The sequence below is a fragment of the Dermacentor silvarum genome, chromosome 2, assembly GCF_013339745.2.
Source record: "Dermacentor silvarum isolate Dsil-2018 chromosome 2, BIME_Dsil_1.4, whole genome shotgun sequence".
Lineage (NCBI taxonomy): Eukaryota > Metazoa > Arthropoda > Arachnida > Ixodida > Ixodidae > Dermacentor > Dermacentor silvarum.
The window spans coordinates 13,369,671-13,499,651 of NC_051155.1; the positions used below are offsets into that span (position 1 = coordinate 13,369,671).

General features: G+C 46.8%; 1 protein-coding gene across 2 annotated transcripts; it reads left to right on the forward strand.

The window, feature by feature from the left end:
- The first annotated feature begins 9,430 nt into the window (after window positions 1-9,430).
- LOC119441326 (U2 small nuclear ribonucleoprotein auxiliary factor 35 kDa subunit-related protein 2-like) lies at window positions 9,431-121,601 on the forward strand. Of its 2 annotated transcripts, XM_049661164.1 has the most exons (11): window positions 9,431-9,564; window positions 9,625-9,713; window positions 10,512-10,572; window positions 24,231-24,293; window positions 34,052-34,178; window positions 43,975-44,010; window positions 46,545-46,672; window positions 68,290-68,544; window positions 85,056-85,165; window positions 99,703-99,796; window positions 121,026-121,601. In XM_049661164.1, the coding sequence occupies exons 1-11, from the start codon at window positions 9,494-9,496 to the stop codon at window positions 121,264-121,266; spliced, it is 1,275 nt and encodes a 424-aa protein (XP_049517121.1). In that variant the 5' UTR covers window positions 9,431-9,493; the 3' UTR covers window positions 121,267-121,601. The 2 variants fall into 2 exon arrangements, with proteins under 2 accessions (XP_049517121.1, XP_037561874.2); XM_037705946.2 differs by lacking the exon at window positions 24,231-24,293.
- The last annotated feature ends 8,380 nt before the right edge of the window (window positions 121,602-129,981 follow it).

Here is a 129,981-nt window from a genome sequence, read left to right on the forward strand (position 1 = left end):
CATGTTCTCCCGCACAAAGACGCCAATCACGTTCACCATCTCCTCGGCGCATCATCTCGCCTAGCCGTTACTCTACGTTTTCTGATGTTCGCAACAGGTCCCCAAGTCCACGCCCACGCCAGGAAAACTGAGGACAGCGACCTCCGGGGGTGGGGCCGCTGCTGATCGTCCTGACAAACACCCTCCGACACAAAAAGTTCACGACGACGATTTATCCGCCACGCCATGTTCTGATAACGACGCAGTACTTTCCGCCGATATTACAGTAACCGTCGACAATTACCAGGTCACCGCCCTCGTTGATACCGGCGCCGACTACTCAGTTATGAGTGGTGAATTGGTGGCTACTCTCCGAAAGGTGACCGCACCATGGAATGGTCCCCAACTCCGTACTGCGGGTGGTCATCTCGTGACGCCGGTTGGAAGGTGCACTGCCCGAGTGCTTATCTGCGGCTCTGCCTTCATTGGATCCTTCGTCATTCTGCGGGAATGCTCCAGGCAGCTCATCTTAGGAATGGACTTTCTTAGAGAATATGGGGCCATTATAAATCTTCGAGAGCTGTTGGTAACATTTTCTCGTAACGCAATCTCGCACGAATGCAAATTGCACAAGATAGCTTTGCGTGTCTCTGATGATTCCGTGACCATACCACCTCGTTCCAGTGTACTGGTTACCGTAGTGAGCGACAAGGACCGAAATGCCCTTGGAGTTGTTGAAACCAATGTGTCCATCCTCTTCTCTCATCAAGTATGCGTCGCCCGCGGCCTCCTCGAACTGACCAAACAACCTGCTGAAATCCTAATCACGAACTTCAGTCGCGAATACCAGCACTTCACGAGGCACGCTGTTGTCGCTTACTTCGAAGAAATCGGCGACGCGAGAACCAGCCTATCACTCGCAGAACTTTCCTCCGCCCAACACGATGAGAACCAGTTTACTATTCAACTCGATGTGAATTCTAAACTATTGGCTCAACAACAAGATAGTCTTCGCTCTCTTTTGCTTTCTTTTAGCAACTGTTTTGCCACGACGTCAAAAATCAAGCAGACACCCGTTGCGAAGCACAGAATTATAACCGAACCCGCCGAAAGACCCATCCGACAGCATGCCTACCGTGTGTCTCGAAGAGAACAAGACGCCATTCGTGAACAAGTCAAGCAAATGCTTGCTGACGACATCATTCAGCCATCTACAAGTCCATGGGCGTCACCAGTGGTGCTAGTTAAAAAGAAAGACGGCACACTGCGTTTCTGCGTTGATTATCGCAAACTCAACAACGTTACAAAGAAAGACGTCTATCCGCTACCTCGCATCGACGACTCGCTGGACCGACTTCGACACTCCAGATATTTTTCATCCATGGATCTGCGTAGTGGTTATTGGCAAATAGAGGTCGATGACCGGGAAAAGACCGCATTTATTACTCCTGACGGACTCTTTGAATTCAAGGTTCTTCCTTTTGGTCTGTGCTCTGCTCCTGCGACCTTTCAAAGAATGATAGACACTGTTTTATCCGGTCTTAAGTGGCAAATGTGTCTTGTTTATTTGGATGACGTCGTTTTTTCGGAGACTTTCGAGCAGCATCTTCAGCGTCTTTGTGCAGTGCTTGATACGCTCCGAACTGCAGGCCTGTCACTCAAGCCCGAAAAATGCCACTTCGGTTACGAGGAGCTGAAATTCCTTGGTCATGTCATAAGCTGCGATGGAATTCGCCCGGATCCTGAAAAGACGCGAGCTGTTGCAGCCTTCCCAACGCCTACGAACAAACGCGAGGTTCGCCGTTTTTTGGGACTTTGCGCGTATTACCGTCGCTTCGTACCAAATTTTTCGAAAATAGCTGAGCCCTTGCATTACCTCACAAGAGACAATGTCGCTTTCGTTTGGAACCCCGAGCAACATCGCGCTTTTTGTGACCTACAACAACGACTTCAAACTCCTCCAATCCTAGGTCACTTCGACGAAGACGCCGACACTGAAGTACACACAGACGCGAGCAATGTCGGTCTCGGCGCCGTCCTTGTGCAGCGGCAAGAAGGTATAGAAAGAGTGATCGCCTACGCTAGTCGTGCCTTGTCATCGGCCGAATCGAACTACTCGACTACAGAAAAAGAATGTCTAGCTGTTGTGTGGGCGATATCCAAGTTCCGACCATATTTGTACGGAAGACCTTTCAAAGTAGTCAGTGACCACCATTCGTTGTGTTGGCTTGCCGGTCTCAAAGACCCCTCAGGCCGACTTGCTCGATGGAGTCTTCGCCTTCAGGAGTTCGACGTTACGGTTGTCTATAAGTCGGGACGCAAGCACACAGATGCCGACTGTCTGTCCCGCACTCCTGTAGAAACGACTTCGCCTGAGCTAGCTGAAGACGACAGTTTCCTCTGGGCCGTCACAGCGTCTGACTTGGCTCAGCAACAGCGTGATGACCTGGAGCTTCGCCCGCTCATCGACTACCTTGGGGGCCAACTTACACAGCCACCACGTCCATTCTGACGCATAATTTCGTCGTTCTTTCTCCGCAACAACGTCTTGTACAAGCAAAGCTTTGACTCCAGCTCTCAAGCCGATCTTCTGGTGGTACCATCTGCGATGCGAGAAGAGATCCTGCATGCTTGTCACGACGAATCGTCCTCTGGCCATTTGGGGTTCACGCGTACTCTCGGGCGTATCCGCCACAAGTACTACTGGCCTAAACTGTCCCGTACCGTTAAGCAATACGTGAAGACTTGCCGAGACTGCCAGCGGCGCAAGACGCCGCCTATAAAACCAGCTGGCTTGTTACAACCTGTCGAACCACCTCGGGCACCCTTTCAACAAGTCGGAATGGACTTGCTTGGACCATTTCCTAAATCTTCGGCTGGCAACCGATGGATAATAGTTGCGACAGATTATCTCACTCGTTACTGTGAAACAAGACCACTTCAACGAGCTACTGCTAACGACGTCGCCAATTTCTTCATGCATGATATCGTCCTCCGCCAAAGCGCACCAGCACTGGTTATTACCGACAGAGGGACCGCTTTCACAGCCCAACTCCTGGATGAAGTGATGACCCTCAGCGGCACTGTTCATCGTCGGGCAACAGCTTATCATCCACAGACGAACGGCCTAACCGAACGGCTCAACAAGACCATCGCTGACATCTCTCAATGTATGTCGACGTGGATCATAAGAACTGGGACAGCGTCCTTCCTTTCGTAACCTTCGCCTATAATACCGCCGTTCAAGAAACCACAGGATTTACTCCTTTCCGCTTGCTTCACGGCCGCGAGGTTACCACAATGTTAGACGTAATGCTCCTGCCCGACGCCTTCGCATCTACCACAGTGAATGCTGCCCAATATGCTCAGTGTGCCGAGGAAGCTCGTCAGCTAGCTCGCCTGCGCATTCGCTCTCAGCAACACTACGATGCTCACAGGTACAACCTCCGACACAGAGAAGTTACCTACCACCCCGGAGACAAAGTATGGATCTGGAGTCCCGTCCGCCAGCGCGGGAGGTCGGAGAAACTTCTCCGGCGTTATTTCGGGCCTTACCGGGTTCTTCAACGCCTCAACGACGTCAACTACACAGTTGTTCCAGAGAGCACCACGTGAAGCTCCCGCCGTACACCACAACCGGACATCGTTCATGTGGCTAGGATGAAGCCATATTACGCACGCTGACCACCTACCTTCCCTACTTCGAAGGCATTGAGACGATTCTTTTCCAGGGGGGGAATAATGACACGTCAATTCAGTACATTTCCGTGTGTTGTGCAGTTGTAGTTTGCTTGCGCTTTATTTTGCGCGCCGCGAAGGATTCGGGCGAGAGAGACAAAGACGACGAAGAAGACGTTCTGCTCGATCGGAGCTGTTCTGCTGTGTGACCGGTTGTTGCTTGTGTTGTTATTACCGTGACAATATGTTGTCGAGAGTAAAGGGCCGTTTATAGTCCGACATAACGCGAGCGCGCACGCTACGTCACGTTAGCGAAAACGAACCCCTCTATAGTTGAGCGCACCTGGCGCAGCCAACGTAACCGGCAGCTTCGACGCGCCCCGACGGGCCCGGCGCTGAATTGGCTCCTGACCCATTTGCGCGTTGGTTGCGCCGACTGCTCCAACCCACAATGCATTTCACGCGAAGAAATAAAGCGCCCATGCCGCTTCGCCGACGGTCGCAGATAGCAGCGCGCGGGCTTGAGATCATTCTGCGCATGCTCCGAAGATAACAGCCGACGGCGCGCGCATCGGAGTATTGACCCTTTTCGCGGCGATCCTGTGGGCGCTGCCATGTTTGATCACGTGGTGACGCGTCTGTTGCTTGCCTCAACTGCCTCCGTTGCCTCGTTGTTTACAATGGAAGTGTATGACGCCGGCGCGGCTTAGAAAACCTCTGTTTTCTGAGATATCGTAGACGGTGACTAGGTGGACGACACAAAGCTTTGATCAGAGCTTCAGAGAACATGCAAAAGCACTTTCGGAGCCGATTAAGCTGTGTCCAAACGGCGCAAGCAGCGTATATGGTGCTTGTTCTAAATGGGGGGCTAAATATCTATTCCAAGCTATCCAAATATTCCGCTCATGAATTCAGTCAGGATTAGTGTGTTTTGCTCTTTGTTCTTTATTCGGTGAGTATTGTGAAGGAGTGCATGCTTGTCAGTTTCTGACTCGGTGAAGTTCCTCGGTGCGCGGCCACTATCTGATTATTTTCTGCCTAATCGCTCGCGGGTGTGCTCAGTTCCAATAGATTTGTTCTTGCTGCGCACAAGGCTTGAAACGTAGCTGTTTTGTACATTGTAATTCCTTGTAGCAAATATATATTACAGCTAGTAACTCGCTTAGTCTTGCGGACCGTCGCAAGACATTCAGCTTCGACCATTCGTCCGCCATAGGTGTAGTTCGTCATTTATTGTGCGTATACAGTGCGTATATATTCAAGTGTGCGCCCATTCGCTTATTCTTGATACGTCGGCGATATAGTGGGCGTAAGTTATCCTGCCATTTGGGACAGATGTGTATAGATAACGTGCGCGAAACTTACTATGACAGGAAGCAGCGCTACTCCCTTCGTCATTGTTTAACGAGTGGTACTCACTCTTGCCGACGTTCTGGGGATGAAGCCCTTTCTTTGAAGGTTAGCGATACAAGGCTGGCGGATGAGCAAATTTCTGTATCCTCGAGGAAAGCCGTACATCACGAAATGCCGGTAACACGTTCGGACAGTTGCAGCAGCTGTCCGCGAACTTGGCCACACAGATTCATTCTATTCCTTAACATGCCAGTCACTATTTTTCCAGCCAACTACTGCACACGTCTTCCATCCACATGATTCAATCTAGCATGATTGGAGCACAGAGTGTTAGTGAAAACTCGGTTGCATTTCCGACAGCTGATCGCACAGAAGCAAGGTAGAAGCAGTTATTGTTTCGTATTCGTGCGCGGTCTCTGAGGAGAGGTATGGCGCGCCGCCGTGAGCGCCATCTCGTTTCTCTAAAACAAACTGCTCCGCGAAAAGAGTCAGTAGAAGTGATGGTGTTTCGGCTGGCGCAGCGCAACCAGCGTAGCGTGGCTGGCCACAAACGACGCTGGCTCGCGCCCCCATAACGTCGGACTATAAACGGGCCTTAAGCGTATCCTCCATGTTTGCACTCACCATGAGAACTATTTTCTGCGACCTCGGAGGGGTAAGTGCAGATAGAAAGGTGAATGTACTGTAAGATCAAGTTGTGCAACCTGGAGGGGTATTCTTGGGCATCCATTTTCAGAGATACTTTCACGAGATTAGTGCCGGACACGACTGTGTCTATGACCGTTCCTGTGCGAGTATCAGCGTCCAGTGCTAGTCTCGTGAAATCCCGTGAAAGCATCTCTGAAAGTGATTGCCCGAAAATACCACCCCTGTGTAACTAGCTTGCCACAACTGCTCAGGTGCAGCATAGGCAGAATTGTACACATCATCACTTAAAAGGAATTTTTAATGAATCTGTAAAGGTCTCTGTTGTACATTTTATACTGACATTTAAGGACTACTTATTTAAGAAAGAGTTCAGAAACCGCAAGTGGCCATGCACCGGTTTCCATCGTTGGAATGCATCTTGCTCTCATGCGCTAACAACTGAGCAGGCACTTGAGCTTTGCCAAGTCATCGTCGCACTGGTAATGCCATCTTGAAAGGGAACATTGTCATCCACCCTAACGAAGCTGCAAAGCAGTAATACCATCTTATAAGAGTGCAACTGTACATATCGCTTATCTTAATACCTGCTGCGGTACCCCAGTGGCTGTGGCATTGCGCTGCTGAGCTAGAGGCCACTGGTCAGATTCCGGCAGCAGCAGCTGCATTTTAATGGAAGCTTAATGCAAAAACGCCTGTGTACTTAGATGTGGGTGCACATCAAAGAACTCCAGGTGGCCAAAGTTAATCTGGAGTCCCCCACTATGGGGTGCCCCATAACCAGATCGTGGTTTTGGCACGTAAGAACCTAGAATTTAAATAACTGAATTAATTTCACTTCTTAATCAAGGCCATAGCTTCGAGGTTGAGTGTTGCAGTTTGCACTGTTTCTCCAGTCTACAACAGAGAAGCCATGGAGAAGCAGCACACACTCTTATCAAAAAATTTCGTCATGCACTATAGGCTGAACGTAGAACATTCCCAGCACATTCCCAGCCCCGCATAAAAAAGCTAGCTAAAAGTCGAGACCGCATCCTCGGAGCTCCGAGCACTCCAAGTCAACGCCTTCCCGCACCCATCTAGAAACTACCACTTCACCCACTACATGTCTTCTCCACTTTGCCAGTTTATTTACCACATGGTAGGCGGCTGTACACAATCATCCCTTAGCAGACCGATTCCATATCATACACCTGAGCTTTGTGAGAGAGCCCCGTAGCTAAACTGGGGTTCAACCCAGACCGTGACTCGTTCGTAATCGGGTAGCGACAAAGCGAGCAGCGCCCGTGGCTGCTGCTCATGCTCGGCACACCTTCTTTATTTGCAACACACTCCCGCGGCCAACAAAATTGCTAAAGGCTGCCGGCTTCAAGAAGGTAAAACTTTTGAACGGGACGCCTTATCACGGAGCCGGATGCCAGCTTCAAGCAGCACACTCAAGCGACGCCGTCGCGACAGTTCCTTCACCTGGACCAGCTTCGAATCGTCATCATGCACACAAGACGACGTCTCAACTGGAAGTCGTGGTGGCAGCTTGGGTGTCGCAGATCGACGCTCGTTGACTGGAGTAGCGTGGCGCTCAAGTTTTGAGGCAAGCACGTTGCATGTTTGCCAAGTAATGTGAAGGCGTCAGAGGGCATAGCTCGTCAGGGTCTACAGACAAATCATTAAGGGACGGCTGTTGATGTTCGCCTCTACCTCAGACAGAACAGTTGTTATCCCTTCAAAGGAAAAGAAATTTTGACCTAGAGCGCACTTGAATGTGCCCTTAGTGATGCGGACCAATCGTACCCACCAAGGCGCTCGCTTAGCGCAGAACTTCCGTTCGATGCGACGTGCACTGCAGCATCCGACTACGGGGGGGGGGGGGGGGGGCTGCAGGGCTAATTTACCCGGGGGGGGGGGGGCTGAGCCCCACCCCCCCGGAGATCCGTAGCCCCCCACCCCTAAAATGTCATTACCGGAGTTCTGTTACCCACATAATTTGAGGATTCTCTTCCGTTGCCTCCACATTTTCACTTTTGTTGTGGCTAAAAGCTTACAGCACCTTGTTGGCGCGGATGTGCACGGCTTTTAATTTATACTTTCGCTTTATTTAGGCAAATCCTGACAATAGCAGGACAAGCACATTAGAAGCACCAGTGGCCGCTACCTCATCCGTGTTTCCTCACTTTAACATTTTTCTTTAAATTTCCGCTGAGAACACCACGCAAAGACACAATATATTTAAATATATACACAGGACAAAGTTTATTATATTTTTTAAAGAGAAGGAGGTAGCCAACTGAATGGATAGCCTATATCTAGAGAATGAATATGTTGATGTATGTTCACCTCACTTCAAATTACTTTGCGTGCTTTTTTGACCCTGAAAAAAACCTGCCGACTTCAGTGACCCCTTCGGCAGAGTCTTCTATCAACGGTGTGTGAAAAGCACGTGAGCGATATGTGTCTCAATATTGATTCTCTTTTTGCAGTAGGCAATGCTAACGACTGGCAACAAAATAAAAGAAGAAAAGCTCTTCTAATCATTTACAACATTTACGCATTAAGTGTGGAAACATCGCCTCTTGCATGCAGAGGCCATAAATACGGGGTGTTTCAGCAAACACTTTCAAAAAATTTTTAAAGGTTGCCTGTGGCAGACGGCACAATTCTAGTTCATGAGCTGGTCTACTCGAAGAGGTGGACATTACTTGCACAAAAAACTGAAATGCATAATCAACTAATTAAAACATCGCCAATTAGGTTTTTAACATAATTAAGACCCGTGTTGCAGTTTACAAATTCTAGCCGTGGAATTCGCAAGGCGGATGCACTAGGAACTAATTCTCAGGATGGCACCAGTTTCGAGATATCAATTCCCGAACATTGCGGAGAAATGCATTGGCGTTCCAGTTACTTTTGCGCTTACCCGCTGTGGTTGCTTAGTGGCTATGGTGTTGGACTGCTAAGCAATCAAGTCACGGCCACGGCGGCTGCATTTTGATGGGGCGAAATGCTATAACACCCGTATACTTAGATTTAGGCGCACGTTAAAGAACCCCAGGTGGTCTAAATTATTCCAGAGTCCTCCACTACGGCGTGCCTCATAATCAGATCGTGGTCTTGGCACGTAAAATCCCATAATTTGTTCTTTTCATACTTTTGTGCTTTGATGCACATCCTTTCAAGTCAAAGCATTTCTCTTGCGCATTGCACGCACTGCACGTTCACGTACAGCCCCTACATAGTACATACTACTGTATACATGATAATACATCTATTCTGCAAAGCAAACTTCACCTTTCTCGCTTTAGATGAACTGATGGAGGACTATTTCGTCCATGCAGAATTTGCACTTCTCCTCGTAGACTCAAGTTTAACGTGTTTACCGAACTAAACAGCGTTAATAGCTATTATATTCTTGAATTTCAAACGTGGAAACAAACAGGTGACGGAAAAGGCAAGTACGTTACCTTCGCAAGTGACAAAGCTCTGGTGCGTTCAGAAATTCGTAACTGTCTATGATGGCACTGTGAATGTGGTTTTCAGTTTAAATACGATGGTAAATATGCCGCAGGTACAATGTAACCTGGCCGCAGCAGCAGACGACGCGCGCCGCCTGCGCCAAACCCTCGACCGCAGCGCCAATTTTGTCGTCATGATGCGGAGAAGCGCTGAACTAGTCTTCGTGCCCGGCGGACGGCACACCTACCCATCTAGCCACCGTACCAGGATCCAGGTGTTGGCGTTCAGATCCAAGTCGAGTCGGATCCAAATCCTAATGCGTCAAACGCGAAATCAAGCGGCGAAGTGGGCTAAACGGGCCGCTCTGCACCAATCGCATTTGTAAATAATGACTTGCGTGATGCTCAGCAGGTCTTGCGCCCGAGAGTCTGACTTGAATGCCCCGTCTGCAAAGCTAAAGTAAGTATTTACGATGTAGGGGCTTGGCGTTATGCGAAAACGTTTTCTTTGCTGCCTCAGCCACCGGCGTTTTCGGGCCTTGCTTAAGAAGCTCAGGAGAAAAAAGATTCGCCAGAAGGCTGCGCAGGAGAGGGACCGCATCCTTCAGGGTGAGGACCGTCTGTTTTTCTCAAGAATTCCTCCGGAGTGCTCAGTACACTGCTGATCGGTGCTTGCGCCTGTCTTACTTCAGCTAAGTGGCAGTATGCAAAATGTGTCGTTAGGGTTTATTTCAATGCATCTTAGCGCAGGAAGCTGTTCTGTTAACCTGGTCAGTAATGAACAAAATGCTTGTCATTTGTCATGAATATGCAATGTGGCAACTGCGAGCGTAATGGCGATGCGCTTAAATCTATGATTGCTTCCTCGTTTATTAAGCGCATAATGTATCATGTATCATTATGCTGCGTTGTTAAGTTTTGGTAGTAGTAGGAACTGTCACTTCACAACCAGTAGCTCCGTCTCAGAGAGTAATAGAAATGTAATACAAGAAAACTACTCCCTAGAAGAATTGAGTGCACTGGGAAAACTTTTCATTTTGTTTATTTGCACCAATGTTTCGATTAAACAGCAACAGCAGTGGAGTTCAGTTGTCTTGAACAGTGAACGAAGAGGCAGAGAAAACTGGTGCATTTATTGTCGGTATAGATGCAATGAAAATATGACGCAGCACAAACACTCCTGCGCCTCTTCTGTTTCATGATCCAGCACCACACATTGGAGCTGGGAAAAATTAGGTCCAGCAAGATGCAAGAAATATGTTTATAAATATTGGGCATGATCGTGTGCACAGATTTGTGGAGTCTTTTCTTTCACTTTGTTGATTACCTGAGTTCTGTAGGTCTTACCACATGCTGAAGAGCTGCGTATCTTTAAACCAAGCACTGATTGCAGTTCATTTCATACAGTGGAAGAAAAGGTGCCCCTATTGCCGTGTCAGGAAGAGCAGGAACAGGAAGAACAGGAGAGGTGAGTTGTATACTTTGCCGCTGCTGGCATAATGTGTAGAGCCTGTGCTGTGCTGTGCTTGAGAACTGTTGCTTTTTTCCCTTGTAGTCATGTACAGGCACATTTCAGATTGGTTCCTATAGAAGGAAGTGCAAGCGATGCGAGCAAACACTCTTAGACAGATATGAAGAGGGAGGATATGTGATGTCACTGGATGACTGTCATTTGGATGCTGTCACATGAGAAAGTCTGCCCTTACTGCCGAGTGCACACAGCAGCGAGTTAGTTTGGTGGGAATTCGTCTACTAGCTTCCTTGAAGTGTGCAGCTTGGGCAGTGCAGTTATATGTGCAAACAAAACAGCTATTGGTGTGTCTGCACTGTATGTAGCGAAGTGAACTACAAAAATTCTCAGGTGAATGATGGTGGCGCTCTCTGAGCAGTTTTTGTGAGCATTATTAAGATATGTTTTTTGTAATAAAAAAAGAAGGAGGGGGGGGGAAAGCCACAAGAGGCTGCTTTTGTTCATGAGTGAGATGTGAAAAGTGGCAGCCATGTTTCTCCTGATGATCTGATGAATGCATTTACACAAGTGCTTCATAGTGTGTTCATACCATTAACAATGGGCCGGCATTGTATACAATGCATAGAGACTGTTAATTCACTGGCATTCTCTCTAACAAGGGTTTCAGGTTTATTCATCATCGCAGGAGGAAGCTAGCTTGTCATGCATGGCATCGCAGTGCTTGCGATGCTAAATTCTCCTTCACGAAGCATGCACAAAGTGGCATGTTTCATCACATCTTCCTTTTCACTGTTGTGCACAGTGTTTTCGAATGCTTGCAATGCCAGGTCCCTCTTTTAATGTCACACACGGTGTTGCAATGCCAGGCTGTAGCCCTCAGCAAAGCATGTCCAAAGTGGTTTGCTAGTTGCACGGTCTGTCGCCTTTGTTCACCTCGTGGTGGAATAGGTGCGCCCAATTGCACCAAGAGTTATCCTTTGCACCGTCCTGCTCCAAAACGGCATTTTAGCTGAAATTCATGCCACGCCTGCAAAGAAGCTGAAGAACAAAAGCCTTGTTGTTCGTGTTGCCAAGCTGGTAAAACTGAAAGAAAAACCTAAACCTTGCCATCATCATCCTGGAAGTCAATGGAGTGCCCGATGCCATCAGTGCTCCATTGGCTGTTCTTGCTAATTTGTTGCATTTCTCTTCAGCAGAGGTTCCAGTGTACTGCCGCTTCTTGTGTTTGTGCACTTAGTGCAGCAGTTCTGTTTCCCTCGTAAGTGGCATGGAGCCTGTTTTCCTTCTGTTTCCCTTGTAAGTGGCGTGGAGCCTACTCAAGGAGGCTGTCGGATAAAAAAACAACCGTCGGATAATGTCCTGTCGTAAATTGTTTAGAATAGTTGTTCAGCGTACCACTTGAGTATTACTTTGTAATTCGTATACCCAACCACTAGCATATAAATCACAATTAGTGATAACCTTCCTCGAAACCCTGCATGATCGGAAAAGCAAATCTCGTGGTTGTACTTTAAACAACTTTCATATGATCCATTGTGCAGTTATGCAAACGAGCATTTACACTTCAGAAGTAAGGAAACCTCTGGACTTCACTGTAACTGTGGTTTAGGTGTGCATGTTCTATTGTGACCCTTACATTTCTTTGTTTCTGCAATCATTTTGTTTTCTTGCTCGCTTTTAAGCGTGGTGAACGTGCAAACACCTGTTGCAAGTTGAAATGGCAGAAGCGGCTTCAAGCTGCAATATATACACATGAAAAGCTATTCTATAAAAATATAATGGAGCTAGTTTGGCAATTTAATCATCAATCCTGCATTAATGTGCGTAAAGCCAGCTCAGCTATAATTATTTACCATTTCAGTTGATAACGAGATCAATTCGCTAACTAGCCATATCGGCTATGGATCCAGATGCTGTCACAATCATTTTTGTATGTCTTTTTAGTGCAATAAAACATTCTTTTTCTTCTCCGTTCCATATAATGTTAGATATACATTTAAAACTGTGCATAAATTCTATATCGGCTGTGCCAAATCAACTTTTTTCCTGCGCCAAGATCTGCACCAAAAGGTCAAATGGCTGCTCCACCACTGTTTGCCGATTCTTCCACTCCTTATCTCTTTCTACTAATGGTGTGACGAGGTAATGAATGGGTGGTTTATCAAATGATCACGTGGACGGTTCAGTGGGCGGTTTCTACTGGGAATGGGAATGGGAATCAAGCCCTCGCTCTTTTGGCCACGCACGGCACAACCACAGAGGAGACCTCTCAAGGAGTGTTCAAGGTGCACCCACGCATTGTTGTTGCTGTGTAGACCCTTTGGGTGTTGCTCAGACTTGAGCTTGGTGGAATTTTTTTTCTGCTAAGTGAAATTTTCATGACAAACAAATCTTCAGTGAGGATCAGTCTTGTGATCACCTAAATAGCTGTCGCCATTAAAAGCAGCACTAAGGGCTGCTGTCCGTATACAAATAGTCATTCCAAGTGCTTTTTGCAGCACTCAGTCATTACAGCCATCAAATCGGAATGACACCTTGGCCGGTTTTTTGTAGTGATGCATTATGCTTTATTCTATACTAGTCTTATCATCCACCGCTCACCGGCTGATCCCGTTAATAACATGAACGGACCGTCGCTCTGACCACTGACCAAACGCGAAAAGGCATTAGTGTCAGAAAGGCATCGCTACAAAATAGCAGCCCTTGTTTTGCTCTGTAGTACTGAGCTTACAAAATATGGCACTCAGTGAGGCAGAGTGCACTCGCTCAAAGTGACCCTCACTTTGCCCCGGGGCATGACTGGGCTCTATTGGGATTGATGCCACATGAAAGGTAGGCTTTTAGCAGATTTTTCCATGCTATCTGAAATACTCTTCTCAAGATAATAAATTTGAAATGCTTTTGTGAGTATGGTAGACTTCCGTTAATTCGACTCTGGTTAATTCAGTTTTTTTGCTAATATGATCCTGACCAAATATCCCTGCCGACGCTTACACATTTCATGTGTTCAAAGTTTCTTTATTTGATGTTGAAATGCGCCTTCCTTGGAAACTTTATGGGTCAGTATACATGCACCTGACCCCTATGGTGACTCCAACAGTGGCAGCGTCTGTCTTCGCAATGCATGGGTTACAGTGAATACGTTTGGCACGTGTCTTCTCCCAAAATTACAATTTATGGCCTGCCTTAGGCACATTTTGTATTTACTTGATTCTAGGGGTGTGGGGAATACTTATAAAGCTCGAATATTATCAATTATGATATTTTTAATATTCATATTCGATTGCAAAGAGATATTAAAAAATGGGGGGGGGGGTTCGAATATTCGGTTGTATACGAATCTTCGAATCAAATCTAATATATTGCTTGCTGTGCGGGAGCAAACACGGTTCTTAGCATTTGGTTCTATTTAATCTAAGGATATTGGGGCGATATTGTGCTGAATAGTGTGGTGATTTCGTGCTGCTAACGAAATTTCGCCTATAAAGCACATTTAGCCACTAAACCAGCCAGCCTCTCAGTAGTAAGGGGCACAGGTTTGCGGACAGTGAGGATGCACTTTTAACAGCGAAGCTGTTTGACCTGGGCGTTTGCCATCAGGTGTAACGCCAAAATCTGGGCCAATCCTGGTGGTTGTGCAGAAAGGGTCCAAGCGCAATGCACATGCCCCTGTGAACTAGCGAAGCTGTTTAAGATCGAGGATGGTCCGTCGAGTGTACGCCGCAAAACCTCCGCCTGGCGATGACGTCACCATGCGTCGCTTAGCGACACTTAGCCCCAGCTGCGCCGATCGCGTCGAGCCTCACCACAGCTGCATGAGCCGTGACGTCATCGCGCATGCCACGTCGCTTTGCCTTAGCTTTGCCGAGCCATGGCGTCATGGTGCTGTGCGGAGTAGTTGCCGCGGCTGCGCAGAGGCGGAGCTAAGTTATCTGGAGTTATGAGCCCGCGAAACCGAGCAAAAGCGTTTGAGTGTCCAGAAGTGTCCAGATACTTTAATGACCGAGTGTTCGTTGCTCCTTGGGCTGTCGATGATTCCGGGGTGATCTTGCGCAAAACATGGCCGAACCGAGATAAAGCTGGGCGGCGTCGCCAACTTCGCTGTTTGCCCAGTCTTCGCACCACTAGTGTGAAGCTGCCCCTAATTTGTTTTTTCTTTTTTAGCAGTGCCACACCCAATTCTAAGCTTATTGCTTGACGGCAAGTCCGACGACTCACATAGGGTCAAACACCTCCGAGTTCATGGGCATTTGGTGCGTTATAACAAGGCACAGGCTGGCGAGGACAGCTAGTGGGCATTACCGTATTTTCCGGTGTATAAGACGCACCCCCCACTTTTTGCGAAATTTGAAAAAAGTTTAGTATATAAGACGCACATATATTTACTCACTTGCCAGAAATAAACTTCATTACGTGTGGTTGAGTAAACTTTCCGTACTTACCAGTTAACATCTCGGAAAACTTAAGTCTCTGTAAGAACACTTGTGAAGCGCCAAATTTGCGGGGGGAAATTTCGATGACCACACATTAAGAAACATCCCACGTAAACGCAGGAGAAACATTTTATTTACTCAACACCTTCAAAGTCTTCGTCTTCCAACGTGCTGTTGAAAAGTTGGGCAAATTCTGGCGGTAGCATTGCTGGGGCATCCCTTCAGCTTCCGAGTCGCTGTCGTTGCTGCTTGCGTTGTGCTCAGGTGCTGATGAATCTAGAAGGCTTGCTTTGCAGAATCCTGCAGTGACTGTCGCCACCAAAACCGCACTCCAGGCATCGCAGAGCCAATTGGCGACTTCGCTGAACTTCGTTTTACTCCGCGCCGCCCGAGTGACCGCCCGCTGTGCCACAAGGCTTTGCAAGGCTCAGGGGGAGGGTGGGGAGGCCACGTACTACACTGCGCGCTTACGCCCGGGTGGCTGTATCCTGAAAGCCATCTAAAGAAGGCTGAGCTGATGGAGGGGCTTTAGTGCAAATCATTTTCTCGGCGACGTTGAAATGGCTGCCCGGTTCTCATGTTCATTTGTATACTCCACAACGTTTAACTTCGCCGTGTAGCTCTTTCGCTTAAGCAGCATACTGCAGAGGGACTGTGAAGTTAGTGAACCAAACAACGTGGTAAATGGCTATACTAGGAGAATGCCAGCAAATTTGAAAGTAGAACAAATCGAGAAGTAGACATAGACAAAGCGACAGGAAGGTGTCTTGTCTGACTACTTCTCGATTTTTTCTACTTTCAAATTTGCTGCCATTTTCCTAGTATAGCCATGTACCAACTAGCCCAACAAGCCACCCTCGTGATAAATGGCAATTGGCTGGACCCTGCTGAATCTGGCGGAACAATGCATGGAGGTGCAAATGGGCTGATGATGATGCTGTGCCCATACCCATTGCAACAAGCTGGTGTGACTTGACGGCAATGGACTGATACGAAGAAGTAATAGAAAAAAACAGGAAAGCGAACTTCGAATATGTGTATGCTCGCAAGCAATGCAACTGTCATATTTTGCCATTTTACCCCCCTGCATGTGGCATCCGAAGCATACGCGGCCTCCGTGATCTGAAAACTCGCACAGAGGCGTTTTTTCCCCCTTCACTCTCCTATTTTTGTTTTGTTCTTTTTTTTTGTTATGGCACTCTACTTTTGGCAGGTTGACGGTTCAGTATCGCATTTAGGACACATCATTAGTAATGTATTGTTTTAAATGTTGAAAAAAAAGCCGAATCAACATCAATTCAGAATTTGCCAAATAGAAAAAGGAAAGCAATATTTAAGACGCACCGTTGTATAAGACGCACCGCCGAAAATTTTGTCAAAAAGCTGCGTCTTGTACACCGGAAAATACAATACTAAATTTTCCAAGTTAACTTGAGTCAAATACACAATTAGTATAACGGCTTACTAGTCTAGTTTTTTAACATTGACAATGTAATTGCAATGTTCCAAAATAACAAGTTAACCCAACTTGCTAATAAATGCATAGCATTATTCAATTCGATATTCGAAGCTAAGTATTCGATTTGTATTTAAAAATTGTGATATTCACACACTCCTACTTGATTCTAATGTGAAGCTTTTTCCATGAAAATTGGTCTCAGAATTGCCTGCACAGTGCAGCCAGACACAAAACCAATATCGTGTTCGCAACAACCTACCGTCAGAGCCTACCTAGCCATTGCCATCACAGGAAGATGACAGGACAGGTTTTGGTGTAGCATGACGATGACATACTGCTTTCAATCTTTCATAATGAAATACCATTGAAAAGATGTTATTTTACATCATTGAAGGGAACAGAGAAACAAGATCAGGCAAACACATGCACAGACGTTGCCATACCAACTAGCTCAGATTCAGGCCTTATTTTACATACTAGTCGTTGCATTCTGTGTTTTTAACACGAAAGTGTTTTATGCCGGGGTCCACCAAGACTTCACTGACGTATTTCCGTCACGGAAATACGTCATAGAACATAATACAAAGAAAGAAACCAGAAGAAAAAGTTCCACAAACATGCAAAATTTGGAAATCGAACCCACGACCTCTCGGTCCGCGACGATAGATCGCCGAGCGTTTAACCCATTGCGCCACAAACGCATTTGCAGAGAGCTACACAGACGCGCCTTATATATCTAACACTCCTCCGTGTACCCGCGCTCTTGCTCGGGGCGGTGCCGCCGCCTACGAGCAGAAAAGAGAAGTACTGCATTATGACACTAACGCGCACCGACAGTGAACGCTTCGGTGGTCTCAGCACTACGACGCCTCGATGCCAGCATTCGAAGGGACGCTGGCATCAAGAAGCACTACCAACGCCACCTAGGTGGCCACGTTCACCGTACTCAGCACAGCGGAGCGTGGCCTCCGCAATTAGCTCTGAAAATGTTTCTGAAGTTGATCGCGGAGGCTGCAATTACGACGCGCTGTATGCGCTGATTTGACTCGGTGACGATTCAGTTACGTGCTTTGTCTTGCGCGTTGTGTTAGTGTGTCAGTTACGTGCTTCGTCTTTCGCGTTGTGCTAGCGTGTGCAGCGTAGTGCAGCTTCCATATGCACGACGGTTGCTCATGGTCATCGACGTTGGTAGTCGTGATGGAGGAGACGTGCCACCAGGCGTCAGCGTGGGTGCATCAACGCCTAAGGGCGCTTTAGCCACAAAACACCAATAGACATTATATATCAATGTGCAATAAACATTACACTACTTCTGTGAAGACACGTTTCACTTTCGTGTTCTATACCGATTCCTATATAAGAGGGATCAACCACATTTTTTGGTGTTCCAGTGAGTTGAATTTGTCACAGGATGAACTAGTGAAGTGGTTAGTCTAGGCATGGGTCACCATCCCATGTGGGATTGTTGCAGAGTGTGATAAATAAAGAGTATCAGACGTGCTAGGGACTGTACGTAGGATGACATGTGGTGGTTTATAGACTGCGATAAAGTGCTGTGTCAGAGTGACGACAGTCAACATTAAGTGTAAATAAATTTCCATTCTTTGAAGGTAAAGTTCACTGGTTTCATTTTTTCCTTATTTCCAGAATAATAGGTGTGCTAAAATTTTCTTGCTAAGACATTGGGTGTGCGTTAGATTTCTACTTCGTTTAGAAGCTCTAATTTCACTTCCATGATAGTTTTCTACATTGAACCCATAAAATGTGGGTGCATGTTCAATTCGTTTGCGTGTTAGAATTGGGTAAATACTGCCAAATAAATCGGTGGTGGGCTTCTCGTTCAATTTGACCTGCCGGATAAGCCGATTGACTTTCTCAGCATCATGAAGGTTGAATTAACAGAAGTTGATTTTATTTTGGTATAGTACTGCTAAACTAGGAGCATAAAAAGAAAGCTGTAGTACTATCTATACACAACAAGTACAGGCATACTGTACTGACTCACCCACTAACCTCTTAGCTGCTTCTAGTTTAAAAACACTTTCTGTCAGAGTGAACGAAGTTCACTATAACCTACTTCAGCTTCTGTATAATAACTTTAGTTAGACATGTAAGCATCAGTACACATTAACAGTGCATTCTTTCAGTAGTGAAACATTCGTTCTTCCCGCTTGCAATATCCACTGTGCATTGTCTTCGTGTCAGCTGCGATAGGAGGATTGTTGTGCTGTGCATCATTGTTCGTAGTGCTGCCACGGCACTGCTATCTTCTATTTATTCTTCCTAAACAATTCTTTTTCTCAAAATTTTCTGCTTTTATTTTTATTGTTTATTTTCGAAAATAATTTGTGCAATGTGAACTTTCAATGTGCAGCTATGGCCACACTGAGTCATTGCTCGTAGTTCTCACGCAACACTGCAATTTTCTATTTATTCTTTTTACCTTTTTCCTGACTTAATTTTTTTTTCAGTTTTCTTTTTTTTTCTAATTTGTGCAATATGAACTTGCAATCTTTATTACTGCCTGAAAGCAGTGCAAATGCAAATGTATAATCTAGGTGGATTTAACCTATGTTTGTTGGATGAAACATTTATTTGTCCATTACCAAACAGTAATTATACATTAACAAGCAAGAAGTATTGAAATCAAAATAAATAAGACATTTCCTTGAAACTTATGAGTGATAATGCATGTGCATCCACATTTTCTGTGCAAGATGGTGCATTTTTTGTGTATTCATTTATTGAACTTCATTTGATTGTATATTGCCACATGCCTTTCGGGCTTTGCAGCTGTGACCCTCAAGTGACGAGTGTTACCGCATTTACACTCACACAAACCTGCCCCGATACCAGCTTCGTACGAATTATGCAAGTATGAATCGAAGGATCAGAGAAAAAACGGGGATAGCCGATATTCTAAGCGGAAGAAATGGAGCTGGGCAGGCCATGTAATGCATAGGATGGATAACCGGTGGACCATCAGGGTTACAGAATGGATACCAAGAGAAGGGAAGCGCAGTCGAGGTCGGCAGAAAACGAGATGGGATGATGAAGTAGATAAGTGTAAATTATGTAGGTGAAGTAAATAGTAGCAGCCCTGAAGTTCTGGGCTCCAATGGGGCCTCTTGTGGCACTTTTAGACGAGATGTGAAAGCGCAGTTGCAGTCAACGAGAGAAGTAATGGGCAAGTAGGTAAGAAAGCCAGATAAAGACAACCAAAGCTGAGATGACATTGCACAAAACTAATTTGTACGGCTATAAAGATGAAGCACTGAACAATTGAGGAAACCTAAAATATGGCAGGGAAAGAGACCATTCCACAGCATTGAGTTTCTGTAATGCACAAGAAGTCAAGAAAAAACACCTGCAAGTTATTAGCCGGTGTAAGAAATAAAGAGGCTGGCACTTTAATGGAACAGCATAGAGAATTTCAAACATGAATTCAGGTACATGACCTGCAGGTACAGACGTTGTTGTGGACATGTTTGGAGTGCATAGCCTCTCTTTTGAGTAACAAGTAGCGCACTCTGACACAAAGCAGCACTTCTCATAAGCTCTGATTTTATGTTGTCTACCTGCAAAACTGTATCTGACAATGTGTCCATTGCAGAACTTATTCTCTCTTTCTCATCAATGTCTTGCACATAATTTATACAACGACGGCTTTTTTACTCGTTTTGAAAAGGCCTCACGTCTTGGAAGAAATGATGCAAGCTGTGCAGGAATTAATGAGAATGTTTCGTTTGCATGCGGCTGCTTACCCATCTACAGAGAATATGTGTTTGGCATATCAGGCAATGCAAGTAGTCAGGTTTATTACCTGTGTGTGACTTGTTCCGCTTTCAGAAAGCTTGGAGGCATCCTTGTGCAACGACGTGTTCATTTAGAACAGTTGTATTTATTTGTGATTGTTTATTTGTCTGTACAAAGTGTGTGACCGGGCTAGTTGGTAATTCATTGTAAACAACTGTGCACTAACGGACAGGAAGAAGAGACGAACACCCGTCTCTTCTGTCCAGAGGAAGATGGATGCGTGCCCGTCTTAAGAAAAAAGAAAACAAGTCCAAGGTGCTTGTGTCCACATCTACTTGCCTGTCCTCCATCCGCACTGCAGTATGCGGGCAGGGTGAAAAGTGTACGGGATCTGAGAAGGGGACGCAAAATATTTTGTGAGCCTGGCCAGGCAACCTGGATTTCAAGTGTGCACAAGTGTACATGAACCATGAAACCTGTCTAATAAGTGCAAGCTAAAACTGGGCCGTTAGCTTTTTTGCCGAACCTGCATCCCGTAAACTTTTTGACCCTTCCTGTACATCAAACTTCTTATGGGAAATAGGCTTCTCAGCTTTCAAAGGGCCAGAGCTCTTCACGAGGAATTGTTGTCCAAGGGCTGTCATTGGTAAGCAACACAAATCTCCTCTAAGATAAAAGGGAGTTTGGAGAAACTGCACAATGGCACGCTATTGAAGCAAGAAATGTGGTTTTGCTTCTAACGCAGCAAATTTGCCTTCTGATTTTGAAATTTAGCCAGCATGTGTGCAAAATCAGAGTACTCACGTTGCGGGCCTGTCATTGTTCGGTGCGTTTCATGACAATTACAGCAGTGGGTGACTTGTATTTTCAGGCTGACCTGCATTCTGTGGGAAGGGACATTCTCCCATTCCACTTTTGACATCAGTGGCACAGGCAGACAGCTGAAATTGTTGTGCTGCTGCTACTCCTGCTATATGCACTATATCCTTTTGTGACATGCTGCGTTTTGCAAGTTCTTACACTTAAATCTATCCAAAATTAGCTGTATTTAAAAATTCAAGAAGTGCATACAAAATACTTAAACCGATAGCCTGTGCAGCTTTTATGTGATCCAGTACAGAAAATGCATACATGTTTGCTCAACAAGTAAGAACATTGTTTACCCGGTTACCTCGACTACATTTAAAATACCAGCAATTTTTTTTATCATGTCAGAGAAGTAGTTGGTTTAGATTTGTCAGCACTTACTATTGCATGTTTTGTTCATATATAAATTGCAGTAATAAATTGAAACAAGCAAAAAGACATCATGCTGAAAAAGAAATCGAACCGGGCAGCTGCTTGTCGTGATGGTCGGAGATGATGTTAAGACAAGCACTCATTAAGAACATCAGCACTTGTATAAAGACATTTCGGAACAGTGTATTTAAGTACAACAAATTTGAAAGTAATTTTTCTAAATGGCTCATCTTGGTAAAAAAAAGATTGTTGAAAAAGGTTGTTCTGCCAACACCCTTAGACTAGTTGAACATGTTCATTGATGGCTCTGCACATCCAACAACTTCATAAGATGCTTGCACTGGCGGGCTGATGTCATGAGCACAGGCTGGCCAGCAGAAATATTGTTGAGGACATAGCTTGTGAGTGCGCAAGGCCATATTTGATGTAGGTTGCAGCAGAATAAGTTGCGCTATTTGGATCACATCACCAAAATGCCCAGGAGATAAAACGATGAAAATTGACTTCATATATGTACTCCTAAAAAACGTTGCAGATGTTGTTAATCTTCTAGCTTGTTTTTAGATTCATTTACATTTGTGCTCTTCGGTTAGTGTAATAGCTGACTGATTCTCAAATGTCATTGGGCATGCTCAGCGTGATGCACAAGCTTCATACACATGTAAACTTGCACCTGCCCCACAAACACGGTCTGCCTTCTCAAAGCTTGTTGATGGTGCGGGTGTAGTTCAAGTTTCAGTTTTGATGGTTTTTGTATTCCCTAAGTACCAGGGAAATTATAGTGACGCACAGAGAGAGTTAGGTCCAGGTCATATGTTGACAAGTTATGCCTGCATGCTTTACAACATTTACGGCAGATTGTAGAGCTTGACGGTCAGTGTGGGAACAGGTGCCCCGGTAAGCTACACCAGTGTTAGTAACAGTTTTTCTTTAAAGGGACAAGGTTGCCAGATCACGATTCACAACACTCCATTTTAGTAAAATGTCACTAAGTGAGGCTGATGACTTGCTAAGAATTGTATTTTTTGTTTTAATTGTTCCTGAATCCATAGTGACCTTGATTAATGTTTGTCAAACTATAGCTTTAAATTACTTCCTGTGGCGGTGAGTTGACAGTCGGCATGTAAAAATACAAAGACCCTGATTTTGTAAAACAATAGTACCACATTGTGTTTTGCCCTAAAAAGCAGCTTTAATGCACCTTTATGACCCACTAATAAGCTATGTGTTATGTTTTTGTTAGTTTGGTTTAGGTTTTTAGAACTAGCATTAGATGGAGGTGCATATATCCACTTTGAGATACAAGGGGCAAAAGGCATTGAACTTAGTCAAATTCGCCTTGAGGAATTTCACCAGGGCAATTTACTGGTATTATAACATCTCTGAAATATCACTAAAAAGTTGCTAAGACTCCAAAAAAGTTAAATTGTCAATAAGGTAATTAAGAACTTGCTAAATTAGCACCTTTCTTGCCAAATTACCAACACCGTATTGCATCCTCGTTGGGAAGATGAATTGTGCATGTTCACCTTGGCCTATAAAAATGGGTTCATTGAAGAGATAATGCAAGTAGATGTCTTGGGGAACATACATGGCAGCCAATAGCTTTATTTCAGTACAGTGTACAATAGAAAAAAAATAAAATAAATAAAGGCCCTAGCACACTGTCGTGTGGCAAAGCTCACATAACTTGGTCGACGGGCATGTGAACTGAGGGGACTTGTATTCTGACAGATACAACTTTAATCCTGTTCAAACATAGAGGTGTGAATGTTCAATGCTTTGCTTGAAGTCGATGTTCAGCAATTTGGTCAAGCACTTTAGAATATTAAAGAAATACTGCATCACCAAGAAGGCTAGCATTGACAAACGAGGGTTGATTACAAATAAAATGAGTTAGCTGATGGTTGAATGAATGCTGAAAGCTGCGCTTATGAAAGATAATGAGGGATACTCCTTAAGGGATACTGTAGAATTTGCAGGAAAGTGGAACAAGTTGAATATGTAACTTGTTGCAATGTGCAGCAATATAGTAACAGTTTGCTCCACCATTTGTTCAGTTGGGCACTGGGCTATAGAGGGGTGTACTTGGTCTTGGTATAGCACATTTATAAGCTTGAAACAATCTTGGTTTTGTTATGGCAGTGAACTGGTGATGATGGGGTGTTTCATGAAGAGTGATATTTGAACAGAAGTTCAGAAGCCTTCAACGCTAAACATACTGGGGCAGTATGTTATCCAATACAGGAGAAGTAGCGCAATTACAACAAATAGTAGCAATGGCACAGAAGAACTGCACAGGAGGTTTAATGTGATAGTCGCCAGACAGAGTGGGCAAGAAAGGCACTGTGAGTGTTTCGAATGAATCTGCACATTCTAATATATGTTACTTTCAATGGAAATAGGTGAGCTGCGATATGTTTTATGACGTCTGAAACATGGCTGCTTTACTGTTACTTGTGTTTAATTTTATCTCATTATATGCAGCAGTTGTAATATTTTTCTGGTAAAGGATATCAGTAAGTTGCTGTCTATGACTTCGGAGTGGCTGTTGTATTTGTGCCAGTGTTTAGTTCTAAATCCTGGTAAATTAAAGTGTTTAAGCTTTGCTTGGCAACTATTGCCTCACATCCCTTCTTAGGCCGACTGTAGACGATGAGCAGGATGTTTAGTTTAGTGCCTGTAGATGGGGCTGCAGATTTCTGCCACTTCTTGCATTTCTAAAAGCCTTCGTTGCCATCCTTGACACTAAGCTGCCATGCCTCCAGGTGGCGCCTTCCTCTGCTTTTAAAGGTGTGCCTTTGTCTCGACAACTCGCTGCATTATTTCTGGTTTGTGCTTCTGCATTTCAAGAAATAAATGCAGGTCAAAAGAAGAGATTTGTTTATTTCCAATTTTTTTTCGTATGTAAATGTTATGCTCACATATTATATTTCTACATGCTAACTGTTAGAATGAAATTTGAACTTAAACCTAATAAAAAGTGCATCAATAAAATTTTGTGCTGCCTTGTGGCTGCATTATGATTGGGCGGAGAATAAAAAAAGAGAAGAAAAAAAATGATCTTATCAAGCAATGAGAGAACAATAAAAGAACAACAGGTGGCTAATCTGGAGCCCTCCACTAAGGCATCTTAATTCTGTCAGATCAATTAGAGTTCAATTTTTCTGGAAGCATTTTTTTTCTCACAAATACAAGACTTATAAAAGCTGCCCAAGAAAGTGCTAACATAATGTAATGCACAGCAAGCAGATAGGAATATTTGTAGTGCTTAGCCTATTATTGGAGGTACAAGAGTATACTTCTAGGAAAAGTCAAAATAATGTTTAGGTATTGCTGCGACAGACACTGAAAAGCATCTCTGACACTTAGCAGTTGAAAAGGGGAAAAGCAGTAGCTTACTAATTTGTGCCAGAGGGATTGTTTTAAGTGGACGTTGTGGGAGATTCAGCAGTGTGTCATGTTTCGGTGTCATGCTGATTGGCACACAGTGCGTCTGACGCTGTGCACTTCAGTTGACCCCGTGGCACAGTGACCCTGGTGCACACTGTAGTGTTATGAATGGCTGACTGTCGCTCTGCTTCCAGGGAATCAACAACTTCCCTCACTTCACTCATTTCATCAACCTTTCATCAACCTTGGTCAGCTTGTGACCGAGAATGCCTCTGAACAGGAGGAAACAGAACTCTGTTAAACTCTTTTAGTATTGGTATGTGGGGGGACTAACTTCCGGCTGATCTTTGCTGGTTCTTGTGAAGTTTGATATTACCGAGTCTGTGCCTGAGTAATCATGCCCGATGGTAATTACCATATACACTCATGTAAGGTTCACACTCTTTTTAGCAGTCTTGCCAGAGTACAGCCAAGGCAAGAGAGTGGGCCACCTCAGTCCCTGTGCTCTTTCTTTACCGAAATTGTGATTGCTATTGTTTTCAGAATGCATTTTCTTTTTCCCTTGAGCTTCTCTCACTCTATGGGCTAGCAACATACACATTTGTTTCAACGCCGAAGTTGCAGCTGGTCACACATTCCATGATACCTTGCTTCAGCATAGCATTGTAAGCTGTCGGACACTTTCTCCTGGTAGTTGTGTGCAAAAACACAGCTGGCTGGGCTAGCCCAAATCTGGGGGTGCGCTTTTCAGTTTTTTCCAGTTTTTTTTTCTTGGAATATTGGTCTGCCATAGTAGGGTTGTGGCTCTTGCTCGAGTGTACATGGTAGCCATTTTTGGAAGCACATAATGTGAAGCAAAAACAATGTGTGAGCACATTCACAAGGTTTCATCTGCTATGCCCAGATTCTCATTTTTTTCTTTCTTAGACACGACATGCTTCTGAAATGTATTTCAGACAGGGAATCCACATGAATCTGTAGATTTAAAGAGAGTCTGTGCAGACATCTTGATGTACTTGACCCTCTGTCTGTCTACTCCAAGGTCGAGGGTTGAGACAGGTTGGATGAGCAGAGAACGCATTCACAAGTGCAGGCAAAGCATGCGGGACTCATGAGTGTCATTGTGTACACATGTACTTCAGAGGCTTAGGTGGAATTTGTGCAACCTTTAAACTCAGGTTGCTGGTGTCCACCCCTTTGTTAAATGCCAATGCTTTTCATGTGTTAGCTGTCGGACACTCAGAAGTTAGAGGTTTCCCACTGGAACACTGCGTGCAGGATACGAGTCTTGCTGACCAAGTTCCCCCATTTCCCTGCAATGTAATAATGGCTCCAGCGGAGACAGTTTCATCTGTTTAATACCAACACAATTTATGAAAGATATGTCTGGTACATCTCCTTACAAATATGTTTCAATGAAATGTTTTTATGTGCCTTATACGAGGGTTGTCCGTAAATTAAGGGTCCCGATGATTTTTCACAATGAGAAACATGTTTATTGGCATTGAATAATACATTTTTGGAAAGCTTAGACTTTCCCCTATTTTTCGACATAATCGCTGTTGAGATTATGTTGAGGTAGCTTAAGTCTCATATTTCAGCTCCTCTCCGGTTCTGAAATGCGTCCTACCCAGGTGTTTCTTCAATTCAGGGAAGAGATGGTAGTCACTTGGGGCTATGTCTGGGCTGTAGGGCGGGTGTGTGACAGTATCCAATCCAAATTTGTTGATGAGATCGTTTGTTACACGAGCGATGTGCAGGCAAGCGTTGTCCTGATGGAAATGCGCTTCTTTCGTGAGCATGCCTCTTCTCTTGTATTGAATTGCGCGGCAAAGGTTCTTCGTCTCACAGTAGCGGTCCGCATTGATTGTTGTACTGGCAGGCATGAATTCTCACAACAATAACCCCTTCCTGTCCCAAAAGACGCTCGCCATCACTTTACTGGCAGACAGTGTTTGTTTGAACTTCCGCGTCTTCGGCGACTCTGGATGTTTCCACTGACGGGATTGTTGTTTCGTTTCCAGTGTCGTGTAGTGGACCCAGGTCTCGTCCCCAGTGACAATAGAGTCCAAGAATTCCTCGCCATTGGTTTCGTAGGTCTGAAGAAATTTGCGGGCCGCTTCAACACATTGCCGTTTGTGGTCTTCCATAAGCATTTTCGGGACCCACCTTGCACAAACCTTGGCACACCCTAAATGGTCTGTCAAATTTTTGTCAATGCAGGTCTTGCTGACATCGGGGATCATCTCGCAGAGCTCCCGAACTGTCGCCCTTTGATCTTTCAGCATTGTTTCTTCCACTTTCCCAATTTTTTCGTCTGAAACCGATGGCCCTCCAAAACGCTGTTCGTCATGGACGTACGTCAGTCTTTGAATTCTCTGCACCATTGTCTTTGACTAATAGTGCAATACCACATGCGTCAGTGAATTCACCGCTAATTTTCTTGTTTCCTTCCCTCCTCTCTCTCCCTGTCATCTTTGTGTTTCCCATTCCCCCGGTGTAGGGTAGCCAGCTGGACATTATTCTGGTTAACCTTTCTGCCTTCTATCTTTCTCTTTCCTCCTCCTCCTCTGCACCATTTGTGCACTTGTACGCTCATACACTTTTCTCCTTAGACTTTACACAGTAGGGAAGTAATGTCCACCGGCGCAGTGTTTTTTACACACAAAGTCACAGGCCTGTGTGGCACATGCAGCACAGTCACAGCGTAAGCTGGCGGAGCGGCTCAAGAGTATCTCCAATTTCTGCATCACGCACAACAGGGTCTTTGCGGCAAAGTCTGTTCGCCTCGTTTTGACGAGAACAATCTGAACTGTCCGCCCGGTGTCAACGGCGAGCTGCGGCTTGTATGCTCTCTGCACAGCAGTCTGCTGAGCTCGATGATGCCTGGTTGTAGCCGCACACGTAGCTCTACGATTCACTTCTTCAGCAGCGGTTGGTACCTTGCGAGGAGATGCCATAACATGTACTGAAGAGGTATCCAGAATACATGGCGCACATCTCACATCCCTTGACCTGTGGCACGGTACATTGTTGTTGTTGATGATGATCATGATCATTTATTGGAATCTTCAAAATGGGCTGGTGACAAATAGTCATCGAGCCTGCTTGAGTTAACCAGGTCCAGTTACATGCACTGTGCAACTGGTATATGCAACTTAGATGTCGGGCACGCTGTGTTTGCAGGCGCCTTAACTAGATGGCACCACCATACTGGCGGAAGCTCGGGATCGCGCTGACTGCGTGCCTCCTCTGAGTCGCATCTCGTCGTCTGCGCTTGCGCGCCTGCCTAGGGCGCACTTATAGGACATTTTTACGCTGCCTGTTAGCAAGCGCTTGTGTGGCTCAGTGGTAAAGTATCCAACTCCCGCGCAGCGGACCTGGGTTCGATCCCGGCGGAAACCGGGTACTTTTTTTTTCGCATTTCTGGCGATAACGATTAAGGTCACCAGTGGCAGCGGCAGACACCATCGCGAACCTAAATGGCTTTTGGAATGAGCCCATAACAGCTTACGTTGTAAAACGAATCACAGAGTCTAATTCGCACCTGGCGGGAGAAGCAAGTGGGAGCTCCATCTCTAACGGCTGCCAAGCCAAGACTGACAGACAGCTCGCCGGGGCGGGGAGAGGGGGAGCCAAGCTACATGCCAGTGTCGCCGCATCCCGCATCACAGCGTTCCTCATGACTGCAGCTCCTTGGGAACCTTATCTTATGGACAACCCTCGTATCATTGGAGTTATTAGTGACCAAATTCCTCAGTGGCAATGGCTATCCTGTTGTCGTTCCTGCTCCACTTAAGTTGTGCATTGGGCCTACTTGGAACAGTGGCCACCATATCGGCAAGATCTTGAGAGTCGTGTTGTCCCTCTTCTTACGTCTGCCCGCCTGACTTCTTTCTAGCTCCACTCTGTCTTGAGCCTCAATCTTGAGGTCATGTAACGCCACTCTTCGTCTGTTTCCTATATCAAAGGCCATACTTATTGATACAGTGGTGTTGATATCCACCACCAGATGGCACTGCTGCTCCATCGATGACGTAGCACAAGTGCGATGCACAGGTAATGTTGCAGTGTGCCAATAGAGAGTCATATATTGGCCATGCCTTTGTATCTGAAACAGTTTTTATTGCGATAGCAATTATATGGACACTTCAAGCAGATTTCTTCCGTTGGCGTCGCCGTTGCCATGAGGTTCCGTATAAAGTCCAAGGGCGATAAAATCGTCGCTGTGCGGTGTATGTGCGAGTGAAAGCGCGCGTGGGACACCCGCTATCACGGAGAGCGAACGCACAGTGGAAAGCAAACGCGACTTCCGTGGCGCGAAACGCTGTGGCGGTATGGGAGGGAGGGGGGGAAACGCTTTGCTGCGGCGCCAAATGCGTATCTTGCAACCAACCGGGCGCAAGAGGAACTGGCGACGCAATCTCCCATGCGAAAGGAGCAAAGTGGGAAGGCAGCGCGTGAGGGAGAGGGGGGGGGGCGGCCTCTACTCTGCCAACAAATACATTCATGTACTTTGCGCTTTGCACTTGGTTCTTTATTATATGTTTGCACCGGTACGGGCTGCCGGTGTTGTCGCGTGCGCCGTATCTTGCAAGCGATCTCCACACCGCTCTGACCTTTGTATGCGCTGTGCATTCGGCTGCTGAGTTTCCGTTGAAGCGATAGACCGCACGAAACTTCGCTCGCTGCGGTGGCTGTGCTTGCTGCCAGTGTTTTGACAGTGGTTGTCTGTGGTCATAGAGTGTGATTTATTCTTGTGTGCTTGTGCACGCTGACACCATGCTTGTTAATTCAGTTAGTAAGTGAATGTGTCCAAGTTTATGTAGCCGATAAAACTACTATCCCTACTCCGAAGCCGCATACGTCGACGCTGCTCAATATTTCTTGCCACATAACACGTACGCAATTAGCGTAATTAGCCTCCCCAAGATCATCAACAACAATAGCAACAACCAATTTATGCCCTGAGCAACACCAATAAGGACGGCCTGTTCTGTCCGTGCCCTCAACTCGGCGGAGGCAGAAGAGGCGTCCATTACCCTCGCTGCAGCAGCCGGATTTACAACTATAATCAGCGACTCAAAGGACGCTATATCCAACTTTGCACGTGGAATCGTGGCCCCAGCCATGCTACGAATACTGCATCCCCTACTCTCCCCTAAACAACAAGATAGTGGAGAAGAACCCACCCCAATTGAATTGATATGGGTCCCGGCTCACGCAGGGAACCCGGGGAGCGAGGCGGCCCACCGTTGTGCTCGAGGATTCGTCAGCCGAGCGGTGGGTCCCGTCTCTGACCCAGGGGACCTGGTCAGCGAGCCACTGACCACATACCATGAAATTGGCCAATACTACCGCCTCGCAAGACGGACAAAACCCCCACCTCATCCCAAGCTCACCCAGGGACAAGAAGTCACCTGGCGCCGACTCCAAACGCACTCCTTTCCCAGCCCACAAATATACGCACACTTTTACCCTGACTTGACAGACTCACACTGCTCATTATGTGGGTCCATAGCCTCCTTAAATCATATTCTCTGGGACTGCAGAGAAGATCCCCCCCCCCACCAGATCTCCTGGCCGCTCCCTCGCCTGAAGCGCGGGAAGCGATACTCATGAACCCGAACCTGGAGGTTCAACTTCGGGCCATCAAAAGAGCCGAGGAGGTGGATGTCAGGCATCACCTGGTAGCCACCCCACACTAAGCCAAATTAACAAAATAAAGTTGTTTCCTCCTCTCTACTAATTTGATATAGCAATTGATGCTTCGCCTTTCAGGCGAAACTGCAACATTTTTTTTAATGGCCATATCGAATGACTTTGGGTGATGGGGCCAGTTACACTGCTGTAACGCAGCTTTTTTCGCATCATATCCAACCACTTATGTACATTTCCTCATGTACAATGTAGTTAAACTCTAACTCAAATATAAACGATAGATGAACGAGGAAAATACAACCTAAGTAGCAATCATAAACCTGTAACACTGAACTTTGGGTGAGATACCAATGCAATGCAGCATACAATAACAGGACACTCAAAAATAAATGAAAAGCAAATAACAGATTGCAAAAAACAGAAAATAAAATAAAGGCCCTTTCTACAGCGGTCTGGGATTACAAGAAGCTCGCAGGTGTTATCCAGCAGGAGATAAGACAAACATGGCTCAAACGTTGTTAGAGTCAAAAGAGGAAGCCACGCAAGTGGTGAGACAGGACAAAATGTTTGGTTAACACAAAAGTGCTGTTCATGTGGAACCAGTACCGGGAAAAAAATAACGGCAGTAATTAAGGAAAGTACAAAAAAAAGGGTTATACACATCATTAAGTACATAATATTTGCGAAAGAGATGAAGGCACACCAAAAAAAATTTTGAAACCACATGACAACATTGGGAGCAACTGCAGATGTACAGACCTTCAGAGGGGATAAAGACGGTGACCAATACTTGCCAACCTTTACGATTTTATTCTAAAATGCCTGATTTTTATCGCTCGTTTATGATTGCCGCATTGACACAAATATCTCCGATTTTTCATTTGTGTATTGTTTAGAGTGAAACCAATATAAAATAAAAAAGGTATATTAGCCGAGTGATATTTCATGGCCAAATTTTTTGCACCTATGAATTATACATAGACCAACACACGTGATAACGACATCAACCACTGGTATATGAGCAACCAAACCATCGACAGCCATTACGTTAATATTTCATTAATAAGCTTCACATTCATCGCTGATTGTTTTGGGGAGGATTGTTCTTGCTGTGACTACAGAGCACAGTGCCCGTTAACAGAACAAAGTCTGGGAATCTTTAATAAACAGCCAATATATTGAATAATCGAACAATATTTTACATTTCCTACCAAATGTTTGTATTTTTGAACTTTCTATGTAGCGCTTTTCAAATTCTAAGGTTGGCAGGTCTGGTAATATATTAGAAGGAGACGATGCACTGCCATATGTTTGCGGTATTATTAGCGGTAAACTGGGCAAAAATAAAAACGATAGTCCCAACTCAACCAGATCCAGCAACAGAGAAGCTGGCGAGCAGGAAATTTAACTTAGAATACTTCAACTGGGAAAAAAAAAGCCAGAAGGAAATGCCCCTAATAACACAGCACCAGGACCCAATTAAATCCGAATACAGCTAATCAAACGGCTGCTTCCAAAGAGCAAGGCACACCTGACTAGCTCTGGTAGGCAAGTGAATAAACCGAGGGAAATTTCGTTGTGTTGGGCGAAAGCACACTGATTCTGAGCTATAAAAGCAAAGGAGATAAGATGTGGCTTATACAGACCAGCAGCAACGCTGGTGATATATAGAATGCCAAAGCAGAGTGGGTGGAGAGAAATGCAGAATATTGGGGGAAATACAGAATGGATACAGGCCAGGCCGACAATGAGAAAACAGTGTCCTTGTACTAACTCGGTGCATAGAGATTTTCAATGGCTCAGTACAGATAACTATAGCCAGAGTGTTTTGATATTAAGGGCAGGGGGGGGCTTAGTGACATATCCTCGAGGAGCAAGAGGGCACAGATATTTAAGTGCTGCAATGAGGCAGAAAATATCTTGGCCTTAATTTTAACGCGGAGAAATGGGAGATTATGGTCTTCAATGAAGTATTGGACTGTTATCAGTTCAACAGAAAGTGGTATGCATTAGTCGTGCATTATAAGTACCAGAGTACATAAACAAAGGAAAGGAGAATGCAAGTATAATGAGCACTTTGGGGCTGCAATAAATGGTAAGTGGCGTGAGAAATATGGAAGGAAGTAATGGTGCCAGTGCTAACATTCACAAAGGCCATTCTGCGCTTAAAATCGGAAACCTTGTCTGGGTTGAAAGCTAATCAAATATTGGTAGGCTGCTTGGCTTTGAGGGCCCACAATAAAAACACAAATGAAGAAATGCAAGGTGATACTGGTGGGGCCTACATTGAAGTAAAGAAGCTCCAAGCAAAATTAGATGGAGGAACATGAATGATAAGAAATTGGCCGTTAGACTGCATAAATGTTTGCATCTCAAAAGCATGGACACAGAATGGAGGAGGAGGAGGTCAAGAACGTTCGCAACCAAGTACAGTGTAACTGAAAGTGTAAATTAACAATTGGATGCTATTGGCAACAAAGAATACAAGGATGGAAACAATACCGTGGAGATTTACTAGTATGGCAAGAAGGAAATTGGAAAGGAAAATTTGTACGATAACACAAAGGGCCTTGCTATTTGAGGCCTGAGCTGGCTACCTGAGGACAAAACATGCAGGAGCAAGTATTTCCGCTGCAGCAAAAATCTAGAGACGACTCAGCGCATTGTAATGGAACACTAAGATATCCAACCAGAACTCTAGAAAATGTTTACATTTCAGAAGTGCTGGGGTTCGAAGCTGATGGGAGGTGGAACTGGTCAGCCATGGAGGCCAGCCATAGATGATTGGAGTATTCGCAGAAAAAAAAAAATGGAAGAGTTTGGGGATGGGGATCGTCGCAGGTGTGCGATATAGGAAGAATACTTGATTATGGTATGGTAATACATAACTAGCTCACACAGGCCACGTGGCTATTTGTCACCACCTCAATTGAAAGGGGATGCTGTTAGCAATAATTATCGACATCGTCGGAGGTAAAGCCCTCCCTCCCTATCTCTCCCTCACACCTCCTCATCCCATCATCCTCCCCATCCCATCGCCAGCACGGCATTGGTTTCTGTCTGGGGACGGCGCTTCCTGGCTGATTTCTCCCAAAGAATGGGATCCCACCAACATTGGCTGATGCTCCCAACGTTGCCGGCGTCCCACTTTCAAGGAGAAACCGGCAAAGAAACGCTCTCCCCTGACTGCAACCAGTGCTATGATGGTGATGGGATGGGGAGGATGATGGCTGTGTGAACCAGGCCGAACTGTGACATTCAGAGATTATTACCTTGCTGCATTTAAAGAAGTCTACCCAGTAGTCATCACATTTACTTTTTGCATGACAGTAAAGAAAGCAGGTGATGGGGACACTCATGGCTGCAAGTGGTGGATGGCCATTTATCACACAACTGCAGTGTTGTGAAGACAACTCTGCACTTTCCAGGCATTGGAGTCGTTTAGTTTGAGAGATGAAGTAAAACCATGCTCGGCTCTCTCATTCAGTGTGTCCTGAGCTCTTGGTGCTGCCGCACATCTGACTTCCTCATGCAGGCAACGGCAGCATGAGCTGTGGCTGGAACGGGAAGCGGAGGCACAGCGCGAATTCAAGCAGCGATGCCGCTTGGAGGAGGAGCGCAGAACAGCCCTTGCCAACCGGGCTGAGGAAGCCAGCAAAGAGGTCAGTATTGTTTCTGCTGTTCAGTGCAAGCGTGCTTTAAGGAGCATGCTGCCACAGTTCATTTATTTATTTATTTGTTATCCTCAGCGCCATAAAGGCATTACAGTGGGGCGTTGCAAACAGTATGAAACGTACATGGAAAATATCTTCACATCCATACATAACTTGTAAGGAAGAAAATAATAAGAGCTATACCAGTTTCATTGTATGCAAAGTTCTACACAGGCAGTGTGTCCAGAGAAAACAAATGGGAGTTTGATACTTCACAAGACCAAAAATTTGTTCATCTGACATTTCTTAAAATTTATTTAGGAATACTGCAGGCCTTAGAAGGCCCAGGCAGGAGGGGAAAGGTACATACAAAAATGAAAATACAATAGATTGACGAAGGAGTCGAAAAGCTCTGGAAAAATGTAATACAAAATAGGAATGCATGATGAGTGAAGCACCTAAATGACGCATAGAGGGTGACAAATACAAATTGAAGCACTGTTTCATAAGCACAATTTCGAAGCACTGGAAATGTAATGAGAAAGAGGAGTACATAGCACTGATAACATCAGCAGGCAATCTATTTCTCTCTTTCCGGAAAAAAAAAAAAACTTTTAAAGCCACTCTGCCAAGTTGTGTGTGGAAGGTCTGTAGCTTAAATAGCAGGTTCACTTGTGTTGAGAATCTTGCTAACAGCAAAAGAACTTGATTTTCTCGAAGTGTCAGCATGGATTACTTATGTTGGATAGGTTTTCAAACATTTCGGTTTTTCTGGTACTGCCCACTGGTATGCTTGACTTATTACGCTGTTGTGCATAAAGTATCAACAGGGTCGCAGTAGTGGCCGTCTCTGTGTGCCTTTTTGTGTCCAGTGAGTGCTTCTCTAGTCCTTATGGAATACGAACGTGCCCAAACTGCCACTCTGGTAAATAAGTGGCAGCACATAAGGTGATTTTTTTACTGCTAACAGTAATTTAGCAGATCACGGTTGTTTGTGAGTTGGTTTGTAATGCATGACGTGATTGAGCAGGACTTGATGAAGAAAAGATATCCAATCTGCGATCATACTGGTTCCAGCTGTGCTTTCAGTCTGGCCATTCTAGCCAGTATGCCATGGCTGCTTTGTGCTAGGTAACAGATAATACTCTCATTGGGTGCTGACAGACACCGTTTGACGGACTTGTCACATGCAGCGTGCACCAGTGCCCAGCTATACACTATCTTGATGCCATGCATACATTGTTGGCAGATGCGGCAGCATTTTCATTGCACTGTACATTCTTTCTTTGAGATTCGCATATTCGCGAAGCAAATGCACGAAAACTTGTGCCAGGGGCAGAGGTGAACTTGGTAAACACCACCTTGCGTCATGTCTTACTGGCTGATGGTGCTACACACGTCTGCTGCGGCATGCAAGCTGCAAGTTTCTACAGATTGGGGAAGAATTTTATTAGTCGAGATAAGTTAAATACAAGAGGAGCACTTGGATCCCTAATATAATGCTAGTGTGGATCCATACATAAACAACATTAAGAGATGCATATATACATAAAAAAAATGGCTATAAGACTTTTTTTCTTTGTCATGCAGGTAGGAGGCACCTTTTTTTTGTATTACATTTCAGTATAAAAATGTGGCTCTTGCGCGTTTAATCCTCATACTGTTATAACGGTGCAAAGGACACATGGGACAGGACAGGTCCTCAACTCCAACTTGCATTTATTTTGAACGATTGGCTATGAAGCTGGTCGGGATGGCATTGTGCATCAGGCACACACCATCACTGAAGAGATTGCACGATTCAATCAATTCACTTGCCTGCGGGTGCCTTGTCCAGTTGCATGTTTGGGCTGTAAGGTACCATGTTTATTTCCTTATGATGCAGTCACGATTATAAGGCGAGGGTGCAGTTGGTCGTTTCCCCCCAAAAACACAAGTATGCTCACTAACATAACGCGATACAGAATAGCCAACCAATTATTCACACTTGGCGGGGATTTTCTGAAATACTGACTTACTAACACAGCCAAAATGCAAAATGGCGACATAGAAGGGAAGGGAGCTTCCACACGCGGTGTGCAGGTTATATGCGAATTTTGCCTTTGGCTATGGTTTCACAGCATCATGGCGTGTTGCCGTAAAGACACACTATAAGGCAAATATGACACTGCCGTGAAGACACCCCTAAAGGCGAAATTTGCGTATGAGGTGGGGGGTGACTTTCAGGCTAAGGATTTTGGAAAAAAAACCTCACTTTATATAAGAATAAATACGGTACATCAAGCCTTGTTGTCAGCTGGTTTCAGTTCTTCAGGCGTCACTGTAGTTTCAGTGAGTTCCAGTGGTCAGGCACACTTATCAAGACCACGTAGGACTTGTCGGGGATGCCTAATTGCTATTTGCAACAATTAAGTCAAGGCATTCAAGGAGCTGCTGGAGTCTGGCAATTTATTTCTCCCCAGTGTCCCGTTGTGGAAAGGATTTCCTGAGTTTGCGTGGACATTGAGTTAAAGTAGTGGTTGTGATGCAGACATGAGATAACTGATAGGGCACTGGTCAGGCCCATCAGGATCTTTTTGGTACATCAATATTAGACTGGCTAACCAAGCATCAAGCGTTACAGAAAGACAGGGCTAGTATTATTTATGTATGTATTTATTAAACATACATTACAAGTTCTTCATAGGGAGCTTGCAAACAGGCGATGGTGGTGAAAAGCTTTTATTACTCTCAAAAGCGACAAGTGTATAGAGGTATGCATGAGCCGGTCCTTAACCTGTTAACTGCCACTACCGAAATTAACTGCCACTACTGACTTTAACCACCCAAGCGCACCCCCTGCTACTCCCGAGACAACTTGTGCAAAAAAAAATTGCATTCATGTCCCGCCATCTATGGAGAGGTCACCTAAACACATAGAACTTGTAAATTAAATTTTAGACAACAGATGGAGCGCACGTGTTTACACCCGCGTCGCTTTGTCTCAGCAGAGCGCAGCAGCCATGACGAGTCAGTGTGCCACGTGTGTCTGCACTTTAACGCACGAAGAAATTCAAGAACTTCTGATGAATATCTTAACATGTCCTGTGGAGTATCAAGGTGCATTACTAGCATGAAATTTCCACTGAACCAACATGAAAAAAGTACCCGGCAGAAGGTGAGGAGCAGTCAGAAAAAAAAACGGCATTGAAAGGGTTAAGGGTCCGGCCCTTACAAATACTAGGTGGGGCCCATAGTACGGGACCGGGACCCCAGTGGTGCCACTGCCCGGGCGCGTTCAACCAAATCTATTTGGGCCTGCAGGTCATAGCAGCCGAGCAGGGTCGCCTCCCAGTCCTCCCGAGTGGGGTTGGGGTGAGGGGGAATAGCGGGGTTAGATGGGCAGGCCCACACCATGTGGTAGATGTCCGAAGACTTCTCCGCACAGTGCGGACAACTGCCCGTGAATGAAGGATCAAAATGTTAGAGTGCTGCCGGACACAGCAGAGTGTTGGTATAGAGGCGGAGTAGAAGCCGCTCCTTCGTCTTAGATAGAGCTTTACTCGGGCAAGGGTAAAAGCTATGGCCAGATTGATAAAGAAGGACAATGTCTTTAAAAGGATACGTAGGATCGAATTCGAGATCCCAATCTAGGGGGTCAAGAAAGGAAGCCCAGAAAGAGGGCGCACGGGCGTCGGTGTCCTCATTCCCCTTGAGACCCATATGAGCAGGAGGCCATACTATGCTCCGGTGAGCGTGGTCCCCTGTATAAGTGCAATTTTGAAGTAATCGGTAGGCTAAGTATGGAGCCCAGCCTTGCTCGACATTCCGACAGGCCCCTCGCGAGTTGGAGATAATTGTGTTGGAATCAAAGTGGGTAGCAGCCAGTGCAATGGCGACCTCCTCTGCATGAGTTATGTTGCGGGCGCGAAATATAAGCCAGTAACTGTTTTGGGCTGGTGGACGACTGCGGCTGTGTACCATCCCCCGTGGTGGGGGCCCGATGTGTCCATGTAATAAGTGCCGGGCTTCAACCCATAATGGCAGCCCAGGGCTTCCGCCCGCGCTAGCCGCCGGCCATTAGGGTCCTCACGTGTCATGCTGTTAGGAAGAGGGCGCATCTTACTCGAAAGGAAGCCGTACTCACTCTTCCATAAGGGTGGTGTGTTGACGCCACTCTAGTGAAGCATGCTGTTAAGTTGCATTGCATGCTAGCTGTTGCAAACAAAAACAAGGGATGTTAGGAAGCATGCTGTTAATGAAGCTTTTTTGGCGAACTTTTGTAACAAATGTGCCAAGAATTGCCATAGCTACATCCTGGACAGCACAGTAATGTGATTCTTGTTGCTGTGATTACCAATAACGACTGAAAACGACTGTGTTGGTGTCTTCAGCAGAAGCCTGCTTGGCTGTATTCAATTGCTTACAGCTTGAGCTCTTATTTGAACGAATAAGGGTGGGTGTTTACATACCAATTTGTTGTAGGCTGATTAACTGTGTTAATCTGAGTGCAAACAAAAATGGGTACATATTTCAATACATGGTTATGCATCCTGGTGTGAGGAATAAAATCCTTTATAGTTGCCTCATCGGGAGTGTCGACAAAAAATAGTTCATTGCTTGGATAACTGGTATGCAGCTCTTTGGAGTATTTCAGAGTGCAGAAGTTGAGGATGAGAATTAAGCTTGGTTCATAACCTGCTCTTTCTGTCATCTCCTACAACTGTCCCAGAGGGCAATCGTGCAATCCAAGATTGTAGATGGATATTGTCTGCAAAAGTCTTTGAACATTAAACTTCATTCATAGTGTGTGGCTTCTGCTCTTACTTGTCTGCTACAGCTATCATATGTACAGTGTAGACTGCTTATAACGTAAGTCACCAGAGTCGCGAATATCCGCACTATAAGCGGTACCACACTATAACCACAACAACGATTTTATTGCGATAGCAATTATATCGACACTCCAGGTGCATTTCTGCCATCGCTGTCGCCTTGAGGTTCTGTATAAAGTCCAAGGGCGATAAAATCGTTGCCGTGCGTCATATGCTGTATGTGTGAGTGAAAGCGTGTGAGGGTGAGCCGGCGATCCCAGCTCAATCTCGTGCGTGCAAGGGAGGAAAGCGGGAAGGAAGTGCGTCGTCTTCCGTCGCGCACAAGGCTCCGGGGGGAAGGGGGGGGGGTGCGTTAAACTCTGGCTGGCTGTGCGTGCCTACCGGGGCCGCTGTATCTTGAAACCCATCTGCAACGCCGGCACAGTCCGCCGTGTGCTGTGTTTTCGCGGCTTCGCGTTGATGCGAGACACAGCACGAAGGTCAGTTCGCTCGCTGCTGCGGCCGTGCTTCCTTCCTCCAGCGTTTTGATAGTGAGTTTCAGTGGTCATCAAGTGAGATGTGTTCTTGTTTGCTCGTGCGTGCGCGTGACACCATCCTTGTTAATGCACAGAGAGCTGCACATGCGCAGAGAGCCGTGGCAGTGGACGCACTTTCGTGCATTCCCGTCATTGCATCCTTCTGCCCGCTCTGCGTGAGGAATGCTGGAATGCGTGGCCAGTTCGGCTTGGCACGGCAAGCGATAAATAGGAATGGAGCTATTCATGCGCCAGAAATGTTGGAACGCGTCTGACGGCGCCAGACATGCAGGTTGCATCGTGTCGTTGGGTATGGGCGCTGGTTGTTCGCCACCCTGATGTCACGGAGCACATTGTGCACGTGCGCGTTACACCGAAGTGTGTTTGTGGCTTGAGGGAAGTGTTTGCCGTCTCGGTTGACTGTCGAACTTCCAGGCAGCCGCACTGTAACCGGTATTTCGCCTCCAGCAACTGCACTATAAGCAATACATGTATACGTAGAGGGCTATGGGAAAATTAATGTGAGTCTGAAAAGACCATCCGGTCATGCATTATAAGCAGTTACGTTATAAGTGGTCTCTACTGTAAATTACATGATCATATTGTCACATTGTTGTGACGATGAAGTACCAGAAAGTGGCACAACTGCGACAGACGTAAACTAACTCTTTATTGGGCCAACTTGTGCCCAGCAAAACAAACAACATTCAAAGCACAACTATAGCAGCGAGCGCATCATTGAAATGTGATGTAGGGTGAAGCATTTTGGCCATTTACACTTGACTGATCATACATTCCAGCATAATCTCTGGTGCTCGTGTACGTTCCAGAATGTACACCACAATTAGACAAGATTATTTCACTGTAGAATGAGTGACACCGTTTGAGAAAGTTTCTATACATAGAGATGCGCCTTGTGCCGAGCGAAAACATTGCAACAGTGGTTAGCAGGTGAAAAATGGTCACTGGAAAAAGAGAAACAATGTGCACATACAGGGGATTTGGTTGGCATGGGGATTGAATACCACTTAGTTTGCAGACAATGTAACGAGGCAGGACAGGTGCACTTGGGCTTTCCCACAACAGGCTCTCAAGCTGAGCATGACGAGGCATTGTGGAAAAAAAAACTGTAGCAGACTTGTGCGACCCTGCAGAATCATAACTCAATTTCCAGCTAAGCTGTTTCTTTTGTACAGTTGCAATAAGAATTTCAGTTGCCTGTGGAATTTCAGTTGCCTGTGGCTAACAGTGGTTAGCAGGTGAAAAATGGTCACTGGAAAAAGAGAAACAATGTGCACATACAGGGGATTTGGTTGGCATGTGGATTGAATACCACTTAGTTTGCAGACAGTGTAACGAGGCAGGACAGGTGCACTTGGGCTTTCCCACGACAGGCTCTCAAGGTGAGCATGACGAGGCATTGTGGAAGAAAAACTGTAGCAGACTTGTGCGACCCTGCAGAATCATAACTCAATTTCCAGCTAAGCTGTTTCTTTTGTACAGTGGCAATAAGAATTTCAGTTGCCTGTAATAAATCACTCACTTTAAAATTGTGCCTTTATGTGACTGGGGGTCGATTGGAAACCTTGTCTGCATATAACACTTTCGAGCATTTCTTAAGGAATTTTACTACTGCAGTAATTCATCCATACACATTTTACTTCGCCAGAACATTGGCCACAGGTTACATGTATCCCCCTTCTTTTTCCACTAAATTTGACCTTGGTTGTGTTCACAGCTCTACCAGGGCAGCGGCGTAAATTCTGCATTGTTTGTAAAACACAGCTGCAGTGTTCTGGATCGCTTGCATACGTAATTTACTGCTAATGCCGTAATTAGTTTCCACATTTTGAACCTCACTTGCACATTACCTGCAACCTATGTCTAACTTAAAAAAAAAAACATAGACAAGGTGCCTTGTTTAGTTCACCAAGGCCACCAGGAAAACCTGTTACGAACCTTGTATATAATGCATAAGAAAAAAAAATAAGGGTTCAGTAATTTACTTGCAATGCTTCTAAATAGGCCAGGAATGCCAAAGTTTTGCCACACATACACTGCACTTAACATGACCCCCATTTCCACAAAATATAATCTTGGAGTAATGCAGAGTTATCTCGAAACATTTGCAAGCGTAGTTGAAAACAGCTGTATACACTTCCAAACACTTGATGCAGGATTTTTTTAGGGGAAAAAGGTGCAGAATCTACACGCATTTAACTTCACATAAAAATTTGCAGTGGCGTTTCCCACATTTTTGCTAAATTTGAGCTCGTTGGTGGTTGTCATTCTGCCAAGGCTACAAGCTAAATTATGCGCCACTCGTAAGACACACCCATAACACTCTGGAGCGCCTGATATGTAATTTATTGCAAAGGATGTAATCAACCAACATACTTCAACTTTTGCCTATCCGTCACCCATTACCTGGTCCTTACAGTCACTAACTGTAGAAAAGGTACCTTGTGTAAAGGAATAAAGTGGACCGTCACATTTGTTGACGTGCGGTGCGGTGAGGAAAGACTCGAAGACGATATTGGGACGGGGTGCACAGACAGACATATAATTCACACTACTCTTTTACACAGACACAAGTAAGACTCCCTAGAACATATTATCTGCTTGCGTATGAAGTCCTACGCGGCAGAATACAAAGTTTCAGTTCCTAGCCCTAGAACGCGCAAAGTCCGAGCATCGCGGTATACGGCCCCCCAGTGGTCACTCACGTGTGGTCGTAACCTTCCTTGACACACCAAATGCGTCGGAGGCGGCTTGGGTAGGCAGTGGCAGTGACGCGGCGACAGCCGCTTGGTTGGTGGCTCAGGATTCTGACGCCGGAACTGCGAACGCACCAGACTCCCGAGAGCACAGGAACTGCCAAATCTCAGGAAACGGCCAGGCACGGGACACGGGCAGGACCTCGGTTCGGTGGCTTGCGACCCGTCACGAGGCTGCCCAGCGATACACCCGGGTAGCCCTCTCGGGACTGCTTCCACGAAGCTTCCTCGGCCCTCGTTTGATCGGCCCTCGTGGCCGCAGCTGCCCGTTTGCTCGTGCCTTCTTCTTTTTCCTCTGCCACCAACCCTCGTGCTCTCTTATTTGCCGCGTCGCATATGTAGCTGCCATCATCGTCGTCTTTCACCACACCTTGTTTGTTTCGCTGAGGATAGGAGGGTGACAGCAGAAAAGGGGCAGGTGTACATGAGAAAAGGGGGCTTGTATGGTTGATATAAAAGCCGAAAAAGAATATTAAATTGAGCTTAAGAATCTAGGTTAGCTGGTGGCATAACGTGTTTTGTGCCTTTGTTAATGATACGAGAATTTCAGGTTTAAGTTAAAGCTTTTAACGATTCTAAGTTGCCACGTGCCGATTCCCAGGTTTGATCCCAGCTGCAGCCGCCGCATGTCGATTGGGGGCAGAATGCGAAAGCACTCGTGTACTTAGATTTAGGTGCACATCAAAGCACTCCAGGGTGTCTAAATTATTCTGGAGTCCCCCACTACACCATGCCCATAATCAGATTATGGTTTTGGCACGTAAAACTTCACTATTTAATGTTACCATGCTGATGAGAATTCCATTTGCTATGAAAGCCACAAGCATCGCTATATGCTATTGCTCTGCTCTTCCATTTAAGAACTGTGTTGATTTGTGAGTACATCTTCTGCGCAGCGTTTTGCCCATTGCAGTTTGTTTCAGCATTGTCATTTCGAGACTATATTCCAGCACTGGTACATCTAACACTGGCATGGGTTAATCTGATCACAAGACATCTGCTTCAAAAATGCATTCAGGCACTGTTAAAGCGGGCAGAGTAATAATTTTGCCACCCTGTATTTCAGCTATTGATGCTACCTGAAAAAACATCAACCTTTTGCATGCTTTTAGAGCCTTTATTCTGTTCCGGGAGCCACGTAACATTCTTTATTTTGCACAGCTTTTGTTAGTTTTAGTTGTTTGCTGCTCTTAAAACAGTTGCGAGGCTCACAACAGTTGTGAGTGTCCAGAGGAAAATGCATAGCTTGCACTGAGGGTAACACCAAATTGGCCACTGATGGCACAGACGAGGTGCGCCAATATACCCCACTTTGGGGGCTGCATGATCTCTATAGGGCTTTGAGATGCATCACCATGGGCAAAAGCTTGAAGAATGTGGAATGAGAAAGACATCAGGATGCATGTAAGAGGGTTATGGCAAAAAATGACGAAAGGCCACATTGAAAATGCTTTTTTTTTCTGGCATATTGCAGCTTGGGTAGGAGATGTTCGATTCATTGGTTGTCCCACTTTATTTCAGGCTGCAGTTGTAGTCTGAAAAAAAAGAAGATAAATCTGGCACCCATTGTGTCCGAACATTTAATTGCAGTTCTACTTGAACGGTGAGCTGGAGTGATAGCCAGCAACTTGACGATGCACCTGTCTGGCATAACAGCAAAACACTTGTGCAAGAATTAAAACATGTTCTCTGCTTTCAGGAGAGCCTGCAGCAAGTGCTGGCACAACTGCCCGTGGTGAGTTTTCATAGTTGTCACTGAAATCCTTATGAGCGATGAAAAAGCTTTTATTTTCTGCTATGCTTAGCAGATTTTGTTTGGACATCTGGAAACAGTAATAATACCATCCAAAAGTCCAGCCTGTCCAGTCCCTTAGCAGGTCTGTGTTAGTTTGTGATGCCATAGAGTAAATAAACATCTTCGTTCTTTTTTTTTCATTGGCAACAAGAGTGTGTTTGCTCATTCTAAAACACTGTTTTGAGCTGACAAACGTAATTTTGCTTAAGAATGTCTGGCAGAACCCATCTCGTGATGAATGTCGACGTTAGTGCAATTAGCATTGAAGCAATGTAGTTGCAAACCACATTGCCAATGGTGAAACGTGTACAGCTGGCCTTCTTTCATGCGCTTCCCACTGCATGTATTGCGCTATCTACCGGCACCACCACGAAGTCCGTGCACCACTTTTGCAGGGGCGCGATGGCAAGTAAATTTTTTTTATCTTCTTGAGACTTCTGTTTCACAACTGCCAGTTTTCTTCAGGAGGTTGTCCGTACCAGAGGATAGGAGGCACTTGTGGTACCCCGCATCAATGAGGCCTGTATATGAAAGCTAGTTTCACACACGTAGTCGCATGACTAAGGGAGTTAACAAAAATTTATCGTATAACTGTTCTTTTTACAAGCTTTGAAGAGTGTGCTTAACTATAGGGAAGTAATGGTAGCCTTGGGGTTAGTAGGCCCAGCTCACACGTTGAAGAGTACAATGCCAAATCCAAGAACCTGATGAAGCCATTCTGTTGCACTCGTGCCTCACAACTAAAGGCTTGAGGCTTCGAGAAAACACGCCCAATACATTACAGACATCAGAAGGTCAGTCCCGGTTGTCGCAGTTTAAAAAGCACTAAATAATCGTCAACATACCCGAAAACAGGTCAAACAGGCACTCTCTCTAATTGTTCAAGCATCTTTCTATCTTGTCAGGCCAAATATAAATAAATGATGTAATTTAATTTAATAACAAATAAATAATTATTTCTATTTTTGACGCTGTTCATTCTTTGTTCACCAGACTGATACAGTTGACTTCCGTTAATGAGACCAAGATGGGAGCAACGAAATTGATTCAATTATCTGAATGTAACAAGATGGAGAAGAGAAAAACAATGTTAAAACACTGCTGATTCATCTAGTAGTATTTTCCTGGCACTAACAAGCCCCCGAATCAAATGCACGCCCACTTTACATGGGTCCAAAGTAGAAAACTAATGTTGAATTCCAATGGCGGAGTCGGAGCAAGTTTTTCTGCTCGTTTCGGAGCAAGTTTGTTCCAATGACAGAGTGAGGGCGGGAGTTAAATGTTCCAATGAGAGAGTCGGAGTGGATTTACAGCGGGAGTGACTCCGTGGAGCAGGAAAAGATGCTCCGCCAAAATCGGCGGAGTGGACCGGAACTCTGCGTGACGCATTTCCTTTACGACGTTTGTCTGCTGGGGGGCGCAGCTGGTCGCGACTTGCGATGGTAATGGCGGACGACATGAACGGCTCGGCTAGTTTGGCAGAGCGTGTGGCATTGCTTCTGCTACTCGATAGCGACAGCTCCGAGTCGGAGATTGCAAGTTCCGACACGATCGATTTCTCGGATACTGCCAGCGACGCTGAAACTGCCGCTTATGAGCGGGAATTCGACAGGATGTTCCGCATTCCCGCGAAGAGGCCCGAAGTAGTGAGCTTCATCGAGGACGTCCTTCAAGTTGCGGAGACACCTACCATGTTTGTCCGCATCCTGTGTACTCACCATAGCAAACAAAAGCTGTTGCACGCTTAAATGGCAAGATATCCATTTTGCAGTTTTAAGCAGTGGGTGAACGGTGCTGAAAAGACAAGTGACCGGTGCGGCGGTGCTGGGAGCAAACAGCGGAAGGGAATGACAACACCCAAGGTACCCTGGGTAACTTGGCGCCCGAAGGATAGAACTTCCACTTCTGCCTTGCTCCGGCGACGCAGGTTGTGTTCCACTCGCGGATTTGGAGGCGTTGCTCTACGCCAGAGTCGAGTGCTCGCTCGCGGAGTCCGTCGGCTGCTCCGGCTCCGCCATTGGAATTCAACATAACATAGAAATGACATTCCAGCTCCTAAATAAAGTAAAAATCTAACACGCACCCAATTTCTTTGCAAGAAAAATGGGCAAGGCAAGTAGCAGCTGATTTCCTAAAATTCATTTTGCCGCGCAGTTTTTATTAGTCAACATTGCCTCAATACAGCCATGTTTATGTGGCAAAGCATATGAACACCGCAAATGCGGTTTCCGGTTCAATTTTTTTTTGCTACAAAAAAAAAATAAAAAAAAATAAAGGCGCGCATTAGAATGGTCCGGATACATCGGTTTGTCAGCAAAAACTCAGTTGTTAGTTCAGCGCTCTTGGCATCTGTTTCAAGCGTTGTCGTCTTCCCTGTGCCTTAGTGGTGCTCAAGAGGTTATGTGGCACAAAACTCCCAAAGGCGCCTATTGCTGCGAGTATCTACACTGGACTGCTTACTTTATGCTCGGCAGGCATCCCCTTCTCTGCCACTGACACCTCGGGAGGAAAGCTGGCATAACCCACCGGCTCCCAGCATGTATGCACCGGCCGAGCCATGCCCCTTTTACCTCAAGACGGGCGCCTGCCGCTTCGGTGACTGGCAAGTATCCCTTTCATTTCGCTGGGGCCTGAACGACCACTGCAGTCAGGTGACCGAGCGCCGAACTGGGGCAGTTGCAGACGGCTTGGGATGGCAGCAGGGCTGGGCAAAAATATTTTGCAAATGTGTCGCCGTGCTGCTCTGATATTGCTTGTGAGCGTCTTAGTGTGATTAGATCTATTTTGTTACAGTCGGGGGATATTGAAACGAACCCTGGTCCTGATACTGATGTTGTGCTTGCCGAACTGAAAAAACTATCTGCTGGCCAAACCACAATAATAGCCGACATGCAGGGCCTTAAAAGCCAATGCACAGCTACAAGTGCTGCACTCGCCAACTTAAGCAAGAGGTTAGCGGATCTAGAGGGCCATTCTCAGAAACTACTACCAATGCAAATCGAGATACAGACTATACGGGCGGATACCGAGCAAACAGCAAGGCTTGTTCACACTCTGAATGCCCGCGTTGACGATGCAGAGAATCGCTCAAGGCGAAACAATATTGTGTTTTACGGCCTTCCTGACACAGCAGCATCAGAAACGTTTGCCGTGTCTGAAGAAGAACTGTAACATCTATGCTCAACCCACCTGAACGTGCCACTTGAACCTCAAGATATAGAGCGAGCGCATTGTGTTGGTCGCTATTCTGTTAATCGCCCGCGCCCACTAATTGTTAGGTTTAATCATTATAAGCAAAAGGAAATGGTGCTCTCAAATGGGCGCATACTTATGGGCACTGACCTCAGCATGGGTGAAGATTTTTCCCCAGCGGTTAGGAACGGCTGCAAGCAACCTGTTTCCTTTGCGAAAGCCAAATCTGTGCCATTTTCTTTGCCCTTTAAAACTCTTCTCATTGGTTCGAAGCGCTACGTGTTCGATGACGCATCACAAACAGTGAAAGAAATATAGTGTAGACCGCTTATAACGTAAGTCGCCGGAGTCTTGAATATCTGCACTACAGTATAGACCACTTATAACGTAACCGCTTATAGTGCAGGACCGGATATAGTGCGGTCTTTTCAGACTCCCGTTAATTTCCCCATAGCACTCCATGTATACGTATCACTTATAGTGCAGTTGCGGGAAACGAAATACCGGTTACAGTGTGGCTTCGTGGGAGTACGGAAGTCAGCAGAGAGGGCGAACGCTCCCCTCAAACGGGTGCCCCAGGAGTGCTCCTGGAAGAAAGAGAGATGAAGTGGAGGAGAAGGGCACGTGGTGCGAACGAACAGCCAGTGAGGCTGAAACCAGAATCTTGAGTGCGAGTCGTGAAATCGCGGCGCGAAACTGCCAACGCCGGCCAATGCTCGCTTCACGATAACAGCAGTAAACGAAACTTCAGGGAGCGGGCAGCGCCGGCGCAGCACGGCGAAGGGCGCACGTGGAGACCGTGGAATGTGAGGTAGGAGGGCGGCAGGAAAGCTGATTTCGCCTCGGCAACTCCGCCACTTCGGTGGCTCCCCTCGCCCTCCCTCGTAGCTCCTTAACTTTCGACTGTCACCGTGCGCGCCCGCTGCCGTGCAGGCGCCGCCGCTCCAGCCTGCCCGGCGCCAGCTCCTCGAAGTTTCGTTTTCTGCCGTTATCGGGAAGCGGGCGTTTGCCGGTGTGGGCAGTTTCGTTGGCCAGCCTGGGACAGCGCCGCTGCTTCCCTCTGCGCCGTAGCTGCAGCGTGCAAGGTCAACACGTGACTAGTAAGTAGAGGAAGCATAAAGGAGAAAGAAGGGTTCACTGCTATTTTCTACGCGAGGCTACGGTAGCATGGCTGAGACGTCAGCACGTACACGCATGTTCCGGCGCAACGCAGAATCGGCAACCTTGCAATTTGAGAGAGGGTGAAATTTCCGCCGCATTTTTTTTTGTTCGTGTGCTACATTGAGGGGTCTCTCCTAAGCTTTTACTCTATAACGGTGCCAGAGCAATGCCGGTCGGAGATGCCACCGCGTGATTTGGTTCGAATGAACAAGATTCGACTGTAAATTGAATGTAAAAGTTCTAGTCACATTCCTCGACTGTCGCATACGCGTGGCGGCTCGGTGCACATGTTTTGCATATGTGCGGGCCTTGAAAATTGTTGCTTTGGTTATAGTGCGGTACCGCTTATAGTGCGGATATTTGTGACTCCGGCGATTTACGTTATAAGCGGTCTACACTGTATAAGCGGTACCGCGCTATAACGAAAACAGCGATTTTCAAGCCCTGCACGTATGCAAAACATGTAGACCAAGCAGCCGTGCGTATCCGAGAATCGAAGCATGCGACTGGGTGTTTTGCATCCGTTTAAACTTACGAACGTTGAAAGGTTAATGTTCAAGTACACACGATCTTTGCATAAAGCAGACAAAGTAATAATTTTAAAAAATGTCTCAGTTTCGCCCGAAAGGCGAAGCATCAATTTCGATAGCAAATTGGTAGAGAGCTATAAGGAGTAGGGATAATAGTTTTATCAGCTGCATAAACTTGACACATTCGCTTACTAACTGAATTAACAAGTGTGGTGTCAACGCGCAGAAGAAAACATGAATAGACTCTATGACCGCAGACAACCACTGTCAAAATGCGGGCGTGGGGAAACGCGGCCACCGCAGCGAGAGGAGGTGCGTGCGGTCTATCGCTCTATCGCTTCAACGGAAACTGAGCGGCGTAAGCACAACAAAGGTCAGAGCTGTGTAGAGATGGCTTTCAAGATACGGTGCACGCGACGACACTGACAGCCGGCACAGGCGCGAGTGCATTTGTTGGCAGAGTAGAAGCCAACCCCCCCCCCCCCTCCCTCCCTCCCGTGCTGCCTTTCCACTTTGCTCCTTTCGCGTGGGAGATTGCCTCGCCAGCTCCCCTTGCACCCGGTTGCAAGATACACATTTGGTGCTGCAGCGAAGTGTCGCCCCCCCCCCCCCCCTCCCTCCCTCCCTTCCATACCCCTACGGCCTTTCGCGCGATAAAAGTCGCGTTTGCCCTCCGCTGCGCGTTCGCTCTCCGTGAAGGCCCCCCGCGGGCGTGAAGGTCCCCCGCACGCTTTCACTCGCACATACGGCACGCGGTGACGATTTTATCGACCTTGGACTCATGCTCCACGTCTCATGCTCCTCCTCCGCATCGCCCTCAATCTCCTCTCGCATCGGTGGACGCACCTCGTTGAGAAGCGTGCTCGCTACCGCCCTTGTCGGCGAGATTTTCCCGCGGAAGTCGCATTATAACCGGTATTTCATCTCATGCGGCTGCACTGTAAGCTGTATGCGTATACATGGAGTCCCATGGGAAAATTAACGGAGGCTGAAAAGACCGTACTATATCCGGTCCTGCACTATATGCGGTTACGTTATGAGTGGTCTATACGGTATAACCAAAACAACGATTTTCAAGCCCTGCACGTATGCAAAACATGTAGACCAAGCATGTAGACACTCTTTGTACTATCGCGATGTAGCCGGTGCTCTTCAAGCTCGACAGCTTTGCACGGAGTCAAAACGAAACAACTGTTTGCCGCAACCGCTGCGGAAAAAAACCGTGACCGCTATCAACGCGATTATGAACGGCGACTTTACGGTGCTGAAGACACGCGCGCGACGCTCGCACCGAGTCTGGACGAATTAACTACCATTCGTTTTAACACCTGCAGTCGAAACAGCGGTCGCCATCTATGCGATCATCGATGGTGACTACGCAGTTTTTTTAGGCGCATGGCCGATGTGTGTACCGAGTAAAAACGAAACTACTGTTCGCCGCAACCGCCGCTGAGAAAACCGCGGCCGCTATCGACGCGATCGTGGATGACGACTGCGCAGTTACGAAAGCCCGCGGCCAACGCGGTGTTATCATCATCATCATCATCAGCCTGTATTTTATGTCCACTGCAGGACAAAGGCCTCTCCCTGCGATCTCCAATTACCCCTCTCTTGCGCTAGCTGATTCCAACTTGCGCCTGCAAATTTCCTAACTTCATCACCCGACCTGGTGTTCTGCCGTCCTCGACTGCGCTTCCCTTCTCTTGGTATCCATTCTGTAACTCTAATGGTCCACCGGTTATCCATCCTACGCATTACATGGCCTGCCCAGCTCCATTTCTTCTGCTTAATGTCAACTAGAATATCGGCTATCCCTGTTTGTTCTCTGATCCACACCGCTCTCTTCCTGTCTCTTAACGTTAGTCCTAAGATTTTTCGTTCCATCGCTCTTTGTGTGGTCCTTAACGTGTTCTCGAGCGTCTCTGTTAACCTCCAAGTTTCTGCCCCATATGTTAGCACCGGTAGAATGCAATGATTGTACACTTTTCTTTTCAACGACAGTGGTAAGCTCCCTGTCAGGATTTGGCAATGCCTGCCGTATGCACTCCAACCCAATTTTATTCTTTGTAAATTTCTTTCTCGCATCAGGGTCCCCTGTGAGTAATTGACCTAGATAAACGTACTCCTTTACAGATTCTAGAGGCTGACTGGCAATCCTGAATTCTTGTTTCCTTGCCAGGCTATTGAACATTATCTTTGTCTTCTGCATATTCATCTTCAACCCCACTCTTATACTATCTCGATTAAGGTCCTCAATCATTTGCTGTAATTCGTCTGCATTGTTGCTGAATAGGACAATGTCATCTGCAAACCGAAGATTGCTGAGATATTCGCCGTTGATCTTCACTCCTAAGCCTTCCCAGTCTAAGAGCTTGAATACTTCTTCTAAGCATGCAGTGAATAGCATTGGAGAGATTGTGTCTCCTTGCCTGACCCCTTTCTTGATAGGTAACTTTCTACTTTTCTTGTGGAGAACCAAGGTAGCTGTGGAATCCTTGTATATGTTTGCTAAGATATTCACGTATACTTCCTGTACTCCTTGATTACGCAATGCCTCTATGACTTCTGGTATCTCTACTGAATCAAATGCCTTTTTATAATCTATGAAGGCCATATACAGAGGTTGATTGTACGCGGTGTTATGCGCGGCGGTAAATGCAAGAATACAGGCTTTAAAGACACAAATAAGCTCGAAGCGTTCCGGTGTTGCTGTCATTCACGTATAATTTCAGCTGATGGCTGTGGCGATGCAGACTCCGCCGCTTCGTTTGAGTTGGACGCTAGCGCTGTTCTTACTCTTTTGCGTCGCACATTTGCGGCGCTCCTCGCTCACCGAGCTCCGAAAGTAGTCAAAATTAACCGATGTGCGGCCAAATAAGTCCGAATAAACGAGAGTTTGATCGCATTGAATAATGCATACGCCAGCCGGGAGCACGCACCTTGTTGAGAAGCGTGCTCGCTGCCGCCCTTGTCGGCAAGATTTACAGATATTGCAAGCGAGAGCTACAGATATTGCTGTGTCTCATGTTATCCAAATCATTCCTATGATCAACTGCTGACAAAATTTCGTGGTAGCAGCCAGCTGCCATTAGCTGCCGTAGAATAATCTGGCAAATACTAGTTTTTTTTTTTGCTGGTGTGAAGGCAGATGTGCGACAGCGGCTAGCAGAATAAAGACAATGAAAAGCTATTCTCTTGTTTAGTGCCCCCTCTTGTGGCTTCGAATGCCATTACGAAATGCCCGTGCAGGTAGTTATTGATGTCAGCACTCAAGAAGTGTAAGCTAAATACTCAAAATGTGAAGCAATGTACATACATTGCTGTTGCAGATGATATGTTTCTATGCTGTGCAAAATGTCCATAGACCTATTGGCTGTAGCAGGAATTCATTTCACGACATGTGCTCAGAACATCTCTCGAAAGTGGTTCTAAGCAAAACGTTTCTAGGAAAAGGGTATATGCTATGAGCTCTGACTTGACTTTCATTGCACAGTTGCGACATATCATCTAGTGAGTATAATTAAGAAGTTGTTTACTCATTCGTAATACTATTACTGCACAGCATCCCATTTTTTAAATTGTGCTTGGTTATCTTAGAAATTGAGTTAGCATCAAAGTCTCATATCTTATAATTAATGTTACCTGCTGTCAATTGCTTGCCTCAGTGAGTCTTGCTGTGTTCAGGGTGTTCGCAAAAGTGTGTCTTGTATCTTAAGGTAGTGATACTTCGTATGATGTATTGAAAATATGGATACTGATATAGGTCTTGCCAAATGTATCATGATACAGATACAAGATACCCAAGGAGTATATTAAGATAATATCTAAGATATGTATATCTTCAATACTGGCCAGCCCTGTATGACAGTCATTGGGTGGGTGATGCTAGAACAGGGCCAATTGGATGAGGACATGACAACAGGCTGCTCTTGAGGGGCCCTGAAATACATTTTTTTAAAAACTGTGGCATCGTATTGAAGGGAATTTCCTCACTAATCTTTTCCAACAAAATGTCCTTGAGTGCACCTTCAGTAAACGTCACAACTGTATTATGTGACAGACAGTGAAGCCAGAGTAAGCATAGGGAAAATAGATTGCTATGTCTAATTGAAACGAGGAAATGATAAGCTGAAGGAAAATGAAAGTGGACGAAAAGATGACTTGCCGCAAGTGGTAGCGGAGCCCTTATCTTTTGCATTACCTGTGCGATGCTTTGCCACTTGAGCTTCCACAGTGCTGTCCTCCTGTCTGCTTTCTTGGGTACTTGCGATAAGCCAGTGCCACTCATGGCTAAGGTGAGAGGTACAGGACAGTCTTTTAACTGCAACCATCACCTAGTTAGTGAGCTTAGGAGCAGGCAACTGGTCAATGAACCCTCGGATGCTACCTCATGGCATTTACATTTTAGTTTAATTTCTCTAAGATGTGCACTTGGGCGAGCTGGTAATGCATTACTACTACCAGTGCGTAATGGAGACAACACACGTAGAAAGACGAGGACAGGCGCTGACTTCCGACTACCTTTATTGATAATCAAATTCATATTTATATGCATGGGCTGACATCATGGACTAAAAAGCAGGGACAAGGCTATCTTTCACGTGTGTGGGGCAGCCCGTTCATTCATCCAGATCCAACTCGGGCGCTGTGTAGTCTACTCTCCCGTTTCCAAGAGCATGCCATACCAACTAGCCCAACGTTGCTCACTGCTGAAGGTTTATTTGCCAGTTGCCTTCTCCCAAGGCCACATATCATGTGACGCCTTGTGGCAGAAAGGATTTCCTAAATCTGCCTTCAAGGCCGTGAGTGGTGGTGCTGGCTAACACTCCCAGGGTTAACTCTAGTACACATACATAAATATAAGGGGTGTACGATTATTCAAAGTTTCAAATACAAATAAAATAGTTCTCTTCTCGTTATTCGATTCATATTCATTTGAACAGTTCACTGTTCAAAGTTGGCGAATATTCATTGAATGAGAGCAGCATTCCGGGCAAGTTGGTATTCTACTATTACTCAAGTATTATTGCGCAATAAAAAGACGTGGACGGGAGAGAAGAACACACACACACAAGCGCAAACTTTCAATTAAATTTATTGTGCCACTGAATTGGTTTATATGTGTGAAGCAGTATAGACTGTGCATGCGCTTGCACGAACTAAAAAGGATTGCGTATTCGTGTAACCTAGTTACGAGTCAAGTGATGCCGCCTCCAAGAAACTTAGTTCTTTTTCTGTGAGAGCCAGTGGAGGGAAACTAACACACTTATCACCCAATTTTGCGATCATCTGCGCTTCAGTTATTTCACGGATGAGCTGCGTCCTGCCACGGGACACAATCGTGCAATCGTCCTTGATAGGTTTGCAGCCATGATCGCGACAATGAATCGTCAAAAACTCACCGGTGCCATTTTTTACGTTATTGCGGTGTTCGCCTAGCCGATCATTGAGGCAGTGCCCAGTTTGGCCGATATATTGCTTCCCACATGAAAGCGGGAGGTTGTACATCACACGGTGAACACACTCGACGAACTTTTTGCGGTGATGCTTAGTGCACTTATCGGACAGGACGGCATTTGGATCCGTCAACTTCCAAAGCTTGCCGAGCTTGTTGGGAGCAGAAACGACAACTCTTACATTTGCCCTTTGGGCCATCTTTTTCAAGTTATGGGATATCCTGCGCATGTATGGTACAGTGTAGACTGCTTATAATGTAAGTCGCCGCGTCACGAATATCTGCACTATAAGTGGCATCACACTATAACCAAAACAACGATTTTCAAGCCCTGCACGTATGCAAAACATGTAGACCAAGCATGCAGACATGCTTTGTACTATCGCGCACACATCGCGATTACATTTTCGCCAGTAAGTGGGGGAAAACATAATCGCGATGTAGCCGGTGCTCTTCAAGCTCGACAGCTTTGCACCGAGTCAAATCAAAACAACTGTTTGCTGCAACCACTGCGGAAAAAACCATGACCGCTATCGACGCGATTATGAACGGCGACTTTGCGGTGCTGAAGGCACGTGCCCAACACACGCACCGAGTCTGGACAAATTAACTACCATTCGCTGCAACAACTGCAGTCGAAACCATGGTCGCTATCTATGCGATCATCGATGGCAACTACGCAGTTTTTTAGGCACGTGACCTATGCGCGTACCGATTAAAAACAAAACTACTGTTCGCCGCAACTGCTGCGAAGAAAACCATGGCCGCTATCGACGCGATCGTGGATGACGACTGCGCAGTTACGAAAGCCCGCGGCCAACGCGATGTTATGCGCGGCCGTAAATGCAAGAATACAGGCTTTAAAGACACAAATAGGCTCGAAGTGTTCCAGCGTTGCTGTCATCCATGAACGATTTCAACTGATGGCTGTGGTGATGCGGACTCCGCCGCTTCGTTTGGGTTGGACGCTAGCGCCGTTCTTGAAGTTGAAGTTTATTTCTTTGTTACAGAAAGAGGAACAAGTTCTAAAGGCCATGTGGCCTGACAGAGGCTCTTTTGCATCGCACATTTGCAGCACTCCTCGCTCACCGAGCTTGGAAAGTAGTCCGAATTAATGAGAGTTTGATTGCATTGAATAATGCATACGCCGGCCGGGAGTACGCACCTTGTTGAGAAGTGTGCTCACTGCCGCCCTTGTCAGCGAGATTTTCCCGCAGAAGCCGCATTATAACCGATATTTTGTCTCACGCGGCTGCACTCTAAGCGGTATGCGTATACATGAAGTTCTATGGGAGGGTAAACGGGAGTTAGAAAAGGCCGCGTTGTAGCCAGTTCTGCACTATAAACGGTTGTGTTATAAGTGGTCTATACTGTACAACACCTACTTTGGGGCGTTTGCTAGGAGGGACATCAGCAACCGGCTTCTGCGTGCTGGGTCGCGCTTCTCTTAAAATGCGTTCCACGATAGACACCTGCACCAGCTTAGGATACCCAGTCAAGGACAAACGTCGAGCTTGCTTTTCAAAACTTGCATCCCCTACATGGCAGCAAGACTTGCTAAAGGGATTCTTGAAGCACAAACTGATAATGGCCCGTTTAACAAGCTTAGAATGTGGCCCGTTTAACAAGCTTAGAAGTGGCTTGTTGGTTCATGGCTCATATGACCAACACGTGTGGCTATCCTGAAAGCTCAGGCGAAGATCAAGAAAGCGAATAGCCCTCTCCACCGGCAACTCATGAGTTGCTGGGGGAAAGAAGAAAGAAGGCGGTTTTGCTGTAGTCCCTGCTGAGGATTTTAACGCCAAGGCTCTAGAAGCCATCAGTGCCACGTTTAACTGTCACAGGGAGGCGTCGCTGGATAGCGTAAAGGCGGATTACATGAAACGCGAGCTATGCGGGGATATGGAGCTATCCCCACAACTCTAACACTATACGACGCTACGACGCCATTGTGACGCTCGCTGTTCATTTCCGATGCCTCGCGCTTGTGCGAAACGACACGCGTCCACGCATCCGGTACCTGGAGTGACATTCCAAGGATGAGTGCTTCGACGAAAACGGAAAACGGGTGCGCGTTACAATCGAGGGCACGTTAGAATCGAGTAAATACGGTAAGCGTTTCTTTTTCGAATTTTCGTGCTGCACTTGCATATAACGAAATCCTCTTTATAACGAAGTTTTTCGGGAATTTGTCAATTTCGTTATATCCAGGTTTAACTGTATGTACACCTTACAAGGTGTTGCAAGAACACTGGTTTCATCTGTCAGCCATGCAGCTTAGTGGATGCTTCTGTAACAAACAGTGCTTATCAATGACATCCACCCTAACATTTTGCAATCAGTACAAGGTATATACTATTTGCCGTCTTGATGCAAGAAATGAACAATTGGCAGTTGGTGCCCTTCCTGCAAGGTGATGTTGCAAGGTGATGGTCCGAGGAGATGTGCTACCCCCCCCCCCCCCCCTCCTTCCCCCAAACACACACAAACACACACGGCTGCAGAGGCTCTCTCCTCTTCAAGGTGACACTCCTTCCCTACTGTCTCTATTATCAGAGCCGAGGGGCCACTTCACATTTACATTGCAACCCCCACATCCTTTGCCTTTGGTCACCCTTATTTTCTTACGGTGAAGTGCATTTCTGGAGGCAGTTGTGTGTGCTCTGCATTTATTTTTTTGTTTATTCAGACATCAAGAAAAAAACATACGGTGGTCAGGGATGCTGGCGGAAAGGCTATCATATGTCTTCCAAAGCACCAGTTCCCCTTATCTCTCTCCCCCTCTCCGCTTTTGCACAACACTCATTGTGGGCATTTAAGTTAAGGGAATGGAAGAATACTATGTGGTAAGGGGCATATAGAACAGCAAACCAAAAGGCTGTAAGGCACTTAGCTTATGTATCACACAGTCAAGCTACCATGCATAAAATACAGAATAAAACCAAGCAGCAAAGTAATATGAAATCAGAAAATACAAGATGAATTCACAATGGTGACAAAAGGGAATTAGTTTTACTTTTGGACATCTGATCACTGAAGTGATCGGATGAGTAATCGCTATGGAATCGACAATATCAGGCTCAGTTTAAGCTCAGGGTTTTCATGAGAACCCCCAAGCTTTCCCATTGCTGTGGGCAGTTTGTGTGCTGTAGGTGGGGAGAGTGGCTCCTCATAGGAGCAGACTTTGGTATGAATTTTGAGCTGTTTTCACTATGTGTTCACACAATTGTTGTTCCATGATCTATGCACTTAGCTTGTTTGTTTGCAATGCCTACTACTGCAGCGGAGAACCAGTTATGTGTCCCCTTATTTTGTGATGTCCCAGGTTTTACGAAAGGTCAGCGCAGTCTCTACAAACTCCCCATGGAGACAATGCATTGAAAACGTCAAATAAACCCAGTGGCGTACCAGCTATTTCTCGAGTGGGGGGGCAAACCGCAAACCACCTGCTCCTCTCTCTCTCTCTATATATATACATACTATAATTGCGAATTATTATTATATTATGTGATAGAGCCCGGAAAAGGCGTCTGTTAATTATTTTTATATGGCCTATTTATCAATCACACATGGTGAACCATCAGGGCCCGAAAAATTATTTTAATTTGCATTTATTTCTTGGAATTATACAAAATTTCAAGATTATCCATGTACTAAGGCAATGAGTTCCTCACAGAGGTCCCTGATCCCGCACTGTAGCAGCAGTACGGCGCGCAATAATAAAAAAGCACATTTGCTACAAACAATTTTAATAATTAGACAAAGAATTCTACTTGGTGTTGAAGTCTACAGCACGAATGTATCGCTAGTTAACGTAATACTATTGTTGAGGTCATACGCAACAAAATACAATACACATAAATTACTTGCAATATTCACAAGAAAAAAAGACAGCAAATGTGTGCGACCTTGGAGAATTACTACAAGGTGTTTCTTTCGAGCAGTTGCAATAAAAGTTTCAATTTCCTGTAATTATATCGCATGCTTGAAAATGTTGCCCGTATATGACTGTTCCGTTTGAAACCATGCCCACGTGTAATGTTTTGGAGCTCTTCATGTTGGGATACATTTTTAAAAAGCCAGTAATTCATCAACACACATGTTACTTCGCCGGAACATTTACCATAGTGTGCCAGGGTAGCGGTCCCAATTCTGCCCCGCTCGTTAGACACGCTCATAATGCTTTAGAGCACTTGCATAAGGAATTTATTGATTACCTATCTATTTTAAGCTTTACCTACACATCACCCATTACTTGGTCCTTACAGTTACCAAACAAAGAGAAGCTGCCTTTAGTTCAGTGAGAACACCAGGCGAGCCTAATATATCACGCAAGAAAAAGAAGAAAGTTCAAGAATTATTTGTAACGCTTCTAAATAAGCCACTAACGTTAGAAATTCGCGGCACATTGCATTTAAAATGCTACTTATTCCTTCAAAGTATAAAATTTCTGAAACGCAGATTTGCCTTGGGACATTGGGAAACCTAGGTAAAGATTTGCCATGATTCAATGCGGTTAAACCAAGTTAAACTACATTGCTCAGTGCGGTCAGCAACTACCGCATCTGCAATTACTCCACAATACAACACACAGACGCTGCTCGGCGCGTCTGTGTGTTGACCTTCGTGCTGCATTTCGCTTCAACGCAAACTAAGCGTCAAAAGCACTGCGCATACGAAGCTACCAGCACTCGGCGCACTTTGTCCACATCGCAGATCGCTTTCAAGATATGAGCGCCCACGCGGCGTACGCAGCAGCCGCCGGTAGTGGTAGTCCCAGTTTGACCTTTGCTGAGCTTGAAGGTCAGATTTGCAGAACCAGGCGTTTTCTGGGTTAGTACTTGGAGTAGTAGAGCTATCGCTCCAATAACAGTAGTGTGATATTTTCAAATGCTTGCTTGCGATGTTTCAAAACTGTGTTTGATCAACACGCATTTACCATCATACATAAACTTGGCGTGTTGTTCCCATTACGTTACTGGAAAAGGCGCATTTAACCAACTCATTTGAAACATCCCTTACACATTACCCATACCATGCCCCTAGCTTTCCCCAAATATAAACAAGAGGCCTTGTTTCGCTCACCGAGGACACCAGAGAAACAAATTACGAATCTCAGATGATGCACAAGAAGCACATGGAAAATAAGGGTTTAGTAATTATCTGCAGTAATTTCATTTAAACCAGGAATGTGAATGTTTAGCAACACATCTCACTCAAAATTCTACATATTCTGACAAAATTTCAAGTTCTTATAACGTTCAGTTGTTTTATGAGTCCGGAACACATTTACATTTGTGGCATTATGGCACCCTGGAATGCTTGAATGAGTAACTTCTACAAACTCTGTAATGAACCTACACAGAATAAACATTTATCGCTCTTCACTCAGAACATTGCTTCATACTTCGAAGAAATATAAGCAACTTTCCTCGCATAGTTTGCCGAGGATACCGGGAAAAAACACCTAAATGCCGTGTATAACTCATAAAAATTGCGAGATGGTTTAAGAAAACGAGCACTCGCCAACCGAAAAACAAAAAGATAAAGGAGAATGTTTTTGGCGTTTTTGCACCCAATACGGGTACCATGTTCACAATTAACGAGGTGCTATGACGGTCTTTATTATATACATGCCCAATGACGTAACGCGTTTGCGTGTAGCTCAGGGGGAGTCCCCGTGTCCGGTCAATTGTGTGTGCCGTAAATTCTATGCAAAATGATTCAAGGAACAAGCAGGATGACAATTTATTCTCCTTTTCGATGACAAAAGTCAATTTCCAATCAATACCGTGTCCTGTTTTTTCGTGATGCTCTGGCAGTGCGTTTGACACAGTGTGTCACTTGGTTACATCATTGCGGCGCTGTTGTAGCCTTCCTTTTAAGTTCCCAGTTTCGCCCATATATTTTGCATTCCAGTTTTATGCTCCACTGCTGTCGCACGAAAACTTGAGCTGAACACTCCTTTGACAATGGCTATCCCGGCCAGCTTATAACGACGGCAAAAAGGTGTGCTGCTAACCCTCCTGCCAGAGCAAGGACAACAAGGAAACGGGCTTCACTTCCTTTGGCACGAGGGGTGAGCGAGTCATTTCAAGGATTTTCAAAGCGAATCTGCCAGCAAAAAACGCAGCAACTCGTGAGACTCAAAAACCATCTCAAAAAAAGAAGTTACCCTGACATCGTTCTACAAAAATTTGCGCCAAGGCTGCCAGGCGTGCTATCAGGCGGAACAGGGAACTTAAAAACAAGCCTACAGCAGCACCGCAATGATGTAGCCAAAGGGTACACGGTGTCAAGCGCACTGGCGGAGCATCACGAAAAAACACAGTATTGATTGGCAATTGGCGTCCGTCACCGAAAAGAAATTAAATTTTGCTTCAGCTGTGTTTCGTTGGAGAGTGTTGGCTTTCAAAAGTGGGGGGGGGGGGCAAATGGCATGCTTTGCCCCCCACTTTTGACAGTGGGGGGGCAAGTGCACCCCCTGCCCCCCCCCCCACCCCCCGGTAGATACGCCTATGAATAAACCTCAAATATATTGCCACCTGTAGGTAGTGGGTCGAGCCCAAGAGAAGAAAGAAGACCGCGCACCCCCTTCTCCAGGTAGAAGTAGACGTGTCTGAGTTTTTCTGTGTCGTTCCATTCGTTGACGGAGGCCACGCGCTCGTATTCGACCATTCAGTCTTCAACGTCTTCGAACACTGTGCCATGAAATGTCTTTGGGATCCGTGGGCTCTCAAGTGTCTAACGGTTCGACATCATGCTTCCCGTACCGGTTTGGGCAGTTTGAAGGGAGGCGCTGGTCATACCGGTTGATGTGGTGGGAACCGTAGCGTCGATGACTTCTGGGGACATTCCCCTGATCCTGCGGCTGGCCCGATGCACGGGAGTGTCGACAGGCACTGGATTTATAGCGCGGATCCTTGGAGGGGTCTGCAACATCCGTGAGGACGCTTACCCAGCACCTCCACCAGTTTGTCACGAGCCTCTAGAAGTAGACTTGAAGGTTTAATAACCCATAGAGCAGCTGGCTCTCGGAAGACGCGACCGTCGAGGCTGGCTCGATCTACATTCGTAGCGAGCTGCCTTGTCTTACGCGAATGCTCCCGCGACGTTATCCTTGGGGTTGACTTCCTGCAGGAGCACGGCGCGATTATCGACCTGCAAGAGCGTCGTATCACTTTCTCTGCCGAATGAGCAATCGACGTGCAAGACGGCCAACGGCGCGACGACGTACTTCGTGTTTCTGCAGACAGTGTAACGCTTCCTCCACGAGCCAGTGTCCTCGTCGACGTCACATGCTGTGGCTTACGCGATGGCGAAGCGGTGGCCGAAAGTAACTTGGAACACCTACTGAAGCAAGGTGTTTGTGTGGCTCGCGGTGTTATACAGATTCGTGCTGGTCATTCGCAATTGCTTGTTACCAACTTTAGCTACGAGCACCGACACCTGTTCTGCGGCACTTCGTTAGCGTTTGCAGACGCAGTAGCAAACGTTAACAACTGTTTCACGTCAGAAGTAGTGGAGACAGCAGACACGTCTCTGGGCCATCTCGACATCAATTCTGAACTGCCCACCGATAGCCAGGCAGCACTGCGCAAGCTCTTGCTTGAATTCAGGACCTGCTTCGCACATTCTTCCAAGGTACGCCAGACTTCCATCACTAAACACAGGATCATCACGTACAAGGACACACGCCCGATACACCAGCAGCCTTACCGTGTGTCGGCAAGAGAACGCGAAGCCATACGTACGCAAGTCCGGGAGATGCTTGACGATGGCATCATCGAACCTTCCAACAGCCCGTCGTCATCTCCGGTCGTTCTTGTCAAAAAGAAAAACGGAACGCTACGCTTCTGTGTCGACTACCGCAAGCTCAACAACGTGACTAAAAAGAACGTGTACCCGCTGCCGCGTATCGACGACTCGTTAGATAGACTATGGCGTGCCCACTAATTTTCTTGTCTCGATTTAAAAAGCGGGTACTGGCAAATCGAGGTACACGAACGCGACCGCGTGGAAACAGCCTTTGTGACTCCAGATGGGCGCTATGAATTTCGAGTACTTCCTTTTGGCTTGTGTTCAGCCCCGGCTACTTTCCAGTGAATGATGGACACTGTCCTTACTGGACTGAAGTGGCAGGCCTGTCTTGGTGTACCTGGATGATGTGGTCATCTTCTCCGAAACGTTCCAGCAGCATCTTCACCGCCTACGGAGTGTGCTAGAAGCCATCCGATCGGCAGACCTCACACTTAAGCCCGAAAAGTGCCACTTTGGTTACGAAGAGCTCAAGTTCCTCGGTCATGTAGTAAGCGCCAAAGGGGTCCGACCCAATCCAGACAAGCTTGCCGCTGTGGCCGCGTTTCAAGCTCATGTTGATAAGAAGGTCATCTGGCGCTTCCTGGGTTTGTGCGCCTACTATCGCCGGTTTATTAAAGGCTTTTTGAAGATAGCGGAACCCCTGACACGCCTTACAAGAGACGATACGCCATTTGTGTAGCATAATGAGCAACAGGCGGCTTTTGCTGAATTACGACAGCGCCTTCAGTCAGCACCCGTTCTTGCCCATTTTGACGATGATGCTGATACTGAGGTGCATACTGACATCAGTAGCATTGGCCTTGGCGCAGTGCTCGTCCAGCTTCAAGATGGAGTGGAAAGAGTTATAGCGTATGCCAGCCGCTCCCTGTCCCGTGTTGCGGCGAATTATTCGACTACGGAGAAAGAGTGCCTTGCGGTCGTGTGGGCGATCATCAAGTTTCGACCCTATCTCTATGGTCGTCCCTTCAAAGTAGTGACGGACCACCATGCCCTCTGTTGGTTGGCAAGCATGCGCAACCCGTCAGGACGACTGGCACGGTGGAGCTTGCGGCTACAGGAATTTGACATCACCATCGTTTATAAGTCTGGCCGTAAGCATGAAGACGCTGACACGCTGTCCCTCGCACCCATTGATCCTGCCAGTCAGGAAACAGAGGATGATGACGGCTTCCTGGGCGCCATTAGTTCGTCGGACTTGAGCAGACGGCAGCGTGACGACGCTGAGATTTGACCGATCATCGATCATTTAGAGGGTCGCGACACAACCATACCACGCCATCTGTCCCGCTCGCTGACGTCCTTCTGTCTGCGAGATAATGTGCTTTATGAGAAGAATGCTCGTTCGACCAGCCGTGCTTACCTCCTGGTGGTTCCAAGGGACATGTGCGACGACATCCTCTTCGCTTGCCATGACGAACCAACATCTGGTCATTTAGGCTTTTCACGAACACTCGCTAGAGTAAGCGAAACGTACTATTGGCCCGGGCTTTCGGCAAGCGTCAAACAGTACGTTAAAGGCTGTCGTGAATGCCAACATCGCAAGACACCATCCGTTAAACCGACTGGCTTACTTCAGCCAATTGAAGCACCTCACACGCCTTTCGACCAAGTCGGCATGGACATTCTCGGACCGTTTCCTCTTTCTGCTGACGGCAACAAATGGGTGATCGTCGCGACTGATTATTTAACACGCTATGCTGAGACGCAGGCGATCCCACGAGCCACGGCCTCTGAGGTAGTGCAATTATTCATGCGCCACATCGTCTTGCGTCACGGTGCTCCCTCCACTGTAATAACAGACAGAGAGACAGCATTCACAGCGCAGCTTATGGACGAAGTTCTTGAATTAAGCAACACCAGGCATCGCAAGACGACCGCGTACCATCCGCAGACCAATGGACGTACCGAGCAACTGTATAAGACGGTCACAGACATGCTCGCAATGTACATCGACGTTCAACACAAAACATGGGATCGGATCTTGCCTTACGTGACCTTCGCGTATAACACCGCTGTGCAAGAGACAACGCGCTTCACGCCCTTTCGCTTTCTCTACGGTTGCGAAGTCCAGACGATGCTGGACGCTATGCTGCCGTGTCAAGACGCTGACCTATTGACAACTGACGCCGAGGAATTTGCAGAGCGTGCTGAGGAAGCTCGGCAGCTCGCGCGGCTGCATATCCGCCAGCAGCAGCAGGCAGATGCACGACGCTACAACATCCGCCACAGGGACGTGTCCTACAACCCCGGTGACCAAGTTTGGGTGTGGACCCCCGTTTGCCGTCGTGGCCTCTGTGAAAAGCTGCTGAGCCGGTATTTCGGTCCGTATAAAGTGCTCCGCCGCGTCAGGGACGTAAACTACGAAGTAGTTCCGGACACATCATCGCAGACACGGAGTAGGACACAAAGACAACCGAGCTCAGACATAGTTCGTGTTGTGCGCATGAAGCCGTACATTGCGCGTCCGTAACTTTTCTTGTTTTCGTTTTTTTCTCTCATTCCCTTCTTTGTTTCTACTTTTCATTTATCTTTGGGAGATTGCTTCTTTGTTCATTGACTGTGCCGGCGTGATGGCTACTTTTTTTTGTGTACTTTCGCTTTGCCTGCCTTTTTCTTTGTCTTCTACGCCTATTTTTTTTTAGCATCGAGGCGATGCTTTTGTTCGAAGGGAGGGATATTGCCACCTGTAGGTAGTGGGTCGAGGGCAAGAGTGGGTCGAGCCCAAGAGAAGAAAGAAGACCGCGTGCCCCCTTCTCTGCTCGAGCCAGCCCCGACGGTCGCATCTTCCGAGAGCCAGCTGCTCTACAGGTTATTAAACCTTCAACTCTACTTCTAGAGGCTCGTGACAATATGACGCAAGATTATGCACGTCCCATATCGTAGGACGATCCATGCGAAACTGCAAAACCAATGATGGATGCGTGAAAAGGGGTGACAAGCTTCTGGCAGCTCCCTTGTGCCGCCGTCCTCTACGTCGGGAAGGGGAGAGTGCCCCTTCGCATATGGAAAGCTGCACTGGTTCTTGGCCTCTCTCCTAGCCTCCTTTTTCCTTCCCTCGCTGCCCTCTCATCATTAATTTCCCTTTCCCCTCTACACGCCGCTCAACTGCTGCCCGCCTTCGTTCCTTTGTTGCTGTCTCGTTGCGCTTTCTCCTTCTGAGCGTTTTCTCAGCAGTGCCTGCTTCCGTCATCAGACGCCTTTGCGTATAGGGCACTATGTCAAGTCCACTATCTTTGTACAGTGTCAAGAGCGCTGTTGGCCACATACTTTGATGCGTCTGTTGCCGAATCTCGCAAAATGGAAAATGTCAAAAAGTGATCCCCAGAGAACACCAGCCTAGCACGTATGAAAAGCGTGAAAGTATGTGCGAAGATTGAACCGATTAGCTACCGGAAGGCACCCAGATCTATCAGGCACGCATGTTCACACCCACAGTTCAGAACTTCGTTTTAGCGCAAGTACACAGGGCTTTTCACACGTCTGTTGTTGGATTTCCGGTTTCGCATGGGTCGTCGTATCATGCTGACACTCGAACGAGGACGATGCCACAGATGCTGCTGCGCTTGTGCCTACGTTTGTGGATGTGCTGCATAGCATTGACAACATTTGGAGATTCGTCTATGCAGGCGCCATTGCTGTGGGTGACCTCCTTGTGAACATTGGTGCACTTGAAAAATAGCTCATGCTGCGTGGCTCAAAGAAAGTCTATAAAAGAATGCTTCAAGGTAGGTTGACAGCGCAAGGCCAGCAGAGGGGACAGAATAGAGAACAGAGCGCTGTCCCCTCTGCTGGCCTTGCGCTGTCAACCTACCTTGAAGCATGTCTTACCAACAAGCCCAATCTTACACCCTTCTATAAAAGAAATTGACAGATCTTTTCTGTGAGGGTACCAGGCTGACGCCAGGCGGCGTAGAGTCGCAGGCACGAGACGGTAGGCAACTGTGTAGAGTTGCAGGCACGGTCGGTAGGCAACCGTGTGTGGCGAGCAGAGAGAGAACATGGAAGGCGTGTGTGCGCGGTCGGCGTGCTGGGAGCACGCGACAACGACCTGAGTAAGTGATGTAATCGGCGGAGCAAGCCGTGTGCGGTGCGGCTGGAAATACGCAGACTGCGTGTGTGTGCGTGCGCCGAGGATTTCCCGAAATAAAGTACGTGCTTGACATGTTCAAAGACTGTAAATGAGAAAATAATGTTTCAGCTTGTTGGCTTGCACAAATTGTGGTACACAGTATGCTAAATCTCTACAAGAAAGCGTGATTGGTCCCTGCAATGCAGTATTCTTTTTGCATTTACCTTTTTGGCAGTTTTTGTTTCTGATTCCTGCAGAGCATTAGCCCGTAGCTTAAACTAAATCTCCTCGCAACTTCTTTACGCGAGACCGTGTATTGTAGGCATAATTTTTGGTTGGTCGGATTATACAGCGTGACTGAAAAATACTGTAACACACTTTGAATTTTATTTTATTTTATATTGTTCGCATACTTTAGCACAAACATTATTCAATTTGTGCTCCTTGTGCTTCTTTGATATAGAACTCCTATTTTTACTGTTCTTGCTGTCCCGTCACTTTAGAAAAAATGGTCTCTGAAGAGTTGCGCCACACATTCGTTGCCCACCACAATCAGGGTATGACCATTCCAGAGATCGCGAAGAGGCTCAAATTGCGGCGTGTTCAAATCCATTGCGTCGTCAAACTGTTTCAGGCAACAGTTTGGCGTCGTCAAACGGTTTCAGGAGACCGTCAAGGACCGGCAGTGAAGCGGGATGCCTTGAATGGCAATAACCCAGGAGCTGAAATTGGCCGTCAGCAAGGAAATCAAGGGAAATTTGCTGAGAAACATGAGAAAACTCACCCAAGAGCACGGAGTCAGCAACTCGACCATGCAACTACTCGTGAAAGAGGGAAAGCTCGTGGTGTGCAAATCAGCGAAAGGGCAGCTGCCGGACCAAATGAAGACCTCCAGGCTGGAAAAATGCCACAGGATGAAGCAGCTGAGCTATGATGAAGCACTACACCAGATTATATTCACCGATGAGAAGATTTTCACTGTCGAATCGACTTGGAATTCACAGAATCACCGAGAATTGTTGGGAAAGGGTTCTTTGCGCACTGTCAGAGTGGAAAAAAAAAATGTTTTCCCAAGAGTACCATGGTTTGGGGCGGAATTTCAGGCCTTGGGAAGAACAAGCTCGTTTTTGTGCTGGAAGGGATAATACTCAATGCTGAGATCTACCGCGAGCTGATCCTGGAGGGTGCCGTCATTCCCTGGGCTCAAGGGAATGCAGAAAACACTTGACTGGTGGCTGCAGCAGGACTGGGCCACAGAGTGAATAAGACTCTCAAGTGGTGTGAGGCGAACCTTCGTGAGGGAAGGACGTTTGGCCTTCAAATTCCCTCGATCTCAATTCGATAAACTTGGCTGTTTGGGTGATCCTGTAGCAAAAAGGGTAGTCCTTCAAGCACGAATCCATCGAATTGCTCAAACGTGCTTTGGAGAAGGCCTGGGAGAATATCACTCGAGAAGACCTCACGGCTATTTTGAAGAACTTCCGGAGGTGCCTTCAGCCTGTATCAAAGCACAAGGTTGACATATTGAAACTGAAATTTGAGTTGTTCTACAGAATTAAATGGCCTTTTGAATAATATAAAGTGTGCCTCGTCTTGTTTGTTTGTTGAACAGTTAGGGTTATTTTTTCGCGTTACGGTATTTTTTGGTCACGATGTACAGTGCACTGTGTATAGAGCATTTTTGCGTTCTCCCGTGGAAGTCGTATAATCGGGGTTCCAACCTATGCTATAAATCTAGAAAGTGCCATTTTAGCCATCTGACACTCTGAAAGGGTGCCTGCAGAACTCAGGGGCTTGTATGGTACCCCGTTGGGGAACCACTGCCCTAGCTGATGCCTTTAACTTGCTTTCTCATTTCATGTGTGGGTGATGAGGAGCCTATAAAGATGTGGTTGTTCAGTGAATCCTGTGGTGTGCCTACCACACGGTGTCACTGGCTCGTAGCAAGCACAGATGCTGCCGAGAGTTGAGCATGCAGGCTGGCATCGCAGGTGCTCCCGGGCGCACCCACGTCCCGCAGTGAGCCGCACATTGCTGCTGCGGAGCATGTACAGTCACTTGTCCCTGGAGCAGCACCATGGCGACGACAGCCTCGAGACGGACGAGCGTGAGCTGCAGGCCCACTTCGAGGCCTTCTTCTGGGACGTGCTGGAGGAACTACGTCGTGCTGGCACTGTCTGCCAACTGCGCGTGTGTCGAAACCTGGAGCCACATCTGCGTGGAAACGTGTACGTCCAGTATTCCAGGTTTGTGGGGTTAATCTTCAGTTTAAATGTTTTTCTTCACTTATAAGTATAGTGTAAGAAATGGTACAGGAAGACCTGACTTGGGGTTCGGTTGGGCCCTGAACCACCTTTCCCTGGGGAATGCTTTGTAATAGGTGTGGTGCCTACCAAGGGATCAAAATCTGGCAGTATCGTCTAGCACGAATGATGGTATAGGCAGGCACTGGGCAACCGTCGTAAGGCGCTATCGGTTCACTGGTGAGCAGCACCACGAACGGTAGCAGTAAGAGCATTCGCATGTGATGCAGACAACGGGCCGAAGACGCAGGCTGCACTTCCTGTAGTTTTGCACTGTGGATTTTACAGCCTGACGCAATGGAAAGCACATTTTCGTATGTCCGTCCTTGACAAATGTCGCTGCTTGTTTGAGGCAAGTCGCATTCATGACATCAGATAAAGCAGAAAACGAGTGCGAATTGCGATGCAAGTGCACCCCGCAAGCAAAGCTCACTGTGACAAGCTACGACATGGAACTCCAGCAGTTGTGTTGCAGATGTCTTGCTGTGCACATTGAGATTGCTGTGTATTTAATCATGTAAATTGGTGAAGCAGCACAAAAATGAACATCGCCATTTTTTTTTTTGCGCTGCTTTGCCGATTGCACATGTGTTCGGTATGTTCCCCTTCTCTGTCCGTATTTAATTTTATTGCGATGCTTTGGTGAATCTTATGTCTTAGAAGCTAGCCAGTCTTCAATCTTGGTCTGCTTCACAGTTTGGCATGACGAGAACCGGTGGCGGCGGCTGGTGCACGTGTAAGGCTGGCATTGACGGCGAGTAACCGCTGTGTTTATGTTAGCTGTCAATGCAGAGCACACAGACGCTGCCCGAGCTGCGAAGTGCGAGGAAGGAAAATATACCGTAAAATAAACGACTGATCCGCTGAGAGGATGGCAATTCCACGTGTTTGCCTTTGGTGCCCATGCTCCGGAGCCGTGGTCACATCTGTGGAGGTGAAGGCAAATTTACATGGAATACGAAGCTCTTGCAAATGAACGGCGATTTTATTTATATGCGAACAACTAGACTGCGTACCAACTACTTCTCGAGTGGGGGAGGGCAAGCCGCTAACGATCTGACTCTCTCTCTCTATATATTTTGAATTACTATTACAATAGGTGAAAGAGCCTGGAAGTGTGTCTGTCAGCAATCTTATGTTTAAACGACATAAGCCTATTTATCAATCGCACATGGTGAACCATGGGGGCTCGAAAAATTAGTTCAGTTTGCATTAATTTCTGTACACTATATAAATTCTACATATGATACAGGTACAAAAGGCAGTGAGTGCCCAAAGGTCCCTGATGCCACCCAGTAGCAGCAGTGCAGCGGACATAAAAAAATGCACATTTGTTACAGACGATGTTGCTAATTAAAGAATTGTACTCGCTGTTTAAATCTATATACAGCACACATGTATCGATAGTTAAGGTCATAGTATGGTCGAGGTTATACACAACAAAGTGCAATAAACATAAATGAATTGCAATATTCACAAAAAAAAGACTGCAGATATGTGCGACCTTGGAGAATTACAACCAAATTTCCACCGAAGCTGTTCCTTTCGAACAGTTTGAATAAAAGTTTTAGTTTCCTTAATTATATCGCATTGTTTTAAAAGTTTCCAAGCATTTCTTTTTGGAAATTTTAAAAAAGCCAATAATTCCATAACACACATGTTACTTCGCCATAACATTAACCATTGTATACTCCCTCCCTCCCTACTCATCTCCCCCCTCCCCTGCACACTCAAATTTCTCTAGATTTGATATCGGTTCAGTTAACAGTTTTCCCATGGCAGGAAGGTAAATTCTGCTGTGTTCGTAAAACACATTCATAAATGTCCAGATCGCTTTGTTGCAAAATTTACTGCAAATATCATAATTAGTCTCCTGTCTTTGAAGTTTACTTACATAGTGCCCATACCACGCCCTTTATTTTCACAAAATATAAACAAAGTGTCTTGTTTAGTTCACCGAGGACATCACTGAAACCAACTAGAAACGCCTTATGACGCATGAAAAATAGGGGCGGGGGATACGATGGCTCAGTAATTATTTGCAACACTTGTAACTAGACCAGGAATGTAAAAATTTTGTTGCACTTACCATGACCCACTCCCCTTTCCACGAAATATAAATCTTTTGTAACTGTTGTTGTTGTAACTGTTGTAATTTGTTTACGTATGCACTGTAAGTCAAGTTTGCAATTGAATACCAACTAGCCCGTACCCAAACCCTGCTTCTGTTGCAACACTGAAAAGCATAGCTCAAAGTAGCCATATCGCACGTTCTAGCACTTGGTCAAGAATTTTTTTAGAGACTGTTTGATCCAACCTCATTTAACTTCTCATAGAGAGTTTTCATAGCGTACAACCAATTTTCACTAGATATTGTCTTGGTGGAGTTTACAGTTTTATCAGGGCAGTGGGCTCAATTCTGCCCTGCTCGTTAGACAGGCTCATAACACACTAGAGTGTTTGTATACGTGATTTATTGCGAACGTCCCAATTACCCATCTATTTTGAACTTTCCTCACGCATCAAACATTACATGGTCCTCAGAGTCACAAACTATAAAGAAGCTGCTTCCTTTAGTTAATAAAAAGTAATAAAAATGAGGGTTCATTCATTATTCGTAACGCTTATAAATTAGCCAGAAATGTTAAAACTTGGAAACACATTGTAGTACTTAAAATGTTGCCTATTCCGTTAAAGTATAACGTATCTGAAAAGCAGAGTTCTCTTGGAACATTGGAAAATCTAGCTAATAACAGCGGTGTGGTACTTTCGAATAGTACTTGCTTACAGATTTTTTTAATAGCTGTATGTGATCAGCATGCATTTACCAACGCACATAAACTTGGCGTATTGTTCCCCCTATGTTCGCAAAATTTGACTTCAGTTGTAGTTGTAACTATGACAGCACAGCCGTCTATTCTATTGGAAAAGGCGAATGTAACCCACTCATTTGGTACACTGCCTACATATTGCCCATACCACGCCCCTAATTTCCCCAGATATAAACAAGGTGCCTGGTTTAGCTCACCGAGGACACCGGAGAAAAAGAACTATGAATCTCGTATGATGCACGAAAACACATGGGAAATCGAGGGTTTAGTAATTATCTGCAATGCTTGCATTTAAGCAGGAAAGTGAAAGTTTCGCAACACCCGCTCTGGTTGCTTAGTGGCTATGGTGTTGGGCTGCTAAGCACGAGGTCGCGGGATCGAATCCCGGCCACGGCGGCCACATTTTGATGGGGGCGAAATGCGAAAACACCCGTGTACTTAGATTTAAGTGCACGTTAAAGAACCCCAGGTAGTCCAAATTTCCAGAGTCCTCCACTACGGCGTGCCTCATAATCAGATCGTGGTTTTGGCACATAAAACCCCATAATTTAATTTAATTAAAATTTTTTAAAGTTTCGCAACGCATTGCGCTTAAAATTCTCCCTATTGTCACGAAATTTCAAGTCCACATCTCGTGCAGTTGTTTTAGGAGTCTGGGAAACATTTCGACTAGCAGCAGTATGACACCCTGGAACACTTCTATGAGTAAGTTTCTACAAAGGCTGTAATGAACCTACACAGAATAAACATATATCGCTCGTTGAACATTGCTTCGTACTTCGAATTAATATAAACACTCTGCCACGCATAGTTTACCGAGGATACCGGGGAGAAACAACTAAATGCCATGTATAAAGCATAAAAATTTCAAGCAGACGACTATTCAGTAACTGTTTTTCGAGCACATAAGCTACTTGTCAGTTGAAATTTTCGGTACACATCTAAAAAAGTGACTTTCATTTCTTCAAAATATAAAATATCTGCTGTTTTTGTTCCTGCCGGGAAATGAGTAATAGTAGTGTAGCTTTTATTTAGAAATGGGCTGAAAACGAAATCGACAAGATCATTTTCACGAAAATATCTATGATAAGTTGTGATTACACAATGAAATTGGACAGTTAGACCTGTAAGTGGTGTGATTAGATTTTTGATGGTGATAAGATACTGAGACTGCAACGCTATGTAGGCAATTTCTGGATGGAGATTCAATAGTTCCAGCATTTGATAATCCAAAGATGTCATGCCATAAAAGGCACACCAATCGTTGGGCATGGCTGATTATACTACTTTATCCAGACCTCTCCATTCCCTCGCCCGCAGGTTAAATATAGCAAGCCGATTGCATTTTAAAATGTGCTTAGGCAGTCCCAAAAAACTGGGCATGGTGCAAGTATAGCGCAAGCAGCAATTTGATAGGGCGGGAACTCTCCAGTGCCAGGCCTTCTCCGCAACGTGAGAGCATGTATCACGAATCCCGCGCGTCGGGAGGAGGCACAAAAGACAATCCTCGCTTCCCAAGCAGGGGATATGTAGCAAAGCAAAGCATTACTTACGTGGCCATTCTATTAGGAAAATTTAGCTTCAGCTGTAGTTATGTTGGACTTTCCAGCATGCAGCCGAAAGTGCCCACTTTGAAAAGTGAAGGCCAGGGGGGGGGGGGGGGGAGCAGATGGCATACTTTGCCCCCTTCCCCCGGTAGATACGCTTATGAAATAGACAAAGGCAAAGCAGTGTTGTACCCTTGCCTATGAACCACGCATTTCCATGCTTTCCACTATTCCATGTGTAAGGTCGCGATGGTCACCAAGGTACAGTACAACCTCGTTACAAGAGACACTCAAGGGACCCGGGAAACATGCCTCTTGTAACCAAGGTTTCTTGTAACCAAGTATTCTAAATACGCTGGAGAGTCAGACTAGATCATTTTATTATACATCAGCATCAAAATGTGTTGGGTCATTCCACACGAAACGTCCCAGCCCAAAAACCGACCATCATTGATATTCTTGAAAAAAATTGGGCTAGATGGCTATTGTGTGAATAAGGTTTCACCAAAGTATTTTGGTCGAAAAAAATTTTTTGACCACGTGAGCGCTATTTGAAGTTTCCGCAAAGAAGCAATAGTTGGTTGGAGGTAAGTTTTTTTTTTCAAGGCTGAAACTAGGTGTAATAACAAAGTTTATTTTAGAGCATTCTAGGGGCATCCTTCTTTCATATAATGTGATAACTGAAGGAATTTAAAATTTATCGCATTTATTTGGCTCAGTAAAAAAGCAAGAAATGTTGTGTTTTCAGAATTTTTTTTCGCATAAACTTCGCAAGTTTTTCAACTACAAGATTCTTTCTTCCTTTTCGCATGTTGCTATAGTGTATGCTAAAAATAATTTGAAATTCTTAAGGTATATATTTTTTTAGAAAAACACCTCCAAAGTTTGCAAAAAGTGGATTTTTTGCGAGATTCATGCCACATTTAAGCCTTAAGGCCCTCCAGATAAAGATATGTCAGATAGATCAATATGCGCACCGGCCTCTTAGCTTGTGATTTAGAAATTTTTATTCGAGTAAATTTTGTTTGAACAAACAAAATTTCGCATATTGATCTATCTGACATATTTTTATCTGGAGGGCCTTAAGGCTTAAATGTGGCATGAATCTCGCAAAAAATCCACTTTTTGCAAACTTTGGAGGTGTTTTTCTAAAAAAATATATACCTTAAGAATTTCAAATTATTTTTAGCATACACTATAGCAACATGCGAAAAGGAAGAAAGAATATTGTAGTTGAAAAACTTGCGAAGTTTATGCGAAAAAAATTCTGAAAACGCAACATTTCTTGCTTTTTTACTGAGCCAAATAAACGCGATAAATTTTAAAACGCATTCAGTCATCCCAGTATATGAAAGAAGGATGCCCCTAGAATGCTCTAAAATAAACTTTGTTATTACACCTAGTTTCAGCCTTGAATAAAAAAAATTGCCTCCAACCAACTATTGCTTCTTTGCGGAAACTTTAAATAGCGCTCACGTGATCGAAAAATTTTTTGCGACCAAAATACTTTGGTGAAACCTTATTCACACAATAGCCGTCTAGCCCAATTTTTTTCAGGAAAATCAACGATGGTCGGTTTTTGGGCTGGGACGTTTTGCGTGGAATGACCCTGTTGTAATACATATACAGAAAATTGCTCAGGGTGGCTTAAAAAAATGTAGCAGTTTCGCCCAAAAGGCGAAGCATCAATTGTGATAGCAAATTAGTAGAGAGCTATTCAGAGTAGGGATAGTAGTTTTATCGGCTGCATAAACTTGGAAACATTCGCTTACTACCTGAATTGACAAGCGTGGTGTCAGCGCACACAAGCAAACATGAATAGATCACACTGAATGACCGCAGACAACGACTGTCAAAACACTGGCAGCAAGCGCAGCCGCCGCAGCGGGCGAAGGTTCGTGCGGTCTATCACTTCAATGGAAACTGAGCAGCGAATGCACAGCGCATACAAATGTCAGAGCCGTGTGGAGATAAAGAGACGGTGCGGGTGACCGCCACAGCCGGGCAAAGTACGAGCGCAGTTGTTGGCAGAGTAGAAGCTGCACCTCCCCCTCCCTCCTGCGCTGGCTTCCCGCTTTCTTGCTTTCGCGTGGGAGATTGAGTGGCCAGTTCCCCTTGCGCCCGTTTGCAAGATACGCCTTTGGTGCCACAGCTCAGCATTGCCCCGCCTCCCTCCCATACCCCCACGGCCTTTCGCGCGACGGTCACATTTGCTTTCCGCCATGCATTCGCTCTCCGTGATAGTGCACGTCTCCCGCGCGCTTTCGCTAGCGCATACGGCACGCGGCGACGATTTTATCGCCCTTGGACTTTATATGGAACCTCACGGCGACGGCGACGACAGCGGCAGAAATCCAGTTGAAGTGGCCGGATACAAGCATCAGTTACCATGCCTTGAATGTGCTTGAAGAACAAGTGACCGTTCCGCCTCGCTCAAGCGTAATGATTTACGTCGGTACCGAAGTGTGTGCAGACATGGATGGCGTCATCAAGGGCGATCATCATTTACTGCTCGACCGTGAAATTTGCGTCGCTAGAGGCATAGGTGAACTACGCGAAGGGAAAGCAAGAGTGATGCTCACGAACTTCAGCCACGAATATAAGCACATTAACAAAGGCACCATGGTCGCCTACATTGACGAAATAGTACAAGCCAGCAGTGCTTTCGCCTTCACGGAATCTAGTGCACCTTCAACGACGACTGTAGTACCTGAACCAACTTTCGACGTCAATCAGAACCTTCCCAATCATAAGAAAGAACAGCTAAAAGCTCTGCTCCTGCAATACAAGGACTGCTTCTCGTCAAAAGTTCGACAAACCCCTGTCGCCAAGCACCGCATTATAACCGACGAATATGTCCGCCCACTCCGTCAGAGCCTGTACCGAGTTTCGGTGCGCGAACGCGAGGCCATAAGGCAACAAGTCGACGAAATGCTATGCGACGACATCATCCAGCAGTCCAAGAGTCCGTGGGCGTCCCCCGTGGTGTTAGTGAAGAAAAGGATGGAACCCTACGTTTCTGCGTGGATTATCATCGCCTCAACAAGATCACGAAGAAGGACGTATACCCCCTCCCACGGATTGACGAGGCCTTGGATCGACTCTACAACGCAAAGTATTTTTCTTCGATGGACCTCAAAACCGGCTACTGGCAAATCGAAGTCGACGAGAGGGACCGGGAGAAGACTGCCTTTATAACACCAGACGGACTGTTCGAGTTCAAGGTCATGCCGGTTAGTCTTTGCTCGGCACCTGCGACTTTCCAACGCGTCATGGATACAGTACTGGCAGGCTTGAAGTGGCAGAGTTGCCTCGTCTATTTGGACGACGCCGTCATGTTTGCCTCAAGCTTCGAAGAACACCTGCGGCGCCTTGAAACAGTTCTCCAAGCAATCAAAACCTCCGGACTCGCGTTACAGCCCGAAAAGTGACGCTTCGCATATGAGGAGCTCTTGTTTTTGGGCCACGTCATCAACAAGTCTGGAGTGCGCCCCGACCCTCAGAAAACTGCGGCCATCTCCAACTTTCCTCCGCCCGCTAACAAGAAGGCAGTGCGTAGATTTCTTGGACTGTGCGCCTATTACAGGCGCTTCGTCATGAATTTTTCACGGATCGCTGAGCCACTGACGTATCTCACGAAGGCCGACGTCGAGTTCAAGTGGGAGACGCCGCAAGTCGAAGCATTCGAAGAACTGAAGCAACACCTGCATTCGCCGCCAATACTTGCGCATTTCGACGAAAACGCCGATACTGAAGTCCACACCGACGCAAGCAGCGTAGGACTCGGCGCCGTGCTTGTGCAGAGGACTGACGGTCTAGAAAGGGTTGTAAGTTATGCTAGCCGGTCGCTATCGAAGGCGGAAGCAAATTATTCCACAACAGAAAAGGAGTGCCTCTCCATCATCTGGGCTACATCAAAGTTTCGCCCCTACCTCTATGGCAGGCCCTTTAAAGTTGTGAGCGACGACCACCATGCCTTGTGTTGGCTAGCTAGCTTGAAGGATCCTTCAGGTCGCCTCGCACGCTGGAGCCTGAGACTTCAAGCATTCGACATCACCGTCATTAACAAGTCCGGCCGAAAGCACTCTGACACCGATTGTTTGTTTCGTGCCCCCGTCGAACCGCTGCCACAAGACGACCAGGATGACGACACTTTCTTGGGACCCATCAGTGCCGACGAATTCGCCGAACAACAACGAGCCGACCCGGAACTAAGGAGCCTTGTACACTACCTGGAAGGCAAGACCGTCATTGTGCCGAAGGTGTTCAGGCAAGGATTGGCGTCATTTTTCTTGCAAAACGACATTCTCCTAAAGAAGAACTTCTCGCCTCTCCGAGCCAACTACCTCCTTGTGGTACCCTCAGCATTGCGTCCAGAAGTTCTGCAAGCTCTCCCAACGGCTGGACATCTCGGTTTTTCACGCACTCTCGCGAGGATACAAGAAAAATACTACTGGCCTCGCCTCTCTACCGACGTTGCCCATTACGTAAGGACATACTGAGACTGTCAGCGACGCAAAACACCGCCGACAAGGCCAGCCGGACTTCTACAGCCAATCGAGCCACCTCGCCGACCGTTCCAGCAGATCGGGATGGACTTACTGGGGCCTTTTCCGATGTCGACGTCCGGGAATAAATGGATCGTCGTAGCTACGGACTACCTCACCCGCTACGCCGAAACAAAAGCCTTGTCCAAAGGCACTGCCGCCGAGGTAGCCCGATTCTTCGTTGAGAACATTCTTCTGCGTCACGGTGCTCCAGAAGTCCTCATCACCGACAGAGGCACGGCCTTTACGGCAGAACTAACTCAAGCCATCCTGTGGTACAGCCAGACAAGCCATCGCCGCACCACCGCCTACCACCCGCAGACGAATGACCTCACCGAGCGCCTAAATAAGACCATCGCCGACATGCTGGCAATGTACGTCGACGTCGAACACAAGACGTGGGATGCCATCCTTCCGTACCTGACCTTCGCATACAACACGGCCATGCAAGAAACGACGCACATGGCGCTGTTCAACCTGGTCTACGGAAGGAACCCGGCAACGACGCTTGACGCCATGCTACCAGACGTCGCTGACGAACAAAATCTCGACGTTGCCACTTATTTGCAGCGTGCCGAAGAAGGTCGACAGCTCGCCCGCCTGCGCATCAAGAACCAGCAGAGGACCGACAGCCGACACTACAATCTACGACGACGCTACGTCGAGTACCAGCCCGGCGACCGTGTTTGGGTCTGGACTCCGATACGCCGATGAGGACTTAGCGAGAAACTGTTGCGTCGCTATTTCGGACCATATAAGATAATCTGACGTATTGGCGCACCGGACTATGAGGTCGTGCCAGACGGCATTTCGCAATCACAGCGGCGCCGGGCACGACCTGAAGTCATCCATGTGGTGCGTCTTAAACCTTTCTCGCCCGCTAACGACGTTAGGTACTTTGTTACTTTGTTATTGTTTTTTTTTATTACGCATGGTTTTGTTTTCGCTTTCGTGTTTGTAGCATCGGGACGATGTTTTTTTAAGGGGAGGGTATTGACACGTATACATGTTTATCTTTCACCGGTGGCCGCTTTCCACCGGCTAACAAATGTTAAACGTTATCCGGAAGTTTCTAGAACGTTATCGATGCTTCTTTCCGTTTCCTGTTTTCACTGACGCTTATGTTATCTGATTGTATGACCGACGCGAATTGTCTAGAACTTTCTGGAAGACACGCGGGCATCAGGGATTAATCTGGAACCTTCAATGACTCAGGTATAAAAGCCGACGCGCTTCGCCGCTGATCAGATTTTCGACGACCGCCGACTGTGTTCGCCACTTTCATTGTGCTTTGAGTGTAGCTTGCTTTTGTGGGCACAGGTTCGCCCAATAAAGAATCAGTTTCGTCATACACGACTGTTTACTTCAGCGTCACTACTACGTGACAATATAATTGCTATAGCAATAAAAAATCATTCATAGTAGTTTGTTTTTTAGTGACTGCAGATTGTATTGGCTTCCTTCCCAACTTCTGGAGGTAAAGCACTTCACTTTGCAAACCTTCCTGTTGCTCACAATACCTTTGAAGTGCTCTTAGGTGCTCGTTTGCCTAAACTGCCGACGCTTTCTGCCCTAATGACAGAAAGCATAATGATAGAAAGTTCGGTTCAATTTGTAGTCGCAACCATGCGAGGAATGACATTCGGCTGCGGAACGGAAAAGAATCGAGCCAAGGGAATGAAAAGTGCAGCGCATACCGGCTGGTACGACTTCGGCCATGTTGCGTGAGCGTGTCTGGGTTGTGTCTTCTAAATAGTGAAGACTTTTACTCTAGGGACCTAAAAAAGTTGTCCTTAATAACCGAGTGTCTCTTGTAACCATGTCTCTTGTATGCAATGTTGTTAACATGGCGAACATAGGAAAACTAACCAAACCATTTTCAAATGTCTCTTTTAACCGAGTGTCTCTTGTAACGAGATTTTACTGTAGCTGAATGGCCTTACCAGCTTCAGTCATGATTGAGTAACTGTTTGTGCACCCAGGAAAGCTACATGTTTTTTTTTTTGGATTCAGTTCCACGTGGTATTTCGGCAGTGCAAAACATAAGAAAAGACGAAACATAATCAACAGGCGTACTGGGCAGCTGCCGCATGCAGGCGTCACCGGTCCAAACTCCTCCCGTGCCCTGTACCTATTACGGTGCTTATGTGCCCAATTTTTTACTCGTCTGTCTCCATCGGTGTTTGTGCGTCACTGCCTTGTCTTTTGCATTGTGTTACCAGCTTCAGCTTTCTTCCTGCTGGTGTAGCTGATGACATGTACAGCCTCCCACATTTTTAACTATATTGCGCGAGAACACTATAATGTGGTCGTGCGTCCTTCTGAAGGGAACATCACATTAGACAGCACAGGAGAGGGCTTAGTGTGCCTGATAGTACTTCTGCCGGTCTTGCTGATAATCGCCGCTTTAAGGCGCTAAAATGACACGTGACGGACGTTCACGCGCTATAGTTAAAAATGCGGGATGCTGTACTTTCAGTAGTAACAACTTGCAGCAGCATTTGGAGAAGGCTCCCACTGGTTGGAAAATTCCTGCTGCATTGATCACCAACTTTTTGCCAGAGTTTGGCAAGTGCCAGATTGTTCCTTGATCGTGTATCACCTCCCTGACAGACCTGTAAAGCTGTGCAGGCAGGTGCATGGTCGTGCATGAGGCCAACTTGAGGTGAAATCTGTTGCTGGCCTGGGGCCAAAGTTTTGTTCAAGTGGGGGCAAGTTTGAGTAGTCAATAGTCATCAACTTCATATATGTATACAGCTTCATATGCCGTGTTTAAACAACATTTTATTGTCAGTGATCATGTTTAGCCACAAAAGTATGGCTGTCTAAGTGATGCAGTATTCTCTAGTACATTATGTCCACTATGGATGGGACATATCTTTACTTCAATTTCATGATTGATGGTGCATAGTTGATGATATAATGTATTCAAAATGTATGAGAAAAATATTTTGGATTTTCGAGTGCTGACTATTCAATTCGATGACCTAATCAAATACAGTAGAGCCTCATTGGTAGGATCTCGTTACATACGATTTCTGAGTGTCAATGTTTGCGATCGGGAACCCAAAAAATGACCCAATACACTTACACTTTCTTTTTACCGATCCATACGTTCCCGGAGAACATGATCTTTTGGCACCATTACAACGCCAAACTACAATCCTAGGATGCGTTTTCCAGCTGCTAGATCCCATGTGAACGAGAAAGGGCGCGAGGCATGCACAATCAAGAACAGTAGCAGTCTGCCACAGCAGCTTCCTCGCAGCGCTCGCCTGCCCGTCTCACGTGAAAATACACTCAGTTTTCTATTCCAATTCCAGCAAATCTCCTCCCAGGTCGTTGCATGCCTCATTCACAGCTATCGCCGCCAACCCTATTGCGATAAGCATCTTCACCTATCTGTTCCACGTGCATGTGACGTAGTGCTGTTGGAAGCGTACTGCACGCTATTAACAGGCATTAACCCAAAGGTGCCACCGTTCCTTGCTGCAAGCGGTGCGAAGTGAGCATCCTGTTTTGTTCTGGCTGCATTGTAAGCATCGTATTCTGGCACCACCCACCAGCGCCATTTTGTTTCTGCTTTCCGTCATCGTCTAAAAACAGTGTGCGTCTTGGCTCGCTCGAGCCCCACCTCTTCTATGTAAGATGTGCATGCGCCCACTTCATGTATAAATATTTTTTCTGCTCAAAGTAAAGTTCACTTAGTGGTGGTTTGCTTGTGACTGTTATTATTTGTGGCCATATTCTTTGCGCCTACTAAACCATCACTCTTAATACTCATTCGTAGATTAAAATTCTAGGACAACAAGAATGTGCAAGTCTTCCTGTGTGCCGAGACTCACTAAGGCAAAAGAGATGCAAAAGAAAAGTCAATGCCACCTAGTAGGTTCTTTCCATAGCTCCCCGTGAAGAGCATCTGGTTGGGACTTGACAATGGTTTATTGATAAGCAAAGATCACATTGTATTCTAAAAATTCAACCTGGAGAGTTCCAAGAACTTGCACCACATGAAAATGGCACCAGCATGCAAAAATACTTTGAGATTCATGATGTCACACTCTGTGCTTGTAATGAGCCAATTTCTGGCAGATAAATGAAACTAGTCTTGTGTTCCCTTTCAGAACGAAGTTATTGCCCCTTTAAGAATCACTTTCGAATATACATTGCTTTTTGCATGATGTAGTGTGATGCGTCATTGGAGTACCCAGTGTGCTGACTTAGTTGGCCAGTGCACTCTGAAAGTGGTATTCTTGAAGGCAATTGACCGAGAATGTGGCCCCACTATGGAGGATGTGTGAAGAAAAAGTTCCTGTAGAACCACTCTTATTATGAATGTCAAGTTCAGTGTGATTAGCATTGAAGCAATGTAGCAGTGCACCATGTTGCCAAAATCTTCACTTCTGCGTAGCTCACCACTCATCACTCAGTATGATGCTCTGGTCCCATTCTGTTCACTTGACGCTCGGCTGCTGTTGATGGCGTGACATTTATTCACTTCTCTTTACCGGACTTCAATTTTCTGATGCCGACTTGTCACTTCGTGTCGCTTGTTGTGCTACCCAATGGCAATTTACCCGCTGGGGTGCACCAAAACCATAAAGATACCTTGTATTGCACCCTAGCTGTTCTGAAACACTGAACGTGACCACGAAGGGTTCGGATTCAGGCAACTTTTAGAGGGCATAGGTGGCAACTATGTTAAATAGTATCGGGTTTGTTAACTTCATTCCCAGAATATTGGGAGTCTCTGCTTTTGTAGGTATCGTGCCATTCCAGCCCGCATTCTGCTGCATTCCAGGTGCTACCATATTAGCGCATCTGCAAATCCATGTTCTTGTTTGGTCGGGGACTTATGAATTGCATATCTTCAGACTTCAGGAATACCCTAGCAGCACACAAGTCGTACTTGAGCCTAAGGGCATTCGCTATAAAGAAATTTGAAGTGCCCAGGCACAGTTGTGAGAATGTTACCACTTTTGTGAAATACTAATATGCTGAATCCGCATGCGCTGCATATACTGAATACACTGCAGTCTGCGTGGTGATTACATAAAATGCATTTAAAGCATGCTAGGAGACTTCTCGCCGCAAATGTTTCGGTCACGTGGTGGCCGTGATGTCTTTGTCATTAATTAAGCCATAAAAATTGAAAGGAGCAAAGTGCATGAATAAGTTTGTGCCGGTAAAGACTGGTAATGTGCGAAAGCACTCACACTGGAAACCTGGCTGGGTTGATAATATACTGTTAATGTTGGCCATGGTATTGTAAGCGTTGGTGATGCCAAAAACTGGATTCAGTATTGAATGGCAAGCACGCCCAGCGCTCCATGTCAGCCACATCTGCGGTGGAACAGCACGCTTGTAAATTCACAAAAAGGCTGTTCGAGTTATCGGGTAGTTTGTACCAGTCTGTCGAAACGAAACATTCTTCTTTCCGGCTTTTGTTTTGATTCACTGATAACGATTCAGTTCTGGTTCAACTCCGGAGTGAAAAAAGAATGGTTCAAGCTGGTTCAAGTTAATTTGCATGACGAAAGAAAATTACGTGAAAGCAGTACAAATTTATTTCATACAAAAGCTCGACGCTGCTGCTAAGCTGCACTTAAAGCCTGTTGTTTGTTCTTCAGGCAGCACATAGTTGTCAGAGAATGATGTCGATCCAACACCAATGCTGGAATCTATCTCAAGCGAGGCTTTATTGAGAGAGAGGAGAACACATTGAGGAAACACGGAGTCCTCCAGCGTGCTATGCTGCTCAGGGGGGCAAGGGAAGAGGACGAAAACGGTGGCATTGCAGAGTAATGATGAGGAGAATGCAGCAGTGTTTTGAAGGGCCTGTTCACAGTGTCGAATCTAGGCCTCTGTTAAATAAACATTCTAATAGAGCCTTGATGGCTCGCGGCGTATATATGTCTGGTCGACAACCCAGTACCATTATTTATCTGAACGCATCCGAAGAGATCGTTACGAAGAGATCAATGCCTGTCGTTCACAGTCATATTGGGGACAAGCAAAAATGTTGCAGTTTCACCCGAAAGGCACAGCATCAATTGCGATGGCAAATTATTAGAGAGCTATATGAAGTAAGGATAGTAGTTTTATCAGCTGTGTAAACTTGGACATGCAGCAGCACCAGCAACGCACAAAACTGTTGTCAATGCTGTCGGCGTTTTGCCCGCGTTCGTACCGAATGCAGCGCGGCGTTAGTGATTGTTGCCGGTGCCTCTGGCGGCGGCTCGGAGGTTTTAGACGAGATCAGAACGGGACACTCGTCGAGCAGTGTCTTTATATAAATATGCATTTGGTGCCGCAGCTAAACATGGCCTCCCCTCCGTCCCTCCCTCCCTCCCGTCCCCCCACGGCCTTTCGCGCGACGGAAGAAGTCGCGTTTGCTCTCTGCCGTGTGTTTGCACCCCGTGAAAGCGTGCATTCCTCGTGCGCTTTCACTCACACATACAGCATACAGCGCGCGGCGACGATTTCATCGCCGTTGGGGCTCTATACGGAACCTCACAGCAACGGCGACGCCGACGGCAGAAATACGCTTGGAGTGTCCATATAATTGCTATCAGAATAAAAGTATACGTGCTCCATGGTCTCGGGGATTTTGCATGCATCACAGTATGATGAGCCTGCGTGTCGGATGCGATGCAAATATTGTCCCCTTAACACAACACCCAGTCTGCTGCCTGATGCAATACATTGAAAACCGTACTAAGGGTGCTGTTACTTTTAAAATCGCAAGCGGATAGTCTGCATTTACAAATGAGGTAGCATAGTTGAGCCGCAAATACAGCCAATGCATGGATGAAAAGCTCCAGGAAAGGTGGCCAACCTGAATGGAAAACTGCCATTTTTTCCTTTCAGTTTCTCTGCAGAGTGAGAAAAATCTTAACGTTCCGGTTCTGGATCGAGCAAAAATAATAGTTTTCGGTTTAGTTCTAGTTTGGTACCCTGGTTTGAACTATGGGAGCTAGTATTGTGGGGACTTCATTGCAACTGGTAAACACTAGAAAGCGGAAGACAACTGGAGACTGATCTTTTTACTCCAGGAGCCAGTGCAAAAGGGGAGGACTGGGGTAAGGATTGCAATCACACATTTGATCTTCTACATATTTGGAGTGTTCTGCTCAAAATAAGCTGCCCCACATTTAAAATTTGGTGCTTCATAAGTTTCCTTTTTTCCCTGTTGACCTGCTCCAAATTGAAAATGTTCTGCTCCAAAAGCTGTTCCAGCTATCCTGCCCCTGTTCTGGAGGATTAATCAAGAATGTTTGCATACCTAATGTCACAGGCTAAGTCGCACATATTCAGTGGCCCAAGTTGTCTATTCTTGTACATGCCCAGCTGGACATACACAATGGCCCAAGTTGGTATGAAAGAGGTTAGATACAGACGGACTTACCAAAAAGCGTGTGAGGTTCCCAGAGAATGCTAATCACATTAAAAGCGTCGAGTTACTTCTTGTGCATGGATGTAAAGACGTGTCGTCGCAAGGGGTGTGAATGGTGTGCGCTGTCATGCAGTGAGGAGGAAGCGCAGCAGGCACTGACCATGCTCAATGGTCGATGGTACGCGGGACGCCCGGTCAGCTGTGAGTTCAGCCCCGTCGATCGTTGGAAAACGGCTGTTTGTGGTGAGTATCAGTTTGAGAATTTTGCCTTTTCAAGAGCTGCCAGGAAATGTGGGTTTGTGGAGGTTACCGTTGCAGGTGACCACATTCATTGCAGAAGCGGCCCGTCCCGGCCACTGGCTAGCTTGCATTCCCAGCTCTGTGCATGGCCTCACCCCCGCAGCGTAGTGTGTCGGATAGGGGAAAAAGTCGCCGAGTGATAGTTTATATACACAGCATATGTGGTGTTATCTGTAGTTGCCAACCAATAATTTGGACAGTTTTGGGGCATCACCACTGGCCCCCTTAAACTTGATCTATAATGACAACTGACATTGTGGACACCTTACAGTGCACCATTCGGTAATTTGGACTCTACCTGCACGACTGTGTGCTGATTCAGTCACCGAGTTGAGCATAAAGAGCGATATTTTTGTTTCTACGCGTTGCCGGCACTCCCTGGAAGCGTGAACTAGTGAAACCCTGTAGTTGCCAATTGCACCCAAACCACCAGACAAGCCAAGGCAATCCGCAATATTGTGAAGGCGGGATGTGCAGTTCGTCGGGGAAGTTCCGCACATCCAGTGTTTGTTCCTTTATGCACCAAACCCTTTGAGGATCATTTTTTCGTGAGGTATGTCTCCCCAAGGTCACATTTCCTTATTGCAAGTGAGAAAAGCCTATTTTTTTACTTGTTTTTTGCGATATGGAAATAAATTCTCCCTCTCAAGTTTTTCAGAGTGAGTTATTTCCAGAAAATAAAGGGACAAAGTGTTTTTTTTTCATGTGCGCAGTTTTATGCATGATTTTTTGTAGTGTACATGGATAAACTAGCATAATTAATTTTTGACCATTGTAATTCATTTAATTTTCTACATTTATCACGTTGCAAGATCCCTGCAAAGACTGCGGTGTGGCAGCCTCTGAGCCACGTCCGCACCTAGGCTCAGAAGTATAGAGTACGAACTGTATCATTTTAGAATACTGCCCCAGGGAGGCGCAGCCATAGCAAGAGCGAGGCATGCCATGTGAGTGCCTGCATGTACTCGTCAGAAAAACAAAGTGAGCGAAAATCTTTCAGCACTCAGTTTGATTGCTAGATGAGATTCTGTCGATTCTACGCATGCGAAGCAGTTTGAGCAGTTTGCGAGCACCCACCTTTAAACAAAGCAATCGCACGCCTACGTGAGAGCTACACAGGCGACCATATTGCGGTAACACTTTCATAGATAATAAATGAGATAACAATAAATTTTCGAGACACCTGTAATGCAGAATGACACATGTGGCAATGCCAAATATATAAAGCTCATGCACCGGCGTGAGCATGTGGCGGTAAGGTAGATGGAATGCGAATACCCCTCAACCATTGCTGTGAAAGCCACCATGGAGCAAAGTAAAAAGTCAGTTCTGCTGGAAACCAAGGGACAGCAGCACATTAACCCCTTAAGCGCTCATTTGACAAAAAAAAGTATGTTCCAAAATTGCCAAATTTTTTAATGACGCGAAATGCTTCAGTAATATGTTCAAAACAAAACAATATTTGCGAAAACTTCTATCGGTAGATAATGTTTTATTGGCCATTCCTCGCTCCATCATGTATTACCCTATCATACATGGGGCATTTGAGGTGTATTCTGAAATAATTTTCTGCAACTCCAAAAAGTAAGGGTTGGAATTGAATTACCGCGCAGAAGATGCACTATTCCTCGATAGTTGGAATTTTCGATGGTCGCATTGTCAACAAAGTGCAACATTCTCATGATGAGTTGGAACCGGTTTCTGGGCATTATCTCGCCAAAAGCAGGAGTCTCAATCAGCCGTTTTCTCGACCAGTACATCCTTTCATTTGGTTTCTGTACAATTCCCTGCAGCAACAAGAGGCTAACAGAAACACGAAGTTCTTCTCGCGTAAGTGCACACCATTTTCGGAAGCGAGAATGTTGGCTCAGGTTACTCGAATTCAATAGCTGAGATGCGTACCGGTTTGTCTTGACTACGATAACATCAATCAGTTCATCATCAATGTAAGCCTGAAAAAGCTCAAGTGGTTGAGGGGGAGAGCTCACTGTGATCATCACTCCCGGAGAACCCTTGAATTCAAATTATGGAGGTCTGGCTGGGATGCTGTCGGAGTCTATCCGGTGCCATTCGCGGGTGCTGGCCATCGTATCATCACTGCTTTCTTCCGCTTCAGAGTCGCTGTCCGTAAAAACGTTATCACTATCTTCTTCAATTGAAGAATCAAACATGACAACCATATCTTCATTACTCGAGCTTTCATCATCTGATGGAGAAAGATTTCCCGCGTGAGTATGCCGTGCAGATGTGGCCATGTTTGTTTATAACGCGCGGGAAACAGAAGGCACGCATTCCGCCAACTATTGCGCAAACGCTCATTCAACAAAAGCGCCAATGACGCAACCCGTTCTGCCCTCTATGTTGCAAATAAAAAAGCACTATTTGTCAAGCTGGGCTCGTCAAAAACCTCTATGATGCGCGGGAAACACAAAGCGCGCATTCCGCCAACTATTGCGCAAACGCTCATTCAACAAAAGTGCCAATGACGCAACCCGTTCTGCCCTCTATGTTGCAAATAAAAAAGCACCATTTGTCGAGCTGGGCTCGTCAAAAACCTCTATGACGTGCGGGAAACACAAAGCACGCATTCCGCGAACTAGTGCGCAAACGCTCTTTCAACAAAAGCGCCAATGACGGAACCTGTGCTGCCATCTATGTTGTAAATAGAAAAGCACTATTTGACGAGCTGGGCTCGTCAAAAGCCTCTTGGAACATTGTGGAAGACCCATGACGACCACAGGTCGTCAGAAGCAAAAAAGTGGCGACTGCTCATGACGAGCTTAGGTCGTCATAAGCCCTTAAGGGGTGTCGGGATAGGGGGAATGCCAACGGCCCTCTGTCTCGACACACCGAGCCCCACGGTTGGCGCATGCCTGCGCATCAACCGCGGTCCGGTACAAGCTCGAGGAAACAATAGACGACAACCACGTGTACACTCGGAAAGCATTTATTACGACTGCAACTAACACTTCGAGCCGGCCAGCTAGCTATAGTTGACATCGCTGAGGGTTCCCTCGAAGAGAAAATACACTAGCTAAAGAAGGGCTTCCGACTTACCAACTGGGGAATACGGGGGGGCCGCGGCGATTGCCGCGGCAAGAACACGGTTGACTAACCACGTGCGGGAATACGGGAGCGGCGGCGGAGACTTCCGCCATCGCCGCTTGCTGGGGACCAAAAGCCCCGGGCGATATCAGCGGGATCTCACGTGACCCACCCAGTGGCGCTGATAGCGCTTGCGATTCCCGCGCGCCGCCCGCGGAAGGAAAGTTTCCCCTCTCCCAACTCTTCCTGGCACGCATGCGCTTGACGCGACGTTCGCTGCCCGTGCGGCGGTTATGGGACCCGAGGATTCCCACATCCCTCCACCCTTAAATATTGCCCTACGGCGGAGAAATCGCTGGAACGACGGCATTGACAAAGTATCCGGGCAGATGCGATGGTAAACTCCGGCAGGAAATGTCCGAATCCACGTTGATAGGCAGCACAGTCGATAGGCAGCACGGCCGCCCACATGTGGCAGCCGTTACAATGGTTGACGATGACGGGGGCTGAAGATGGCTTGCCCTCAAGATGCGCGCCGCAATGTCCACCTGGGAACAGCGGATCAGGACTTTCTCGAAGCGGCGCGCGCGCCGGCACGATGAACCTCGCACCGACGCACCCTCGTGGGAGTATGATGGCAGGCCTCCCTCCTCGTGGCTGCCATGTGCTGCTGCATCAGGACGCGAACAGGGAGGGGCCGAGACAGCAGGCAGGGACGTGGACCATGGCAGCAATAGCAAGTCGAGGCGGCTTCACTCGTTCTGCAAAGTCGCTCAAATGCACTCCACAAACACTTAGAATTAAGGCAGTAGAGGCCGCCGCAGCGTCGGCCGTCTGACACGATGCTGAACCACCCGTCTACCGCATAGCTTTATGCGGCAACGAGAGAAAAAAACAAAAACAATCCAGTTCGTTTGAATGAAGTTATTCGCTTCGACCGAATTTTTCCGGTCCGATACAGCGCGAAAGTGGGCGATGCTCGTATGAACAAAGCGCTCCCTGGTCCCCCGAGATTTCGGTTATTCCGCCCGCAAAATATTGAGTTCATCTGAACAAAATAAGCTTTCTATTTCGAACGAGGTTTCTCCGCTCGAGCGAGTACAGTAAAACTAGCGAATCCGGTTGCACCCGCTAAATGTCACGGCATTGGTCGTCTTCGAACATGCGACCGGCAGCTCCGCAGAGCCTTAGGCCTAATCGCGTCCACGACGGATACCAATGCCACAAAAGACCCATAAAGGGTTCCAATGAGCCGCCACGAGGAGATGCAGGCCTAGCTAAGTGGTCCCCGCTCGCTGCTCAACACGCAGCTTTCGAGCAGACTCCTGGGACTGCGCCCCGCTGACGTCCTAGCCAGCGTTTCCGGCGCCCAGCTCCCAGAGCCAAAGATACAGAAAGGAGGCTATTTACATATGTACAGGGAAAATCGACCACCGCGTCGGCTGCTGCACTCACTCGCTTCGGGCGTACTCTTAAAAAAAAAACTTGCTGCAAATCTCAGCGTCTACACGAGTTCGGCGACACTGGCGCAGCGTTAACTCGCCCTCAAGAAAGCACACACAGATCTAGCTAGCAATCACGCCTTCGGCTGAGGCCTAACGCTGGTCCGGACAAAGCCTTCAGGCTTCCGCGCATCCGAACCGATCCTCGTCCCGTTTTCCAAGAGCTTGCCCCACGTTGGGAACGCCAAAATGTCGGGATAGGGGGAATGCCAACGGCCCTCTGTCTCGACACACCGAGCCCCACGGTTGGCGCATGCCTGCGCATCAACCGCGGTCCGGTACAAGCTCGAGGAAACAATAGACGACAACCACGTGTACACTCTGAAAGCATTTATTACGACTGCAACTAACACTTCGAGCCGGCCAGTTAGCTATAGTTGACATCGCTGAGGGTTCCCTCGAAGAGAAAATACACTAGGTAAAGAAGGGCTTCCGACTTACCAACTGGGGAATACGGGGGGGGCCGCGGCGATTGCCGCGGCAAGAACGCGGTTGACTAACCACGTGCGGGAATACGGGAGCGGCGGCGGAGACTTCCGCCATCGCCGCTTGCTGGGGACCAAAAGCCCCGGGCGATATCAGCGGGATCTCACGTGACCCACCCGGTGGCGCTGATAGCGCTTGCGATTCCTGCGCGCCGCCCGCGGAAGGAAAGTTTCCCCTCTCCCAACTCTTCCTGGCACGCATGCGCTTGACGCGACGTTCGCTGCCCGTGCGGCGGTTATGGGACCCGAGGATTCCCACAGGGGTTAAGAATTTTTTTAGAAGTCACGGGTGGTTGCTACACCTCCAGAGCGATGCTAGGTAGTGCTTTGTTCCAAAATGCACATTTTTTCCCTATGTTCGGTAGCTGTTGTAAATGAACAGCTCTCATCAATATGGAAAGGAACACAAATTTTTTCGAACGCCTGTTGGGGCTTAACACACATGCCCCATAAGAGAGTTCAATGAGACTAAAAGTTCAACAGGAAAACTTATTGCTAGTTAAGTTCCTTGATTTGACCCCATCATCGTGAGTTATCGTTAAAAAAAAATGTGTTTCTTTTCATATTGATGACGACTGTACATCCGTGACCATTCAGTACTTGATTCCGACAATGACTGTTGCAAACAGACCAGTGAACATTTTGCCGGCATTTGGAACATGGGTGAATTCTGTTTACGTTGACAGGGGATATAGATTCAGTGCATGCATTGGCAGTTTGTTTATTACGACAGCATGACAGTGGTCGAAATTCAGACTGACCAGGTCGCAGATAAGCGTATGTATGCAGCTGACAAGCTTTTTAGGCCACTTGTAGAATAAAGTCACTTATTTCCAGGTGAATCCAATATTTCCAACTCTTCTCTGTTATTTGGACTTTCGGGTAGTCCTCGTCAAGTTCGAGTTATTGGCCGGCGACTATACATAATGCAGGAGGCCACTAAAGCTACGTGCGCGTGTCTGCAATGTTCGGGGTGATTGTAGTCTGGGTGGGAAGCCTAGGAGCTGGGACAACGAGACTGGCTGGTCAGCAGTGCTTAGGACAAATGCTGAGGCCTAAAGGCAGCATACTGTGCATCTGAAAGGTGCATAGGCACTTTTGAGATGCACGGGTGCTGGTGTAGATGTCATCCACTAGTACTGCTTCTTTCTTGTTTTGCAGTAGGAAAGCAGGTAGGGTCGACGGGACAAGTTTCTCAGTGCACTACCAGAGGTTGAAGTGGTTGCTGCTGCATGCTGGGGTGTTATGAGCATTAACTAACACTTTTCCAAAACAAAATGAAGGTCATAGGTGCTGTGATGTTACTGTCATGGAGTGCCAAACTGCGTAAGGGTACTTTTTGAAGCCTTCTTTCCGTGGGTGGATGACAGTGGACTGACGGCTCACACAGTGGGCGGCATTAAAATTCCTATGGCTCTTGCATACAGCACTTGCCTTGCCCACTTGTGTCTAAAGGGAGTTGCACCCTCTCGGAAACCTTTGTCTCCTCTTCATGAATATTTGTCAACACTTGATCGTTCCAACTTTCTGCGAGGAGGATGATATCATGAGCATATGTCATTCATGCATATAGAGCTTGCTTTGTCACTTGACAGGTTAAAGCCCCAACTTGCTCACTTCTACTCTGCCTTTCAGTCATTTAAGTAAATCATAAGTTGTATATATACAAATGAATGAGAGAAGAAGGGAAACTGAGGGACTTGATTTTTATTAACCATGACCAAGGAAAGCATCGGGGAAATTCGCTGCGGTTGAAATTGAAATGTAGAAAATAACCAAGAAAATGGCAATGAAAGTGGATGAAGAGATAACTTGCCACCTGTGGAAGCCGAACCCACAACCTCCGCACTGCATGTGCGTTACTCGACGAATTGTGCTACAGCGCGGGCTATTAATCCGGTCATTGTTTTGGATATTTATGCTTACTAGATCTAGCCCTGAAAGTCTGTTTCATACCAGATTTGAGGCATTTTGCTGAGATAATGAATGATGTTGATGAGCATGAGAGTCGAACTCTACCAGTTGTTAGCATTTGCGCTCTCATACAGGCTGAGCCGTTTGTCAACATCACACCATTCAAGCTGCAAAAGACTCTAGGGCCACAGGGATGAGACAAATAAGCACATGTTGTAGCTGTGGGGTCCAGTGTAGGGGAAGTTCCTTTGCTGGGAGCCGTGTTCGAATGTGGGACAGAGTGGCCGTTGGTGGAGCTCCATCGTGGAGACTGGGAGCGTACTCGAGGTGTTATGTGTAAAGAAAATGCGAGCAAGGAACTATTTAACACACAAATGGATGCAGCACTGAACAAGACAGTGCAGCTCACACAGGGATTGAGCATTGCCTTTGCTACAGTGATAGGCATTTGCGACTGGTCGCTTTGCGACCAGTCGCAAATGGTCGCAAATGGTCGCTTTTCTCGAAAAGCAACCATTTTGGGCCAGTCGCTCACTGCTCGATTTTTCAGTCGCGCGACCATGGTCGCAAAGCTGCTCAACCAATCAGCCCCGCGCCGAAAGTGATGTGTGTTGTCGTCCACGCCAAATGAAATGTCCGCGTCACGATATGCAGGCTACAGGCCGGTAATTGGTGTCTTGTCTTGTGATTCTGGGATGCAGCAGTTGCAGCAACCTGTCGAATGTACGCGGTCGCATTCGCTGGAAGCTGAACAGCAGGAAAAGAAAGCACAACACAAACCCTTTTTCCAGCTGCCGTTCGTTGGATGAGCACTCCACCCAAAGGTGAACAGCGGGTGAACAGCTTTGCTTTAATATTATGCACCGAATAACACGCAATGCGAACTAGAAATTACAAGTTGCTCTCGATAATACTCATTGTCATGTGCACAAAGTTCGGGCAGGAGGCGGCTTGCGTGGCCGGTCACTTCACGCGAGCAGAGGCACGGGCGCACCCACGAGTGTCGCGTTTTCTTTGGAGGCTTCTGCGCTGCCACAAATGACACCCCGGCGGAGCACATCAGCACAGGGACGACATCTTCCTGTTCGCTCGAATCATAATCCAGCCATCGCTCGAATCAAAATCCATGGCTGTTGCCGGAACGCGAAACCAATTTACACAGTGCCAGCGAAGTGCGTGCTAAATGCGTAGATCCCTAGAATTCTCGCTGAAGAATGAGAATGTCCGGGATTGCGACTTGCAGGTCGCGCTCAGCTGGGCTTGCCGGTGTGAACATCAGTCGCCTTCGGTCGCTTTTTGTTCGCGAGTTGCAAATGGTCGCGCGACCTCCTCAAGTCGCCGGTGTGAATGAGCCTTAATAGTAAGAACTCTATGCTTTTGAAATAAATTTAGAGTTTTATGTCTCACACTAAAGGGGAAGATTTAGCTCGGGGGCTCCTATCCAAATACATGGGAAAGGAGAAATTGTTTTTTCGGCAACCATTGCACCAAATTTGATGAAGTTTGTTGCATTTAAAGGAAAAAGATAAGGTCTAGTGACTGTTGGTAGCAAATTTTCGATATAGGCCGTTAATATTGCTATGGAAGGATAAGAGAAGGAAAAAGAAGATCGAGAGATGCTGGCTGCTGCGTGTTGTTGCTGGTCAGCTATCTTGACCACATTCACTCTGCTTGTATATATAATGTAAATACATTCTGTCTATACTCCCAACTCCCAACACTCCCAACATCCCCGTAACATATTGGTGGAGGTGCTGGGTACCACGGGTGGAAACAGAGCTCTGCAGTGAACATCGCATCACCGTCCCCACCATGACTGACGGTGAGTACGCGGGATCAACGTCGTTGCCGCCTCCAACGTCAACGTCAGCGTCGCCAGCTATGTCGCTGTCCCCATCGGTTGTGGTTGTGCAATCCAAGGATCCCGGAACTTTGTGTGGGACCGATGGCGCTGACGTTGAAGAGTGGCTGGCTGTGTGCGAACGCTTGAGTGGAGTCAACAGATGGGACCCTACTCTTATGCTAGCTAACGTGTTGTTGTACCTAAGAGGCACGGCTAAGGTTTGGTACGAAAACCACGAAGAGGAGCTAACCAGCTGGCACCAATGCAAAAAAGTGAAAAGAGTTGTTTGGCCTCCTGTGCCCAATCCCCCACGGAGTCCTATGTCTCGTATGTCCAGGACATGCTGGCACTTTGTCGTAAAGCCGATCACGACATGACAGAAGCTGAGAAGGTCAGGCATGTGCTGAAGGGAAATGCTGACGACGCCTTTAATCTGCTCATGTGCAAAAGCTGTTCTACAGTTGATGCTATTATCAAAGAGTGCCAGCAATTCGAGCAGGCCAAAAGCTGACGCGTCCTGCAACCATTTGCCAGACTTCCCAATACTGCTGCAACGTCGACGTGTGAAGATCAGCCCACACACCAGCATGCGTCGCCATCAGAGGACGAGGTGCGAATCGTTCGACGTGAACTGGAAGCGATGGCGCCCACAACTTTCTGTTCGCGTAGCCCAGACGCTACCCCTCTTTCAGTTCCCCTCGTACAAGCCATCGTTTGCCAGGAACTTGAAAACATTGGTTTACATTCTGTCTGTGCTGTCGAGAACTCCAGAGTCAACGAACGCCCTTCTACTATGTTTGCTCCACCGCGATGCTTCTCTCCGCGTTATCGCAACCCGACTGAGTGGAGAACTGCAGACGACCAGCCGATATGTTTCACCTGTCGCTGCATTGGTCCTGTCGCTGCATTGGTCATGTCGCTCGATACTGTCGCAACTCGTGGCCTTCAACACCTCGCACGCCGACCAACCTGAACCGTTTTGATCGAAATGCCCGCCGTGTTTCACCCTCCTTCGAGTCTAACAGCGCCGACAACTCTGCCAGGAACACGTGGTACAGTCGCTCACCATCGCCATGCAGACACCAGTCTTGTTCACCGCAAACACGTCGCCCATCTTCCCGTTCACCGAAGCGACGTCGCCTTTCATCCCCTGCGGCTGTCGGCGGCGTTCTTTTGGAAAACTAAGAACTGCAGCCCTTGGAGGTGGTGCTGCATTGACTACTACTGCAGAAAATCTTCTGTCTGTGCCCACAAAGAGAAGTGTAATTGACGTTAAAGTAGATGGCGTACCTGTCCAAGCACTTATCGACACTGGAGCCCACGTATCTATGTAGCCTACGTAGACATTTAAGGAAGGTCCTCACCCCAGCAGCTGCACAAGTGCTTCGTGTGGCCGACGGTGGCGTGCTGGTCGTTCTTGGAATGTGTACTGCGTGTTTAAGTATATGTTAAGTTAAACTTAGGTTAAGTTTAAGTTTAAACATCTGTTGTTCGCCACCGTATAAACACAGGAAACATGAATACAATTCGTCGGCGTCCCTATTGTGTATCGGATGCTGAACGTAGAGTCATCTTATCAGAAGTGGACAAAATGCTCCGCTAAGGGGTCATTGAACCATCAGCCAGTCCTTGGGCTTTACCAGTTGTCCTTGTGAAGAAAAAAAGGTGGTACCTGGCGTTTTTGCATCGACTATCGCCATTTAAACAAGATCACGTGAAAAGATGTCTGCCCATTACCACTCATCGATGACGCCTTAGATTGCTTGCACGGAGCTAAATACTTCTCGTCCATTGATCTTTGATCCGGCTACTGGCAGATTTCTGTTGATGAAATGGACCGCGAGAAGACTGCCTTCATAACACATGATGGTTTATATCAGTTCAAAGTAATGCCCTTTGGCCTATGCAATGCTCCTGCGACATTTGAATGAATGATGGACTCTCTTCTGTGAGGCTACAAATGGACCACCTGTCTTTGTTATCTTGACGACGTTATTGTTTTTTCTCCCACGTTCAGCAGCCACCTTACCCGACTCGCTGCAATTCTTGCGGTCTTCCGAAAAGCCGGCCTTCAGCTGAACTTCACGAAATGTCAATTCGGGCGCCGTCAGATTACCGTGTTGGGACATCTCGTTGACGCAACCGGTGTACAACCAAATCTGGATAAAGTTCGCGCCGTTCACAGTTTCCCTGTGCCTCGTTCTGCTTCTGACGTGTGCTGCTTCGTCAGCCTGTGTTCTTACTTTTGCCGTTTCATCAAAAACTTTGCCGATGTTGCTCGCCCTTTGACAGATCTTCTAAAGAAGAACACGCCATTCTCATGGGGCCTGGAGCAGGCTTACGCGTTCGCCGCTCTCATCGGCTTTCTGACCACCCTTCTCATATTGATCCATCTTCAACGACCGAAGTCCACACTGACGCCAGCGGCCACGGCATCGGTGCTGTTCTCGTGCAGCAGCAGAATGGTACCGAGTGCGTGATAACTTATGCCAGCTGCCTGCTGTCACCTTCTGAAAGGAATTACTCCATCACCGAGCGTGAGTGCTTGGCTTTAGTTTCGGCTGTCGCCAAGTTTCCGCCATATTTGTACGGCCGCACGTTTTCGGTCATTACAGACCACCATGCCCTCTGCTGGCTGTCTTCCCTCCGGGACCCGATAGGATGGCTTGGTTGCTGGGCTTTGCGGCTCCAGGAATTTTCTTTTATTGTCATCTACAAGTCTGGACGTCTGCGCAAGGACGCTGACTGCCTCTCTCGTCATCTCGTGGATCGTCCTGATTATGTTGCACATGATCCGGAGACCTGCTTGTTGGCTTTCATTGACATGAGCGACATGCGCGCTGAACAACATCGCGACGACGAGTCCTTGCAGCCCATCATTGCCGGAGTGCAATCTGGCAGCACCGACAGCACGTGCCGTATGTTTGTGCTGCACAACGGCATCCCCTACAGCCGCAATATCAATCCTGAGGGCCCTGAGTTTCTCCTTGTCCTTCCTTGTCATCTGCGATCCGTCGTTCTCAAACAACTTCACGATGCACTGACGGTGGGACACCTTGGAGTTTTGCGCACATACGACCGCGTACGGCGCCGGTTCTTCTGGCCGGGACTCTACCACTCTGTGCGTCGTTATGTCGCAAAGTTGCGAATTGTGTGAGTGCCGGAAAAAACCTCCCCTGCCATCTGTCGGACAACACCATCCAATTGAAGTTCCCTCTGAACCTTTCTATCGCGTAGGCCTTGACCTGCTTGGCCCTTTTCCGACGACGACTAGAGGGAATAAGTGGATCGCTGTCGCTACCGATTACATGACATGCTACGCGATAACCAAGGCATTGCCGACTAGTTGCGAACTGATGTCGCAGATTTTTCTTCTCCATGATGTCATCCTCCACTACGGTGCACCTCGACAGTTAGCTAACGACCGCGGCCACTCGTTCTTGTCTCGAGTTGTTGATGACCTCCTCCACTCTTGTGCCACAGAGCATAAGCTGTCCACTGCCTACCACCCACAAACGAATGGTCTTATGGAACGTCTCAACCGGACACTCACAGAGATGATGTCGATGTACGTCTCCAATGATCACCGCGACTGGGACGCCACGCTGGCCTATGTGACATTCGCGTATAACTCGTCCCGACATGACACCGCAGGATATTCACCCTTTTATCTTTTGTATGGTCGTGACCTCACATTGCCATATGACACCATCCTACCTTCTGTGACACGTGTTACAACTGAGCATGCTCTTGAAGTCATCGATCGCGCTCACATGACGCATCAAGTCGCCCGATCTTGTCTACTGGCATCACAGGATATATACAAAAAGAGCAGTACGATCAGCGTCATCGTGATGTTAAGTTCGCCCCAGGTGCTTGGGTGCTCCTCAGGTCACCATGTCGTTGTGTCGGTCTCTCCCAGAAGCCTCTCTCTCGCTACACAGGGCCTTATGAAGTCCTACGTCAAGTTAACGACGTCAATTACGGGATCTCGTTGTTACAGTTTGATCCATCCTCAAGTCCGACGCCAGTTGACATCATGCATGTTTCACGGCTGAAGCCATACTTCGCTCGCAGTTCTTTGCCTGACATCGGCGCTTCAGCACCTGGGGGTCCTGTTACGGAAGGATAAGAAAAAAGAAGACGACGATCGGAGAGACGCTGGCTGCTGCGTGTTATTGCTGGTCAGCTATCTTGACCACATTCACTCTGCTTGTAAATACATTCTGTCTATACTCCCAACATCCCTGTAACAATATTTTAATAAAAATTGTTGAAAATCGCATATTTTCAGAAAACGAAACTATCAGGTTTACAACTCTGTAACTCGGCAATAAAAAAACAATATCACAATTATGTAAATTGCATCTAATACTAGTACATCTAAAGCGGACAAAATTGGTGTATTAAGCATGCCTCTCAAATACACCACTAATATGTGAGTAAGACCTTTGCAAAAGCCTTGTAAACCAATGTAACAAATTCATGTAAGACATAAATTGATATACCAAATTTGTCCGCTTTGACTGCAATACCGGATGCAGTTTACATAACTGCGATATCTCTTCTTGGTGCAGAGCTACGAATTGGTAAACTTGTTGCGTATATTTTTTTCAAACATACCATTTTTTGAAAAATCTTTAAAATGTTCAGGGCCTTAAATCGAAATTACGCTTCCAACAGTCACTAAAATTTAACTTCCTCTGTCAAATGCAACAAATTTCATTGAAGTCGTCCCTGTGGTTATTTCAGAAAAGTGTTTCTGCATTTTACATGTATTTGAATAGGTGGCATCACAGTAGGGCCCGAGCTAAAAAGCTTCCTCTTAACCCTTTCAGACGCTATGTACACAATTGTGTACAAGTGCATCAACAGCAAAAGCATTGATTAAAGTGAGGATATTTAAAATGTGTCCCGCAGATCTTGAAATGCTTCTGATTGAGATAGGGCTGCAAGGTTGAATTACACAGGCAAATTGTTATAGTAAAACGAGTATGAAGGTTCGGCATTTTGCTTGGTGTGAGTATGTCATTGTATGTTCACTTCTTTCATTGTTTTTCACAATGTGTTGCGCCAGTATTTTCATATGATGTGATAGGGGCTTTTCAAGCCTGGTAGACATGAAATAGTTAATGTTCGCATATCTGATGTTCCTGCAGTGAGTTATCGCATGGTGTCCACATTCTGTAAACTTGACAGAACTCACTAAAGAACTGAAAACTCTTGATCTATTTCGCAGCTGTAACCTTTTTATGATTCTGAAGATGTCAAAAATGTGAAAGTAAGTTTTCATTCAACACAACTAATTGGCATCTGAAAGGGTTAAGGGAAACTTTGAACATATGCAACACCTCTTATTGCTTTTTGCATTTTGTTTAAGTGGAATGCACTGGTAGTATGCTAAAATGACAATCATCCTGCAGTACTCTCAGGTTGGTTCTACTGCAGTTTTGGCCACATAGCCATGGAAAAGTAGTCTGTGCAAAGAAAACTCTAGTCCTGATAAGAAACAGTGAAGTTAGTAAGGTAGTGGAACCAATTCATGTGATTCCATTGCACTGCCACATTACTGGAGCTCATCCGTTCATTTGTTGCACCAATACCAATGCACCACATGCTGAAAGGTGTGCACATTTTCACCGCAAAACAGCATATCATGTGCACTGCCATTGTGCTCTTGACTGCTTACAGGCTTGTTCTTCCGGCGTGCCTGTCCCAAGGGTCGTGGCTGCAACTTCCTACATGTTTTCCGCAACCCAACGGACGAATGTTGGCACGAGAGCAGGTGAGCTGTAGTGCTTCTCCGAAAAAAGGCCACGTCAGAAAGGTTGGCCAAGTGTTCGTATGAGAGCCAACTGTGTGTCTGCAATTAACCTCGTTGATACGATCTTCTAGGGAACCAGAAAATCTAAGGTCAAGCCCCAAAACATGCGAAAACAGGCTTACGTGGTGACAAACTTGCTAGCAAAGCTTTCTGTGGCGTCGAGTGATACTGCTCCACATAACACGTGCGTTATGCAGAGCAGCACCACTTGACATCACGCAAACTGCAGTCAACACGCTTTTATTGAGCAACATTAAAATAGCTCGTCAGTTTTCGCTGAACTTTCTTTTTTTTTCAAAGTCTGTAAACAAGTTCATCTGAAAGTAGAAAATGTAGCCGCCGTTTTCTCACTCAACTCTTCACGCTTGTTGATGATGGTGTTTAGTGTTGTAACCGGCAAACCAAGTTCACTTGCCAGATGCACACGCTTCTTCTTTGGGTTTTCTTCAAACTTGCAGGATATCGAGTTTTTCTTTCAAAGTCAGCGCCTTGCGTTTCCTTGACATAGCCACGGAGGTCACGCCACCACGAGGCCAAGAATTCTGAAACAAAGGAACACCGTAGAGCAGCGTGACACAATGAGCGATACGACTGGTGGATGAGAGCAAGGCTAGCCACATGACCGCCTGAATATCTTGCCTGAAAAGCCAACCAAAACAAGCGCAAGCGGAAGCTCACGCTAGCAGACGATACTACGAGTGCAAAAATAGCGCTCAGGCGGGTCCGCGTAACACCAGAATGGGCAGCTCTCATTGGTATGCTTTGCTCGCAGCTCGTTTGCCGCCGGGGTGCGCCACAATTTAATTCGCTCCAGCACCGATCCCTCCCACGACACGTAAAACCTGCTTCGTGGCAGCTATTGTGGCACATGTTTTCCCGCCGCCGGTGCACAGCGCTTTTTTAACCTAGTGTCGCCGGCCCTTAACACGTTGTTCGTGGGTCGCTGGAATGTAATTTAATCTAGTACACTTGAATATAAAGCTACGAGTTTCAGAAATACCAGTTTGCAGTCGTATCATCCAATTTCAGGTGAAAACGTATTATGCAGAATCGTATCAACGAGGTTCCACTGTATTAAATTCAGTTTATTTTTCTTTTGCAACAATGTTGTGGAAGACCAAGCAAAAAGCTGAGCAAACACTTTGAAAGAACCTGACCATACACACATCAATGTAAATTAGGCTTGGGCAAATATTCTATATTTTCTATGATTCAATAGAATATTATGCTATGCAGTATTATGTTATGCAGTATTCACTTCAGATTGAATTTCAGCATTTGGAATTTTCTAATTATACAGAATGAACTAATGGTAATTTGACAACAAGCACGATTGACAGTTTCAGTTCCCATGAGCAAATACATTGCTGTTGACATGGCCCATACCAAGACAAACCAAAGACAAAGTTGACCAATTTTTCATATTATCAAATTTTTGGATGGCATATGTCATTTGTGTGCACGATGTTGGAAAATGGCACTATTCAGGTTGTCTTCCTCAAGGTCCACATGCTCGCTTTCGTTGGCACAGTGTTTTTTTGGAAACTAAATGGCAACTTCACTTGCCAGCGCTCAACGAAGCAGTGTCGCCATGATGAAGATTCGCTGCTCGGCTGTGTGGTGGCGAGCGGAAACTGTCGCGAGAAGTTTGCCACTCATCGAGTGGCTCATCGGTGATCCGGCCTGAGATTATGTGCACGAGGTAGACTGAGCGTCACAGAAGCAGCATTTATGTCCACGGGCAACCGCCTGAAAACTACAGTGAGCGTGCCCGTTAAGTTTGTCCATGCGATTTCTGGACAGAATGGGTCAAGCCTGCGTGTAGGTAGAAAGCGCCAAGTTGAATTTGGGCAACACTGCCTAAACTACCAGCATCACACAGTCAAAGTCGTGTGTGACATTTGCACTTTGCTCAATGGAGATGATGTCCGTCGCACATTGGGCCACGTGACAGGCAAATGCAAAACACCCTGGCGGCCTCGACCATCGTGAAATTTAAGTATACTGAACTACAACACAGAGCAGAAGTCAGTAAGTAATTTCTACTGCTGGGCATACTGCTCGCATTGCAACAAATTTTGAACTTGCGTTTTTCCATAAAAATATCTGAATAACAGCACTGGAAGTAAGCTATTTCCTGAGGTGAAACTGTTCCCATCTTTGCAAGTAAAGGTGCCCCCCCTCCCCTTTGTTTTTATTTTGTCAACTTCTGACTTTTGTTTTCTGGGTTTTGTGTAAAGATCACAATTATTCACTTCAAACCAGGAAATAGATTTTTATACCAACCTAAGTATAATGAATGCTGTGGCCTTTTTCTTCGCCACAATATGTGGTATACAAGAGTGCCACTTGTTGCGCTTGCTGCAAGTCCGGTGCACGACCTGCAGCAGTGTAGACTGAGCCAGACACAACACCCTCAGCATACGGCACGTCAATCAACACAGCTCACCGCATAGGGTTGCTAGACGTCTGTGTTGGTTGAGGGGCTGCGACCTCTGTGCTGCTATTCACACTATTTGATTCGAAATTATTCAGCCAAATTACTGTTCAGAAGAATAAGGCTGAAATTTTTGCAGCTGGGGTTGCCACATTTCACTCTCGCATGACGTAGAACTGTGTAGTGGAAGTTGGTGCACTATGGTTGCCAAGCCTGCTCAGATGGTTGGTGGTGCGGTTACTAGGTGGAAGTTGGCATGCCATGTTGTGCTCGTTGTGTCGGTGGCATTGTTTCCATGATTACAACAACTTCCGCATGATTCTCGGGAAGTTTTCTTAAAATTTCATATTCATCAATAGACGGAATGGATATGCCGACTGTTTACTCCCTCTTTTTTTGGATATTTTATTATTTTGGCTTCTTTCAAGCCACCACAATGATAAGTCTCTTTTAAACACAATTTCTTGCTTCCTCTACAATAAAGAAAGACACAAGAAGAGCCCAAGCCTATATTTCCTCATATGTATTTGTTGAAATTATTTGAATGTATGTATTTGTTATAGTTGTGTGGTTTTCTTATTTTTGGTGATGTCAGGAATTTGAATTTGCCATCTCGACTCCTGCCTATAATAGAAAATTCATTTGTTACCCTCGCACGCCCATCACATCACCATATATGATAAATGAATAACCTCTGAGTTTCGGGCTTCCGCAGAACTTGTGCAAGGTGCAAATCCGCAAAACAGATTTGCAGCATTCAGTGTTTCTGTGCTTTGAGTTGCTGATTAATTTGGCATTGCTTGGAAATCTGCTGGCCCCCTGGTTCGCTCAGATAGTAGAGCGACTGCCTTTAGAAAGGTGTTGGTCCTGTGTTCGAACCTTAACCAGGACAAATTTTTCCTCCAATTGGAAGAAGCTCTCTGCATTAAAATTGTTAACTGAGCAAGTTGATACGCATTCATGCTTAGGTTCTTGCAGCGCTCACAAAGACAGGGACAAAGAAAAGAAGTGTTTAACTTCGTATCTAACTATTCAAAAATAATAAGGCAGGGCATTGCTTTTTCATGAGTGCATTCAATATTGCAGAAGTCGTGTAAGAATGGCCTACATATAAAGTTTCAAAGAGCAAGTAGAAAGATTGGCTCAAGCAGCGTATCCAGTGTATGTCATTGCCCAAGCGTACGAAAAGATGCACAAGTCTTTAAAAATTAATGAAAACCAAGCTGAATAGGGCGAACGGTCCGGCAGACCACGGAGAAAGAATCATTTAGGAGGCACAACTCGACTCCTTCCCACATCCTCATAATGTCACGCAGTAGTGTGGCGGCGGGTGCTGTGACATCGCCGCCTACCGAATGGTGACCAAACTGTGCCAGACACCTCACGCTAGACACCTCACGTATAGTCATGTGATGGTTCGTCGAAGTGATGCAGCAGATCCGTCTTACGCGGAGAGTGCGAGATCTTGTTGACTGCTTGATGCCAGAGTGCTGCCTTTGCATTAGATAGCTATAGCTTGCGTACACTAGCTGAACACGATGCTTGTTGCTAAACGAGACGGCAGCTGTTACAATCTGTTTTCGCTAAGCTGGCCAGAGTGCCATGAGACAGGGGCCAACCGAACACGTGGCTGCAGTGGAAAGTTAGTGTGCAAATGACTTGAAGGCTCAGACGCGCATGCCTCTTTCATGACCGAGCTCACCTGGAAGTCCCCAGCAGCTTGGAGGTTGTTACTGTCATCGACGACAACTTCTGACTCGTAATGAGTACTGTCCACCTTCGTTTGCTTGGCGCTGCTTTCACCGGTAATTTTACGGACCCTCTGGCCCGCTCTTGGTTTTTTTGCTGGGCACTGGTCAGGTGGAACTTCCAGAAAAAGGCAAGTTAACGTCCCAGAAGGAACAAGGACTTTTTCGTCTAGTCAAGGATGACTGCGCCTCCAAGCTCAGCGTAGTATTTACACCTGCTGACCATTCCCTGGTGAAATGCTTTTTGTAGGTGTAGTCGCTTGTTGTCAGTTTTTGAACCTCTCTTATAAATAGCTCTTGCCCATTCTTGCAGGCGTTCAGGGTCATTTGGAGCTTTGAAAGTTTGAATGTTTTCTGCGCAGGACTTGTATCCGCTGTAACAGTTCGGGAGGAAGCATCGCCGCCCCATTGTCGCTAATTACTGAACACTTACATAGTGGACACTTACATTGTAGAGGAGCAGTGGAGGAACTCCACAACTTACGAAGTTATGATCCTGACTGCTTGAAGCGAGCGGCAGAGGGGCTGCGTTGCTCTGCTGTTCAGTCTGTCCACGTCTGCAGAAATAGAATTAAATATTGTTTCCCCGCATATTAGCTATGTGTGTCACATGCTCTGATCGGCATTTTTTTGTGGTGCATGTTAATAAACTAGAAACAATTCTCGTCTTTTGTTACATTGAAAAACTTGCGAAGCACCAAGGAAGTTTTCGTTACGCGCTTGGCTACGATTTCAGGTCGTCTGCTCTTTCGAGTGTGCTAGTTTTTTGCTCTCATTGTCGCATAAAAAGGAAGTGATCCTACATATTAATCTTGAAAAAAAATATTGGTACTAAAATTGTCTACGTGTCTTTTATTCCTTGACCACAAACCATGTGGTGCAAACCACGCTGGCACAAACCATGCTGGCCATAACTTTTTTGGTGGCATCCGGCAACCTAGGGCTAGCGGCCAGTAGCAGACAGCGCCAGATGCCATCGGAGACCGTGGCCACGCGCGCTTCACTCCGAACGCGAGAGAACAGAAACGTAGTTCCTTGTGGCGTCGCAAGGGTCGCCGCATTTTCGTTCGCCAACCCGCAATAGCACGCCTGAAGCTGTGCATCTCTTGCTCACCCAGTGTAACATTATTGCGACTTGCGTGCGCGCTGGCGCCGGCCCATAGTTTCGCCTCCTGTTATTTTTTCTCCATTCTGCAGGCCAAAAAGGTGGACTGTCATTCTGTATGTACACAGACTTGCACACGGCCTAAAAAATGTGGTGAAGCGTTACTGTGCGGATGGGGTTTTTTCATCACCCCAGAAGCTCACGGGAATGTGTGCAAAGGTACAGAAACACATCGATAAACATACGAAAGGTGGTGGTGGTGATGCAGGATTTGGTGTGATGCCCATGTTAAAATTTATAGATTGCAAGGTGGCTATGGTGTATCAGATACTGATATTATGCGAAAAAATGTACATTGGCCAGAGTGGAAGATGCGTCAATGTTGGGCTTAGAAAACACCAATTTTTGTTATCAGAGGCGAGACCTTTTTCCCTTGGTGCTCATTGCCGTGAATGTGGCTGTGCGCTTATTTTTGAGGACACAATGGTCCTTTCATGCCACAGACTGCCGCTTGCAAGGGAAGTAATCGAGACTTTTCATATCAGACGGTAAGGAGATGGGTGTGTTAGCCTGCCATGCATGGCCCTGGGTGGCATTGAGTGTAGGTATCTCAGTAGTATGTGTAAATGATGATAACCACGATAAGGCAGTCGTGCATCCATGTGCAACGGTTTGGGTTGTTGTACCTTCCTGCTCTTCTGCTATATATATATATATATATATATATATATATATATTCTAAAGGTGTTGATTCGGCAGAGCTTGGAGCAGCGCAGCGTCAACGGTCAGCGCAGTAACAGCTTCCCAGCACGAGAGCCGTTGCTGAGCGAGAGCGCTCGACCCACTAGCGTTTAGAGCCAGTAGCGCTGTATCCACTAGCGTGTCTCTCTTCTTCACTGCAATCACCCCCGGGAGCGATAAGGGAGCCATCCGGCGACCTAACAGCTCGTCACGATGAGCGGGTCGAAGTAACGCTTGAGACGGTCGACGTGGACAATGTCTCGTCCACGGCGGCGCATGTCTGAAGATGGCTCAACTGGTTCTATTACGTAGTTCACAGGGGATGCGCGTTCGAGAACATGATAAGGGCCTTCATACTTCGGGACCAGTTTTGATGAGAGACCAGGGGCAGTGAAAGGGACTGAGAGCCACACGAGCGCTCCCGGATCGAAGGTGACCGTGGAAGTGGCGTCACCGCGAGAGCTCCTCTGGCGCTCTTGATCATCGGAAGTAAAGACCCGTGCTAGGTCGCGGCACTCTTCTGCATGCCTGACCATGGCAGAAATAGGCACACACTCGGATGCATCCGGCCAGTACGGTAGAATGGTGTCAATGGTGTTGCGAAGGGTGTCGACCATACAGTAAGAAATAGGGTGAAAATCCAGTGGTGCTCTGCGTAGCGGTATTATACGCATAGGTCACGAAGGGCAGAATGGTGTCCCAGTTCGTGTGGTCGGAGGTGACGTACATTGAAAGCATGTCGCCGAGTGTACGGTTGAAGTGTTCTGTGAGGCCATTCGTTTGAGGGTGGTACACTGTAGTCATACGATGAACAACATGGCACTCCTTCAGAATCGTTTCAACTACTTCCGACAGGAAGACGCGGTCACTGAGCAGTTCTTGAGGTGGACCATGCCGCAGGATGAATCGGCGAAGAAGGAATGAGGCAACATCGCGCACCGTAGCTGCTGGGAGAGCGGCGGTTTCGGCGTATCGTGTAAGGTGATCTACTGCCACAATGGCCCAGCGGTTACCAGCCGACGTCAAGGGAAGTGGCCCATACAAATCGATGCCAACGCGCCCGCACGGCCGGGTAGGGCAGGGTAGAGGCTGCAGACCAGCTGGCGAGAGTTGGGGTGGAGATTTCTGGCGCTGGCAGTCGGGGCATGAGCGAACGAACTTTTGAATGTAGTTGTACATTCCTCGCCAGTAGTAGCGTTGTCGGAGGCGCTGGTACGTTTTGAAAAGTCCCAAGTGTGCACACTGTGGACCAGAGTGGAACGATGCGCAGATTTCAGAACGCAGGCTTCGAGGTACTACTAATAACCACTGGCGGCCGTCAGAGGTGTAATTGCGTCGGTGAAGCAGGTCGTCGCGAATGGTGAAATGGCGAGCTTGACGGCGCAACGCACGAGTGAAGGAAGTCTATGATGGAGGCAATCCAGGGGTCCTTGCGCTGCTCGGAAGCAATGGTCTTAATGTCGACGGAAGAAACGTCAATCTGGGATAGTGAGCAGTAGGCACTGTCGTCAGGCAAGGGAGAACATGAGAGGGCGTCAGCGTCAGCATGCTGGCGTCTGTTGTGGTACAGTACGCGGATATCGTAATCCTGTAAGCGCAGTGCCCAGCGGGCGAGACGACCTGAGGGATCCTTCAATGACGACAGCCAGCATAGTGCATGGTGGTCCGTGACGACATCAAATTGGCGACCATACAAATAGGGCCGGAACTTAGTAAGCGCCCAGATGATTGCCAGACATTCTTTTTCCGTGACGGTGTAATTGGTCTCGGCTTTAGTAAGCGTACGGCTTGCACATGCCACAACATATTCAGGAAACCCTTCTTTGCGCTGCACTAGGACAGCGCCGAGGCCAACACCGCTGGCATCTGTGTGTACCTCAATAGGTGCCATTGGGTCGTAGTAGCGCAAAATGGGAGGAGACGTCAGCAAACGACGGAGCTTAGTGAACGCCTCGTCGCACTCGGACGACCACGAATGGAGTGGTCCATTGCCTCCAAGGAGCTTTGTCAGTGGCGATATGACGGCAGCGAAATTGCGAATGAAGTGCCTGAAGTAGGAACACAAGCCTACGAAACTGCGCAATTCTTTGACGGACGTCGGTTTAGGGAATTCGGCGACGGCACGAAGTTTGGCTGGATCGGGGAGGATTCCATCCTTCGAGACGACGTAACCTAGTATCGTGAGCTGCCGCGCTCTAAATCGGCACTTCTTTAGGTTCAGTTGGAGGCCAGCATTTGCTAAGCACGTCAAAACATGCCGTAGGTGTTGAAGGTACGTGCTGAAGTCAGAGGCAAAAACAACAACGTGGTCGAGATAACATAATCATATATGCCACTTCAAACCGCGCAGAACTGTGTCCATCATGCGTTCAAAGGTTGCTGGCGCATTACAAAGTCCAAACGGCATCACGTTAAATTCGTATAAGCCGTCGGGTGTGACAAAGGCTGTCTTCGGCCTATCGACGTCTGCCATGGGTACTTGCCAATATCCGGAGTGTAAATCTAGAGATGAAAAGAATTCTGCTCCTTGTAGGCTATCGATAGCATCATTGATTCGCGGCAGCGGGTATACATCTTTGCGAGTGATCTTGTTCAGGTGCCGATAGTCTACGCAGAACCGTACCGAGCCGTCTTTTTTCGTAACAAGGACTACAGGAGATGCCCATGGACTGTTCGAGGGTCGGATCATTTCGCGGCGAAGCATATCCTCCACTTGCTCATTAATCACACGGCGTTCTGTGGCAGAGACGCGATATGGGCGTTGCCGCAATGGCGGTTGGGAGCCAGTGTCAATATGGTGCATGGCAGCAGACGATACAGGGAAGGTTGCCCGACATCAAAAGAAGAAAGAAATTCTTCTAAGATGCGCAGAAGCTGAGAACGCTGAGCTGGGTTGAGGCCATCGGCAGTAGATGAATCGAACACACCTGTGACTGTGGGCAAAGAGTTGGACATAGAGAGAGAACTGAGCGTGCTGTAACTGGCACAGGACGTGTCTTCGGGAGCATCCGTAATTTGTACGGCGTGGATCACTTCCACATAGCGAAGACATTCGCCTTGAAGCAGCATCACAGGGTATGACAAGGGGTTACAGACGAAAATAGCTGTGGAGCCCTGTTTGACGTTCACTGTCGCAAATGTAGCAGCAGGCCTTTTCGATTATAAAAACGGCCGGATGGGGGAAGTAGTGTGATGGCGTCAGAGAGGCTGCTGCTATGCATAGCGACAATCACTGACGAGCTGGGAGGCACGCTGGTGTCGTGCCTGACGAGTAGTTTGTTTATAAAAGAAGCTTTATCGGCAAGCATCATATCTGACATCGGCGACAGTTCTAGTTCAGCCCGTGTGCAATGAATGACGGCATTGTGGCGGCGAGAAAGTGCCACCCAAGGATAACTTCGTGGGAGCACGATGAAATCACAATAAATTCGATGGCTTAGCCATGCGGAGAAGCCGGACTACAGGAGACATGCGGAGAAAACAACATCAGGGGACGCGTGAGAGTCGCGCATCCCCACACAATGGGGTATGATAATGGAAGGAACTAGGTGAAAGGACACATTGCATAAATGATTATCACAAGCGTGAGTCCAGGCCCATGTCGCCTAAGAAACGTGAAAAAGCACACATTGCCTCTGTTGTCTGACAACTCTGTGGCCCTGCGCCTAGCAAGAGGTCCTCCGACAGTGGTCTATTATATAAATGTCGCGAGGTGACTGCCAGTGTGAGTCTTTCGCGTGCATACTTAGGGCACATCACGAGCACATAATCTCTATAACACCACACACTGAACATTCCGGGGAGTCTGTCCGTCCAATGATGGTGCAAATATTTGCGCGTGAAAGCGATGCCTAGCCGCAGTCTGTGTATCAAGCATGTATGAGGGCATGGAATTCCACGCAGAACAGGAAATTACATATCGGGATCCAGCCTTTTAAGGCGAACGTGATGAGCGTCTGGCTGGGCCCAGTATGTTTTCGTCGCACTGCTCATTAATTTCGACAGGAGGCATGTGATGTCTGGTCTAGAGAACGGCACTACAGTTCGTAGGCCATTGCTGAGGGCGCGCTTTGCTTCAGCATCGGCCATCTCATTACCATTGAGCCCACAGTGTCCCGGGATCCATTGGAACACTATGCGGTGGCGTTTTTCTTTAGCGCATGAAAGTAGCTCAGCGATCTGCAGTGCCAGAACCTGATATGCGGTGTGGCGCAGGAAGCATCTCAAAATTTGCAGCGCGTCCGTGAAAATGCACCACTTTGAGGTCTTTCCCCTCAGATGTGGCGAATCGCTTCCCATATAGCCACAAGCTCTGCAGCGGTTGAAGTTGAATTATGATCTAGAATGAAACCTCGAGTCATCTGCTGGGCTGGTATCACCACAGCTGCTGTCGACGCCGTTGGTGACCCGGACCCGTCTGTGTAAACATGAACATAGGTCTGGTATTCTGACCAGATGTATGCCAAAGCAAGTTGTTGTAGTCCGCTAACGGGAACCAATGATTTCTTTAGTATGCCAGGGACGTGCACGCATACCGAAGGTTGAATCATCACCCATGGTGGTTTGACGGGGTCATATGGAAGGGCATAGCCTGATGTTATTTGTGGTAGATGGCTGCGGAGTGCACTTGTGAAACTGCTGTCCGACCGCTCATGTAGAACCGACGTCAATGGATGGCAATGGTGTCGTGTAAGTAAGCGTAGATATACTCGAAGTGGTTCGTGGGACAGGTATACCAATAATGGGCAAACGCGAGCTTCCTCAATTGTGCCTTTGTTGGAGGCTCGCCGTGGCAAGCCGAGGCATATCTGGAGTGCCTGCGCTTGAACGCTCTCTAATGTCCGTAAGTAGGAAATACTCAAGTTTGAGAGTATCGGGAGGCTGTATCGAATGTAGCCTATAAATAGAGACTAATAAAGTCATAGTAGGGAGCCCTCCGTGGGGCCCTATTTCATGCCTGCTACGAAGCGAAGAACATGGCAAAACAGATTAAGTTTTTGCTTCAACATATTTACATGCCTCGACCACGACAAACCGCGGTCAATGATAATGCCCAAGAATTTGTGGTGGGAGACATAAGGTATTATAACACCGTTAATGGAGATCGGATAGCGGCAGACGGATTTTCGCGTAAATGCAACCAGAGCACATTGCTCAGCAGCTAAGAGCAAACCCTGACGCCGCATGTATCGTGAAGTAGATGACACAGCACGTTGTAATCTCGCACGTAGTTGTGGGCATGTTGTACCAGAAGCCCAGATGCAGATGTCATCTGCATATGCACTGATGTGGATGTGAGCTGGAAGTTTGCTCACCAGGCCAATCAGTGCCACATTAAATAATGTTAGGCTGAGAACTCCTCCCTGAGGAACTCCACGGCATACCTGATGACGATTAGTCTCTCCGTCAGGTGTGGACATGTAAATGAAACGGCTGCTGAGATAGTGTCATTTTTTAGCGTATCGAGTGCGAAAAACACTTTGCGCTGGACCCGCCGGGGTAGCTCAGTCAGCTAAGGCGTTGCGCTGCTGAGCTCGAGATCGCGGGATCGAATCCCGGCCGCGGCGGCCGCATTTCGATGGAGGCGAAATGCAAAAACGCCCGTGTGCTTGCGTTGTAGTGCACGTTAAAGAACCCCAGGTGGTCAAAATTAATCCGGAGCCCTCCACTACGGCGTGCCTCATAATCAGAACTGGTTTTGGCACGTAAAACCCCAGAAAGAAGAAGAAGAACACTTTGCGCTGGGACACACTTCAAAAACGTAGGGAAGTTCTTCAGTTAAAATTTTTCCATAACATATCTCATTCAAGAACTGGAATTAACCGAACCCAATACAGTAAAAGCTCGATGATACGAATCTCACGGGGTCACGAAAAATATTCGTATTAGCCGAAATTCGTATCATCGAAACACAATTAAAACTACTGTCGAATCTCGAACTTGAAGGGGCCCGAAAATTTGTTCGAATTAAAAGGAGGTATTTTTGAAGTATTCGTGCACCATAGCACGATGCACGAACGGTGCGAGTCGTGAAATATCGCGGCGCGCAAGCGCATAGCAAGCGCGGGCCACGAAACTGCCCACACCGGCTAACGGTCGCTTCCCGATAACGACAGAAAACGAAGCTTCAGGGAGCGAGCGGGCGCCGCCGGTACACGGGTGCGCGCGGAGAGCGTCGAAGGTGAGGGAGGAGGGCGGCAGGAAAGCGGATTTGGCCGCGTCAACTCCGCCGCTTCGGTGGCTCCCCTCCCCCTCCCTCTCAACTCCCTCATAGCTGTCTCACCTTCGACTCCGTGCGCACATCTCCGTGCGCGCCCGCCGCCGTGCTGGCGCCAGCTTATTTAAGCCGCCCCCTGAAGTTACGGCTGTCTAGAACACACTAGTAGGCACGTACACGCTTGTTCCAGCGCGATGCAGAAACGGCGACCTTGCAATTTGAGACAGGGGGAAATTTTCGCCGCGGGTTCTTTTTTTTTCCCCCGTTCCTTCGCGCGCGGCATTGCGGGGTCTCTCCTGAGCTTTTGCTCTATGGCGGTGTCGGAGCAATGCTGGTCGGAGGCGCCGCCGCGTTATTTGGCGCGCTGCTAAGAGCATTGTCGGTACGCGGTATGTTCGAAATAAGCGTGTTTGAATTAACGAGATTCGACTGTAGCTAAATTAAAGAGTCAGAGGTGAACTCACTCAGGCACATGTACGTAAAAAATGTCACAGTTTCGCCCTAAGGGCGAAGCAATGAATGCGATAGCAACACAGCAATGTCATACGAAGTAAGGTGAGCAACTTTGGTAGCAATATGAATTGTAGGAAACATGAGCCGATTAAGTAAGCAGGTGTGCTGCGGCGTAAGTAGACCGACATGAGGAGAGACTCGATGACCACGAGAAGGCGCGTGTGAAACGGTGGTGTTGATGAGAAGCGCTGCCGGTGGGCAGCGCGTGCGAAGGGACACACCTGTAGCGCTGCACTGCCGATCCGGGCAGCATTGCATGTGTAGCGTGCATTGGAAAATGTGGCCCGACTATTACTAACTGTGGTGTGAGCGCGCACAAACAAACATGAATAGATCACACTGAATGACTGCAGACAACGACTGTCAAAACGCTGGCAGCAAGCGCATATACGCCGCAGCGGGCGAAGGTACGTGAGGTCTATCGCTTCAACGGAAACTGAGCGGCGAATGCACAGCGCATAAAGGTCAGCGCCGTGTGGAGATAAGAGACGGTGCGAGCGAGCGACGAGCGCGGTTGTTGGCAGAGTAGAAATGCGCCCCCCCCCCCCCCCCGCTCCCTCCGGTGCTAGCTTCCCGCTTCCTGCTTCCTTGCTTGTGCGTGGAAGATTGAGTGCGTTCGCTCTCCGTGACAGCGTGCGTCCCCGCACGCTTCCGCTCGGGCATACGGTGCGCGGCGAAGATTTTATCTATACGGAACCTCACGGCGACGGCGATGACGACGGCGACGCCGACGGCAGAAATCCGGTGGAAGTGTCCATATAATTGCTATCGCAATAAAAGCATTTATTTCTTGAAGCGCCACCGCTTCAAACTCTTCGCGCCCAGTCGCGGAGTCCGCGCTGTCCGGCGCCGCGCCTCTGCACCAAAAGAGGAGAGAAAGCGCGTGACTGCGCGCTGTTCTCTTTCGCGGCCGCCGGTGGGGCGGCGTTTATTATTGCGACAGCAATTATATGGACACTTCAACCGGATTTCTGCCGTCGTCGTCGCCGTCGCTGTGAGGTTCCCTATAGATAAAATCTTCGCCGCGCGCCGTATGTCCGAGCGGAAGCGTGCGGGGACGCGCGCTGTCACGGAGAGCGAACGCACTCAATCTCCCACGTGCAAGCAAGGAAGCGGGAAGCCAGCGCCGAAGGGAGCGGGGGGGGGGGGGGGGGCGCATTTCTACTCTGCCAACAACCGCGCTCGTCGCTCCGCCCGCACCGTCTTTTATCTCCCCACGGCTCTGACCTTTATGCGCCGTGCATTCGCCGCTCAGTTTCCGTTGAAGCGATAGACCGCATGTACCTTCGCCGCTGCGGCATTTGCGCTTGCTGCCAGCGTTTTGACAGTCGTTGTCTGCGGTCATTCAGTGTGATCTATTCATGTTTGTTTGTGCGCGCTCACACCACGCTTGTTCATTCAGTTAGTATAGTCGGGCCACATTTTCCTACGCACGCTACACATGCAATGCTGCCCGGATCGGCAGTGCAGCGTTACAGGTGTGTCCCTTCGCACGCGCTGCCCACGTGAAGCGCTTCTCATCAACACCACCTTTTCACACGCGCCTTCTCGTGGTCATCGAGTCTCTCTTCATGTCGGTCTACTTACGCCGCAGCACACCTGCTTACTTAATCAGCTCATGTTTACTACAATTCATATTGCTACCAAAGCCGCTCACCTTACTTCGTATGACATTGCTGTGTTGCTGTCGCATTCATTGCTTCGCCCTTAGGGCGAAACTGTGACATTTTTCGTATCAACCGACGCAGGCTGAAAATCGATTCGTAACAACCGTTCTCTAGCACGTTGCAAAGTAATGGGGCTCGGCCGGGACCACAGAAAAATTCATATCATCCGGAAATTCGTATCAGCCGTGATCGTATCATCGAGCTTTTACTGTATATATTTAGGCCTGATTATGTGTCCGTCTGAAGAGACCATTCGCTCAAAGTTAAAGAATACAGACTGACCTCTTCAAAATGTCTTTCTTTCCCAAAACAATTTCTGACTGGAACAAATTGCCTGAGTGTCCATAACATCAAATGACTCATTTTATTCCTTGCTGTGAAATTTTTATGTTTAATAATTTTGTGTTTTTCCCATCTCAATGTTATTTTTTTTTTCGCCGCCTGTGCACAGTAGTACTTTGTGCACCTTTTCCTTCTTTCTGGCACTGTAATGCCAGAAATGGCGCTGTGGGTACTGTGATAAATAAATAAATAAAAAGTGTGACTAGCATTGCTAGCGATGTAAGTTATGTGAGAGTGCAAGGACTAATTGTTTGTTATATGAATGCCAAAGTACCGTATCTGCTCACATAATGAACACACTTTTTTCCCCAAAATATATGCGCAGAGTGGGGGGGGTGCGTTTATTATGCAGGGTAAAATTTTGAGCTATTGTTTTTCCATGGCCACCTCTAAAAAGGTCGCACTTTCGCCTAAAAGGTGTACCATTGATTGAGATAGCAAATGCGTAGAGAGCTGTACGAAGTAAGGATAGTAGTGTTATCCGTTGTATAAACTTGCAAAGTAATTTAACCAGCATGGAGTCTGCGCGCACAGGCAAACATGAACCAATCACACTCGATGACCGTGGACACTCACTGTTGAAACGCTGGTGTGAGGAAGCGCGGCAACAACAGTGAGCGAAGTGACCTTCGTGCCGTGTATCGCTTCAACACAAACTGAGCGGCGATAACGAAGCACGCACAAAGTTATAAGCAACAACAGTGAGCGAAGTGACCTTCGTGCCCTGTATTGCTTCAACGCAAACTGAGCGGCGATAACGGAGCACGCACAAAGTTATAAGCCGCCGTCGCACCTAGAGTCGGCCCCTGACACAGATAACTTTCACAATAGGGCGTGCAATGTGCAGTTGCAAAAAGCCGCCTCCCTCTCTCCCATCCCATCAGCGCCGTGCACGCGACGAAATACGGCATGTTTCCTCCCCGCTTTCCTCCCTCGAACATGGGAGATAGAGCCGCGATCGTCGGCGCCGACGGCAAAAATGTGCCTGGAGTGTCCATATAAGTTCTATCGCAATAAAAGTAGGAGAAACACGGTACAATTCGGCATCCGATATGGCGTCCGATACAATCATACCCACCGGACGCCATATCGGACGCCGAATCATACTGTGTCTCTCCTACTTCACGGCAGCAAGTTCAGGGTGCATTTATTACAGGGGAGAAAAAGAAATTGAAATTTTAACGACTAAAGTTCGAGGTGCATTCAATATGCGAGTGCGTTCATTACCGAGTAAATACGGTATTTATAACTACTAACATCTTCAAGTTTGGTACCATTCACATTGTAGTCCGAAAGTTCACAACAGTTCGAAGAATGCGAGATTTTCAAGCTTTTACACTTGGTTGGGTTAAGGGTCATTAGTCACGTGCTACACCAGTTATATATACAGTCAAGATCAGTTTGAAGAAGGTAGTTATCAATTTTATTGGTTATTCTACAGTATAGGACAGTCATCAGCAAATAACATTATAGAAGAGTCAAGCTTATCTGGAAGGTCATTATTATAGATTAAACAGAGTAATGCACCCAGTACTGAATCTTGAGGAACACCAGATTTAACTGTACAGGAGTGTGAAGAACAATTATTAGCTTTTACATACTGAGTGCAGTTAGCCAAAAAGCGTTCTATCCACTTCAGGATGTTTGGGTCGATGTTTAATGTTCGAAGTTTAGAAAGCAGCAGTTGGTGGGACACCTTGTCAAAGGCTTTTGCTAAGTCCTACTGGTATTCAGTCAACTGGTATTCCATTATCCAAAACTGGAATAACATTATGAATAAGTGATAGAAGCTGAGTTTTGTAAGAATACTGCTCACGAAAACAAACAGTTGAAACTTGCTAAAAAATTAATTGGATTCCAGAAAAGTCATGAGGTTAGTACATATTATGTGCTCAAGCATTTTCCAGGGGATACTTGTTAGTTTAAGGGAGAATGTTGGTTCCCGGATTTAAAGACAGGAATCACCTTCCCCACTATCCAATCAAGTAGCAATGTGGAGCACTGGAGAGACTGCGTGAGAAGGTACAAAAAGAGTATAAAGGAGTACACGTCCGTGTTCTTAAGACGTTTTGGCATTTATCTCGTCAGTGCTGCAGCTTGACAACAGCTTAAACTTTTGGATTAGGTTCATAATTCCTTTGGAATTGATTACTAAGACATCCATCAGAAGGAAGCTACTGTTGCACAGCTGCCGCGCTGATACACAGTATATGAATCAGAAGAAACATTCTGAAAAAATGTTGTTTAGGACACAACAGCATTCTTTGTTGTGCAGTACACAGCCATTGGAATCAGTAAGTGATATGACATCCTCTTTTTTAGGTTTGACGATGTTCCAAAACTTTGATGGCTTAGTAGAAAGCAGCGAGGGAAGCGCATTGCTAAGAAAGTTGTTCTTGGCATGTTTGATAGCAGAACGACATAGGACAGAACTTCGCAATATGCGCACGGCGTCATTGCCGAACTTGTGTGGCGGAAAATGATTTTTTTTTCTTGTTAAGAACGTTTTTTCTTGTTAAGAAAAAAACTATATTTGAATTTGTCAGTCCTGGCGTACAGTGGTGTTACATTCAGAGGGTGAAAATTCCTGGTGTTAGACGCTTTAGCAAATTTAATGTATTCCAAAGATGAGGAACGTTCAGAGTTAACAGTGGTGTAAAACAGTTTAAGGCTTTATACATGAGAGTTAACAGTCGCCATAGGTGATTTGGTAGAATTAAAACAGACATATTGCGACCTATTTGAGAGAGAACTAGAAGTCCAGGGTACTAGGGAAGACAGTTTCAAGGAGGGAAGGTTAGAAGAGGGGGAAAAGTCCTTGTCATAATGCCGGTATATAAATCGAATAGCTTTTTTTGGGGCAGATTTGAGATTTTTTATGTCAGATTTTAAATATGGATTCCAAATGGCACAGCCGTAATCCAAGATAGGCCACACGAGTTTTTTAAGTAAGCAATTTTGTTCCTTTAGGGGCTGAGCGCAGAGAACGCTTTAGTTAACCTAGACATGCTAGGGCTTTAGAACAAGTTGCTTCAATATGTTTGGACCATGATAAAATGTGTGTGAAGAGAATGCCAAGGCACTTATATTGATAAACGTTTTCAAGAGGAGTACCATTAAAACAATAAGAAAGGCACAATTGTGTACTATGTGTCGAGAAGGACATATAAACAGTTTTGTAAAAATTAATGTTCATCTGCCACTTGTTATACCAAGTACAAAAAGTTGGAAAATGTATTCAGAACAAAGGGATCTTCATGACCGGTAATTGTGTGATAGATAACGCAGGTCATCAGTGTAAAGATGGATTTTAGGTGATAATACATTATCAGGCAGATCATTTATATACAGGAGGAAGAGAAGCGGGCCTAAAACTGAACCCTACGGGACACCAGAGGTAACAGTTGCCACAGGTGATTTGGTAGAATTAAAACAGACATATTGCGACTTATTTGAGAGAAAACTAGAAGTCCAGGTAACTAGACGAGGATTATTTAAAATGCCATTTAGTTTATGCAAAAGCTTGGAATGTACAACTGTATCAAAGGCTTTCGCAAAGTCTACAAATATGGCATCCATGTGAAGGCCAAGGTCTAGTGCATCGCAGATTTCATGAGCGAACTCAGATGTTTGCGTAATGGTGCCGAGGCCACTGCAAAATCTATGCTGGAAGACTTAAAATATTGTTGGCTTCAAGAAACTCAATAATATGTTGAGTTTAATAACAATAATAATTTATGAAGCAATTATTTTATTTGCAGTGAATTATCGACAGGCTGGATATTATATACACATATTTGCATGCAGTACATCATACATATATTACTGTAAAATATTTTTGCGGTGGATCCATAGTGTTGTTTGCACTCTCGGTGTTTTTGATGCGTCGGTTTCTTCTAGTGTAACTGCAGATTGAAACGTGCCAAGCGTATCAACACGCTGACTTGCCTGTGAGAAAGAGCATTTTATTCCGCTTGTCGAAGTATGTGTCCGTGGCGTTCGGCATTAGAGGCTAGATACGTACAAAAAGTGCCTGGAACTCGGCAAGAAAGCTTTGCTTTAAAAGATGGTTGCGAGTCAGTCCAGTTGTCTTTGTCCCCATTGTTGTGAATGCTGCATGAACTGAAAGATGGAAGCTTTCTCTCTGAGAATGGGTTTCCTTTGTTGCTTTGTGTTACAGTCTAGGTGGATGCCCATTTTTCTATTTTACTTGCTGGAGCTGTGAGAAATACCCTCCAGTCTTTTATTTAAAGCAATGTTTCAAGTTTTTTCAATAATTCTGATATTTTTTTTGAGTTTTCTACAACTCGAATGTCTTTCTGCATGGTTATTAAATATATACCTATAAAGCCATGGTGTATCATACAAGGTTCACAACAGTTTTGGCTCATAAAATGATATCATAAAAGCGTACTTAGCCTAAACAAGGGTTCATCTACTTTTTTTTAACCAGAAAAAAAGATTAATAAAGTAAGGGGTTAAATAAGCAATAGTTAATTCATTTTTTTGCACGCATAACACATGTGGCTTGTTGTGGTATCACATTTGTTATTATTGCAGCCAGGTTGTGGCATGCTGCACCTGAGTGTGACTCGCAGGAAGGAAGCATGTCTTGCTTTAGACTGTAGGAATGCCATGGACACCTGGATAAATTTCTGTTCAAGTCGGGTGCTGCCCTACACTTCTGTTCTCATTCCTTGTTGAATTTCAACCTTCCCCATGTCTTTAAGTGTACTTGTAGTTGTAGCATACCACCCACAAGTTCCCAGTGCAAGATTTCCATCAAGCTTTTAGTGCCACTAAAGACAAAACTGACAGAGGAGAAAAGACAAGTTTCTTTAAAAAAATGCAGTGGGACCTCCATGATACGATCCCCTTACATACAATATCCTGGCGCCAATGTTTGCGATCGAGAACACAAGAAATGACGCAATTCAGTTAACGCTTCTTTTTTACCGGTTCATACGTTCCTGGAGAACACGACCTTTTGACAGCAACATTCAGTACATCGTCAAACTAATCGTAATATACGTTTTCCGGCCACTTGATCTGATGTAAACAAGAATAAGCGAGACGCACACCTGAACGAAAACAGTAGCAGTCCACTCGCCCGCCCGTCTCACGTGAAAATGCCAGTGTGCACTCAGTTTTCTTCTCCGGTACCAGCAAATCTCCTCCTGGGTCGTCGCAAGCCACATTCACAGCTATTGCCGCCAGCCCTATTGCCATAAGCATCTTCACCTGTTCCACAGTATGTGTGATGTACTGCTGTTTGAACCGTTACTGCACACTTTTAACAGGTGATAACCCAAACAGGCTGCCGTTCCTTGCTGCAGGCTGCGCTAAGTGAGTGTCATGTTTCGCTCAGGCAAAATCATAGGCATCGTGTTCGGCATTGCCCACCAGGTTGATTTTGTTTGCTTCGCAAAAAAAAAACCAATGTGTAACGAGAATGGTTGCTTGTTGGACGCCACCAGCTCCATGCACATTGGCGTCTCGTGCCGCAACGATTTGCGCTGAGTTACCACGTCAGAATTTACTGCCAAATTGCCCCGCTCGAAAAAGCTGGTGACCCAGGCCGAATTTGAGGAACACAAACGTAGACATGTCCAAGCTTCGAAAACGACAATGCGCATCTCGGGCCACTCGGCCCCCACCAGCATGGCGCGCGTTGGAGTCTTGTGCTGCAACGATTCGCGCAATGCTTCGCACAACATAGATGTCAACTGAATTGATTCTGCCAATTTATTTAGTGACTTCGGATTGTACGTTTTCCCGGTTAGTAGTATGTTGTTGTCTCGTATTTCCCCCCCCAAACCTATCAATGAGGTTCACTGTATATACCTAAGAGTGCTTCATCTTGTAAGCACTGAGTAAAACTGCTAACCTTGATAGGACACACCAGGCAAGGGTGACAGAGAGGACATTGCAGTGATTCAACTCTGTCGTCCTTGAAAGGGAAAAATATACATCCACTTGAATTGTGGATGACAATGATACCCATATGGTTTCTCAGAAAGAAAGCCTCGCAGTTGAAGAAAAATTCGTCCTGTTCCTGGATTCCAACCCGGAACCAACGCCTTTCTGGGCAAAACCTTTCTGCAGAACTGATTTGTCTGTCGTCCTTGTTTGTTGTGTCCTATTGTGGTTAGTAGTTTTTAGAACCAACGCCTTTCTGGGCAAAACCTTTCCGCAGAACTGCTTTGTTTGTCGTCCTTGTTTGTTGTAACTATTGTGGTTAGTAGTTTTTCTCAGAGTTACAATCATGCGCATTACCAGATGAATGACCACTAGCTAGCGCAATTTCTCACTCTACTGTAGAAGTGCTTCGGTCAGTTAACATATTTCGCAGGGCTAAAAGCATGGTTGTAAAAGCAACTAACTCAGCAGGAAGCTCTAGATTTTTACGCCATGTTACAGGTCTCCACCACCACAGCGCCAGCGTTCCCGCAGCCCTGTGGCCAAGAGGAGAAGACGATCCAAGTCGCCACACAGATCACATAAGAGGTCACGTGCCTTGAGATCAAGGTCAAAATCAAGGTCAAAATCAAGGTCGAAATCAAAGAACCGAAAGAAACGGCATCACCACAAGTCTCGTTCCAGGTCAAGAAGCAGGTCAAAGAAATCGCCCACACATTCTTCCAGGTCAAAGCATCGTTAGTTATTTCAACCAGAAGTGCAAAAGGTACAGTCACCGTCACACATCACCTGAACACGCCTCAAGCGCCTTTCTGTTTCTTCTGTGAAGGGTGCAGGAGATTTATGGTTTATGCAGCTTGAATGTGCTAGCTTAATGTGTTAGCCTTTGAAAGCGTTCAACTTTTGTGTTACAAAACAAACCTGTGTTCGTTAAAGTTAAGTCACTATAGATGTATCATCATTGTTTGAGTTAAGTTTGACGGTGACTGTGCATACCATTACGATATTCCTGAAACCGAGTACCTCTTCTTGTCAGAGTGATCACACTGATACAAAAAAATAAACCGTACCAAATGGTGTGCTGACTTATGCTTATTTTTTTCTATGTTTATTCACATTTTTTATACCCCTGTCATACTGCTGAGCACAAGAATAGACTGATATCTTTCATACTGGTAGAGAGCTCCAGTGAAAAAAAAAAGACTAGGTAGATATGACCCCGCATTATGGTAGCGAGCCTGCCCAGTTCATCCACAGCAGTGGATGACCACAAAATCTGCAAGGGCTAGAGCTCCTGCAACCTCTACATGCCATCCCCTCCCTTTTTATTGCGCATTCGACTGGTAACATTCGAGTGCTCTAGAACATGGGTTCTCAAAGTGGGTTCTGCGAGCCACTGATAAATATTCCCTGGTTCCGCGCTCACCAAGTCCGTGACAGCAACACCGGAATGCTTTGCGCCTGATTGTGCCTTTAAAGCCTTTATTCTTGCATTTATCACCGCACATAACACCGTGTTGGCGACTGGCCACATGCATTCATAATTGTGCAGTCGCCATCCATGATCGCGTCAACACCCACCACGATTTCGTCTACAGCGGTTGTGGCAAACAGTAGTTTCGTTTTGACTCGGTGCACGCGTCGGCCGCATGCCTTCAAAAATGTAGTCGCCATCCATGATCACGTTGATAGCAACCGCGGCTTAGTCCATAGTTGTTGCAAAAAACGGTAGTTTCATTTTGTCTTGGTGTGTGCATTGGCCGCCTGCCTCAGAACTACAAGGTCACTGTCAATAGCGGCCGCGGTTTCGTACCGCACCGGTTGCAGCAAACAGTAGTTTCGCTTTGACTCAGTGCAGAGATGTCGAGAATGAAGCGCACTGTGTACAACGCAATGGACAGACAATTTTTGGCGACCAGCTCAATGGCTAAAAAATGTCATGCAGAAACTCCTCTGGGAGTTCTCTACATATACGTAAGCATTGTGCCACTCGATCATCTCCATGCAGCCTGGTGTCATTATCAGTGTCAAGACACTTGATCCGACCAGTACAAACGACAGTGCTGCAGCGACACGAACTGGTGCAAACGGAGGCGCAAGGTGCATTGATAATGCAACCAAAGTACTGCAGGTGGCGGCGCCATGTGCGCTGATGACGTTTCAATCTTCATAAGCCGTAATCGCTCTTTAGCTCCTTGTCCACACGTTCCGAACCATTAGGTACGTTCGATTCGCCTGCACCACTTGAACCAGTTCACGAGGTGCTGCACCTTGCCATTCATTTCAGCGGTGCAGCAATGGTGCCCGCTGAACAGGGGCATAGCCAGGGGGGGGTGAAGCCCCTCCCCGAAATTTTTTCGTGCCGGCAGGCACCACCGACCAAAACTACCACCGATGACGGGAATCATTCTGGATTCTGTCTACAATGCCTTTTTCACGCTCGAACAGACATTTTGGCACAAACATTGCGAACTCGGGCTGGATTTCGTGGCAACGCCCTAGCACCTCGAGTCACGTAATGCAAGAAGCCCCATCCGAGCACAAACTTTCAAAGGCTTTTCGAGAGCTGGCGCGATGCTTCATTTTGCAGCAACCGGAGAATCTACGGAGCCCATGGATTTCAACTACGAAACTTTATGGGTATAAAGTTCTCATAAGCTTTTGACGCAGAAGGTGCACTGACATTTCCAAAGACGTGCTGTAAAAGATTTTTAATTCTGGAACTTTATGGGGTTAATGTTCTTATAAACTTGGGCCAACATGCGTGCACTGGAGCCCTCGTGTCCAAGGCGTTCCAAAAATGAAAGCACGCACTCGCAATCTTCCACACACGAAAATACTAAATATCGCCGTGACTGTGAGCTAGCAGCTGATAATTTTCTCCAAAAAATTTCAGGAAGCATGCCCAATGTGATCGATCAGCTGGACCAGGGCCGGCAAAGTAAAATTTATGAGAAAACAGAAGAACGTAAATGGCCTATTACTGAGGAAATTCTTTTTGCGGGCGACAAGGTCTGGCTCTCCGTGGTCACAGGGACAGTGGCCCTATGGATTTAAGCATAGCCCCCACTGAAAATACAGGTATTTTCAGAGCGCTTCTTCGCATGTGAGCTGATTGTGGAGATACATATCTGAAGAACCATTTGGAAAGTTGTCCCAGTAATGCCTCGTATTTAAGCCCAGATGCACAGAACCAAATTATAGAAATTTGTGGTGAAATTATCAAAGAAAACCTAGTTGCAAAAGCAGGCTGCTTCTCCATACTTCCTGACGAAACGACGGACATCGCTGGAATCGAACAGCCTACTGTTTGTGCAAGGTACCTAAACAAGGATGCCAATGACATCGAGGGAGTGTTTTAGGTTTTAGCACCGGAATAGATGCCCTCTCTCATTGCAGACTGCAGGTTCTATGTAAATGTGTACAAACTGCTGCAGATTCTAGTCACCCTTCCAGTGACCATTGCCAGCTGAGAGAGAATATTTTTTTAACAAGGAGTTTACTAAAAAAACTACTTGCGCTCTACAATGTCTGTGGAATGCATGGTTAGGCTGGCGCTTCTATACACCCGCAGAGACGTTGGCATCAACGTGTCCGAAGTCATTGACCGCTTCGCTCAACTTCCCCGGCAAGAGAAGTTTGTCCTTTCGATAGCGAAGCAGCAAAAATCAGTGCAAGTAAAAAGCTCTGTTCCTTCAGGTCCATAAGCTCATAATTATGAAAACGTATTGTAGTGAAGGATACGAACGCCATAGTGGGTCGTGCTCTCCAGCCCTTTCTAGTGGGTCGATCCCTCCTGCGCTCTCTTCGAGAAACGCCGCTCGTGCTGAGATCTCGGGCCTTGAACTAACGGTCGGTCCAGAAGGGTGCCTAATAAACGCCTTTACAAGTGGTGGAGAGTGCTTCTGCCTACAGCGTGAATCCTGGAGCTTCGATCCCGTACCCTTCGCTCAACTATGCCAGAAGACGCATCCCAGCAAGTGCCACCTACCCTATCCCAGCAAGCGCCTCCTCAGTCTGTCATGTGCTCTGGTGTGCCTCGCGACAGGGACCCTGCCATCTACAGCGGTGCGGACGAAACCGACCTGGAGGATTGGCTGACAACGTATGAGAGGGTAAGCGGTCACAACAAATGGGATGACCCCGCAAAGCTAAGCAATGTTATCTTCTATCTCGCGGGTGTCGCCAGTCTCTGGTACAGCAACCATGAGACCGATTTTCCGATGTGGTCCTCGTTCAAGACTTCTTTGGTGGCGGTGTTTGGTCGCCCTGCGGTGCGCAAGCTGCGAGCGGAATCACGTTTGCGAGAACGTGCACAGCAGCCGGGTGGATCATTTACCAGCTACATTGACGATGTTCTGGACTTGTGCAGACAAGTCAACGCGACGATGTCGGAATCTGACAAAATAGGAAATGTCATGAAAGGGATTGAAGACGATGCGTTCAACATGCTGCTTGTGAAGAATCCTCAGTCCGTGACCGACATCGTCACTCTCTGCCAAAGCTACGAGGAGCTACGAAGGCAGCGCTCCTTGACATGTCGCCCTTCATTGCGTGACGGACACATTGCTGGTTTGGCCACCATCTCTGACCAGACAGCCCTGCTGTCAGAAGTGAAAGCGTTCCCAGCTCTCCTTGCTAACCTTCGCTCAGCCCCCGCATGTGCAACAGCCCGCAACGAATGTTATGCCCACGCTCCGTCGCGTGATCGAGCAGGAAATCGCCGAGGTCTTGCCAGACCAGCATCAACATCGTCCTGCGGCCGCTTCACTAAGCTACGCTGATGTCGTTGCGACGCCCCAACATGTTCCGATGGCTGCACCACTCAGCTACGTTGAACAGTGGTGTAGCCAGAAATTTTGTTCGGGGGGGGGGGGGGGGGGTCTCAGGTTGCAGCGCGGCCTCCTTATAAAATTTGTCGAGGGATCAAATGCATGAATAATAACTTCATTGCCAATACCATTGTATAGTAGACGCTGCAAACGAATTATTGAATGCTATGCACTGTCAAGTAAAATAGGTATTTTTTCATAAAAGAATATATTTGTATGCCCCAAAAATTGTGGCACAAAATAACTGATGTCAATGCTTCCGTGTTTTTTTGTCTATTTAATAAGTAAAGAAAATATCACACGAATTTTAGAACTATATTAGTTCGAAACAAGCAAAGCAGTGCATGCAGCTGATATGAAAAACGTAAAGGCCATGAAATGAATAAGTTGAGGACAAATATTTTGATGAATCTTTGTGATTCAAGAACCTTGTTTACATTTTTGTACATATGCAACGGCCAGGAAAAAAACCTCAATGACGCTGTCCCTCATTGCAATACATTGCGCAGGAGCAGCTGTAACCGGTCGTATATTGTAATTACACCGAGAATATACTCGCAACTGTGAGTATAAATAAAAAGTAGGAGTTCTGCAATATATTCATTAGAAAGCGAAGATAGAATGGAATATACAAATGCAAAGATACAACTCGCCAAAGGGCAAAAAAGAGTCGCTGGAAACAAAGTTCACTGCTTGTATACACAAAACCTCGCAACAAGATATTTAAAAATACGCATAAGTCTCCAATAAATCTACGTATTTAAGCAAACGTCACTGTATATAATGCGTCAAACAAGACAAATAAACATGTTGCGCAGTCACAGATAGTGAACCTTGCGCACAGAAAGACAGATGATCCAGGCAAGAACAAAACTATGATCGCAGAAATCGTGATATGTACTCGGGCCATGCGGCAGTCGCGATAGCGCCATATGGGTAGAATAATAGAGGAATAAAGCAGAAATCAGTATGAAAATGTGTTTTAACTGCCTGCACAACACTAACAATTATTCTGCACCCACAATCAAAGGAGGGTATTGCTTCGTTTCAAAAAAGAAATAAAAGCAGGTAGCTAAAAAGGAAAGAAAAGGACAAACGAAAGCCACAGATGATGCGGCAAGTTGAACTACCCAATATTCGAGTGTGTTTTTGGCAAACGCCGCGTGGGCCGGGCTTTCAATGAGCAAGGTCGGTCAAAATTGGTTATTGATGTCCTCGTAATTTTCGTATTCGCATGATAATTTTGATCATGATGCTAACTGCTAGAATAAACGGCGAAAATTTCTGCGGTTTTAAAAGCTAATGAACAGTCATACGTTTTCATAATTAAGAGCTTATGGACCTGAAGGAACAGAGCTTTTTACTTGCATTGATTTTTGCTGCTTCGCTATCTAAAAGACAAACTTCTCTCGGCGGGGAAGTTGAGCGAAGCGGTCAATGACTTCGAACACGTTGATGCCGACGTCTCTGTGGGTGTATAGAAGCGCCAGCCTAACCATGCGTTCCACAGACATTGTAGAGCACAAGGAGTTTTTTTAGTAAACTCTTGTTAAAAAATATTCTCTCTGCGGCTAGCAGGGGTCACTGGAAGGGTGACTAGAATCTGCAGCAGTATTTACACATTTACATAGAACCTGCAGTCGCATTGAGAGATGGGCATCTATTCCGGTGCTAAAACCTAAAACACTCCCTCGATGTCGTTGGCATACTTGTTTAGGTACCTCGCACAAACAGTAGGCTGTTCGATTCCAGCAATATACGTCATTTCGTCAGGAAGTATGGAGAAGCAGCCTGCTTTTGCATCGAGGCTTTCTTTGATAATTTCACCAGAAATTTCTATAATTTGGTTTTCAGCATCTGGGCTTAAATGCGAGGCCTTACTGGGGCAACTTTCCAAATGGTTTTTTGGATAAGTATCTCCACAATCAGCTCGCATGCGAAGAAGCGCTCTGAAAATACCTGTATTTTCAGCGGGGGCTATGCTTAAATCCATAGGGCCACTGTCTCTGTGACCATGGAGAGCCAGACCTTGTCGCCCGCAAAAAGAAAAAAATTCCTCAATAAGGCCGTTTACTTTCTTCTGTTTTCTCATATTTTACTTTGCCTGCCCTGGTCCAGCTGATCGATCACATTGGGCACATTTCCTGAAAATGTTTGGAGAAACTTATCAGCTGCTAGCTGACAGTCATGGTGATAGCTAGTATTTTCGTGTGTGTGGAAGATTGCGAGCGCGTGCTTCAATTTCTGGAATCGCTTGGACACGAGGGCTCCAGTGCGCGCATGTAGGCCCAAGTTTATAAGAACATTAAGCACATAAAGTTCCAGAATTTAAAATCTTTTTAAAGCACGCCTTTGGAAATGTCAGTGCACCTTTCGCGTCGAAAGTTTATGAGAACTTTATACCCATAAAGTTTCGTAATTGAAATCCATGTGCTCCGCAGATTCCGCGGCCGCTGCGAGATGCCGCAACGCGCCCGCTCGCTATGGAAAAGCCCTTGAAAGTTTGTGCTCGGATGAGGCTCCTTGCGTTACGTGACTCCAGCTGCAAGGGCGTTGTCACGAAATCCAGCCCGAGTTCGCAATGTTCATGCCGAAATGTCTTTTCGAGCGTGAAAAAGACATTGTAGACAAAATCGAGAATGATTCCCGGCGTCGGTGGTAGTTTTGGTCGGCGGTGCATGCCAGCACGAAAAAATTTCGGTGGGGGGGGCGGGGGGGCTGAAGCTCCATCAGCCCCCCCCCCCCCCTCCCCCACCCCTGGCAACGCGCCTGACGTTGAAGTCGTCGCGTGGTCTCAACTAGAGTGACCTAGTCTCAACCACTCTCTCCGAGTGTGCCTCTCCGTTATGGCGACGTTGCGGCTAGGCCCCAATCGCAGCCCGCTATGCCGTCATACCAGCATCTGCCCTGTACAACGTGACCTCTTACATGGATGGGATCTGCCCCAGCGAACCGATGGCGTACTTCCGACAACCGGCCGATATGCTATGCGTGCGGCTACGCTGGTCATGTCGCTCGTTATTGTAATCGCGCTCAGCCGCTTAGCGCCGCATCAGCCGTGACAAGCCAGTTCAACCATCCATATAACGAACCCCATTCGGCTATGTCACCGACTTTGCGCCCGACGCCAAATACCCGCCGCTCACCGTCTCCACGCCGTCGCACATTGTCTCCGATGTGACCCCGTCCCGTAACTCGGGACGAGGAAAACTAATCGTCGCAGTCGAAGAGGCAAGGGCTGCGGCGCCATTGAAACGTGAAAGTCCTCAACGCAGTCCTTCAAATATGATCGAAGTGTTTGTTGACGGTGTTCGCGCATCTGCACTCGTGGACACTGGATCCGCCGTATGTGTTATGGACGCTAAGCTTTGCCGCCTACATCGGAAATCACGACGCCCCTTTCTGGACTGTCCCCCCGCACAGACAGTGCTCAGCATATCCACCCCTTAGCGGCTTGCACTGCTCATGTTGTTATTGACGACGTTCTGTACGCCATCGAATTCATAATCCTCACCTCGTGTTCTCACGACGTTATCCTCTGCTGGGATTTCCTCTCGGGCCACAATGCCGTTATCAATTGCACACGGGCCGAGATGGAACTCTCGCCGCTGTTAGATTTGCCGATCACCGACAATGCTTCCCTGTCGAGGAAGCTAATTGTCCACGACGACACCCACGTGCCTCCTCGCACGTCAACAGTCGTGCCCATGTACTGCAGCGGAATCTCAGACCCTAGCTGTTGAGCTGCTGTCTCCATCTGACCGCTTCGTTACTCGGACAGGCCTGCTGCTACCTTTTGCGACAGTGGACATCAAGCAGGGCTACAGCACCATTTTCGTTTGCAACCCGTTCCCATACCCTGTCATGCTGCTCCGAGGGGAATGTCTAGGCAATGTCGAAGCGATTGAAGACGTGCAAGTTATGGACGTGCCCGATGAAAATTACTGCGCTAGTTCTAGTGCGCTCACCGCTATTTCTGCCTGTGAGGGACCGTCCAGTGATGTGTTTGATTCTTCTATTGCCGATGACCTTACGCTGGTCCAGCGGTCTCAACTTGTGTGCCTCTTGGAAGAATTTCGTTCTCTTTCGATGTCGGGCAATCTTCCCAAGGCCGGACATCAACTGTTACTCACCGCATCGACACTGGCTCGCAACCGCGCCATTGCGGCAACGCCCGTATCGTGTATCTCCTGCAGAGCGTCGTGTAATCAACGAACAAGTCGACGACATGCTTCGCCGTGAGGTGATACGACCTTCCAACAGTCCATGGGCATCCCCTAGCTGTGGTCCTCGTTACGAAGAAAGATGTTTCTGTGTGGTTCTGTGTCGACTACCCGCGCCTAAACAAGATCACAAACAAGGACGTCTACCCTCTCCCGCGCATAGACGACGCCATTGACAGTCTACAAGGCACAGAATTATTTTCATCTTTAGATCTGCGCTCAGGGTATTGGCAGGTACCCATGGCTAACGTCGATCGGCCAAAAACAGCTTTTGTAACACCCGACGGCTTATACGAATTTAACGTAATGCCTTTTGGGCTTTGTAATGCGCCCGCAACTTTTGAGCGCATAATGTACACCGTTCTGCGTGGCTTGAAGTGGCACACATGCTTGTGCTACCTT

Excerpts from the sequence above, each read along its gene's own strand:
- LOC119441326 (XM_049661164.1), top strand. The coding sequence starts at position 9,494 with ATGACTTGCGTGATGCTCAGCAGGTCTTGCGCCCGAGAGTCTGACTTG. Across the intron at positions 9,565-9,624 it reads GCCCCGTCTGCAAAGCTAAA|CCACCGGCGTTTTCGGGCCT; the intron begins GTAAGTATTTAC and ends TTGCTGCCTCAG. Across the intron at positions 85,166-99,702 it reads TTGGAAAACGGCTGTTTGTG|GCTTGTTCTTCCGGCGTGCC; the intron begins GTGAGTATCAGT and ends GACTGCTTACAG.